The following is a 125,391-nucleotide window of genomic DNA, read 5'->3' as shown; positions in this document are numbered from 1 at the left end:
AATGTGAAATCTAGCACCTAGATAAACACTAAACATAATATCAGGTCAACTAGCCATCAAATAAGGCAAGCTAACAATCATAACTTGATATTTCTTGATACTTAACTTGATATTTTTCAAATTGACCAAGCTCTTCCTGTATTGAGAGTATCAAATACTCATCACGCAAAGCTTCATCCCTATTCTTAAATTTAAGTTTATAAATAAAAGCAATATTACCAACTTGATTAATCATAAAGGATCTTGTTCTTACTCCACTTTATAGGTTAGCAATTATAATATCTTATGAAAGTCAGCTTGATTGTTGAATTGCTTTGAAAAGACTTTGTGAAGATTCCTCTTGCTCATGGTTATTATATTAATTGTTTAATCATCATTGAAGGATCTTCTCTTTAATCATCTTTTATCGCGGTGTCATTTTGATTTTTATTTTGAATCAACCCATCAAAGATAACATCTATACCATTTTCTTTTTCATTTTTAAGATAAAAAGGGCTAGACTCATCAAATACAACATGCATAGATTTTTCAACTACTAGAGTTTTACAATTATATACTCTATAAGATTTATTAATAGAAGAATAACATAAAAATAACTTCATTAGATTTGGAATTAAAATTTCTAAAATTATCTTTGGTATTTAAAATAAGATATTTTGATCCAAATACTTGTAAAATAAAATATTGGGTTTTTGCTTAAACCAAATCTTGTATGGAGTTTTATATAAAATCTGTTCAAGAAAAATCATTTTGAAACATAGAAAGAAATAGCTCCCGCCTAAAAATATTAAGGAACCTATACTTATTTAGCATAGTTTTTTTCATTTCTTAAAGTGAGCTATTTTTCCTCTCAACAACTCTATTTTTTTGTGGAGTTCTAGGAGTTGAAAATTCATGTTTAAAGTCATTTTCTTTACTAAAAATTTTGATTGCAATATTTTAAATTCTCCACGATATCACTTCTAATTCTGGAAATCAGACATCCTTTTTCATTTTAAATTCTTTTGCAAAATTTTTAAAAAGCTTGAAGTTTCTCATCTTTATGTGCAAAAAATAAAACCTATATAAACCTAGTATAATAATCTATTATGACAAATATAAATCTTTTACCATCAAGACTTGAAACATACATAGGATCAAGTAGATTTATATAAAGAAATTATAGTGCTAGATTTGTGGAGACTTGATTCCTAATTTTAAAGGAGCTTTTGACTTGCTTTTTATATTGATAAACATCATAAATCACTTATTTTTTGTACTCTAGATATGGAAGTCCTTTCACAAGCTCTTCTTTTGAAAACTCTTGAATTAATTCCATGTTGGTATGTCCAAGCTATATCTGAACTTATGGTGCACTGTGATTTAAAACAATAGTCTTTTTTTTTATTATTATTATCTTGCCTTCTCAGATTAATAATTCAAGGGATCTTATCTCATAAATACGCAAAAATCTTATTTTTAAAAACCAATGGCCAATGGCCAATATACAATTATATTATTTACAAGAAGAGTCCTAATTAAATAAATTTATTCAACATTAGAAATAAAATAATAAGTTTTAAAAGTATATGAAGAAAAATGTAATGTTATTCAAAACCTACGGGCTACTGTCCTCCCCATTACCTTCAAGGATCCGACACGGCAACTAGTGTATACGGTAGTTTTTTTCCACTCGGTAAGTGTGTTTTTGTTTGTGTAAAGGTTTTCTTTTGGACTACTTTTGAGGTCTAGTGACTTAATTCATAGGATTGGTATTTTTTTTTGTAGTCTATATGTATATTTGTTCAGAAAGGAAAAGACTAACACAGTAAAATTAAAATGAATACTTTATGATTCACACACGAAAAGTTATAATAAAATTCAATTGAATATTGTAAAAAAAAAAAAAGAAGAAGAAGAAGCACACAATTCACAGGTATTCTCTTAGAAAAAAGAGTTGCATATAGTACACAATTGAAATGTAATAATCACATGATTCACGACACTTACAGGAGTTTAATTTCTCACAAGAAGATGGAAACCCTGCCTTATTTAACAACACATTGCTTGAAAAATAATCAAAGAAATATTTCTATATTATGCAACCCAATTAAAGAACAAACATTTCAGTTCACCTTCCTGCAATTCAAACGAGTTTGTCCTTGCTTTCCAGTCAATGGGTTTATATTCCCCATCTTCACCATAGAATTTGCAAAATCTGTCCAGAAAGCCTTGGCATTTGAGCTATAAGCCTTCACCAAGCTATCAGTTGAGCCTCCATTGAAGAGTGCTTGATCAGAGTGAAATAACCCTCTTTTCTTCAACAAATCGTTATAGTATCTAGCATCAAAGTATGAAGGAGTTGGGTTTAGAGGAGCAAGGTTTGAGTCACCTCCAGTGCGTGGACATGTTAATTTGCGTTCTCGTGCAAATTTAGGGTCAATGTTAGTTTCATTGTAGATTCTGTCTTTGAAGGTAAAACACTGTGCAAACCCTGTAGTGTGGGCTCCAGAGAGAACTACCAGGTCTTTCTTATTTAAACCATGTTTTTTAAAATTGATGATTAGGTCTGGGAGGTCCATAAACGGTGCTGGGATGTCATTGTTCGCGGTGGTTTTGCTAGCTGTGGTCGAGTCTCTTCTCCCTAGCTGCACCGCCCATGTTGGCCCTCCTAGCTGCACAATATAACATGGCTGTTAAGATCCCATAGACAGATGGGGAGAAAATCACGTGAAACAAAAAAGAAATAATCACAAACAAATACAATGTTTAATATGGCGAATGAATTCACTGTAATCGGAATAATTTGGAGAATTCTCAACCCTAAACCAAAGTACTTCGATGTGAATGACAATTCTATATTTTTAGAAATGAACGACATCAAATATATAATATAACCCTAATGGATACTGAACCGAATCATGATATACAGTAGGAAAAAAGCCTTATGTCTTTGAATGTAGAATACGGGCCGGTACGAGACATGCTCATCAAAACAATATTTGTTGACTACGTATGACAATTTGTCTAAATTAATTACATGGAAGACTAGAAATGATAAATTAAGTACATACCGCAACCACGGAATCACGAGCTGCTACTGCTAAGATATCTGCGCAAGAGACCACCGGACGTCCACAGGCTTTGTCCACTTCCAACTTGATTCGGTCAATAACTTCAAATCCTCTAATTGAGTTGATGTTAGGGTTCGCATTCTTTTCACTATCAAAGGCGGATGTTGAATCCAAAAGAATTGATGCATCACAACCCTGTATGATCATAAGTACAGAAACCAAATCAATCATAAGAACATGTAATTGAGACTTATCATGGGATAATTAATTAGAATATGGGTTAGTGCAATACATTGACAAAACAATCATGGAAGTGTAGACGTAGTAGAGAAGCACCCATGCGTCTTTCGTTGTAAACTGCAGCCTCAACAACTCGTTTGATAGTTGGTAAAGCTTTGGGACACACATAATCATAGTAATTTGGAGATAGTCCTTTTGAAGAAGAAGCTGTGGTAGCAAGAGCCAACACAAGGAACAAGGTAGAAATTAGGCTGAAGATGCCAAGTGAAGCCATGTTTTAGTCACTAGATTGAACCCCAATGAACTCCAAACCTGCGGTGATATATTTAGTAAACAATTCTCTTTGCCTATGGGTTAACTTCAAATGGGTATTTATAGACAGGGAGAGGGAAATTAAGTCATGCATGTTGTTAATATTATTCTAGGACTTGGCCAATCTTGTGACTTCTGAGAAGCTTCAAATTGTCAAAACCGCCATTGTCATGGCCATGGATATAAATGAGGTAAATAGCGTGTTCTCAAAAATGGTATGATTTGGTCATTACAGGTTATCTAATGACTGCTTCCTTTATTGTTTTAACTACTCCCATTTTTTATTCAGATAATTCTTCTACATGTGATGAAATTGTCAACGCACCTAATTTAATTTCCTAGCTTTTGCTAGACTTAATTAATACAAATGTGATCATATAACCCAAAGTAATTGATCATTATGCAATAAAAAATTAAAAAAAAAAACCTTAGGTGAGAACACAGGCTTCCACTCTTGTGACATATGCAATGCTTGGGCGCAGGGCAAGAAAAAAAATAATTAATTTTTTATAATTTTTAAATGACTAAAGAAACTGAAATGCTAAAACCCCAGGTCCCAGTATATGCTTGTTTTTTCCGAAGGTATATTTTAGCTAATTAAGATATCTTGTAATGAAAATAATGATATTAATTGCTGTGCCTTTGGAAAATTTTCTTTTCGAGAATTACTTCGTCAAAAGAATTCTGTTGATTTAAACGACTCACCTAGTCAATAATCTAATTGTTTTTTTTTTGAACAAGAAGCTTGTCGAAAATAGGAACTATAAGATTCACCTCATATCAAGTTTCTAAGGTTTCGTGTTCTGTATGCCATTTGGCACATGAATCAAGATTATATTCATCATCATCTCGTGTTGAACGTTTACAAAATCAAATATTTCACGATAAATTATTTCAAACCTCTTTGTTTTTATAGTTGAAAAGCATTTTTATAAAAATTTCAAAAAATATTTTTTGTTTTAAAATAAGTTTTTAGTATTTTTAGATAATTTTAATGTGTTGATATAAAAATAAATTTTAAAAAATAAAAAATATTATTTTAATATATTTCTAAGTGAAAACAGTTTGATAAGTAAATATTATCACAATATAAAATAAACTCTTAAACAATTAGTATAAACATGTTTGTGATTTCATTTCTAAGTTTCAACCTCATAATCTACTATATGCCCTAATGAATAGTTTGGGTGGCAAGAAAAAACCCATTTAATTAAAATTTTTTGTTTGAGTCTCATAATTGGTTTTTTAAAGAGTAATATGTTCATATCCTATTAGTTTTATTTATAGATAAAGATGTTTAAGTTTTAATTAATAATCTATCTAGATATAGATTTTGTAAATTCTCTTCAAATATATATGCGTAAAAGATGCTTTGTTTAATATATACACCAATTTTTTTATTAAAAGAAACAACTTAAGAACTTTAAAGTTCCTTTTACTTAAAACTTGGAGATAAAATATTAGAGAGTTGAATTTAATAGTGAATTTTTAAGAAATTTAAGTTGTTAGAGATACCAAGTAGAAGTTTACTATAAAATGGTCATCTAAGAGATTTTGATAAAATAAACAGCCTTACGATAATAGTCATAAATTTTGCTAGTAAATTTTTAAGCCATGTTGTATAAAGGGGTTAAATTTTTGTAGCTATATGATGTTGGTAAACTTCTAAATTAGGTACATAAATTACTGTTTAGAAATGATTATTTTTCATAGTTAATTTATGATTTTTTTTATATTTAGTTAGAACTCTTTTATTAGTTTATTTTTTTGTTCTATTTAGGACTTTTTTTTTGTTTTATTTAACTAGTAAATAAGAGTTGGAATTTTTAGTTTTGATTATCAAAAGTAAAATTAAGAGTATCTTCTCCTATATAAGATCAATTATAGATGACTAGGTTTTTTCAAGCCTTTTTGTATAACCCTTTTTATTAATCTATTGACCTTAATTTATTGTTTTATTTTTTAGTTGATATTAGAGCTTAATAATTCTTGATAATTTATTATTATGTGTTATTGAATAACCTTAGAAAAAAAAGGTTGTATGATAAAGTATGTTTATATAGGTTATGAGGAGGTTCCACCTCAGTAATGAGATGTCCAAGAGTGTTAACAAACTAAGAGCTAAAAATCTATGAAAGTAGATTGCAAAATTAACTCATTAACTATTATAGAGAGACTTGTAGAGACAAGTTACAAAATTAAATAGTTAACTGGTGGAGAGAGTTGTAAACTTGAGGAAGAACCACATGATATCATTGAGTTTAAAAGTTGTAAAAATCCTAAAATTTATGTGAATTCAATAAGAATTCTCTCATGAAAGTGAAGAATTCTTTGATCCTTTAAAAGAGTTTTTTAAAGCTAACTTTGAAGATTTCAAAATTGTAAAAATTTCCAGCCACAACAAAAATCAATGGACCAACCAACAACCAAGTGTCCAAAGTTGATGCTTGAAGAATTCCAAGGTAATTATGGTGTGCTCATGCTGGATTTTAAATTCAATGCTTGGTTATTAGATTTTAATTTAGCATGTGCTTTGAAAAATAAAAAAAAAAACATCATTTGAATAGTTAGATGGAGTGCCTGTTTTCAGACCTAGAGGGACTTCTATGCCAAATTTCTTTGTACCAATGGTTTAGTCAAGGCATCTTCCTAGTTGTTGATGAATAGGTATTGGCCATCAAACCTAATAATTATTTTCACTAATGCAACAATAACTATCGGTGATGAATGACTAAATGGTTGTTAGCAAACCTATATATGTTACACTTGTAACAAGAAAAAAAGAAAAAGGATTCATGTTATAGGTTTGATTTTCAATCCGATTGTTGGATTGTACTAAATTTTTTCTAAGAGATTCTAGAAGCCCCATTTTCTATAGGGTTAAATTCTTGTATGCATCATAGATTGGTAAGATCCCCAAATTAGGCTCAAAATTTATTGTTCTATATTGGTTATATTTTCCTAGCTAATTTGGGGTTTTTTTTTTCTATTTAGTTTAGAATTCTTTTATTATTTTTGTTTGGTTCTATTTAGGATGTTTATTACATTATTTTCCTAGCTAATCCGAGAGTTGTTATATTTGATTTTGATTCTTAAAAATAAAATTAAAAATATTTTTTCTTTTATTGTGAGAATTATACACGATTAAGATTTCTCAAACTTTTTTTTTTCTTATATAGCCCTTTCTATTAACCTATCGACCTTAATTTAATTTGTTGTTGTTGTTTTCACCAGAAAAAAGGAGGGGATGCCACCACCCCTGGACCAAAATGAATTCCACATCAAGTTCCTTAATAAGTGGCATTCTATTAACTCTTGTTATGTGTAAGTTTTGAACAAACACATTTCATATATCGCTTGCTTGACTAGTGATCTTGTTCTTTGTCCTTTCCAAAACTACCTTTCCTCTTCCAATTTCTTTAGCCCTATTGAGGTAGAAATATCAAATCAATTACTCCTATGTTTGCCTAAATGCCTGAATAGTAACTTTTCTCTCTTCCCTTTGCCGAAGGTGTTCTTCAAGCCAACTACTTATAATATAGGGGGTGTTTATTATTATAGCGTTGCCATACTTTTCAAAAAAGAATATTTTTTTGAATTGTTTTCATTGCACATGTGTGGTGTTGCGGCGATCATCCTTCTGTGTCAGGATAGTCGAGAATGATATAGGTGAAAATGACAAGGAATAAGAGGAATAAGAGTTGCCACATAATATTTTGGTCACTAAGAACCCTAACTAGTCTCAAAGTCTTGGAAATGGTATTAATTGTGTAAAAGGAATGTATTAGCACCCCTAATATGTCTTATCTTAGATAAGCTGCACTATTTATCTGTTTGAAATAAATTAAAAAAAAAATTTGTTTTCTAACTATTGATCTATTTATAGCTGAAGAAAAGTCATTCTTAGTAAGGAGATCCTTATTTTATCATGTTAAAACAACTTAACCATTCTAATGCTGATATATATATATATATATATATATATAAAAGAAACTATCTTTTTATTTAATATAAAAAATACATCTTACATATAAGTTTATAATCTCGGATACTAACAGAAAACAAAATAATTTTTTTAGTGTTTTTGAATTTAATATAATAAATATGTCTTACGTATAAGTTTGTAATTCCACATATAACTGGTCTCAAAGATTATTTTTTTGTGATTTTTTAATATGATGAAATATGCAGATATAATCTATTTTTTTTGGGACAAAACTGGATGCAAATTTAAAATAGAAATTTTATTTTTGAAGGAAAGATTTTTTTTTTGTGGGAGGGAATCAATTTGTTTAATACAAAAAAGCACCTCGCGTGTAGGTCACAATTTCAAATATTAAATATGTGAGGGTAGAAAAAAAGTGGGGAAATCAAAATTTATTGCAAAATTATTTTCCGAACATTAACAAATTATTCAAAACTGATGAAAGACATATTAGGAAAAATGCAAATAAAATATTTTTATCAAGGGTATTTTAACCACGATAACAATTCAAAACAACTTATCGTTTAACAACACTAAACATTCACACAAATTTTATTAATGTCATACTAATCCAAACAAATCAAACCTACCCGAACATAACTCATATACCAATATTTAACGTCCATAAAACAATCACAACCCTAAAAAATAAATCCATAATTCAGCGCAAATAATTAAATTATTTGAAAATCCAAACATAAATTAAACCAAATTAAAAGTTCAAACAATCTAAATATTATATAAAAATAAGCATTTGGTTCCAAAAAATTCACAATTTTAGCAATTTTTCCAAAAATAATTTGAATTTATAGATCAACCTTCCAAGGCGTTTAGCATGTTCAAGAACTAAAGGAATTAAGTTTGGAGTCTTGTGGAGGTATAAGAATAGCACTGGAAAGCTCCTGGAAATGGTGGGTGGACCAGTGGCGGCGTGTGTATCCATGCACCGCCACCACGGCAGTGCATGAATTCATGTGCCATCACTAATGGTTGATTTGGAACCGCTTATTCTCCCTTTTCTTTCTGTGCTGGCAATGAGAGTTACCGTCACCTGCAAAAGAGTAAATCAACGCAAACAGTTCGATTTGTTTCTTTTGTTTTGTTTCTCAAACAATTTCTCCTCTCTCTCTCTCTTTCTCTCTCTCTTTACAGATGGTTGCTACTAGGAATGAGAGAGAGGAACTATGAAGATTGTGAGGGAGATTGTTGTCTGGTTGTGAGTTGGAGCTGAGGTGGGTTAGCCGTTGGTTAAGGTTGATAATAGGTTGGTGGAGAAGAAAGAGATCGCGAAGAGGATGGCAGTCCGTAAGTCTTGTGATGGGTCTGTTTGTTTTCAAGAAAAAATAATGAGAGGGGCTATTGATTTTGGGTTATATGGCTTGTGGTTTGGCACGGGAGGTTGCGGCTATAGTGGTGGTCAGGACCTGCTCATAGTGTCATTTTTTTGGTTTTGTTGATGTTGAATCAAGTTTTCATAAGGAAGAGTAGATTGAGGAAGTTATGAGGGTTTCTGGTGTGCTTGATTGAAGAAGGCTATTGGATCATCGGTTGAAGGAGATGGGTGATGTTTGATAGTGGCTGGGAGGAAGGTTGGTGTTGTTGGTGGAAAGGCCAAGGGCTGGTGTTTCGAGTGATGCTAAATAGGCGGCTGGTGTCAGTGGGTGATAGTGGAGAAGGGAGAGTCAACTATTTTTTATTTGTATTTTGGTGTTTTAAAAAGAAACAATATCAACATCGACTCAAAAAACATGTTAATAACTAAATGCATAGAAAAAGACGCTGCAAGTAACGCAAAGACGTCAAAAACATATTTTTTAGGTTTTTTGTTGGTTTTTGCTATTTTTTTAGTTTTTTTCAAAAATATTTTAAAAAATAAAGTAAAAAATTGGATAGCAATAATTTTGATGTTATGATATAAAAATTTAATTTTAAAAAACAAAAAAAATATTATTTTAAAATATTTCAAAATAAAAAAGAAACTTTAAAATACAAATAAGTATCATAGCATAACACCTTAAATCCCGGCTGGATTCAATACTGAAATTATCCAAACCATCGAATCACAAACACTAAAATCAACTTCCAACCTTTCTCTTGATCTTTCCTGCAAGATGCAACAAGAATAGCAGGCAAATTCCCATCAACAACAATATCAATATAATCTAGTGCTCGTCTTCTTCTCTAGTGCCCTTCATTTTTTTTCTTCATAAGACTTCCTCCGTTAACCCATCAGCAACCTAGAGTTTAATTTCAGTACTGTGTGATTATATGTGAATCATTTGGAACAATGCCCCCCTCTCTTAAATTTTTCAACCCAGCCTCAGCATGCACTCCATCTATTCGACTACATACCTGTGAAAGGCTGCTAGCCACCTTAAGCCACCTAACCTTACAAGATATACATCCCAAAGCATCTGTTTTTTGGTTTAGGAGGTTAATTCAAAGTCTCCATAAAAGTCTGCCCAGACATTATCTCAACAAAACCACATAAACCATGTCTCTTCCCAAAACTCTACACAATACTTTTATTTGAAAGGTTGATTGGATACATACTAATGTTCTGAAGAAAAAATTCCTGGATTCTAGTGATGTTATGAGTATATATATTGCACAAAAACAAAACAAAAAGGGATGGCGTTTTGGTTTTGTCAAGATTATTTTAGATTTTAATATGGATGATAGTTTGAAGTTTCTTAATGGGATCTGGTTTGGGAGCTTCAAGCTTAAAGTTAATTGTAGAAGATTTGAGAAACAAACTGTTAGCAAGCCTTCTGTGAGTGCTAGAATCGGATCCAGTAATGAATACCTTATGATTGCACCATCTTCTGCTGCTGCGTCAGTTCCTTTGAAATTGAGGGATAACCGTTCATAAGCTGAGGCTTTGGCAGGGAACATGTCTTGTAGAAAAAGAATTGCAAGTGCAATTGAGTCACATGAATCTAAGGAGTGGTTGAACTATAGTTTGTTTGGAGATGTTGTTGAGGGAGCAAATTTTGCTAGTTTATCCAAGAATTTAGTCAACAATGGTTTACCTATTGTCAGGCTAGGATTTGTAGGGGCTTCTAAGGTTCTTTTAACCTTTGGCAATATTGGTGTCACGAGGAATACCATAGACACCATGCACGCTATTTTATCACAGACCTTTTCTAACGTTAAACCTTGGAGTATAATGGATGTTGCTGTTAATTGCTTTTGCTGGGTTAAGTTCTTTGGTTTACCTCTATTAGAAAAAAAAAAGAAAAAAGAAAAAAGAAGATAACTTTCAAGCAGTTATAGCTCCTTATGGCCGAGCGATCGGAATTGATAATGCTACAAGATCTTTTATAAATTTGATAGAAGCAAGGGTGTTAATCTGAACAACTCGGAAGGAATCTTTTCAAGAGGAGATCATTTTCTTTTCAGGAGGAGATCATTTTCCACGAGAATGATATTGACCATGTTGTTTCAATGTCCAGAAAAATATGTAGGGACTTGCCATCTTTGAAGGATATTCAACACACTATACAACCTGTTCAATATCTCAAGGATGATGGTGTTCATCAGTATCATGGATCAAAGTCAACAAGGTTACATGGTGGTGATTTAGGTATTTTTTATGATGTCTTTTTTCTTCAATTAATGTACTACGAGAATGATGTCTGCAAAGATATTGGACTATGAGTCTGTTTCTCATTCTAAAACTCAATCCATTAATTAATTATATGTTTACGAGATTAAGGTGAGAAATGTTTTCACAACTAATTCAATTCATAATGGCCTTATTGATGGACTATCAAAATATGTTAGTGAGACGAAATATAATGGGGTTGATAATGGGCTTCCTTTCGATAAAGTGATTGTTGGGGAATTCAGTACTTGCTCACTCAGGAATAATTATCAGGTGGTTAGAAATGCTATGGTTAATTATCAGCTTGATGTTTGTGTTTTATTGCTGAAACAAAGAGGCCTAGAATTACAAATTCCTTTGTTTGTTTATAGATCGTGGAATATTTCTAGTGTCGAATGGAATGTTATTAATTTTGAGGGCATATCAGGAGGTTTATTAGTTATGTGGAATGATGAAACTTTCGAGTTGACAAGTGTTGAATTTAGCTCTTAGTGGATTGGATTGTTTAGCATTCATGTTGAGACAGGCTTTAAATGTGTTATTGTTTGCTTTTATGATGGAGGTAGTCTGAGAAATCTTTATGCCAAGAGCTTATTATAATTAAATATGTATTTGGTTGGCCGATGTATGTTACATATGACTTCAATGAAAAAAACCTTGACATACTCTAAAAGAAGAAGTGGTTTTCTGAATCGTGTAGGCTTTTAAAGTTTTTTAACTGGTTGTGATCTTCTGGAAATCCCTTCTCATTGCCATTAGTATACATGGTTTAGAAGGTCTTCAATGAGTTGTATAGATAGGTGTTTTGCTCATCCAAATGCTACGATAAACTTTCCTTAGCATAGGCTTTCAGGTTAGATAGAAGCCTTTCTGATCACTGTCTAATTGTGTTTGCTAAGGAATGTAGAAACTCGGTTTGAAAGCCCTTTTGATTTCTGGATTGTTGGCTATTGCACCCTTTTTTTTACTCTGATATGAAGTTGACGTGGACATCTTTTTGTCTAGATATGCCTCAATCAATAAACTTAGTTCATTGAGAAGAAAGTTGCGTAAATGGAATGTTAGTACTTATAGGAACTTGGAGAATAAAATGAAGTACGGTCAAATTAGAGATTTAATTACATAAATATTAAAATTTAATAGGTAATAGCTCCACCAACCTCCGATAAATAGGTAATTGGAATTCGTAGCGTGAACCCAGGTTAGAAATGCACCTCCCTCCCCTCCCATATCGGCCCCTACCTCTACCTATAGGTTAGGTATGACTTTTTGATCTCTGCTTTGTGTCTTTCTTCACATCATTAACGTTGGTTCCGAACTTGCCCATCGAGTGCCGCTAGTCTTATAAAAGACGCGAGACTTCAAATACTTTAATTAGAAAAATTAGGGGCCAAATTAAAGACAAGTGAAAGTTTGATGGTCAAATTGTATAAACCGGGAACTAAGGACCGAATTGAAAAAAAAATATGAATTTTGAGGCTGACAATTTGATAGGGGTGTAACTGCATGAAATTAAAAGTTGGGAGGCAATTACATGTGCAATTAAAAGAAATTAGAATAAAAAAAACTAAATTGAAGTTTGTCAGATCCTAAATTAAAAAATTCTAATTTTTAGAGTTTAACCTAGACGATCTGTCACTCAGATTTAATGAAGGGATTGAACGATGCATTGTTCAACCACTGTTCATCTTCTTCTTTGGTAGTTTTGGATGATTGAGTTGACACATTCAAAAGAATAAATGTGAAGCTACAGACCTTTTAATCGAGCAAGATTGGATCCAAATAAAAGGTGTGCACCCATCTATCAACTTCAGGTGGTCTTCAACGACGATGATGTTGACGTTGCTCCAACGAGACTTTGAAACAAGTCAACTCAATTAGCTATGATTATGATACCCATTATGCAAAAACCATCTACTTTTTCGTGTGTTCACACTTCAAATCTTTCCAGAGGGTTTTTTATCAAGGGCTTAAAACCATTATCTCAGGATCAAAAGGCCAAAACTAGCTCATTGCCTTTCAAGTCTAGCAAAACCACCAAGAATCCCTAAAAAACCAAAACCATCACTGCAAAACTACCTAGTACAGAGCTTCCAGCTGTTAAGATTTGTTCGAAACCCTCTCATTTCGATCAGAGGGCCAAACATTGATTAATCCTTGATTAAATCTATCAAAAACTCTAGCAAAACCTTATAAATACCCTTGGTAAATCAGAACTAAGAAAAAGGGGGGGTAAGGAAATAAGATATTAAAAAAGATACCAAGGGGGCATTAGTTGTTCCAGGGGTTTAAAAATATATTTCTTAATCTAAAAGTGAAGTCCATATGTCCTACTCGAGGTGTTTTTTATGATCATTTGGTCTGTATTTATGTTCACAAACATGGTGATGAAGTTTGGAATATTTTAAAAGTAGGGAACGTGTTTGTTTCTTTTGTTGATGTTATTTTTTATTCTATGATTTGATGTTGTTCTCTGGAGCGTTTTTAGGATGTGTTTAATGTTTTCTATGTAATAAAAGCTTTCTAGTTAGGTTTTTTGTTTTAATAAAATAGTCTTTCTTAGTTTTTATTAGTTTGATCAATGCATGAAACAATATTGTTAATTATGGATTTACAAGACTTGTTCATAACCAATATATGTTTAGAAAATGGGAACGTGTTTGTTTCTTTTGTTGATGTTATTTTTTATTCTATGATTTGATGTTGTTCTCTGGAGCGTTTTTAGGATGTGTTTAATGTTTTCTATGTAATAAAAGCTTTCTAGTTAGGTTTTTTGTTTTAATAAAATAGTCTTTCTTAGTTTTTATTAGTTTGATCAATGCATGAAACAATATTGTTAATTATGGATTTACAAGACTTGTTCATAACCAATATATGTTTAGAAAATCAATTTTGAATTCAAATTGCATGAATATTTAGGCTACTCAGACTTGATAGTTTTTGAAATTGAAACATTTTTGATGATTTGATGTTGTTTGTTAGGGTTTTTAGTAATTATAATACTAGATAGCGACTTCCTATACAACCAAAAACCTTCGTGAACCTACTTGGAAAGGATCTCTGCAACGTTACACTAGAAATAAATTGAATGGCTAGAAATAAATTGATCTTCCATGATGAGCTGCCGAAATAGAATACAACTTTGGAGTTAATTCTACATCATTTAGCCTTACGATTGAAACAGATGATGGAAACTTTAGATACACGAGTATTGACTTGTTCAGAGAACTAGAAGGTATAATAAAATGGACTAATAATTAAGCAATGACCTTCATGGAGAGCTTCTTCTTCTAGCTTAAACAACTTTAATCCTGTAAGCTGTGGCCCGCCCCTTCTCTTGTATATATCGTGTTCTTTCTTTTGCTTGGTTGCCATCAGATTAATGGCACTAGCTTTATTAATAAATCCTCTCAATTATTATAAAATAATAATAATAAAAGAAAGATATATAGCAGCATGGAATCGGAAGAAAGTGAGACCTATATTTTATAAATGTAATAAATCCATTAACAACTTAAAACTATAGCAGATAGGAGTTTGAATCCTGATAATCAACAGATGCAAGTGGAATTCCACTCATAAGCATTCCTCATACACGCCATGTAAGATGAAACTTGCTGTGTTCAACTGGTTTACAAAGCAAGGTTTTTTTTTTCCTGCTGCAAATGCTAATTGATATGATCCTTGCCTGCCATACGTAAACATAATTTAGCATGAGGTACCGGAATCTTTGAATATTGTCCTTGGATTCTTTGTATATAATGAAGTAACGAACGTCCGAGACTGTAATGTGATACAAAATCGCCACGGTTGATCTATTCCAAGAGGGTGTTAATTAAGCAAATCTACTTATTAATTAAAATCATAATTAGGGGCAGGTATCTCAAGCAATTTCTTTTTTGGCAAATACTACGTCAAATGATTCTCGCGTTGGTTTTTTCAACGACAAACCTAATCACTGATTAATTTAGAAAACGCTAGCTAGGGATATGCTTCTCGATATCAAGAAGATTCACCGAACCAAATTTCTAATCTTTCCTGCTCTTTGGTTTGCCACGTGGCACGTAACTGTTCATCTTTCAAATCTCCACTCTTCATTTGGCTTTAAATGGTGTCGTTCAAGTTAATAATATTTTTTTTAAAAAAATACTAATTTCAAAGTTCATATTAAAGAAGGAAATCACTAGTTTAATATTTATTTAATAATAGACTGCAAATTTAAAAATATTGGCACGTGTTAGGGTAATTATATACAAACAAACACACCACAATCATATTTAAATCCATGGTGTGATCGTTTTAGTATATGTTAAAGTAAACAATTATTCTAGTTTATGTTTACTTTGCCTGTTCTGTTTGAAAGCTAGTACTTTTGCTTCTTTCATTTACTCTGTTTCGTTTTGGAGACTTTTCTCCTCCTTCGGTTTCTTCTATAAATCTACTTTGACTTTATCACATGACGTTTAAAAATTAGTTTCGTGGAATGAATAGATTTCTTATATTTTATTTTCAAAACAAAAGTTTTATTTAAGAAGTAATCATTTAATATTTAATATTTAATATTATGATTACTAGAAACTCTAATGAATTAACAAAGATTCATGATACGAAACTGATTATATAAAATGAAAGATATTATTATTTTTTTAGCGCCTTATTTAAAGTAGATTGCATTGCCGGTTTTGTTTTAAATTACTAAGAGTTTGTTGGATTATACTTCCAATTGTTTGCTTATAATATTCCTAACTCTGGTGTTAATGAATATTCAGATACCAATACTTTCAATTCTGATGTTGATAAATATTACATAACACAAAAAAATATGATATTCCTGATTCTAGCACTAATGAATAAATCAATAAAATTTGAATTGAAAATAAAAAAAGACAAATAGCATACTAGATTCGCATTTCATAATAACCATAAATCATATATATAATGAAATTATTGAAGAAAAAAAGTACAAGTAACCCATAAATAAATTGAAAATGATCCACGAATCTTTTTGAAATTTTTTGATATAAAAAAAAAGGAATATTATAAGAGGAATAAAATATCAAAATAAAAAGGAATAAAATAAAGAGGATTGGTATAAAGGTATCTTGGCCCAACCTGAGGCCTAACCCAACCTAGCCTCAGCTTTTTTAAAAACAAATTGGGTATAGATCAACATGTACGGACGGGACTGGACCCCTCCAGCCCAGCCTGGTCACTGGCCCAAGCCAGTGACCCGGCTGGTCAGTAGTCACGCTTGAACTGATTTGCATGCATAAACCGGTGAATTAAGTTGGCATGCACAGTGACAAGTGAAATATATTTGCATAAGCGGGGAAGAGAACTTACCTGCTGAAGACGAAGACGTGAGGTTGCTTGATGCACTCTCTCCTCTGTTTCTTCTTCTCTTCTTCTGGTCTTTCTTCTTTGTCTTTCTGTCCTCGTTCTCAGTCTGTTTCTCTCTGTATTTTCTGTCTTCTCTCTCTGTCGTCCTGGTCTTCCCTGTTTTTCCTTTGTTCTCGTGTTTCTGTCTTTCCCTGGTTTCTTTCTAGTTTTTGCTCTTCTCTCTGCTTTTCTTTCTTTTCTGTTCTTTCAGCCTTCTGTTCCTAGTCTGTGTGTTTTCTTTTTTTTTTCGCTGTGGTTTTCTCCTTTGTTTTCCTGTCTTCTGTTTCTGCTCTTTTTCTGCGTTTTTTTTCTCTCTGCTTTGTTTGCCTACCGTGTTTGTGTTCTGGAGACGAAGGCGAAGCTGGGGTACGCTGGATTTTTTTTCTCTTCCCCTGTTTCTTTCTCGTTTCTTCTCTCTAATCGTCCCCTTCTCTCTCTACTGGTTTTTTTTCGTGTTCTCCCTCTTTTCGTTCTCTCCCCCTTTTGTGGTCTTTCTCTATAAAGCCAGAGAATACCATGCGTGCTTTGTTGCATGACTAATAGTAACGGAATTTGGAGATAATGGGCAGCTGAGACGTGCCCACGACAGGGCCGATTACCTCTTCTCGCTGAAACGGTTTTTCCTGGACTAATGAAGAAGGTGATGAACAGTAGCTTCGAAACGGGCCATTTTCTCAATTCAAATGGCTGTTTTCAATCTGACATTTAGCAATTGGGCCCCTGGATTTCAGTGCCTTTTACACAGCAGTCCTTGGTTTCTAATTTAATCAATTCAGTCCTTAATTAGCTCTTCAACTTTTAATTCTTTCAAAATTACCCTTGGAAAAATCAATTAAGCTCCATATAGTACCCCCATGTTTTCACTTTGGTCCTTGGATTTTAATTTCTAACAATTATGATCCAAATCAGCCTCAAACTTTGGTATTTCTTCAATTAAGCTCCTGATTTCATTAATTAAACTAATTTCAATTTAATTAAATACCCAAACTTATCAATTCTTCAATTAAGCCCCTGATTTCATTAATTAAACTAATTTTAATTCAATTAAGTCTCCAAACTTATCAATTCTTCAATTAAGCTCTTGATTTGATTAATTAAACTAACCCAAAGTTTAATTAAGTCTTCAAACTTTCAATTTATGTTGTCTTGATCCAAATTTCAATTTATTCTTCATTCATTTTATTTTTTCATTTCATTAATTTTTTTCATCATCATTTTTTAATAATTTTTATAAAAAAAGTAAAATAAGATAAAATTAAAAGTAAAAAGAATAAAAATTTAGGTTATGAAAGTTGGAAAATTTCGTTGAGAGATGAAAATATATTGGAAAATTTTGTTTTCTTTTGGTTTTATAAAGAAAAGTATTGTTTCTTTCAAGAATCTTGAAAACTTTAAAAACAGTAGATTGACATACGATCTTTGTTGAGAAATGTTGAAATCAAGAAATTAATAATTTGAAAAACAACTTATCTTATTAATGAAAAATCAAAACATGGTTTTGAAAATGGTCTAATTGTTCCCTTTAGCTTGCATATCATCTAGAATAACACTTGAACACCTTTTTTTTTTCAAACCAAGTGTGAATATCTAAGCTATCTAGATCTAATTAATTGATGCTTGAAAGGCCTATTATTGTTATTAATTTGCTCGTGTATGTGGTGGTTAGGAAAGACATATAGAGGGGTGATATGGCATCTTCTTCCAATCATATCAAACACTGAAATGATGCACTCCAAGAGCACCAACTCCTCGTTTCACATGTTCTAATCTTCTATTTCACAAAGTCTCATTACAACTGGTTAAATATCATTCATGATGTTATGAATCATTGTGGACAATCCTTGGGGGCGAGTCACAAAATCAACAGTTCCATTTTCCTTCTTGTTCATCAATCGGGAATCAAGACAAACCGGGAAAAAGGAGTTCTTGCCGGCCTTTTTGGTACTGTTTTTTTTATGCAATTAGCAAAGTTCCTAAATGTAGGGAAAATCTTACAACCTTAACCCCCTACCCTTTGTAATCTACGATATTTATTCTTTGCATAAATCATTGAATGTAAAGAATGAGCATGGAATGGAAAAAATTAGCTTATTGATGTGCCCTTCGTAACTAAATATTCGTTATTATAAAGAGGTAGAGAGTGAAAAGAGTTAGTGTTGTATATGGAAAAAAAATTCCATGCATAGCAATCAGAGCATAGCAAGAAGATAATGATAGATTTTTCAAGAAATTATCTTTGTTTCGGTAAAGTCTCTCTCTCTGTCTCTCTATCTATCTAGAAGAGCAAAGAAAAAAGAAAAACAAATAAAGATAAATATTGATAGATTATTGACCAAATTTCCTCCTTCACAATATATGTTAGGCTCTTGCTTTGGTTTAAGATTATTCTAAAGAGGCTTAATGCCACATGCCATATGAGAGTATTTATTATCATAAATTATAATTATAAATGAAAGCTAATACAAAACCACGTCATTTCAGAAAGAGATATACATAGATGAGGTGCCCTGTGACCGAAGGAAAGCGTAGAAGAGCCAGACTGTCTAGAACAAGAAAGATAAAAGATGAAAGGGAAAGGCAATGCAGTACTAGCTAGCTAGCACTATTTAATTTGACCAAGGCATCCAATTTTCATGGGAAACGCAGCTAATTTCGTTTAGTTTATGTCATCATTGGAACATTGAAAAACCTTTCGTAACTCTGCCAACTTTCCAAAATGTTCCAACAGAAATGCCAGAAGGCTCCAAAAGTAACCTTCCCATTGTTGCAAAATAATTAATCAGTGGTGGGTACCCAGCCCATCGTTTCATCTGCAGTTTGATGGCTAATGTACCAGCTTCAAATTCATAGTATTACACTGTGGCATCGTATCTTTAAGAATTCTGTCACCTTCTTCCCTTGTATATCTCGCAGAAAAAGAAAAGAAAAGAAAAGAAGAGTCTTTCCTTCCCTTTCTCTCCTAATTTTTGGGGGATTAGGCAACTACTTAGTTCAAAGTACCAATTTAATCAGCTTAGCTGTCTAGTAGCTATCTGGAGACCCTACATCTGATGCTTGATAATGGAGGGATTTTACGATTTGCTGCTATCTTGCAGTCTGGATGTTTACACATCTGTATTTGTTTTTATGGGCTGCATTCCATACCGCATGTGAGGACATAGTACGAACGGTTTGTGATTTAGAAATATTTTTGAAAACAAATTAATTTTTTTAAATTAGTTTTTTTTTTGTTTTTATATTGCTTTGACATATTAATATTAAAAATAAATTTTAAAAAATAAAAAAATTATTTAGTTGTATGTTAAAACAAAAAATACTTTGAAAAACAACTATTACCAAAATACTAAATAATACATTTGAAAACTTAATTCAACTTTATATATTACTTTTCAATTTTTTTTTATTCTATATGAATTCATTATACTATCACTTTCTTATAACTCATATTTTAAATTATAAAGTGGTTTATACTCTTAAGACTTTTATTTATTTTTATTAAATCGTTCATCTATTGAAATTCTACTCTATTGAATTTGAATTTTACAAAAATATGCTTTATTTTCAATTATATATATACTACCAAATAGTAATTTAAATCCATTTCTTGCCCCGTGAACCTTAAAGTCATAAATCCCATGTCACAACAGAGAGGCGGCATGTTTGTTTGCCAGGACCCGGCCCCTAGAGTTATCCCTTGAACTATCAGTTGTCAATTTGTCGTACACTCAAAAGATACCCACGATACATGTAGGTCTTGACAGTTTACAGAAAAATTTGCTTGCCTTACAGACCATATTATGATTACCAAGAACAGATAATGAAATTTGTGTGTTGTCAGCGAAAATTGATCAGTACAGCTCTTTTGGTTATAAAGCTAAAGATGAAACTAATTAAAGTCTGCGATTTCACTAGTTTTTTTCTTAACTACAGTAGTTTGCAATTTCTTTCGTTAATTGTGCTATTTTTAAAAAAAATTCCAAAATCTTCTATGCTAGCTAGCTAGCTAGGTAGCTCTAGATACGTAAGATGCATGCAAAAGGTAATAATTAAGCAAAAGTTTCAATTACTTGTAATAATTTCTGTCTTTCTGCTCAGCTTTTATTTTACTTGTTTGATTCTCTTTTTTCATCTCGTCTGACTAATTAATTTCATCATTGTGTTTCTAAACACTGATATGAAGACAAGAAATTGAAGGTTATTTATTCGTTCTCTGTAATGATTACAATTCCTGGAAATGTTTTTTTCCCTATAGACCTTTCGAGTGTTAATTATAGATTCTGAACTTCAATGTAGACAAATATATTTTAGCTGTCAAGAGATAGTGAGGCTCGTTTCTGTGGTTTTCCTTGGTTATTGAAAACTAAAAAGTGCTCTCAGTTTAATCAAAAAAAGGCAGTTGATGGGAAACCCTAGGCACTTTAAGAATATGGAAAGTCACTTTTTTAATCATAGATACAGGTCAGAGTTTTGTCCATGCCTGTGTAAAATCTGAAATTGACATCCCCCGATGACTCATTCGATCCTGTGTATAATTAATATTATCAAGTACGTACCGGAATAAAAGTCTTGGACAAAGGTCCTGTAATTAGGCTAGGCCTGTTAATCATGCATCTTCTTAAATTTCAAATTGATGACAATTATTGGACCAAGTAGCTATCGTTCAAAAGTTAGAAAAGTAAGCATGCAGGCATCCATTTTCTGAAAAATAAAAAGATGGTTTTACAATATGTTTAAATTAATTTCTGGAATTTATTGAGCAGTCATTGTCCAAGTCTTTCATGTAATTAAACCACCACTAGCTAGTATGTCCAAATTATGATCATAATTAATAAACCAAACCATACTGTGAGTTAAGATACTTGAGAGATAGGTTTGTATGAATACAGTAATGCTTTGTATTTATATGGGAGGAAAGGGTGCTATTTTCTAAAGGAAAAAAAAAATAAAGGAGGAAGAAGAAGAAATGAGAAAAGGGGAGAGGGGTCTAGCATATTATAACTTATATATTATCGATGAATTCACCGATAGATATTAGCAATGATTATATTTTATCAATAATTCTATCTCTAATATTGACATGTCATGTTTTCCGATTGAAATAACAAGGGAATATCTGCTCAAATTTCTTTTCATTCCTTGATTTTCACTTGTAATTCTCTTAGTATTCACCAACAAAAATAGTGACGTTATATTCCATCGGTAAATGTCACTGTAATTTACCAATGATATTTTTCCGTTAGTATTTTTGTTTTTATTAGACAATTTTCTGGTAGTGCTAGCAATAGTATTTTGCTTCCTAAATTTTCATGAAACAAAAGTATTACCTAGATACCAAAAATAACCACCAGTAGACTTATGGTCATCAACATTACTAGCTCTATCAGCATTAGTGAAGCCATGAAGGGACAAGGATGAACCTTGAGTAATATGTAAGCCGTATAAAGTTATAGCTTGGAAAAAATCCAAAATGAATTTAACAATCGCCCGATAAACCTCAATGAGAGCATGCATAAACTGACACATTTTATTTACAACATATCCTATATCAGGCCTAGTAAATATAAAATATTGCAGAGCCCCAATAATATAACTATATCGGGTGGAATAAAAGTATAGAGCACTAGACATGATGGCCAACTTATATGAGAGAGATGGAGTATCAACCAGTTTATAAGAAGAAAAACTTCCTCGTTAGAGAATATGAAAGGCATAATTTTGTTGATCAAGTAAAATACCCATAGAAGTAGGCTTCACCTCAATGCCCAAGAAGTAATGAACAAATCCTAAGTTCTGAAGGTTAAACTCTATGCTCAGTAAAGTAATCAATTGTTTAAGCAAAACTGAGTTACTACTGGATAACAAAATATCATTAACATACACAAGTAAATAAAAGAAAACTCCATAAAAGAAGAGAATAAAGATAGAAATATCTTCCTTAGATGCCTAAAAACTAATAAAGAGTAGAAAGTCACTTAACCATTTGTATTATGCTTGAGGAGCTTGTTTTAGACCATATAATAATTTATAAAGACGACACACATAAGAAGAAAAATTAGAATGAATGAAACCAGATGATAGTTTCATGTACACTTCTGTCTAAAAAATATCATTTAAGAAGGCATTATGGATATCCAACTGATAGATTTTCCAACCGTGAGAAACAACAATAATGAGGACTAGTTAAATTGTTGTATGCTTAATCACAAGACTAAAAGTTTCCAAAGAGTCAATCCCATCATGCTGAGTGAATCCTCTAATAACCATCCATGTTTTGTATCTCCCAACACTAGCATATACTCGCCTTTTTAATTTTATAAACCCAATGACTGCCACCCACATTCATGGATGAGTGAAAAGGTACTAAAGTACATGTACCATTACAGTGGAGGGTCTGAATTTCCTCTTACATGAAGTGATGTCATGTTAAGTATCGGTTGGCATCCTGAACAGTAAATGGTTCCTGGTTAGGTAAAAAAGGAACCCATAAGATAAAAAAAGACAATCATATTTGTTGTTTTCGTGGGCAAACAATCATAAAATGATTATAGGAAATCTGAGTAGGAAAGGGTGGATCACTAGCCAAGACCTGTTGAATATAGAACTTAGATAAATCAACAACCAAATTTAAACTAGGTGGTAAAATAGTAAGAAGACCTGTCAGTGAAGAACCCCAATTTAAACTAGGCCAATGAGTAGGACTTATTGGTGAGGAACCCAAAACTAAAATAGACTGAGACAATACAAGTGAATATAAGAGATATGTGAAGGTGAGGATATAGAACCTGTACTTGGATAACAAGTAATAGAGGGATATACATGTGGAGACAAATCATTAGGGTTATTTCTCAAGGAAATAGGCAAAATAAGGGTAGTAGGTGCAGCGGTGTTTGGAGACAAAAAGGGGTTGGGGTGTTGGAGTGGGCAGTAGTGTACTAGGTGGTGGTGTTAAAATAGCCAATTTCTGTTCAGAATTGTAAAAAAAACATTTTCATGAAATCGAACATGATGAACAATGTAAATAATTTTATAAAGTACATCAAAACACTAATAATCTAAATGAGAGGCGTTATATCCCAAAAAGAAATAGGGAGAAAAGTGAATATCTATCTTATGAGTATTATATGGATGGATAAACAGAAAGCAGAAATACTTGAAAGTATAAAAAAATAATAATCAGGTGTTGGCTTCAAAAGATATACAAAAAAGTGTTTTGTGATTGAGAACAAGCGTTGGTATACAATTAATAAAATAAACAGAAGTTTCAAACGCATAACTTCAAATTTTTAAAGGAGTTTTACCTTGACATAGAAAGGTGAGATCAATTTCAATAAAATGTCTATATTGACATTCAACCATGCCATTCTTTTCATGAGTATGTGGAAAAATAAAGTGATGGTGAATACTAATAGTTTTAAAATATTTATTTAGTTTTCAATATCCACCATCCTAGTCTATTTGAACATATTGAATTTTTAAAGAGAACTGTCGCTCAACTTGAGCTTGAAATAAGTGAAAACTATTGAAAACATCGGATTTGCCAACCCAAGAAACAATCCAAATATAATTCATATAAGCATCCATAAAAATAACAAAATCCATCATATGATAACATAGGAAAAGATCCCCAAACATCACTAAATATCAATTTAAGAAGAGCAAAAGTTTTATGACTTCTTGGTCCTAATGATAGATATGATGATTTTCCTAAAGGGCATGTTAAATAATTAAAATTAAATTATTTTAATGTATAGAAACCTTTTATTTGTCACTAAAAAACCTAAACTTCACGAACTAGGATGCCTAAGCTGATGATGCCAAATATCAATAAAAGTATAAAGACATGGAGATAAAAAAGCTTAAGGAAAAGATATTGCAGAGGACTCATATATAACATAAAGACCATTTTTACGTCCATAAAAAATAAGCACCTAATTTGTTATTAGTTTCTTAATATAAAACACAAAAGGATGAAACTCAAAAAATAAATTATTTTCAAGACAAAACTTTTGAACAGATAATAGAGGTTTTTTTATGTGAGGAACATATAATTTATTGGATAAGGTAAAAGTGTATTTTGGAGCTTAAGTTTTAGAATGAGCAATATGTGAGATAACAAGACCCTTACCATCTCCAACATACAGTTGATCATTATCAAGATAAGGTTTTGAGCCCGTCATACTCATAAGGTCAGGTGTCATATGATTATTTGTACTTGTATTAGGAAACCAAGTAATATGAGTGGCCACAATAGCAATATTAAATGCCAAATTAGCATTAACTTGCAAATTATGAGTTGTTAATTATAAAAATTGTTGTGTTAAATGCCTAAAATTATATCATAAATAACATTTTATTGACTGGTTATTAGACCAATGATTTGAACCACCAAAATGATTACCTTGCTGCCTAAAATTTTAGTTTAAACCATAGCTATTACTTCCAAAATTCTGACATGAACCATAGCCATTATTATTATGATTATAATTGTTATGATTATTGGTTCTCTAACCTTCATGAAATTAGCCTCTACAGCCATCATTTAGAAAATAGCCTCTACCATGAGAACCTAACTGACACTGCAAAAAAAAGGCTAAATGAGGTTATATTAGCGTCAATAGTCATTTTGAAAATAGCCTCTACCATGAGAACCTAACTGACACTGCAAATAAAAAAAGGCTAAAGGAGGTTGTGTTAGCGTCAATAGCAATGGGGCTATCATAACAGGTTGAAAATAACCTTTATAAAGAAACTTATGCATGAGAAGATTGTTGTAAAGGTCAATGTATGATATAGGTTCTGCTTTAGTAAAGAGGCTGGTCACAAGGTCCTTAAAGTCTTTTTTCAATCGTCAAAACATATACAAACTAAAATCTTTCATGAAGAGTGGTCTGTTAACAGCAATGAGCTCATCAAATAAAGCCTAGGTATTCTACAAGTAAACACTAACATTGTCATCATTCTACCATAGGTCTTTGAATACACCATTGAGTTATATAATCTGTGAGTTAGATAGAGAAGAAAGGGTTGTCTCAAGTGTTTCTAGAGGCTCTAGGAGGTATGACTTTAATAGAATAAGAGGATAAAATATCCCTTATGATTAAGTGGTCTTGTTACTTCTATGACAGAAAAGAATGATTGATAATGGGTAAACATATATCAACAGAGGAAATATGAGAAGGGGGTATGGGAATGAACCATCAACAAAGGAATGCATTCCTTGGCATAGTAAATAAACTTTATTTGCATCCTACAATAAAGAAAAATGGTGTTTGACAGCTTTAAAGAGATTACCTGTTGAGTATTTGAAAGAGGAATGATAGTAGTCCCATGAGAAACTAAAGCAACAACCATGAAAGGCAAAGACACAACACCAAAAACATGGCCAGCGACAACAGCAGGGGAGGCACCAAAAAATAAAAGAGAGATTGTTGTCGATGCAATGGAAAAGGAGGGAGGAATTGGTGCAGTGATATTGAAGTCCATGGTTTAATTATTTGTAAAATTCATTTTGAGAAAGAACAAATGGGAGGCTCTGATACCAAATTAAGATAATTGAGAGATAAGTTTGTATGAATAATAATAGATGATAACAATAATAGCAATCATCCTTTGTATTTATATATTTAGGATTATGTATAATAATAATAGTGAAATGCACTACACATAAACTATATAAAGCATATATATATATACAAGATAATTCTCATAGAAGACATTTTCCATAATACTATGCAATGCCTAGATTAATGGTTATACAGGTGACACCAACCTTAGAATGGGATAAACGTTTCACCCAATCCAATGAAAATCCTTGTTGAATTAGACTGCAGACTTATCTTCTCAAGGCTTGGATATGATTGCCCAACTACCAATTTATTGCTCTGTTTTCATGTTTTCAAGAGGCATTGGAATCTCATTTACAAGAAAAGTTTCTCTAGAATAATAGGTTTTGTCATGAGATATTTTTCCAAAATAAACATTATTTGAAGCAACATAGATGTTGTGTGATTAGACATTTTAATCATTCTTTCTTATATATTCTCTAATATCTGACAGTAATTAAACAAAATCACTAGGGAAATGGTTTACCAAACTAAAGTTCCATATAATTTTATAATTTATAATCAACATCAAATATTTGATTCCCTCTCTCTCCCTTAAAAAAAAGAAAAAGAAAAGGAAATTAATTAATGTTCTTGATGATCGTTATACTGTAATCCATCAAGAAGAAGAACAAAAATGTAATTTCTATATTGGATGTCACAACAAGGGTAGTCAGTCAAATCAAGGTCTTTAGCATGTAATAGTAAGATGCAAAAAAACATGAATTCTTTGGAATATATGGTCAGCTGTAAATTAAAAACAAATATTATATAAATATGTGAAAGATAATATCACATCGCAAAAGGAATCATCTCTTGCACACTTCACTTGGTTAGTTATTAGGTACGTAATTGTTTTCCTTCAATAAATCATAACTTAATCCTTTCATTATACATGATGATTATTCTATTAAAACTCTCGTAGTTTTTTTTATATAAAAAAAAACCAAACTATATCTAATTTTATTTTCAATTAATAAATAGTTAAAAAGGTATTAAAAAAAAAGAATGAATTGAAGACAACTCACCACCTTATGAAAAGACACTTAATTAATAGGAGTATCAATTCAAATAAATTCTAAAAAACACTTAAATAACTTTTAGGGTATATTAAAGATATATAAAATCATTGTAGAGCTTTATCCATCCGCTTAAATATTTGGATTGTGATTATTATTTTTATAACTGTTAGAATATGTAGTGCATGGATATTTACGCCATAGGCTCTATTAATTTTACTGTTAGAATATGTAGTGCATGGATATTTACGCCATAGGCTCTATTAATTTTTTCAAGCAGTTCATATAATTTTCTCACATAATAATTTGTTTATAAGATCAGGCAGGTCTTAAGAGCCAAGTCACCCTCAAATGAATGATATTAATCACTTAGAATTCCACTACCGGTATTGTCCAACTATTAAATTATTGAATCTTCTGGTGCTTGACCTAACTAATGGAGGGATTTATGGAAGTTTTAATGGAAAAGGATGAATTGATGATAAATTAATCAAAGCTTACAATGACAACAATCTTTTAGTACTTGTTCATTACATATTTGGTCAAGGAAGAAGAGCATATTTTGCTGATTAGTCTTGAACCAATAGTTATCTCTTAATTCAGGATGTCACAGACTCATGTAGCAGTGGAACCATCTAGCATGTTTACAAGATGAACACCAATTAATCTCTTGTATGGAAAGTCTTTGTTGTGGAGTTTTACTGTGTTGATGATTTCAATTTGACAAAATAACAGGAAGATAGTCTCTCTATGACCCTAAACATTCACTGTAATGAAACTTAAGTAAGCCTTTCTAATTGGTATATATGGATTGGAAATGAAGCAAGGATCACAATGATATTAATAACATTTACGAAATTACTTACAAACATAACCAACAAGAATATGACAAACCATACTTATCAATCAACCATTTGATAGACTACCAAAACATTATAAAAAGTATAAACAAAACATGGTAGAGATTGAAGAACAAAATTATAGCAAGTTATCAAGATTATATATTGTTTCAAAACAAATGGAAATGAAGAAAATTATAGTTAATAAGACTATCGATCCTAGCTAGCGACCTAAAAGGCTATGAAGTGCAAAATTAGAACCAGGGCAAGAGACAAGGGTGGAACATGTTGTGTATGTGTTTGGTTTATTGTTTTGTTGTAATGATTAATGGTCACTCATGTGAATTGGTGGGTACATAGTGATTTGTTTGTGTGGAATAGGGACAACATTAGTGCTTTGTTAGGACATATACGTGTGTGCGCGCGCGCGCGTGCGCGCGTGCACGCATTATATTTACGTACATGTCATGTATGCATAAGAGAACACTCTTGTCATGTAACTAGAGATCTGTACAAATAGTAGTTGTTGCTCAGGGTTGGTGATCTATTTCATTTTCACCCTTGCCAACATTTTAAGAGTAGCAATGTGTTAGAATCACTCGGGTGAAAAGAATTATCCGCAATTAATCATACATAGACATAATATTTTATGTATTTCGATTATGTGAAAAAAAAAATTTATAAAGGAACATAATGAATTTATAAAACTATTAACCAAAATTTCAGGTATATCTAACTCTCACACACAATGACTACCATAAAATATATAACATGACCATAATACATACTGGGTTATTAAATGGCCATAAAAGCTCCATACAACTTCATCTATGGCCTTAGTGGCCGTTTGGGAGTGTGGCTGCGGGTGAGGTTCACCCGCAGCCACACATGACAGCGTTTGGTTAAGGAAAATCAAATGCGTTTTGCTGGTAGGACCCACTAAAATTAGAGATTAGACCGCAGGTTTTGAGAAGCAACATGCTGCTTCTCATGGTGGGAAAGGAACTTCAACAGTGGAGCATGGCTCCACTGCGCACTGTTCACTAAGTGAACAGTTTTTTTTTAAAAAAAAAAAAAACCAGCACTCAAAGTTTTTTTTTCCAAAAAACTAGTGCAGTTAATTAATTGTACTCGCATTGTTCACGTGAACATGAACGTGAACAATATTTTTTAAAAAAAAAATTAGTTTAAGATGAATTAAATTTACTCGTACTGTAATCTCAATTTTATTCATGATAATATTTTACCTAATTTTATTGCACACAGGATAAATCATGGAAACTATAGTTATTGCCGAATGAATTTTGTACGTAATGAAATTGTTGATTTTTTTAAAAAAAATTATGTTTTACTCGAAAAACTAGTATTTAATATTATGTAATAACACTACATAAATTAGAAGGATATCGCATGATGACGTAGCATTTGTGAAATTTGATTGCAATTCCAATTATGTTCTTGCCGGGTCCGGCCCAGTTAAAAAAAATTCAGTTTTTATTTTTATGTTTATTGTGTTCTATTCAAAAAATTAGAAGGAGATCACTTGATGACGTAACAAAAAATTCAGTTTTTGTTGTTGCGCGCTTAAGAAACCATGAAAAATATAGTCATTGTTGGATAGATTTCGTATGTGATGACATTGCATATAGTTTAATGGAATAATAAAAAATATTTGATATCAATATTATTTATTTCATGATGTAATAACAGTAGTTAAATCTATAATATTTAAATTAAAAATCATTAATATTAATATATATATTTTTAATTATTTTATAACCTCAATTTGAAAAGCATTTTTTTTAACCAAACACATTAAACTACTTTTTCTTCAACCTCAATTTCAACCACAGTTTTAACTAAACACCTATTTTTTCAAACCAACCTCAACTAAAAGTACTTTTTATAAAACAACTTTTTTCAAACCACAACCACAACAGCTACCACAATACCAAACACACTTAGACCTAGGATATAAGATAGGGGTGTTAGAAAGTGTGGTTGCAGTTCTTTTTTAAAGTGTTTTTTACTTGGAAAAACATTAAAATAATATTTTTTTTGTTTTTTTTAAAATTATTTTTGACATTAGCGTATCAAAATAACTTGAAAACACAAAAAAAATATTAATATGAAGCAAAGAAAAAAAATATTAATTTTTTTCAAAAGCACTTTAGAAACGCAAAAATAAACAGGACCATACTCAATACAATGAACAATTTATAGAATAGTTTGTTTTTTTAATTTAGTACATATTCATTTAGGAGGATCATCAAATAATCCAATAATAATCCTTGACCCTCCTTTATTTTATTTTTACTTCTGGTAGTAATAAAAATATTTGATGTCATTTTTTAAATCCATGTCAAGTAAGTATTTTAGCAGCTGAGATCTTTCGTACATAGACTCACGAGGATATGAAAAATATTCTTGAAAAATGGAGCCACACTTATCTTATCCATATTTAAACTTTTTTAAATTTCAAAATGAGATCAAATAATTAAATCTAATCTTATAAACATGCGGTGCATAAAAATGATTTAACTAAAAGATGCATGTCTGTACTCGTTTCAAAAGCTGCCACGGGCACTAGGGTTGTTTTTTTTTTTTTCCTAAGGAAGAAGTATTTGATCATTAATTTGGTTAATCTAGCTAATTAACAGGTTCTCACATGATAGTGATGCAGCCATGCAGGCACTAGGGCACCCATTTTTATGGGAAGAACAGTGCTAGCTAGTAGGTAGGCATGGTCACGTGGATCAGAAGGGAACTAGGCATTTGCTGCAAGAAGAGAAAAGATGATTTTACGCGTAGAGAGCTGGAAAGGAATCTACTCGTGATCGGATCATGGAGTAAGAGGGGAGAGAGACATTGAAAGCAGTGAAGGAAGCGTCAAAGGATGTTTAGCTGTCAATCCCTCCAAACCCTTCTCACGGGGGAAGTTTTATTTACATCTCTCACATTCTCTCTCCCCCTCTCGCCGTCATCCATTTGTCCCTCTCCCAGGTAATTCCAAAATATACCCATACACACCCAAGCTACATTCTGTTTCTTCTTCTTTCATTATTCATTATTTCTCAATCTAATTTGATATGTACAGGAGCTTCTTTTTGCTGATATGGACTATCAATCTGCAAAATGATGATGGTAAATCACCACATTATTTATAAGTGGTGATCCTCAACTCTATATATAATATCACATGATCCAGGTCACGTGTAGTTTCATGCAAATAGATATATTTATATACTGTTCACAATTTAAATTACGAGGTCTCCAAGCGATGTAGCGTAATGGTAAAGGGTTTGAGATCTGCACAGCAAGTCTCGAGTTCGAGTCAGGACATGCACCTCTTATAAGAGTCTGGGACAGCCGGGGTTTTACTCACTCACCTGGACCCACAAAGTACGCTTTTCAGGGTGTGGGGTTTCCTCGAATCCAAAAAAAAAAAATTTAATTACGAGTCTCATAGGAGAAGTTTAGTATAAAATAGTAATGTGTGAAGTTTTATTTAACAATTTAATTCCTAGAGTTTAGATCTTATTTTTAAAAAAAGGGGTTTGAATATTACCATTCTTAAACTACGAGTCTCTGCAATTCTTAATCGAAGAATTTGAGAGGGTGCATAACATATCCCTAATAGCTTGAAACTGATATGAGATTAAATATGATTCACCACCCTGGAATTGAGGGAATTATGTGAAAATTAAGGAGGTTTTTTTTCCGTTGAATAATTCAAAACTAATAAAAACGTACTCTAGTTCCAAGATATATAAATTGGATAATGGTGATACTATAATATTCTCGGTAACTATATGATTTTGAATTTGAAAATAAATACCATTTTCATATGTTTTTTTAAAGAGATCCCAGATTCAATCACACACACACACACACACACAAAGACAAATAAAGGTAGGTGTATAATTGAGATTAATATTTGAAACTATTTTTTTATATATATAAAACAAGAAAAAAGATGGTTAAAATTGTAAATTTACTACAGAATTATGATTTCATTTGAGGAAACGGAAGAATCCATGCAGGAAACGAACAAGCAATGATAGAGTTGGAGAGGTCATCTTCTGGTTATAAAATCCTCAAAAGCTTGCAGTGAAAAAATAAGCAAGGGAGAGGTAGGCGGAAAAGAAGAATGTCTTCCAAGAAGAAAAAGAAGGCAGCTCTTTACGAGAAGCTACGTGCCGCTACCAATTCTAATGCTGTAAACGCCTGTACCCCCTTCAAGCTTTAATTAGTTTCAGTTCTTAATTTCCTCTTCCTCTTCCTCTTCCTCTTCCTCTTCCTCTCCTTTTTTTAAATTATATATATATATATATAGTTCCGATCTTCTTCGTGAACCATAAATTAGTAATCTTACAATCGTGCAATCTTTGGGTTTTTTTTTTACACTTTGTTACAATTAATTGGTGATTTTGATATATAGATGAACAAAACCTCAATCATAGTAGATGCATCAAAATATATAGGAGAGTTGAAGAAAAAGGTGGATAGACTAAACCATGAGATTGGAACATCTTCAACCCCTCAAAATTCATTATCTGCGGTGCGAGTATATTCACTACAATTCCCCCTTTTTTTGTTCTTAAATTTCTTATATTTTCAATTCTTATACACTTTGTGGAAGTCTTCAATTTCTTTTCTACTTAATATTTCTTTTCATATATACTTCAGCAGGTTACGGTGGAAACACTAGAAAAGGGTTTCCTTATTAATGTATTTTCAGGAAAGAATTGCCCTGGTTTACTTGTCTCCATACTTGAAGCCTTTGATGAACTAGGCCTTGATGTGCTTGATGCTAGGGTTTCTTGCGAAGACAACTTCCTACTGGAAGCAATTGGTGGAGACCAAGTAAGAAATTGCATTCTTTATCAGTGCTCTAATTTTATCAACTAAACAATTGCTTGTTTTGTAAGTATAATATTTACATTTACTTGTTAAATGCGCTGATATTATATACTTTATGTCTCAAGCATCATTCTCAAAATTAATAAACAGCAACCAAACAAAATTGATCTCACTTGTGCAACTTAGAAACAACGTTTGAACCACATGTTTTGGACTTTCTACAGTACACAATAATGGGTGGACAGCATTGGAATACAATAGTTATCCATTGAGCAATTTCATGAGAAACAAACGATGCTAATTAGGATTGTGGGCACAATCCATGCTTCTATGTCTATTTTTGGTTTGTAGCAGTGGCTTGGAATGGTTGCAATCTATTATCTTTTAGCCAGAGTAGAGAAGTATTTAGAGGGGTTATCGTGGGCTTCCCTAATTTTTTTATCCTTTTCAAGAGTTTTATCAATGAATCTCTGCTTACCAAAAATAAATAAATAAAAAACAATTCATCCATCTATATTTGATAGAAAAATTACTTTACTAAATTTTTTGCATCAAATATTTTTCATTTTACAGAACCAAGGTCATGATGCTCAAGTCGTGAAACAAGCAGTGCTACAAGCAATCCATAACTGGAATGGAGGGAGGTAGCTGGCTAGTGAGCGAGAATGACACAAATCTTTTGCTCCCCTGTCTTTCATTGCGCTACTGCGAAATCGGGATTTGTAAAATGAATTCCAAATTCCAAATTAGTAGTTAGTAAATATGGGCAGTAATGGGCTTTTGGCTATTAATTCTCGGTATTTAAGCAAGTTTTACCTCCAATGATCTATACATATATTTGAACTTAAAATGCATAGAATTCGTCTGATAGGTTTCAATCAATTAAGGAACATCTTTGGCAAATCATTCTGCTTGGATCAACAGTTTGTCATTCGTATTCAGTATTCTAGATTGAGATTCTATAATAATGTGAAAGTTTTTTTTTTTTTTTTCCTAGAGGAGATAGAAATTAGTTATATTAAGCAGTTAAAAATTCAACACAACTAATCCCAGAGACGATTCGGCTTCATGATTCAGCCTTCAACCACTATGAACTTAACATTATTGTAAAGGAATTTTACTTACACTACCATATTATTGAGAAACACCAAGGAAATATTGTCGGCATTGTTGTTACTCATTTTTAAGATGAAACTAAAAATAGAGGAAAAAGAAAATATAAAACAAATCAAAAAAATATCAGAAAAAAAAGATATATTAGTGAGAAGAGTATACTAGAACGCCTAGGAAATTATCTAGGCTGACCAAGGAATATCAAATATACAAGATTAAAAAATAATTTACAGTGTATTTTTTACTGATGAAAGTCTTATTACAAAAGAAAATTCAATTTGAGGAGGAAAATTTAAAATTCAAAATAAAACGTTTAAGGTCTCAATTAGAATATTTCAAGGTGTATTTGAATTTATTTACAGCTTAATTGCAAGAAAAATTGATTTTTAAAAATCAATTTAGACTTTAACTGAAAGAAATTAAAGTTTTAGGTTGAATTGCATAAATATTGAAGATTGATAGAAAAATAGGGATTTAATTAAAGAAATTTAAAACCAAGAATCAAATTGGAAAAAGAAGCGTAAATATAGAGGTTAAAATTGACCAAATCAGGGGTCAAATTAAAAAAATTAAAAATTTGTTAGTCAATTGAAGATCAAAATGCATAAATCTATAACCAATAATCAAAATAAAAAAGACAACCAACTTAATTAAGGGCTGATATTTAAGTTTGGTGGGGGTTAAATTTTATACAATTAAAAAGTTTTTTGTGTTAATTACTAGTGCATATGCCACAATTAGAAGAATGACTAAATTGAAACTTTATCAAATGTCAAATTAAAAACCCTAATTTCTAGGGTTTTAACTCAAACGATGGGTCATTCAGCCTCTATTCATTTTTTTCCTTAACAATTCATGATGATTGGTGGGTACCTTCCAATAGTTTGTTCTAGAGTTCTAAACCTTCAAATAGCATAAAAATATTGTTTAAAAATGATTTAGTCTATCCAACTTTTTTTTTAGCCAAAAATAAATAGCAAAGTTTCAAATATATTGTTAATTAGGATATTATAGGAAATTCAATAAAGCATTTTTAGTAAAAAATAAAAATAAAAAAAATAACATGTTAGTCTATATCATAGAATTTATTGAAAATTTATCTATTTTTCCCTCGGAAAAAGGTTTTTAAAAAATGTACAAAGTGATTCACGCCGCAAAGTTTGTGAGTTATTTGGTAGTCTTATGCCCAAAGTTTCTCAATTACTGAAGGGATTGTGATCTTGAAATACAATCGGAAAGTCCATAACAGGCAGTCAGACTGGGATCCTTGCAATAGAATCTATACCCAGGCCCAAAACAAAAGGCTACGATTTATAATAGAGTATTAAATTAAATTAAATTAAAATGGCTAGTATAATTATTAAAAACCTCATATATAGACTTATTGTGTTTATACTTTTTCATTATAGTTAAAAATAAATAAATTATACTACGATATTTACATGATAAATAACAATTTACATCATCAACCTTGCTCATTATTATTTACAGATTTATCATTATATTTATTTTAATGGTCAAAGAGTCATTACAATATTATTATTGCTATTTTTACATCAAACTAACATTACAACTATATATTTCATATCAAATACTTTATGTACAATATATATAAAAAAAAATACAGATGAAATGTAAGCATGATGATCCTTCTTGAACTCAGACACTTTCCAGATTACATCTGCAAAAAAAAATTCAATAAAACCTGAGTGTGCCTGAAGATATTATTAACTTGTAACACCAGAAATCTTCGTTAGATAAAACCCAAAATAACTTTCTAAGGGAAACATAAACCTACAGTTAAATAGTTTCAACATATTCCGATGATTGGTTAGACTGCTTCACAATAGCACCATCCATTGACTGAAAAGCTTTTATTGATTTTCGAACCATGCCTAAGATTATAACCAGTCGGTTGAGTTTTGTTTTTGTTATAAAATAACCGAATTGAAATCAGTCGGTTTGAACTGGTTTCAGTTCAGTTTTTTTTTTTAATCAATTTGGTTATTTTTATAGGTAAAAATTAAATTAAATTGAAAATAATCATTCCTATTTTTTATATATTTTCATTTCCCAAATAAAAAATGGCCCATCACTCATGATTAGGCCTTCCAGAGAATCAAGCCCTTCAGTCCGGCTAACAATCCTATGAACACCTTCCTTTTCCTCTGAGAAACGGAAACTGAACCCAATCCGTCAATTCGCTCATAACCCTCGCACACTTATCCATCTGATGAAGTTCTCTCAATAACCTACAAGCATTTCTCCCGACCCTTTCCCATGACAACTCCAAAATCCTCTCGAGCAACAACACCACCAACAGTGCCCATGGAAAATGCCTAGGAATAAAAAAAAAAAAAAAAAAAAGCACTTGCAACCCTCTTTCCTGGCATGGAATCGCAACCACAAGTGCCCACATTACAAGAAGCAAGATCCTATTCATTGTATAAACAGCCACCGCAATTCCATTAGTGCCCACAACTTCATTCCCTCGCGGCACAACCAAATTATTCACAATTGCCTGCAGTTGCCTAGCAAAAGACCGCGACCGTGACACCCTCCACAACAATGATCTAAATGCCCAAGATTCCTATGATGCTTGTAATAACCTCAAAAATTTACATTTGAATTTTCAAAAAACAAATGAAAGTTGATGGAAATATTGACAAACATAAAACAAGACTTGTTAAAAGATTCAATCAACATGAAGGTATGGACTATTTTGATATATGTCCATTTATGTAAAGAATAACTTTTATATGAACATTAATAGTCATTTTAATTATTAATAAGCTTGAAATACATCAAATGAATGTAAAAACAACTTTCTTGAATGGGGACCTAGATGTATAGGTTTATGTGGAACAACCAGAGTAGTTTGTTGTAAATGGATAAGAAAAGAAAGTCTTTAAACTTGTTAGGTCATTATATGGTTTGAAATAAGTACCTAAATAATGTTATGAAAATTTTGACACGATTATATTGTCAAATAAGTTTAAAATTAATGAAGTTGATAAATGTATTTTTATGAAAAACATAGATAAAAGTTATATTATTGTATCTTTTTATTGAAAACATTCTAATTTTAAATAGAAATGATTACATAATTAAATCTACTAAAAAAATGTTAACTATAAGTTTGACATGAAAACTTAGGTATTGTAGATGTTTGTTACATCCAAAGTAAATAGGACCTTCAAAATGAAAAGGAATATGGAGAATGGAGTTACAACCTAATTCTTTAAGGAGACTAAGAATTCTAAAATATGTATTGGTTTTATAGATATAGGCAAGGGGTTGGTTATGCTTAACGAATGATAAAAATAACCTTTATTCAATCCTTTCTAAGGAAAAGTAACCTAAGCTATGTTTTTCGCCTAAGTTCATTTTACGCATTTTATTAACTATCCAAATTATTTTTTGAGTTTATTTGCATGTTATATATTGTTGATAGGTGTTTGTCTAGTTAGTGTCGTGCTTTAAATCAGGAGTCTCGTATCTCGACGTTATTTTTTAGTTAATTTGTTTTTTTATTTTTTTTATTTATTGAATTGTATTATTATTATTATTATTATTATTGTCATAACCCAATTTTTGACCATTTTATTTTAATTATTATTATTATTTTATTTACTGAAAAGGATAAAAAAAAATGATGATGATGATAAAAAAAAATAATTATAAAAAAACAAGTGAAATGAGATAAATGAAGAATGAATTAAAATTTGGGTTAAGGGCAACATGATTAGAAGTTTTGGGGTTTAATTAAACTTTGAAATTAATCTAATTAAGCTTGGAATTAATTTAATTAATCCAATCAAGGGTTTAATTGGAGAATTGATAAGTTTTGAGACTTAATTGAGCTTGGAATTAATTTAATTAATCCAATCAAGGGTTTAATTGGAGAATTGATAAATTTTTAGACTTAATTAAACTTGAAATTAATTTAATTCATCCAATCAAGGGTTTAATTGGAGAATTGATAAGTTTTGAGACTTAATTAAGCTTGGAATTAATTTAATTAATCCAATCAGGGGCTTAATTGGAGAATTGATAAGTTTTAGACTTAATTGGACTTTGGATTTAATTAAATTAATGAAATCAGGGACTTAATTGAAGAAATAGCAAAGTTTGGGGTTAATTGGGGATACGATTGCGGCAGATTAAAGTACAAGGACTAACTTGTAAAAGGCGCCGAAATGCAGGGAAAATTACTGTTTAAACCAGGGGTTTAATTATAAAATTTTCAAAACTTCATGGGTCAAAGTGAAAATGGCCTGTTTATCTCCAAACGGCGTCGTTTTGAGGATGCTGTTCATCTTCTTCTCCTTTAAGCCAGTGACCGTTTCTGCAGTAATGGAGGGAAGAACGTTGCAGCAGTAATCGTCGTCCGTTGGCTTCAGTTATGGGCGCCTTAATGGTGGCCGACCGTTAGCCTACCTCCCGTTACCACCCGTCGAGCCCTATATAAACCGAGCAGCACCGAGAGCAGAGGTTGGTTGGAGAGAGAGGGGACGAACGAAACCAAAAGAGAGAAACCTAAAGATACCAGCCGAATTTTTAAGTGTTGTTTTAGAACCCCATACCAGAAGTGAACCCTTCCCTTACCAATACCGGCCTTAAAACAACGAAAACAGAAACACACCGAGAGAGAGAGACAGAACCGAGGGGGGGAAAAGGAAGAAGAAGAGCAGACTTGCATTCCTCTGTTTCTTCTCAAAGAAACAGAGGAGGCTAAAGAAAAAGCCACGAACAGGGGGAAGAAAAACTAGGGAAAAAGGGCAGAAACGAGGGAAAGAAAAACAAGAGTAGAACCGAGGAGCACGAAAAAGCCAGGGGGAACCGGCAGGAGAGATAGAGAGCGACTGAGAACGAAAAAAACTGAGGGGGAGAACACGAAAGAAGTAAACAGAGAGCACAAACGAAAACAGAGAGGGGACAAAAAAAAAAAAACCAGAGAAACAAGGAATAACACAGCAAAACAAGGAAAAGGGACGTAGAGAGGAGGACAGTGAAACAAGAAACCCACTGACCGCCTCTTCTCCAACACCAGCTTCCAAAACCAGAGGAAAAGGCTAAAAAAAAAAGGAGAGGAACGAGCAGCTGACAGAAGGGAACACCGACAGAAGGGGAACGAACGAACGCAGGGATCTTGAGGCAAGGATAGACGACCAAGAAAGACTGAAAAATCCGGATCGCCACTTCCAGCACCAGGTAAGTTGCGCTTTCCCTTCTTCTGGCATTTTAATTACATGCTCCTATAGCGGGCGTGCGTGAATTGTTCACGCACGCCTGCTGGTGAAAAAAAAAAAACAATGGCCAGCCGGGTCAAGCCTGTGACCCGGCTAGGCCCAAAAAAAACAGAAAAGTAAAAAAGATAGAAAAAATAAAAAAAATGTGTATGCATGAATAAAAATAATATAAATTTATTGGTTTATTCACTGACGCCAGAGTCAGGAATAAAAATACCGGTTTAAATTTATATTATTTTTATTCGGTGTATTTTATTTTATTTAGCTAGAAAAATAAAAAAATATATGCATGCGTAAAAATCAATTTATTTTTATTTATTTATTCACTGGCGCTAGAGTAGGGAATAAAAAATGTTGATCTAATTTTTCGTAGCTACGAATTTTTACCAACGCCAGAGTTGGAATTATTCGAGCTCGAATATTCACTGGCGCCAGAGTCAGGAATATTATAAACAAATCATCATAGCATAAGCGAATAAACGTTTAGCAATTTAAGACAAAAAAATCAGCAATGCAGTCTGCCTTAGGCAGAACGTTTAAGGGGTGATAATATCTTCCCTTTTACGTAACCAATCCCATACCATAGAATCTATGTTGACCAGTTAGGGTTCCTAGTGACCATAATACTAGGTGGCGACTCCTTAAACAAGACAATTTCCCTAAAAGAACAAGATGCCAGATATCTGTTCTTTTTCCATAATCACGAATTATTTTGTGGGCCGCCGCGATGTCGGGTGCGACAATTATTATTATTATTATATCTATAAAAATAAGAGTTGAACAGAATACTATGTTCAACCCACATTTGTCTCTACTTTGAGGAGACTTATTGACTTATTATTGACCTAGTTTTCAGTTTAAAACATCATGTTAGGCCTATATCAGTCCTTAACACTATAAGACACACCAGCCTAATCGTTAAAATCCAAGTTTAATCAAAATGTGATGCTAAATTGAAGAAAATTTGTTGATTCATTTTTTAACCTATTATGAGATTGAAAATGTCATATTAGATCTACATCGATCTCTAAAAACTAGGAGACACATCGACCTAACTGTTAAAACCCAAGCTTATTAAAAAAAAACACAACTATAACTTAAGAGTCTTGTCAACATAGTTTTTGTTCTTTGTTTTTTAAAATAAATATTTACAAGCACCTATATATATATGCTTTCATCTTTATATATATAAAGATGAAAGCATAGTTTTATGAAATAAAAATAACATTAACATGAAGCAATTAAAAATAAAATAAAAATGCATGAATGAATAGTGACTATGCATGAATAGTTATATGTTCGTTACTTTGCATTTTGAATAGTAACTTTCTAAAACCTAACAATTTTTTAGTTAGATTTTTTTATTTATATTTCTTGAATTGTTTTTAATATTATTATTATTTTCTATAAAAATAAGAGTTGAACAGAATACTACGTTCGACTCATATTTGTCTCTACTTTGAGGAGACTCGTTAACTTATTATTGACCTAGTTGTTGGTTTAAAACATTGTGCTAGGCCTACATAAGTCCTTAAAACTAGGAGATACACTGACCTAACCGTTAAAATCCAAGTTTAATCAAAACATGATGTTAAATTGATGAAAATTTGTTGATTCATTTTTGAACTCATTTTGAGGTTGAAAATGTTGTGCTAGATCTACATCAGTCTCTAAAAATTAGAAGACACGCCGACCTAACTGTTAAAAGCCAAGCATAAAAAAAAACAAAACAGGACTATAGCTTAACAATCTTGTCAACATTGTTTTTGTTCTTTTGTTTTTTGAAAACAAATATTTACACGCACCTATATATATATATATATATATATATATATATATATATATATATATATATATATATATATATATATATAAAGATGAAAGCATGGTTTTACGTAATAAAAATATCATTAACATGAAGCAATTGAAAATAAAATAAAATAAAAATGCATGAATGAATAGTGACCTTGCATGAATAGATACATGTTTATTATTTTGCATTTTGAATAGTAACTTTCCAAAACCTAACAAGAAAGAAAAGGAAAGAATGGAAAGGGTTGAGGCTTACCTTGGTGTTGGTTCTAGACAAGGAAGGAGTTGTTGTGGTAGGTATTGGTGGCAAAGATAATGGTGTCCTAGCAGGGGAAGGGTTTTTTTTTTGTGATCCCCTCCTCTCTCTCTGGGTTTTTTATTTTTTCTTTTTCTTTTTTTTTTCTTTCTTCTTTTCTCCCTCCTTGATGCAAAATTGTCCTTTAGATTGCTAATTTGAGATTTAAAGAAAAGTTTACAACTTGACCCAACAAGAATCTTACTTTGAAGAACCAAAGTTATATGCAATTGATCATTCTTACCTTATACATATAACAAGACGCAAATGAGAAGTATAAATCACAACAAAGTTGATTAATCATTCGAAGAGTTTGAAATTTTAATCAAGAATTTAGTATGGAAATCCATGTTTAAAAATAAAAAATTTATTCCCCTCTTTTAGTTTATGTCAAATTTTAAAATGAAAGTTTTCCGATAATACGGCATCACACTCATCCAGGAATATATTGATAATGTTTAACGTATCACAAATCAAATCAAGATAAGCTATGGAAAGCCTACAATATTATTCAATCCACGTAAGCAAGGCATCATTGAGTTAGGAAGATAAGATGTTCTATTATTATCGCATTGGATTTTGTAAGGTGGACAGTTTCCGACCACATCAATTGCCAACCAATCCATTCTGGTCTTGTACTGATTAACGGGAGTTAAAAGTTAAAATTTATATTTGTCAAATTTGGAAAAGATGAATCAGTATTACTTATAAATTGGTGATTTTTTTTTTATGATGAATTAACCAAAGCTAATACCACTTGGAAAAACATTATTCATCTAGAAAGAAATTGTTGTTCATTAAAACCATGTAATAATGATTTTTCTCTACCCATAAAAATTATTGAACTGTCTATTAAAAATAATTTGATCTTTTTACATGGCCTATTAATTATTTTCATATTGATCGAGACAAGTTAACCTTTTTTTTAAAAACACAATAAAATAATTGAATTACCTTTAAAAGCAAGATTTTTAAAATTTGCATCCAAAAGCTTTTTCGTATTTTCAACTTGGTTTTTTAGCTATAATAAAGTTTGACAGGGGTAATTTGGTATTTTAATAAATAAAAAAATTGAAAAGTGTGTGCAACTCACACGCTAGTGTGTGAGAGGCACCCCTAGTATTTCGATGGCGTGTGCGGCATCTCCCAGCAACCAAAAATTCTCTTTTATCATGTCATTAAAATCATCATGATGTCTTTTTCCTCATGAGACGGCACATGAAATTTGTTGTAAGGCGGTTTGCAATGCTTTCTTTTTGCCCCTCATTTCTCTCTCCTCCTCTAGAAAATTTCACTAGTCATTCAAAATTTCAAAGTTTTTCTCTTATTTATTGATATTTCAGCTTCGATCTTTATTCTTTTTTATATCTAATTTTTATTCCTTACCCCTTATAAAATTATAATTTGTTTTCAATTTCATCTTTCAATTCAAATTTTTGATATGTTATTTTTTTTCAATTTGTTCCTCATTCTTTTGATTTTTTTATATTTTTAGTAAATTGATTTTTCTTTTCAATTTCACCATTCCATCAAAATTTATAGTGGAGACCAATTTACTAAAATAAAACCAACTTATTTGACTCGGTTGAATCTATAACACAAGTCGCAAATTTTTCTTCCTTTTTTAAAATATATTTGCGTCACCTAAATATTATTTTTTACATAAAAAAATCAACCCCACAACATAGCGTGGTTCTGCATCTAATTTTACCAAAAACAAATAGAAGGTAAAATTTAATCTTCAAGCCTTTTTTTTTTTCCCTCCCTCCTCCTTTCTTGTCTTCAAATTAATAGACAGCAATAGTTTGTTATTTCTAACTCGTCAATGATTATTAATTATTTAATTATATTTTCTATTTTCCACTAACAATTTATCGTTTATATATGCGATTATCACAAAAGACAGCTTAAAAACCAATTAAAAATCCTCTTATTATACTTATTTACGTAATAATTCATCCCTTTTTTTTTCTAAATTAACTCGTACCAACTTCACCTCAAAGTAAAGTTCTGCACCAACTTCAAACTACTGTCGAAATTGGCTATCTTACGACCAAGAAAGACGTCATTGGAATATTTTTCTTTTCAGCATATTCTTGACATAGGTGGCTTACATTATATCGTCCATAGTGGACTGTATTGTTACCATTTCACATCAGTCTGTGTCTCCATTTATGCATATGTAGCTTTCAAGAAGATGTTGCACGTTCTCGTTCAAATCGTTGCCCTGCTGATGGGAAGAGTGTACTCAAACTGGGTTCCCAATAAGAAACTCTAATTTCTTAGGACTTCAAATGCGACAAATTAACATAAACGAGAGGGATGTGGAAATCCTACAAGGCAAAACATACAAGATAGATGAGACGTCATCGTCTGATTTAACATGGGATGTTGAAAGCCACCTTGTCCTATAGCTCTTAGATCATAATTTCATCACTATATTCTCAAAAAAATATTGTAGTAATAATCAAATTACACTGTTTCTATATTGCATGGTGACCACAAACTTAAATTACATTTCATTGTTTATAGTTCCTGACCACATATGGCTAATATTTAACCAGCGTAGATAAAGTTTAATAGCCCTATATATCATGCCCCCAATATGTATGAATTATGATCGCTAGAAGTGTATTGGTTCAGGATCATGGTTACATACATCAAACCCTACATTTAGCTCTGATTATATCCCTGATTTCTTGCCAGATACATGGGGTTGAACTCTAAATCTGTATAAATTACTCTTTATTGGCAATGGAGAATAACGACATTCTTAAACTTCTGTTTCCCATCATTCAAGTCGAGCCATTAAAATTTTTAGTGGAGACCGCTTTCAAAGTTTAGCCCTTTAAACCATTATATATCTCTTTAATATTTTAAAATGCCTTGTTTATAGTTTTATCTAACGCCCTCTATTTACTTTAAGCCTTCTCTGAATCTGTTAAGCAACCGATATTAAGATAAGTACGTACGTAGTTGTCAAGTTGTTTTTGGTTTGAGACTTGTGCTTAAAAATAGAAAATGTTGATTAGAGTCATGATCACGTCTCTATACATCAAATGGTATTTTGTGGGGATGAATGGACACCAAATTAAACAATTGTGATGCTTGTTTACTGTGCCAGCACTTTCATCGTTCAGAATGAACATTATATAGGCCAGTTTTGCTAGAATTAAAGGTTTAAAAACCATCGAAGAGAAACCAGTTTTATTGCTAATTAAATAAGCAAAGCCCAGCAAGAAAAAAGATGCAGAAGGACGAAAGAAACCTAACTAAAAACAAGAGTTGATACAATGAGTACTTAGGCTCCTTTCATATATATCAGCAAATATGGATGAAAGTATGGATTTATATATGAATGATCAAATTTAATTCAATACAATGAGTAATCAAAAGACTAAATATTGTTGAAATAATAACATATCGGCCGACTAATTTCATACTGCGAGTGATTAAATATCCTCTTCACCTGATGAACTTAATTAGATAGACTCTACACACGGGTAATTAAAAACACATTTAGAACAAATATCGTCAGTAATGTTCTCTAATATCCATAGCGCCATGCATTAGCTTCGAAATTATTGATTTTAGAAGAATTATTTTCTTTTTTGTCAAGTCTTAAATAAATTATTTGTAGATGAACTTGTATATTTATCAGTATTTTCCTTTTCACGTCTTTCATTCGAATTTAAAATCATAATACACACACTAACCGCTGGATGAAAAACAACAAACGGAGAGATTATTTTTACTGTAGAGAATTGGAAAATTGTTTCCTCTCTCTCTGATTTTCTTTTCTTTCCAACTGGAAAATAAATTCGGTTTATATCGAATTTTCTCTATTATCGGACGTTCAGAAGGCTTTCCGACAACCACATGGTCGAAGACAGTGTTTCTCCGGTCAATACTTGGCATGCTCCCATATTGTTGGAAGGTACGGCTTGCACGTGAAACTTGTGTACAGTCTTACAATATCAATTAAGTGTTGATATAAGTCTTACAATATCACGAAACTTCTTGTTTTATGGGTTTTAGGATTAGGGATATTTTAAGTTTAGTTCTCTTCTGCAAGTTAGGTTTTTAAAGTATTTTTTAAATATATATATATATATATATATATATATATATATATATATATTAAAGTAATATTTTTTATTTTTTTAAATTTATTTTTTATACTACATATAAAAACAATACAAAAATATAAAAAAATAATTTAAAACTAAAAAAATATTTTTATAATTTTTAAAATCACAATTAAACTGGAATACAGCAAACGATTGATGTTAAAACATGTTACTCAAAGGAAAAAAAAAAAACACAACACGTCACATGATTTCTCCCCTCCTTCTCCTATATATATCTCCCCCTCTCTCACTTCCTCTATATCCCCCATTACTCTCTCTCTCTTCTCTCCACCACCAGCCCAAAAAAAAAAAGGCCTTCATTTCAGGAATCTATCAGGAAAAGCAGCACGAAAGCAGAGAGAGATAGACAAGGAAAGGTTTTTTCGCTCGTTTCATTACTACAAACCAACATAAGATAATTTGAAGCAGCTTAGAAAGATGAAGAGATTTATCACCAAAAGGGTATTGTCGTCAACAAATTCTCTGCGTTCCCCCCGCTGCTTCTCTCAACATGCCCAAAAACAAACCCCTCTTCCTGAGAATGAAATCCCTGTTCCCAAACTACCCCCATTCGATTACTCTCCTCCTCCTTACACCGGTCCTTCCGCCGAAGAAATCTTGGCTAAGCGCAAAGAGTATCTCAGCCCTTCTTTATTTCACTTCTTCAGTAAACCCGTGAGTCTGCACTGCAACTCACCTTATCATCTCTCTCGTTCTTTTATTTTCTTTTTTCCTTTTTTGTTGACGGGTCTGGGTGGAACAAGCTTGTGCCAGTTGAAACATGAATCATATGCTCGGCTGGTGGCCCGCATGGGTTTCTTTTTTCCTTTTTCTTTTTTGGTATGAAGAAATTTATTGATTGGTTGATTTTGATGGAATGTTCTGTTAAATTGTTGGCAGTTGAACGTGGTTGATGGAAAGATGCAGTATTTATTCGATGAGAACGGCCGTAGATACCTTGATGGTTTTGGAGGTATTGCTACGGTGTGTTGCGGCCATTGTCATCCTGATGTGGTTGATGCAATCGTCAAACAGATCAACCGTATACAACACTCCACTGTTCTTTATCTCAATCATGCCATTGCTGATTTCGCCGAGGCCTTGGCTTCCAAAATGCCCGGAAATCTTAAAGTAAATAATATATGATTAAGGGGTTTTGTTTCTGTTTCAATGGGAATTTATTTTGTTGTCGAAATAAGTTTAGCAGATAAAACTGGTTTCGATGTATAGGTGGTGTTTTTTACGAATTCCGGGACGGAAGCGAATGAATTGGCGATGATGATAGCAAGATTGTATACAGGATGTCAAGATATAATATCGTTGAGGAATGCGTACCATGGGAATGCAGCTGCCACCATGGGTGCTACTGCACAGTCAGTCTGGAAATTTAATGTTATTCAGGTACTATCTTCTTCTTCTTCTTCTTCTTCTTCTTTAATTTATGGTCTCGTCGGGTGATATAATGTCATCTTTTTTTTTTAATGTTATCAATAAAATCCACTTATGTCATCCATGAGTCCACTTTCTTTAGAATTTTGGGACCATTGTCCTATCTGGGACTAGCCTAGGTTGATTTTTCATAGTCTACTCCGCCTAATTCAGCTGAGGATATCAAAAGTATAGCAGGGAAGATTGGAAAGATGGTGTTTAATTGCAATGTTGCAATGTTCGCTTTCACTGTGTGATTACTGGGATGAACTTAAACCACAATTTGTTCAACTGTCCAAATCAATGATTGCCATGCTTCACCATTAGCATGTAAAACTTTAAATAGAGAAAAATTTCATCACATGTATAGAAAGGACTGGACCATCAATTTGCTTTGTGAACGAATCAAGAATGATACATGTCCATGAGCAGATCATGTAGAAACCTATCAGCTCCTTCAATTGAATGTTTTGGATGGCTGTTTTTAGATAATATTGAAAAAAGTCAGTACTATTCATGATGCACTCATGAGATCGAAAGTAAATCTGGTCACCACAAATTGTAATTGTAAAATTCCATTTTGGCAATAGAGTGGAGTCCATCATGCCTTGAATCCAGATCCATATAGAGGAGTATTTGGTTCAGATGGAGAAAAGTACGCAAAAGATGTCCAAGATATTATCGACTTTGGAACTACTGGCCATGTTGCGGGATTTATATCTGAAGCTATCCAGGTGATCATCAACTACTCTGATTTTTATTGATTAACAACTTATTATCGTTTATGAGGCACCATATGTGTGCTTATCATAAATATTTTCTGTGGTAGGGAGTGGGAGGAATTATAGAATTGGCTCCAGGTTACTTGCCTGCTGCTTATGGAAGCGTTAGGAAAGCAGGAGGCCTTTGTATTTCTGATGAGGTTCAGGCTGGGTTTGGACGCACAGGGAATCATTTCTGGGGATTTGAGACCCAGGGTGTTGTTCCTGACATTGTGACAATGGCAAAGGTTAGTCCTCTCCTCTATTTGGTTCAGGCATTTCATTGTGAAGCTTCTGTCTTGCAGTAACAAAAATATAAGCCTCCTACTTGGACAATTGAGTTTGGATTATCGTATCTTCAATTCCTGGTCTTAGATGCTCCTCTTTCACGCCAGATTTGCATGTTATTTGTCACTACAATTATAAAGGCAAAACTTTAGACAAGTCTCACTAGATGCGTACAGATTTGCCTCGTATATTCCTCGGTATGCCTAATTTTCCATGCTTAAGAAGATGGTTTTTTAAGTGTCAACTTATATTTCCTCATTGACAAGTGCAGGGAATTGGGAATGGCATTCCTCTTGGTGCTGTGGTGACCACCCCTGAAATTGCAGAAGTCTTGACTCGTCGGAGTTACTTCAACACATTTGGAGGAAATCCTTTGTGTACCGCTGCAGGTCTGGCAGTTTTAAAAGTGATGGAGAAAGAAAATCTTCAGGAAAATGCACTAGTTGTGGGGTCCTATCTCAAAAAGAGACTAACTGAACTCAAGGATAAATATGAAAGTAAGTTGTATCACTCGGTTCTTTCACCTTATATATTTGTTCATTCTCCCAAACATAAGAAATTTCAATTTACTTTATTTTGTGCTTGTATCAAACGCCATAATGATCATTTAACCACGGCCTGAACTTAAGTGAAAAAATACGTCCCAGGAGTGTGTTTTTTCCTAATTAAGTTAAATTGCACCCCTACTGTACCTCTGAACTCTGAAGTGCAATTGTGAAGTAACATAGCCACATGATTAAATACCTTAATGTTTAACTACATTGAACTTTCTTTAACGTTTATTATCAACACCAGCAGTTAAGCAATATAGTTTTTTTTATAAAAAAAATCTCGCCTGGTGGTATTTACTCGTTTTATTGTTCTCAATGGTTTGCTTATTTCCACGATTGTCTGCAGTTATTGGGGATGTGAGGGGAAAAGGATTGATGCTCGGTGTTGAACTTGTAACTGACCGCCAGCAGAAAACTCCAGCCAAGGCTGAGACTCTGCATGTGATGGAGCAGATGAAAGGTATGTACTCGTCTCATCCTATTGTCCAGCTATCCTCTGAGCTAACTTCTAGTAGTTAATAGGCCTTTTTTGTCTTCTTAGAATTGGGAGTCTTGATTGGGAAAGGCGGATTCTATGGAAATGTTTTCAGAATTACACCTCCACTATGCTTTACTAAAGAAGATGCAGGTACAATATTTTTTTGCTGATGTTAATTGTTAAAGCAATTTTTCTTTTCTTGCGTTTTTACTGTACACGAATTTACTGTTCGCACTCTTATATTTTACTGTGAATTACAGTAATACTATTTTTAAAAAAATTTAATTTGATCATTGAATTTTTTTAACACAATTTAGTCCTTTTGAGTCCAAATTAAAACCTAATTTCATGTTTTTTTAGGGGTGAGAGTTAGATTAAAAACCAGGTAACTGAAGTGCAAAACACAGATAACATAGATGGTGTATGCAAATTTATTTGTCAAGTACATTTATGTCCCTCGATATTATTTTTGTTATTAGGTGACCAGTTCTTTGAAGTTTGCAAAAAATTATTTTGATATTAAACTTTATTTTTATTATTTTTTAGTTTTTAGTGGGTCAAAGAAGAGAGAGGAAATGGTTATATTTTTTTCCAAATGGTTTCATACGATGAGAGGAGTTTGACTTGGGTGTTTTTTTTATACCTTGAAAGTGCCTAAAAAATCCAGATATGAGATCAGGAAGAAATTGGTTTCCAGGTTGATTCTTGATTTTGGACAAGTTGTTTGCGCTTTTGGAGCTTAAAGATTGGTTTCACAAGGTTATTAAGGTGTTTTGAGTGGAAAATTGGTGGAAAATGAGTTTTTAGAGGGAAAAAATCAGACAACTTAATTTTCCAACCACCACAGTGGCCGGAATCTGAGAATGCTAGACGCATCTTAAAATAAGGCAGATAACGCGTTGTTTTTTTTATTGAGTTGGGGTTTTGTTTTAAAAAAAGTAGCACGACTGGGCCTGACTTTGCAGGCCCGCGTGCAGACTCATTTGTCATGGGTCAGGCGCTAAGCTTGGCCTCATTCATTTGTAATTTAAATATTTTATATATATATTAAATTTATTTTTAGAAATAAAAAAATATTTATTTCTTTTGATATTTTTAATATGTGCAACCTTGCATAATATGTTTTTATTTTTTATTTTATCCAATAAATCTCATGTGTGTCAATTTCTATTTGAAATTGAATTTAATAAATAAATTCATTAAATATAATTATATAAGTTACTCATATTATGATATTAAATATCTTGATATACATTTTTCTTATTTTTTCTTGAAAAAATGACAAATCAAAAATCAGTTTGTTGGTAAATAATAATAATTTATTATAATGTAATAATGATGATAATTATTATTCCTATCATATGATTTGTTTAATTCGATTGCTATCATAGACTACCAGCTTGGCTGCCGTTCTTATCGTCTTGTGCACCCTTTTGGTTGCAGACTTCCTCGTGGATGCGATGGATTACTCCATATCAAAGATGTGAAGTCAGCAAATTTACTTTAATGTAAATAAAGAAGTGTATTGATCATTCACAAACTGGCCCGCTCATGCTAAATATTGTGATATGAAAAATTATAAATACATAAATACGTTTCTACTTTGAATAACTTGCTAGGGCATCAGAAAACGATGAGTCAACAACTCGTTGTCTCTCGAAAACTTCTCCTCGGGTTTTTACTTGAATAATTTCTGGTAATCTTATGAATAGATGGGATAGATTAATCTCTCTCCCTCTCAAATTGAACTATATATTATGTATGGCTACGCTATACGTTGTGTTTGGTATCAATGTCAAAATGGATGCAAGAGCAAGACTTTGAATGCCACGCCGAAATCAAAATCTAAATGGATTTTCTATGTGAATTCCTAATCCTCTTTTTACTTCTTATTTGTTCTTCCTTAATTAAATTTAATAGAATATCATCAACCAAATTTATATCTTTCTTTACTTCTTTTAATTAATTTGATCTAGTTAGATGGATTGAATAACTTTTATTTGAGGGTTAACTAGTAAAGTTTGGTTAGTAGTTTCAATTGAGTAATTTATTTATCTATCGAAATTATCTATTAATTAGATAAATATTTTTCTTTGATTCTTTTGGAATATTCTAGTTTCTGAAGATGTTATATTGAAGTGATCTGATATTCTTCTCTATTAAAATCTTGGATAATATCATGATAAAAGGAATTTGGATACATGAAAGAACTATATAATCTGGACATGATAAAAATAAGATTGAATTTGATTTGAATCATTATCAGGAAGGTATACCTAATATCATATATAACCATCAACACGCCAATTTACTACTACGAACATCTAACCAACAAACATAAATTGGCTTACCAATTTTAATTGGCATACGATGAATAATTTCTTACTAATAATGACTAACCATTACTTGTGCTAGAAGACTTAAAAGGGTGTTTAGAAGTATGTTAGCGGTTCTTTTTCAAAGTGTTTTTTATTTCAAAACATATTAAAATAATATTTTTTTTATTTTTTAAAATTATTTTTAATATCAGCACATCAAACTGATCTAAAAATATAAAAAAATATATATTAATTTAAAACAAAAATAAAATAAAAAAATTTAATTTTTTTCTGAAACGATTTCAAAACGCAATATCAAACACTGATTTAGGATCATATGTGAGTTAAGACTTATTATCACTAGTGAGTTAGAGAGAGAGAGAGAGAGAGAGAGATTATTAATTGATATTGGAGAAAACAAGATATTGTTTTATTAAATTGAAAGTTAAAAGGGAAACTAATACAATCAAAGAAATTGGTCCTATCTTCGTAGTTACACTTAATACATTTTTACACGTGAAAAGCTTGAATTGTGCAAACTTGAGATGACCTTGAATTTATTTATTTTTTTTCTTGAATTATTGTTCTGGACTATACCGAATTGAAATGGTCTTGAATTTATTCACCATTTTATTGAATAATTAAAGATTTCACGACATCATTATTGATATTTATCTTTTTTGTTGAATTATTGAAGCCATCTACAAGTTGTTCATGACATCATTATGGACATAAATATTGGCTATAACCTTTAATATTATTTCCTTATGGTTGATTTTTTTTTTTATTTGTATATCAATATAAGTATTTTTTTCATTAACTTTCTTTGGATATTCTAATTTCGTGTGTATATTAATACAAGTATTCCCTTCACTAAAATTTTTTGGATTAGATATTACGTAATTAATAAAATTTTAAACCCCATTACAATAATCCATTATATGTAACCCTTAGGGTGAATCTCGATACATTCATAAATGATCATCAATTACTTATATCAAACCTATATAAAATAATGATGACACCATTTATTAATTAACTACACTAACTAAATAAATTTGCAAAAATATTGATTTAGCTCAAGCTTGTTCAATCTATTTTAATAGTTCTCTTAATTCATTATCAATTATCTACATAAATTCAAATTTATACACATTTACCAGAAATTACAACTCAACAATAAAATTAATAAAATATAAAACGAACGCGTTAAATAAACCATTATTTATTTCATCACAAAACACCTAAGTCAAAAATTTGGCATAAGTTTCATCAATTTATAAACGAATATAATTTTACAAAATCTAAAATAAACTCTAACATGTACAAATCATAAATCCATACAACAAATTTGTTGAAGAAAAAACTATAAAACAAGTAAACATTCAAACAAGATACATATATTATAAAAATGAAAAAAAATAAAAAAATAAATTAACATTTTAAAATTGTGTTCAATTAATTAAAAAAAAAGGTAGACTTGCTTACTTAAGGTAGAGAATCATCAATAAGATTTGAATCAAAATACGGATATTGATAAATCAAGTGTTCTGATAGCTGAATTTGTTGTGGAAAGTTAAATTGTGTTGAGATTTGAGGGAGAGAGGGTGGTTGTTTGTTGCAGGAAAAAAATGCACAAGAAAGAATTAGAAATTGGGGAAAGGGAGAGGAGGGTCGAACATCAAATCATAAATTAAATATTACCGACAGACTGATCGACAAAATTATTTTGATGGTAACGCAGTTAGCAATTTTATCGGTTAAAATATCATGTCATCATACGATTTGCCTTCTTGAATCCCATTGTAATACCCTTCATAATGTCACCGGTATATATTGACAAAAGTTTTTCGTCGGTATATTCACGGATAGATTTTATCGTCGAGTAAATTTCATCGATAACGTCGTCTGTAAAACTTACATGTTATCATACTATTTGGTTTTTTTATTCCTTCTTTTTCCACTGCAATTCCCTTGGTATATACCATAAAAATATTCATGTCGGTGTTTACCGATTGATTTAGTGATGAAAAATTCGATCGGTAAATATCACCACAATATATTTACATAAAAATTATGTCGGTATTTTTATTTATATTTATCAATTTTCTAATAATACCCCGGAGCAGGCAATTAACAAATCTAGTAAATAGTAACGTTAAAAACATACGTGTTATTGAACCGTTGAAAATATGAAAATTAATTTAAAAAACAAAACAAAAAACAAAAGTCGATCAAGAAAGTATATGGTATATTCATTTTAATCTCATATCAGAGAACGAAACCGGAAATAAGTTGCGAGTGCTCTTAAGACAAAAACACAAAGTAAAACTGGATAAAATGTATTTGGATACTTTTATTACAACATAAATCAAGATTTATAGCAAGAATCTTGCATATTTATGCAGATGAGATAAATATTTTATTTACTTTTCCAAAATAAAAGGTAAATATAAGAATGAAAAAACACTTAACCCCGTCCACAACCGATTATTGCAAACTTAGTCAAGTATATATAATATCCATTTCTATAAATCCTCTCAAATCTAAAGCAGAATAAATATCATATTTGCGTTTTCCTGTATTTCTCACCATAGTTTTTAATTACAGTTTGCCATAACATTACTAAAATCGAATTTTATTTCTCAAATTCGACTTGAATATGCACACGATATCTGTTTAGAACTTGACAAAGTGACTTCATGATCATTACATAAAAATTGACATTTTTTATTACACAGAAATATACGTGAACAACAAAAAAGGCTAATCATATTTATCAAATATTTAATTTAATTTAATCCAATATTGATTCGTAAAAGCATTTGTTTTAGTTAATCATTTATAAGATCAATATCTGGAAAGTTAAGAATATATCAAAATTAAAATTGATGAAGATGAAACGAGAACATATATGATCGAGCTTGATAATTTAATCAGTTCACGCTTCACGTTTAATAGCAATCAATGTGGTAATTGATGAAAATGCTTGTTCACAGACTTTCTGAAGAGACAAGTTAAAATTCGTAATTATTATTCATCCATTTTGAAGATGATTACAATAATAAATAAATCAAAAACAGCGATTAATTAATGTAACAACATAAACTTAAGTTAAAAATGGACAATTTCACAAAAAAGATAGATGTATTGTAGAGGACTAACGATCACGTAGAGCAGCCAATGATGACAGAAGGGAGTACCTGCGGAAAATTGCAGCAGTAGAATGCTGAGAGTGTAAGCTAGAATTATATCGGAAGGCTGACACCCAGAGCGAGAACGCGTCCATCAAGCAAAAGGAAACTTTTTGAAAAAAGCTAATGCTTTTCCTTAGCATTACTCCCATCAATGCTGACATTGTATCCTCAAATCTTGGCGTTTCTCCTCATCTATCTGCTTGCTCTGTGCGATCTTGGCAATGTCTAACCTAACGTGTTGAAGCGGCTGCCATGATTGTAGAGCTTGTGGTTACTGAAATACCCTCTTATAGTGTTTTTTTTACCAAAAGGCTGGCGCTGCTGCACAGCTACTAGTCAAAAACATTATACATCCCAGGAACTGTTGGCTTATGCGGTGAATAGGTTTTCTCTCCCGTTTTATCATTTTGAAAATGAATATATGAGAAGTTTATAAGAAAGAAATATTTTAGAGACTCATTAATCGGTAACCTACTTGCTTTGGATCTATAAGATTTAATATTGATATAAGAAAACTGACCAACAATACCAACAACTATATATATATATATATATATATATATATATATATATATAAAGCATTCTACATGTATTCACTATCTAATTGACAAAATATTAAATTAATCCCTAATTTTGATAAGCATAAAACTTCCCACAACCCAAAAAGAAAAAAATATATATGATAGTGATTACGAGTGTGTTTGTTTGTTTTGTAGTTTAAAAAGTATTTTGAAAATTTTTAATTTTTTTATTAATTTTAATTGTTTTGATATGTTGATGTTAAAAATAAATTTTTTTAAAATAAAAAAAATATTATTTTAATATATTTTCGAGCGAAAAATATTTTAAAAAATAATTATTATTATAATTCTAAATATTACCATGCATTTTCAACGATTTGATTGATTAATGGTGAAGTTATGAAAAAATAAGTTGTTTTTAACTTCTTTTTTTATTAGTTCTCATGTTTTTTTTTATATATCTTTTTACATATGTTGAAATGAAAACGTGTGAGTTTCATAACTTTCTTTTTGCTTGTGAATGAAAAAAATTGCCCACTTAATTTACAAATATTATTTACTTCGCCGCTTATCACACAATCACGTTTTTGAACGTTAGGCGCAAGCTAAAGAATGTAGATAGTATGTATAGAGAAAGAAATGGTAGTGGGTGGAGTTTTCTTGAGGAATCAGGGGTGGTTCCGTAATTGTCTTACAGCAATATAGATGAGAACATTATGTGCTCATTCCAAAGAAAATGGTGGTAGCTTGCTTTGTTTCCGCACATCAATTTTTGGTCTTCGTGCTGAGAATGTCGACACTTTTCATTAATAATTAAAAAACCTTAAATCTTAACCCCTCAAGGCCTCAACTACTTATCCATCCTCAATGTAGCTCTAAGGAAAATAATTTCCTCCATTGGATCCCCGCCTGAAATCATCTCCTCATTTTTATTTCTAATTATCAATTATTTTTCTTAATACAATTTCTTCAATTAATTTTCTCCATCTGTAAGAATTTCTTAGTTGGCAACTAAAGAAGAGGCAGCTGGTTTATATATATATATATATAAAGAAGGCCTGGAATGGGCCTTTTTTATTAATGAAACGCTAGATGAGCTCTTCAGCTAGTCCAATTGTAATGCTTATAAGGCCATATACAAGCTAATGGGCCAGCGGCCACCTTCGGCCTTGTGGTTTAAACGAGAAATTATTTAATATACGGATCACTTTTCTATTTACATAAAAAATAAAAAAAAGGATCCATCATAATAATTGCAACTATATTCCATTTTTCTTATTCAAGTCAAGAAGTAGTAATTCAAAATTATTAAATAACTAAATACTTGCAAGCGAGTTATATTGGTTATTATATTTCTAATCCCACCACCGACCAAAAAAGATGAATAAGGCATTCTCTAAATTTTTCGGATATATTAACCATATTTTGTGGTGACCTAGGCCTAGGGCTTATCTTTTTTTCTAAATTTATTGGGGGGGGGGGATTATTATTATTATTATTAGTATTAGTATTGTTATTATTATTAAGACTTGGAGCCATTTATAAGAGATTTTCCTTGATTTGAATGTAATAAGTTTATAATAGAAAAATCATGTATAATATTTGGGTTAATGGGGATGGCTAATTAAGCATGAACATAAGCGAGTTCCATGGTATTCTTTTGGGCCAAAAGCAGCACAAGTGCTCTCTCTCACTCCAAACTCATTCAGCGAGTCTCTTCTTTAATCTCTAAATCAATATATTTTGATGTATGAATATCACGGATTCTTAATTTCTCAAATCTTTCTTTTTGTAGTTTCTTATCATTTTCTCAAGTAAGTTCAAAAGCCTAAGGAGGCCTGAAACGTTTTCTAAGCAACAAGGATTTTGCTCGCAAGGAACCTTCAGAAACCATTATTGAACATGTGATTCGGGTTCCATTGTTTGCAACTACACAATGCAAAAGGATTCTGCTTTAAGAAAAGGGGTTGAAGGACAAGAGAAAAGAAAAGGCAAAGGGTCAATTGCATGATTATCAAAGCCAAGGCCTACCAGATCACCAAGACCCCTTGTTTTGTTTTGTTTGTTTTAGACTCTTCAATGCTCCGGCGGTGAACTAAGTATCACATCAGTAACCAAGAGGACTAGAAAAACTCTCTAATCGTCGGGGAGAAGAAGATGTTGTCCGCTACTCCGCTGAATATTACAGTTTTTGGACTGTGTAACTCTTCCTTCAAGCTGGACTTGAGCCTGCAATGTTTAGATTAGGTAGGTCCAGCACTACCTTTATATGTCCACAGGTTGACCACATTGCTGTCAAGTGATTTGAACATGTGTAATCCTTAAAGAAACTCAACCTCATCATCGGTTGGATACTACAGAGTACAGAAACAGCAACAGACTTACGAGTTGTGATGCGAGAACGGTAGGTAGATATGGTAGATCATCATTGCTGTTAAGCAGAACAGATATGAGCCCATCACCTGCTGTAAAGCAAAGGTGCATGCTGTAGTCTGGGGCAATTTGAAGAAATCAGCCTGGCTGAGAGAACCGACAATCTGCTGTAAAGCAGAGGTGCAATTTGTTTTTTTTTTTAAAAAAAAAGAAAAGAAATCCTTACTTTTATTACAGCAAGGGTTACACTACATTCATGGATTTAGGACCTTAAATGAGATTCATGAATCTGATAATACTCTTGTTTATCTACCAACAAAGAAGCTAGCGGCGATCCAATTATAAAGAATTTCATAGTTGAGAGCTCTTGGAATTAGAATGTTCAAGTTCAAGTTTTAACCACTGGTTCACCAGCACCGTTTGCAGATGCTGCATTCAAGGTAAGAAAATTAAAACATTAAGTAATAGTGCCATGTGTATAAATGGCACTACTTTACAAAGTTTTCTATTTTGCAAATAAAAGAATTTTCATTTGATAAAGAAATTATGATATAAGAAAAGGGTAGACATAAAGTCCAAAGTCGGTAGAAGTAGGTATAAAGTTATTATTTTTCTTATTGAAAATTTATAGTTATTTTCTAATTTATTTTTTATTTTCATTTTCATTTTTTTTAATTATTATTTTTATTTTAGATTTTTTTATATAATTATTTTTTATATATATTTTATCCTTTAACGTATTGTGATTTTTTTTATGTATGGTATTTTCAGTCTAATAACCCGAATCACAAATTTAAAAGATTAATATACTTAATATCTTTTTTTTATTTTTTTATGAATTTATTATTGAGTATTAGTTTTTAAAATAATAATGGAAGCTAGCATATTATTACTCTTTGTTAAATTTATTAATCGGCTAAATGATCCTAAGATAAAAATATAATTTTATGAGATAATTTACGCAATGGATGACCTATGCAATTGCATCACATATTATCACAGACAAATTAAGACCTTTTTCTTCTTTCCCCAGACCTTGCAATGTAGACATCTATCACATCCATCAAATTTTCTCAAATCAAAGCCACAAGGTGCGTGATTTGTGATAGGTTAGAGCTTAGAATGTTCAAACATGCAATATAAAATTACTGGCATTCGTGACTCCAACTGCGCGTTGAAACGAACTGATTTTTTTTTTAATGGTGGAAAAATAAATATATAATTATTTTGAATGTATTTATTAAAATTAAAAGAATAATTATAAATCAAAATATTGATACACATATTTAATTAAATAAATCAATAATTACATGCATCAATAAAAAAATAAAAAAATAGTTGTTAACTCTAATTAAAGATTAAAATGAAAAATTAATAAATAAATATAAATTAAGATATATGATCTCGTAAAACATTACATGTATCCAAACGCGATTTAAATTTTTTCTAATCAATTTCTTATTAAATCAAAGATTATTAAAATAGATTCTTATTGGAAAGTGATTAATTAAAATTTAAAGAAAAAAATATTATGTAAAGGTGTGCAGAAACAACCATGTGAATATTAGAAAAAATATTACAATTTTATTTGAAAAGCATTTAAAAATTAAACAGTATCTTATAAAGAAAAATATAACAAGATTCTTTATAATTTATCTATTTCAAGCAATCTCAATTAAAATTAAATACCCGCAAGGTTCGGCATCAAATATATATGTGATAAATTCATTTACATTAATTTAAAATCAAATGAGAGGGTAAAAAAATTCCTAATCTGAAAAAATTAAAAACCAGTGTGTTAGCAAATGCCCAATGATAGAGAAGTTACTCAACTATGAGAATTTACGTCAATATTAATACATACAAGGATGTTGATGATTTGATTATAATTAAGGATGCTCTCCCTCCTTATAATTAATTATTCATTAATTACAACGATATCCATATTTGCATTGAATATAAATCGGATTCAAAAGCATATTTTTATTGGAGTTTTGTAATTCTCAAAGATTTCGTGTCCCACTCTATATTATCTTTGCAAAGATCTCTGTGGGGTTTTGTTGCTGGCATTTCCCGTTACTTGGAAATTTACTGGAAGCTTCCAAGATGTCAAGATCAAAAAGTAAGTCCCTCTATTTCATACCCCATCCATATTGTGCTAGGTACTGATATTTTCTGTTTTCAGGAGATGGGGAGGTTGTCCTCTCAGATTCTTTATTCATGTTATTAGTAAAAACTACACTCTCTTGCTCTTTATTCTACGATTAACGTAAATTTTATTAACTTGTAAATCCTCCATTTCCTCGAAATTGAACGATCAAAAATTCTTGATTCTAAAAAAGAAAAAGAAAAAAAAAACAGCTGAATGAGTTAAAGAAGAGAAAAGGGCGTTTTTTCAGCAGTAGATCAGAAGGGCAACATGCACAGGACACCCTCGCCAATAAACCTAAACACCTTGAGGAGAAACTGGCCCTGCGACGGATCAATCATGTCGGTACCAATCACTAAAGAAAAAAAAAAACATGACACTGTCAGGGAAAAACAATGCAATCTGTGGTCTGGGAACCGAAACTAAAAGGTTACACTTTTTTTGTCTCCTAGTACAGGAAATAGCATCCACCCAGCTGAGCAAATGATTTGTCCAGGTTTTCTAGGCTGACAAATCAAGCAATCATTTTGATTTTTTTATTAAGAATAGCCACACAGTAAAAAGAAATTAGAGACTGCAGACCTGTGAAAACCCAACAGCAAATCATTACCTAAATGACACTTGAAAAATAGCGAGCAGATTCAGAGTGAATGTTTGTCTTCTGCCGACGTCTTGACTTCATTTGCATTCAACACAAAAGATTTCCATCCAAGAATCTAATATCACATCTGTAAAGAAAACAAATTAATTAATGATACCAATCTCATATGAAAAACAAGCAAGTACTCAAAGTAAGAGAAAGAAAATAGCAAAGACATGACGTATATAGCACTGCATTCCCATCTCACCATGCTCCTTGCATAGGGTGTGAGTGGGCAAAGAATTGGCCTTTGATGACCAAAAGAGAAAAAAAAATTAGAAACAAAACTAAAGCATATAATAACTCCACAGACCATTCACAACACCACTTGATTCCTTTCTAGACCGATCATGTCAAGGCACCATTTGACAAATTAAACAAGCATAAAGGAAAAAATTCTGGAGTTTTACATCAAAATGACAAAAGATTAATAAAAAAAATGGCTTGTTTCTTTACTTGAGGGGAGTGGGATCGAGGTAACTAAAATCTCATTGACAATTTAGTATACACTTCTCTCTTATATATATTTTTTGTTCTTTCAACATTGTTTTCAATTTTTTTGTATTTTTTTTTTTTTGAAACTTTATTTTTATTTATTCATGGGGGCCCTCAAAAAATGATAAGAACACTTGTAAGGACGCATTATGATCCTCTGGTTGGAAATGTGCTTGGTTCTTGGTGACACTTGTTTTCTTTTCATAGTGTAAGATGCACAGAAAGCAATGGAGAGAAAAGAAGGTGATAAAGTTGTGGATACTTTATAGTAATATTTGAGACTTCAGGGTCAACCATTCTGCACATGTTAATCGTTTAAAAAGGAGCGAAACGAGGATGGCTGTCTTTTTGTTTTTGGAGAAAAGGGAGACAGAGCTCTCAAGGGATGCAGGGAGTTCTAGAATGAAAGTGAAGTTGGAGCCACTTGTCTGATTTTGAAATTGCCCACAATCCCTGTTATTCCGAACGCTACGCTTTGCTTGGCTGATTGTGGCCAGTTGTGGCCAAATCGAACCAAGTCATTGTTTATTTTTGTATTTTAAAAGTATTTTAAAAAAAATTAAATTTGTTTTATTTTTTATTTGTTTCAAATTAGTATTTTTTTGGTATTTTTAGATCATTTTGATGCGCCGATGTCAAAAATAATTTTTAAAAAATAAAAAAAATATTATTTTAATATATTTTCGAGTGAAAAGCAATTTGAAAAACAACTGAAATCGTTATCCCAAACACCAATATAAACCCTCACCCACTAGCCACTGCCAAGTAAAAATATTATATTTAAGATAAGATGGTGGTGGATTGATTATTTAAAACTTATTTATTTTATTGTTGTGTTTTAAAAATATTTAAAAAATTAATTAATTTTTTTTATTTTTTTATTTCAAATTAATAATTTAAAATTTAAAATAAAAAATATCATAATGCAAATGTTATTATGCAAAGTTTGAATCATAATGCAAGTTGTCATCACCATATTTTTACCTACTAAAAACAAGTTCTTTAGCACAAAAAACCTACAAAAATCTCTCTATACTCACTCGAACTCCCAACGTTCTTCACTATCTCTCTCACTCTCTCCTGCACCAAACCCAAAACACATCAAACCACCAGCATTGTCCACTCCTTCTTTATCTGCCGCCACTTAATCGCCCCAATCTGACCTCTGACAAGCTCTCGTGCGCCTGAGTGACCTTTCGGACACTTAGTGTACTACCAACTACCAAGTAAGGTTGTTGTACTCTCCCTCCATGTAATTCATGCTATAATTACATATGTGTCTCCAACTTCTAATTACTTCAATTAAACCCCGCTTGTAATTTGATTTGAGATTAATCAGTGCAAAATTAAAAAAATTATTCCTATTCTTTGTTAATTCCAAGTTCATCTGACATCTAATCATAATTTGAAAAGGTGAGTTGGATAAAATTTTATTTACATATAGATTAAATTAAAAAGGCATGGATTTTAATGTTAAAAGTAGTTTTCTTGGTAATATACTTTATATTTAGTCTTTCTAGTTTCTTTTTAGTAGAATTGAAGTGTAAATAATTAATATGACATAAAATTTAACCTAGATTGATTTTGTAACATAGATTTTATTTTTAATCATAATTTTTAAATATAATTGATTTCAGCGTACATATGAAAAGATTGTTTTTTACCTTTTATGATAGGTTATGCACCTGATAAAAAAAAATAACCATAATTGTTTATTTTATATATATATATTTGTAATTCTTTTCTTATTATGTAGATTTTATTTAATCATGGTTTATAATTTAATGTATTGTAAATATGAAATAAATTGAACATGGATTTCTTTATTTAAATTTTTAATTGCTAATTAAACTTTAATATTTATAAAATTAAACCCTTCATTTAGCCAAATTAACTTTTTAAAATTACAATTCGACCCTAGACTTTAATTTCTTCCATTTAAAGCCTAAATTGACTTCAAAAACCATTTTTTCTTACAATTAAGTCCTCAATAAAATTAATTAAGCCTTTCAAAATTCTCATTAAGTCCTTACCTATTCAAATTTGTATTTCTTTACCCCAAATAAAAATATTTTCACCAATAGACCCCTTTGTCAATCAAAATTGAGTTACTAGTTTTGCCAATCTTATATATTTTGGTCCTCCAATTTTTTCACTTGTCATTTTGGTCATTCACCACCAACTTAGACAATTTCTAGGGTTTATTCCTATATATCGTCTTGTATTTTAGATTTTATTTTTCTATTTATTTTTCTATTTTTTTTATTTTTTATGGGGTCAAAAGTGAGTAACAACAAACTCTACTGACTTTAATAACTTTATTTTTATTTATTTTTTATTTAATTATATAATAACAAAAATAGATACTCATAAAATTGAGTATCAATTCAATGTTAAAACATTTGTCTAGAGATTTTTATTATTGAAATGTGGCTAAGTGATTATTTGTTTCAATTTCATTGTTTTCCGGTAAATTTTTCTCTTTTTTTTATAATTTAAAGACAAAAAGTAAATCAAATAAATTTTTAAATCAAAATTAAAATTACAAAAACTAAAACCAAACCACCGTTGAGGAAGAGAGAGAGAAATCAAAATGAGAGGGTTGATTCGGTCTAACGAACCAGATCCATGGAAGACTTTGGTCCGTAGCTTAAAATTCAAAACACACCAATCACCTCATGCTTCTAGAATTGTGCATTTTGGTCACCTTCGTTTACAGCTTTCAATTGTTGACCAACTTTAAGCTGTTGCCAGCTTTCCCTAGACCATTTTGTACACCGTTTCGCCTTCAATTATCTTATCCAAAAAAAGTGTTTATTTTGTTTATATGTGTTTAGAATAATAAGATAACGAGAAATTAGAATAAGATGTAAAGAATAATTAAATAAAATAAGCTATAAATGAGTTAGGCTTATATATTATCCTCTCCTCTTGAAAGAAATCCTTATTGCATACAAGTGCATCAAACAATCCTTGTATCTTATTTGAATTCATAGGGTTTGATTAGGAGTGTGTTAAAAATTGTGTTTTAAAGTGTTTTGTGTTTGGAAATGCTTTGAAATAATATATTTTTATTTTTAAAATTTTATTTTTGATATTCGCATATTAAAATGATCCAAAAACACTAAAAAAATTAATTTTAAATAAAAATTTTTAAATTTTAAACAAATAGCGTCTTAACCGCACTGTCAAATACACCTTTAGTAACTCATAATATAAGACATAACATTAACTATTAATATTCCGTGTTACCTCTAATTTGATTTAGGTTTGAAAGTGATAAGTTTTTCAAAAATAAATTTGGATGGAGTTGATAAATCAGGCATTATGTTAAAAATTATTTTAAGATGAAAGTGAAAATTTTACCACTTAAAAAATATTAATTAAATATATTTTAAATAAAAAATATTTTTAAAACAATTTATACCATACTCGCCAAAAAAAAAAAATCTTAAAACTTAACTACAGATTATTTTTATCCAAGAAAATGAGTGGTTTTCGTTTTCTTTTTGCCAAATTATGTGGTCCTTTCAAAGCCTATATTTTGTGCATGACATGATAAGTAAACTTTTCCCCGCTTGATAATTTCAAACCTCCCCTTCGATTCACTGCTTCTCCATATATATATATATATATATATAAAGAGTTTTATTACATGTTATTGTCGGACTGACCATCACTAGTGATCAATTCAGTAGAACTTGAGATAACTTCGCAGGTCATCTGAAATGTGACCATCAACAGGGATGGACACGTGATGAGGCAGTGGTTAACACGTGGGCGGTTGGTGCAAGCTAAATGCTGTCAATATAATTTGGTTTTGAAATTAAGTGCTTAATCATTGAGTTTCGGCTTCGTATGCACCACTGATTAAGACCCTAATATGATGTCACGACACATATGTCATGGCATATGCTTTCTTTTTCCTTTTTCCTTTTCTTTTGAGCATATCCATTCTAGTTAAAATCCTGAATCTTTGATCATGCTTGGAATAATAAATCTTGCGTGATTGTTAGCCAAATTTTAGTTGATAAAATTTAATTGACGTAATACAGAATTATTTTAATTTGAAATATTAAATCCAGCTTATTATAAAATCTATAATAAGGTCTTGAAGCACTAAAATAAAGATGGGTCTTTCACATAAGACAATCCTTTTTTCATGAAAAGCAATGCAACTAATGATATCTGATTATGATCTTTTAATTTTTCTTTAAGGATTGTATGATTTAAAGGACCATTGTTTGTTTTTTAATGCAAGATTATAATTTAGGAATTTTCCTGATTTTTTTTTTCACTATTGGTAGATGAAACATCCATAATTTGCAATAAAACTCCCTACTTTAAAGATATGAAACCTCATTTAAGTGTTTTTCTCCATGCTATTTAAGAAGGTTGAATAGAAGAAAAATAATAACAATCTAATTTCTTATTTATCTAAAATAAAATCTTTTCACAATCATCTTATATAAAATTAATTGTTTTAAAGAAGAAGGGAGTTTAGGAAATTGAAAGACAACTCGTTATAGGAAATGAGTGGGTTTGTGCCATTCATTTAACACAAAAAAAAAAAAAAAAACAAGAAGAAAAAAAAACTACTTTCACATGATTGTCAATCTTTTGTTAGGTACGTAGCCTAAAGACTATGGTAATAAATTCCAATGAATTGAAAACAATAATAAAAAAAGAAGTTTATTTAAAACCTATAGTTTTTTTTTGTTTTTTATTTTATTGTTTGTTATTTAAATAAACTTAATCTTAAGGTTGGGACATATGTTTATTAATAAGTCAATTTTATTTATTTATTTATTTGTAAATATATAGGCTTGACACGCATACTAGGCCTAATACGCTTGGACTTGGCAGCACGCCAAGTCCAAGGTGGCGTGGGTCTAATATGCATGCCAACCCAAGACGTTTGGACTTGGCAGTTAGCCATGTCCAAGATAATTATCATCCTCTCATGGCATGTCTAGGAGAGTGACCGACCTCTTTTGAGTCCAATCTCAGGGAAGAACTCAGTCTATATAGGCTTAACTACACTTGACGTCTTAAATTCTATTTTTTCTATAACTTTTTAGGTATATAAAAGTCCTTCAATGACCCACCATATTCTTATCAGGTAAGGGGAATTTATCCTTCATTCAATATTATCAAGTAATTACTCTGCAGACCCTCTTTTTATGGGATATAAATACGCTATGAGAGCTTCATAACAAAGGTTCACAGTCTCTAATGCTCTACTGCATTTATATTTTTAGAGTATCTCTCTCAAGAATATTCTTGTATTTTGTCTCTCTAAAAAGATATTTATTTAAGCATCAGAAAGTTTCCCCCCTCCACCAAAGAGAACTTTTTGCACATACTAGTCACGAGCATCTTTGGTCAATCAAGGACCAAATATAAGCTATGGACTACCTTGGCTAGGGAGAATGAAGGAGATTTTCAGAACCAATTGATTAACCGATTGTCCAACCTGAAAGCCCTATTCCTAGGCTAATTGAATTTTTAGAACATTATTAGCGGCGCTGTCTGTGGAAAACTCTACACAAAGTCTTAGAAATATTTTTCCCCGAGTATAATTATTGATGGTAGATAATCAGGACACTTCAGGAATGGAACGAGTTACTGATCTTCTTGCCACAACAGATATTCTAACTCTCAAACATACGATCCTTCAACAACTAGTGGAATAAATACAACTTCTCACTCAGACAATCCTGGCAAACCAAAAGGTGAGAGAAAATCCACCACCACAACTTGCAGCTCCTCATCAACAAATTGCAGACCCAATACGCTTGAATTTGACAGTATGTCAAGCCCAAGATAGCATGGGTATGGCACGCATGTCAGATCCAAGACATTTGAACTTGACAGTCAGTCAAGTTCAAGATAATTACCATCGTTTCATGGCATGTTTAAAGAAGTGACCGACCTCCATTGGATCTAACCTTGGGAAAGAACTCAATCTATATATACTTAGCTATACTTGACGTCTTAAACTCTATTTTTCTTACACCTTTTTAGGTGTATAAAAGTCTTTCAATGACCCACCATATTCTTATCAGGTAATGGATATTTATCCCTCATTCAATGCTATCAGGGTTATAAATACGTTATGAAAGCTTCATAACAAAGGTTCACAATCTCCAATTCTCTACTGTATTTATAATAAAAAACACAATTGGTCTTTATTTAGTATTAAATCATCCAAAATAAAATTTTAATGACCAAAATAAATTATTGAAACAAGCACAATATATTCATAGTGTTATGTGAGTGTGTGAAGGGCTCAATAATACTTCCCTCGTATGTTTTAGTTTTTTAGTTAATTATTGCTAGAAAATCAAGGGCAATGCTCAAAAGTTTTAGAACACCATTTTAATAATAATAAAAAAAGATTTCAAACTCATTCGTACAACATTCATAAATTTGTTTTCAACTCTAAAACCTTTTCCAGTCAACCTTAAATGGCTTAAGAATAAAATAAAAGTCTTGAAACAAAAATGGATCTCATTTTGAATCTCCAGTCAACTATATTTATCATGGACACTAATCAACTGTATATATTTATCAAGATAACCTCTTTGACATCCTTTTTCTTTAGAAATCTGACCGACATTACCACAGTTGCCAACTTTTCTTCTATTCTTTCTCTTTTTAATTTTGGCCCCCTCTACACAATAATGCTAGAAACCAAAATATAAATCAAATAAACTTCATGACTAAAAAAAACCCCAAAAATTGTTGTAAATGACCATGAAAGTCGTAGAAATAAATCCACCAAATTGATAGGATTTTGTATCTACATGAACAATATATAGCAGTGAAAACCACTCGATCTTCTTTTTAATTAATGTATTAGTAATAATATCAAAAATCTATTTTTTCAGTATGTTCATTATAGGAGCCGAACATGCCTGTTTGGAAATATGGTTGCAGTTGGTTTTCAAAGTATTTTTTATGCTGAAATGCATCAAAATAATATTTTTTTAAAAATTATTTTTGAGATCAGCACATCAAAACGATTCAAAATATATAAAAAAATTAATTTTTAATAAAAAAAATTTAATTTTTTAAAAACACGAATTGACCTGCGTTTCCGAACGCTCCCTATCCTAAAGTCTAGGAGGTGCTCACCGTTCGTAAAATAATGATTGAGAGCGGACTGATAGCTTGATCAAACAAAAATGACATCGGAGGGGAAGTTGTGAGCATTATCCACTTTGGCCAAAAGGAGCTTTATATCTTGGGGTTTTGGGTGTTTAGAATTATGGTACTGGTTATAGTTTAAAGTATTTTTTGCTTGAAAATATATTAAAATAATAATTATTTTTATTTTTTAAAAAATATTTTTGACATCAATATATCAAAACAATTTAAAAACATAAAAAATTATTTTTTTAAAAAATACAACCACATTTCCAAAAAAACTGCCGAAAACAAATTGAAAAACCGAAACGTCCCTCCATCTCTCTCTGCATCACTGCATTTCGCTTGTACACTCATATATCAGTAAACTCTGTTTGTTTTTGCGTTTCAAAAGTACTTTTAAAAAAATTGAAATTTTTTTACTTTTTTTCTTGCTTGAAATTAATATTTTTTTGGTGTTTTCAAATAATTTTGAAATTAATATTTTTATTTCAAGCAAAATTATCTGTTTTATAATTTTGCTAGAAATTAAAAAATAAAAAATATTATTTTGATACATTTTCAAGCAAAAAACATTTTAAAAACCAACCGCTATCATTCTTCCAAAAACACCCAAGTCAAACATTTTAACTATAGTAATTGCCACATTATTTATTTATTTTTTTAAGGAAAGAATATGCTACATTCACATTTTATATAGAAAAGGAGTTGGGAAAAATCAAGGGGAATCTATCAACATACATTTATATTTGATATTATTTATCAAATACTTCAATTTTAATTTCTTCCTATTTTTTTAATATATCTTCATGTTAATTGTTTTCGTTAAAATTATCGGTCACTTACGCAAAACATGATAATTTCAATATGAATTGATGTAAATAACATTTTAAATTAATAAAATACAAACAAAAGATGTTAGGTGTATGAATTCGAAACTCGTTAGCTTTGTTACTTATTGAAACTATCACATGCCATACACATAAACGATAGTTTTTATATATATATATATATAAATATGATATTTTCATCCATTCATATTGGAATTGCTCACATGTTTTACACGTACCTGTAAATTTTAACGAAATGCAATCAACTAGAGAATTTAATTGATGTGGTTTTTTTTTTCCCTGTTGTTGTTTGTTTTATTTTAAATTATTCATAGAATTAGAATATTTTTTTAATTTAATTCTTCTTCGGTTTTTTTTACTTTTCAGATTTGATCTCTATTTTTTATTGTTATTTTTTAATTATTTTTTTAATTAAATTATCTTTCCAATATATCATTTTCTTAATTGAATTATCTTTTCAACTGTATCCCTTAATATTTTAGTTTATTTTCTTTTATGTTAGATTTGGTCTTTATATTTTTAATTTCTATTTGTTTTCTTTTTAATCCTTTTTTTATTGGAATTTTCTTCTTCAATTATATCTTTCATCATTTTATTGATCGGGATTTTGTTAACCTTTTGGATCATGGGCTTAAAAGATTTGACCATGTTGGCTTAAATCTTTTTTTTTTCAAATCTTTTTTTATAATTGGTTTTTGTTGATTTCACTCTTTTATGAGGTTATCTTGATCTCATGTGTTATACCATGAGTTTCAAGTGTTAATCAAACTTTGGACGAACCAATATTTTTTTTAATTTATTTATTGTTATTATTATCTATTTTTTATTATATTATAAAATTAATCAAAATCTTATATTTCTCGTGTTCATTGAAAACACATCTGTCTTTTAAATATTAATTTTCATATTGAAAAAGAGTTTCGTCCGGTCCATGACATTGCGCTGATTCTTATTCAAATGCTCAAGAGATTTTTAAACGATGTGAATTCAGAAAGAATATTACTCATCGTATTTCCTTGTATTGCTTTAATTTTTCTAAAGAGGATTTATTCAAATTTCACGGGATCTTTAAGCAATGAAGGAATTTTTTATACCACTGTAGACTTAACATGGAAGATTTTTTTATTCCGAAGATTTTTTTTAACATTAACAAAACAATAAATAAATAACATGGAGAAAATATTATTCCTTATACCACTGTAGACTTAGACTCCACACACTGTGGACTTTCACAGTACAATTTTTTTCGTTCCAAAATTGCTGTTTTTTTTACTATTATAGGGCCAAAATAAAGGAAAATTTAAGTTGATTTGTCAGGGAAGTGTAAGATTAAAAGACAGGGAATCAAAATAAAAAAAATAAAGAAAATGGTTGGCTTTTTTAAACTTTTGATTAAATGTTCATTGTCCATACTCTTGGCTTTTTTTTTTAATTTGATATGTTTTTAATCCCTTAATTTTTTAAAAAAATATATATATCTTGTTTGCTTTTAAAAGATCTTTTTTTCAATTAGATTTTTGTTATCAAACTTTTTTAAAAATTAGGTCTATGTTTTTAGTCCCACTTGCAACCACGGTTTTTTTTTTTTTTAAAATATTGGTCAATATATAAAAAATTCCTCATACACTTGAATTGATGTATAATCAAATAAAAAATAATTTTGGAAATAAAACATTTTTAAATTCAATAGCATGTAGCATAGGTGTAACAGATTAATCCGGATTAAATTAATTTTTTTAAATTGAATATTTTTATTTCTAATTTCTGCCCATTTTTTCTGGAAAATATTATTCTTTCCATAACGAATTGGGGGTTAAATTGCCAGAATATTTACCAGGAGAGGTGACATATTACTGATAAGACATGATATTTTATATTCATGGAGCATCGGTTTTTAACATTCATCTCCGCTCTCTTCTAGCCACCACAAAGACAAAGGTTTTGCTTTCTCGGGATGTGAAGTGTGAATACCACACACTCCGAAATGGAAGATTCAAAGGCATTCATCAAAGCCGATCAAAGATCCATATTAATTCTTCGATAGGAATAAAAAAAAATTGAATCAAAGACATGTTTATTGAGGATAACAATGCTTATACTTTTTAAATTCATTTGTTTAAATTTCTTAAGAACAAAATACTGGAAATTGGTATTTCTCATTTACTCTACTAGCACCGGTGGCACAGTTCCCCTGTGTTCATCATTTCTAGCTACTTGAAATGCTAAGTATCTTCAACGACACCTTACTGCATGCATGCATGTATAATCGCTTAGCTGGCTATTGTCATACCAACATTGACTGGTCAATGGCTTCTCTTTTACAATGTTGTTATCATGTAATATATATATATATATATATATATTCTAATACATGGTTTTATATTAATGGGCATGAGCATCAACTGAAATTTTTTGATCGAGATGAGTATTGTGAAGATTATAGTGATCCCGTTTATGGTAAGATAGATATGAATTGGTATTATTCACCAATTTATGATATTATTTTGGTGATGATAATGTTAATGATAATATCATAAATAATAACAATAACAGTCATGATGATATCATTGATGATGTTCTTATTGATAAGTTAGTGCAAATAAAACATGAAATATGCTCAAAAAAATAAAATTATTGATTTAAATTATATTGATCCTTTTAATTATAAGTTTATTATTATCAAAAAGCTATATGTGTTCAAAAGTTATATGGATATAACAAATATTGTTGAAGAAGCCAATGAAAGAGAAATAATTCGTCAATTATTGTTTCCTATACATGTTTTAACATGAAGGGGTTGAAGTTGAAGTCTAGAATTGTTATACACTTGAAGAGAAAAAATAAAAGGACTAAAGAGTCTTGATTGGATATCCAAGAGATCAAGGTAAGGGCAATTTAAACTTATGGACGAGTTCTTTTCAATCTGGGAAGACTGATGCATTTGATTTTTTTTTTCTAATATGCAACTTTATGTTAATAGACATAATTTTTTATCTGGTTGTTAGATTGAGCTGGAATTTCACTATAAAATTCTAGAAGTTTTAGAGGTCCTATTTCCTATAGGGTTAAAATTCCATCATAGTTGAAGATTAAGAAAACTTGCCAGAAGTTATTGTTTAGGATTTGCAACATTTTTCCTAATTAGTTTAGAATTATTATTTTTCTTATTTGGTTTAGAACTCTTTTATTGTTTTTTTAGATTTATGTAGGATGTTCTTTTCTAGTTTGTTTAGGACTTTTATTACTTTCATTTATTTTTGAGTTTCCTTGTTGGTTTAGGTAAGTTTTGAAGTTTATTTAAAGAGTTGTAAACCTCCAAGAGTGAGACTACTTAAAGAGAAAATTTATATTAATAAAATTTTAAATTACAATTTTTGTGTGATCCTTATTCAGTGTAATTTTGTGTTCATGTGCTTGTTGTTTTTCTAGTGTTGTTTTCATCCATGCCATGTTTCCTTTTCAATCGCTACAATAATTATTTTCTTTAAATAAATATTGTCGTTATAGTAATTACTACATCATTGTCTTTTGTTATGTTGCACGTTGAATTAATGTTTTTTAAACTAAAAAAAAAAAAACAATCCAGGTATTGCTAATATGTTTTCTAATAAGAATTTGTCTTTTAAACTATGTAGATGATGACTCGATGTGACCTAGTTGACTTAGTGGATCTAAACACAAACTGGAAAAATGGCAAAAATTTAGTTTGATTTAAGAAAAAATTAAAGGCAATATCTTTTTTTTTTTAAATTGAGATGATAACATATTGGATTGATCTAAATCAACACGAGTTATCCTACCATATTCATGACCTGAGTCATGAAATAAGGATAACTCTATTTAAAGCAAATTGAAATAAATTATAAAGCTCAATTTCAAATCAAATCCATTTTGAATGATGAAATTGAAAAAAAATAACAAAAAAAACCTAAGTCAGTCTAGGTTAACCTGCCAAACTCGAGACATATGTTATGAAACTAAGATACCCCGTAAAAAGCAAATCAAAATAAATTATGAAGCCCAATTCTCAAGTAACTCAATGTCCAAGGATGAAATTAAAAATAAACTCAATTACAAAAGGAAAAAAAATGACTCAAGCCATCCCGGGTTAACTTACCAAACCCTCAACCCAAGTCATAAGACTAAGATAATCTCATAGAAAGCAAATCATAACTAATTATGAAGCCTAATTTTCAATCAACTCAATGTTGAAAGATGAGATTGAAAAAAAAAATCATTAAAAAAAAAGACTCAAGTTCACTCGTCAAACTTGCGACATAGATCATGAGACTTGGATAACCTTATAGAAAAGAAAATTAAAATAAAATTATAAATTTCAATTCTTAATAAATTAAAGATTTTAAAAAAATTGATTTAAATAAAAAAAGAAATAAAGAAATAAAAAACACCAAAGCCTAGTAAAATCCAAGGGTGTGACTTGCTAGGCTAGAATTTGATAAATTAATATATTTATAATATTTCAAATAAATTATTTTTTAAAATTAAATTTAAATTAAAAAAAAAACACCTTGGTGCGCCCTGCTAGGCTAGACCCATGTACTTGACCTTAATTAAAAGCTTAGGCTCGTGCTTGATTTTTTTACATCATCATCCACTCTTTTTTTATTTATTTTTTTAGAATAAGGCGAGAGGTTGCATATAGTGAGAGGCAATCTCTTGTCTACTGTAATGTTTTCTAGTCACCTTAGTGATTGAAATATTAAGGTCCAAGTTTTTAACACAGAAAACCTAATTTTCAAGTTATTTTAACTCAAAAACACTATAAAAATCTTCATAAACTACTTACCAACCAAAAAACACCTCGAAATCACTTAAAAACAAAAATTAATTGAAAAATAACTAAACGAATCCTAATCTGCTTTTTTCATCATGTTTATAGGAAAAACCCATCACCATCAAAATCCTTTCGTCAAATAAAATTCCTTAACACCAAGATCAACCATTATAGTTGCTAGAACATGATCAACCAATAACTTTCTCTGTCTTTTGTTGTTTTCAATGACTTTCTCTATATTATAAAAAATTCAGGTAATGAAAAATAAAATAAATAAACTTTTGGACCAAAACTAAAATTCCAAAAACTACAAGGACTGAACAAGTAGATGAAGGAAAATAAGGGAATTAAAAAGAGCTTTTTTCACACAAATTTAAAAATTGGCCATGAAGTTTCTCTTTGTTTTACACTTTGGTTATTTTTTGTTGAATTTATTCTTTCTCTAACAAATTATAACAATTTGATCAATAATTTAATTCGGATGCAATTGAGAAAAAAGGTTAATTGAGACATGATTTCAAGTTAATTTCAAATAAAGAGAAGAAAACATAAGTGATAAGGATGCATTTTCTGATATCATAAAATTTATTAATTGAGAGATGAAAGGATGATGTTTGCACTTAATACAATGAATTAAAAAAAAAATGCATGAACCAATAAATCATAAAAAGTGTTGTGAATGGTAATTAAAGACTAGAGTAAAAGGTTGATCTTTTTAGTAAATAGTAACAAATATATACACATGCAAATATTCTATAAATGTGGGTAACATAAATGTGATAAACTGTGAAATAGAGAAAATAATGAAGGCAACATGATCATTTTTGAAGCCCATTTTTATTTAATTCTATGACAATTAAAATAAATATTCAAAAGGAATCAAAAGATTTAAATTATGTATAACAAAATATGTTTTTCTAGTCAAAATCCTCATTTCTAATCTATGCAATTTTTTCTTGTTTTGATGAAATATGTCTTTTTATTAACATCATGATTTTTTTAATAAAAAGTTAAGGTAATTAAAATAAATATTCATAAAAATTCTAATAATTTAAATTCATGATAAAATAATATTTTTTAGTCAAAATCCTTACTTGCTTATTCATTTATTTTGTTGTATTTAACCAAGAAATGTTTTTTTGTGTATCCGGCCGAAATGTTTCTCCCTTATTTTTCTTTTTCGATAACTTTCTTTCTCGCATCTTAACATCCAGGAACGTGGAAAAAATAATTTTTTAGGACCAAAACATAGATACTTAAAACTATAGGAACCAAAAATATAAAAATCAAGACTTGATGACCAAATTGAACTTATACAGAAACTTCAAAGACCACGCTGAACTTTTCACGTCATACAAGGATTGAAATGTTAGGAAAATAAAATTTTAAGATTAAAACATGAAAACGTAAAACTATAGGGACTTTCAAGATTGAAAATTGTAGGGACCAAATCAAACTTCTTTAAAGAACTCTAAGGACCATATTGAACATTTAACAATATCTAGAGACTTAAACTCAATAAAAATAAAGTTTTATAAATGAATTGTAAACAACTAAAACTACAATAGGTAACGTGGAATAAGAAACTACTAGTATATTAGCCCGCGTTCCGTAGCGAGTCAATAACAATTTTTTTTTAAATGTAAAAAAGATAATAAGAGTATAAAAAATATTTTAAGTGTCTTGAGTCAGGCAGTCATACCTGACCCAACACACGCCAACAACTTTTGAAAAAATAAAATAAAAAAGATAATACCCCTCATGATTCTTTGAACATCTATAATGTGATTCATAGTGTAAATATTTTATGTATATAATACCAGCACAATGATTTTTTCACACGTTTTAAAGTATAGTATAATATAATAATAATAAAGATAGAAAAGTACTTTTCCAGCCATAAACGGTGAAACTGTATACCCACAGCGTTTATTTCGTTAGTGATAATGAGTAATAATCAATAACAGTTATGAACCCAAAGGAGGAGAATATGGGAAAAAAGAAAAGAATTTGGAATCGATTCTTTCCATTTTTTATTTGCTAAATTCCTCTTTTATTCTGAAATCACACTCCTCTCCAGAACTAATTCTTGAATCAGCTTCGATATATTGAAATCATTTAAAAAAAATAAAAAAAATGTATAAAAATATAACTTGGATATTTCTAATAAATCCCAAATCATCAACCAATAGTATAATACTACGAGATGCTTAATATCATTTACGGTTTTCGTTGTCTGTTAGTAATTAAATAATCTCAAGTGAACAATTATAGTCATTAGAAAAGAGAAGATGCTGTAATTATAACAATTTTAAAACCGTTATTTTATTATTAAATATCCTCAACAAAAGGATGTTGTAATTAATTACCCTGTAGTGTACACTGCTGTATTAAAACAAAATCAAAATAACCTAACAAAAACAAAATTATATTATAATTTAAATTAAAAAAGACACAGGGAAAGACAAGAACAGCAATCCTATTCTCCCTCATCATCTCTCTCCCCCTCTCTCCACTTTATTTCTCTTTCTCCCTCTCTCGCTGCGCCTCCACACTGTCCCCCCACCACCACAACCACCACCACATCACCGAGCTGGATTCTCTCTCTTCTCTCTTACGCATCTCCATGCGCCGCTGGTTCAGCGGTTTCGTTGATTAACCCCCTCCCCTCCCTCTGTAGATACCCTTACACACGACCACAATAAACCCCCCCCCTCTCTCGTGATTCGAAAAACGACACCGTTTTATCACTTCCAGGAGCTAGGGTTTCGAAACCAGATATCCATTTCTAGAAAAAAACTTGTAAATATTATTGTCGTGTTTAGGGATTTGGATGGCATTGGGAGATTTAATGGCGTCAAGATTCTCCTCACAATCTCCAGTTGCTTTTGTATCGAACCATTATGATCATTATCCGTCAAGTCACGAAGATGATGCTATTGATGTAGCCAGAAGAGATGACAATAATAATAGTAATAATAATAGAGATAGAGATTCTGATACTGCTAGCACTAGTAATTACGGCGGAGGCAATGCCACGGCAAGCACCACCGCCACAACCACTACTAGTACGGCGTATTTGCCGCAGACTGTTGTTTTGTGTGAGCTTAGACACGAGGCATTTGAAGCTTCTGTGCCTACCGGTCCGTCTGATAGTGGACTCGTTTCGAAATGGCGGCCCAAGGACCGAGTAAGATACTGAGTTTTGATGTTTTGTGTTATTTTTTATGTTTTAGTGTTTGATTGAATGTGAATGAGTTATAGTTTTTTCTAGGGTTTTTTTTGTCAGCTATTCATTCTGGTGGATTTATGATTATGAAGAAAATTTGATCTTTTATGGTTGTTGTGTAGTTATTAAATGAAAAACACTTTTAAGAAAATAGTTAGATGAATAGACAATGGAACTGTTGAGATGAGATGAAATTATTGTTTGGGTGGGGAAGTTTTACAGTAGTGTTGCTACGCGGAGGAATTGTTGTATCACACTGGCAACTGGCTGTTATGTGATCACTGGAAACTGTGGTTTCTTGGTGGGTGGGGGTGGTTTGAAGAGGTTTTGATTCAATATAAATATAAATTGTGGCACTTGACATTTTCCGTAAATGTTTCATAGAGGTTGTCTTTTAAACCAGTGATATTTAACATGGCATCCCTGGAAATGAATTACAGTTTATAGAGAAGTACTAATTAGGGTTTTGCTTTATTGGTAGAAAGTGTATGCCATCAATTACTTGACATCATATTAGCTTAACAATTATACAAGGAAAATTTGGGTTTAGAAATCCTAATGTCAGTAAAAGTAACAGCTCGTCTGACCTTTGATGAGTGTTCTATGCTTTGTGAAATTTCCGAAACAAAGTGAGCTGAGGAAATTGAAATGCCAGTATCTTTTTTGCTTCTTCTTGACATTTTACTTTAGATGAAAAAGTCATTTAACTTTCAAAATAGTAAAGAGATTTCAATACTACTACAATGAGGGTTATCATATAGACCATGTCACTGTTGGTTGGTCGTGCCCTGCATAGCTGACTGTCTGCTGGGAAACGAACATGTCTACAGAGCTCCTGAAGATCCTTGATTCAGTCTTAGCAGTCTTTTGATGAACAGTTTTGATTTCTCTTTTTATTTTTATTTTGCCTTGAGCTTGCTTCTCTAGTTCTTAACTCTATCTGCTGCTATGGCCTAGCAAACATCTAATAATATTAAACGTGTGTTTGGAATTGGCGCTTTTGAGCTCAAAAAGTACCAACTTTTTGGGGTGCTATTCCTTGCTTTGGGAAAACATTGAAAATTCCCCAAAGGCATCAATTTAAGCTTAGCATTGCTGTAAGATGGGATGATAGTGTACAATGAATTTCCTAATTGGTTTTGTTGCTTTAGGGCTCCCACAGGGCTGACCACCTCTTTTCCTAGGATTGCCATAGATTTTGGCAAATGCCACTAGATCTTGTGGATGAAACACGTGTATTAGGAATTGGGTACTGATTTTATTGCTTGGATGGATTAGAAGAAAATGATGTAGCAAAAAGAGTAAATCATATCCGAAAATAGCTTCTTGAAAGAAAAATATTGAACGAGTTATTAACTAAAGAAAAACTGCATGCATTTAGCAGTTGCATGTTGTGGGATGCCATTGCCTCCACTTGCATTTTTGACAAAAGAAGTTTTTTTCTTTGTATGTAATATTTTTCTTTCATTGATAATGGCTAGGATGGTAATATCTAGGACATCATGTTTTTTGTACCTGGCTATATTTCTTATCATCTCCATGTTGTGCCACCACGGTAAATTTTTGTTCTAGATGCTTACAAGTTATATCTTCACATGTACTTGTGTTTGATTTAGCTCCCAACTTTTTGTGCAGATGAAGACTGGATATGTAGCTCTAGTTTTGTGTTTAAACATCAGTGTTGATCCTCCGGATGTAATAAAGATATCCCCTTGTGCCAGAATGGAGTGCTGGACAGGTGCACTTTGAGCTGCTGATCTCTCCTATTAGTTTTAAATATTTGCCTTCTCTCTACTCATGCTCTGTATGCTGCTTTCACTTAAGCTTTTGTTTTAATATTAGAATTGTGTGGTTTATAAACTTTTTTTTAGAAGGCCAATTGGTCAAAAGACCCTCGAACTTTTTGTCAAATCCAACTTGACCCCTGGCTTTTCCTTTTTTCGATTTTGGTCCCTCAAACTATCAAGTCAAAGCAGTTGATCATGGAGGCGGTAATTACAGCCATCTGTTTTTAACGAAGGTGGCCAAATGCTTTGACCTGATAGTTCGAGGGACCAAAATCAGAAAAACAAAAGTTAGGGGTTAAGTTGGGTTTAACCAAAGTCCAGGGGCTCTTTTGACCAGTTAGCTTTTTAAGAAACTGTTGTGTGGTGCTTAACTTGTCTCTACTATTTGATTATTTATCTTACTGTTGGATTCCTATAGTTGTAATGCTTTGTTGGATGTATGGAAGGAAGCAATGTACTAGAATCTGGGAGCTTACTGCAATTTTTCAACTACACAATTTAAATCCAATTTACTTTCCCATCATTTTATCTCCATGGCAAATAAGTGAAACATAATCAAGAAATGCTAAGAACAATCTCCTTTTATTCATGAATTTAAATCCTCCCTTTTGAGGTTCTAATTTTCTTTTTTCTTGGCAGATCCACTTTCAATGGCACCTCAAAAAGCTCTTGAAACAATTGGAAAAAACTTAAGCATTCAGTATGAAAGGTGGCAACCTAAGGTGAGGGAATTCTTGACACTTCTTTCTTTGAATTATAGTTCCATTTTTATTTACGTTGTTCATCTATTAACAGGCTCGCTACAAGGTTCAACTTGATCCTACTGTTGATGAAGTGAAGAAACTTTGTAATACATGCCGAAAATATGCCAAGTCTGAGAGAGTTTTGTTTCATTACAATGGACATGGTGTTCCAAAGCCAACTGCTAACGGTGAAATCTGGCTATTCAATAAGGTTTTACTTTTACTCCTTTAGTTGATGAGTTTTTTTATTTCACTGCTACAGTAATCTTTCTAGACATTTTTATATTTAACATGCTAAAAATTTTCTTCATCACTGGTGTAGAGTTATACACAATACATTCCCTTGCCAGTCAGTGATCTTGATTCCTGGCTGAGAACACCGTCAATCTATGTTTTTGATTGCTCTGCTGCTGGGATGATAGTCAATGCATTTCTGGAGGTATTCAGCAATTGTGTCACTATAAGTTTCTTTCTATGTACCATTGACTGCTGTTTCATAAAATTTGATCTCACAATTTGAGTAATCTGATTCTAACATGGCTGTTACTATTCTTTAAATAGCTTCATGACTGGAATGCTTCTGGCTCTGCTGGATCCACGCGGGATTGCATTTTGCTTGCAGCCTGTGAAGCACACGAGACTTTGCCACAAAGTGATGAATTTCCTGCTGATGTGTTCACTTCATGCCTCACCACTCCTATCAAGATGGCATTGAAATGGTGAAGCTTTTATCTTTTTAGTTTTGATTGTTACAATCCATCCTTTCTTTTTCTTTCAGATAGCAACTTTCTGACTTCTGGATAAGGATTTCCATGTTGTTTTTTCTCCTCATTACATTAGTTAGTGTTTTCTATTTATATACCTTGCCTGTGATTATCCTCTATTCTTTTGTCGTCTGTTGACTTTACAAGGAATATTTAAATGTACTATGTTGAGTTGTCTTGATATTTGGAGTTTTCATGCGGTTCACTTCTGAAATGTTGTGGTAATTGATTATTTTTGTGGCAAGTACTTGTTAATCATTTGGTTTTCATCCATGTGCCCCAGGTTCTACAGACGTTCACTACTTTGTGACTCCCTTGACTACTCATTAATTGATAAAATTCCTGGCCGGCAAAATGATCGTAAAACGCTTCTGGGAGAATTGAACTGGATCTTTACTGCAGTGACAGACACAATTGCTTGGAATGTTCTTCCTCGTGGTAGTTTCTTCTTAGTAAAAAATGATTTTTTGATTTTTCATATGTGCACTTCCTCTGATTTAGTTCTTCATTTGTCTCTTTCTTTGTTACATGTAGATAACACTTAGTTTTACTCTGCAGATCTTTTCCAGAAGTTGTTCAGGCAAGATTTGCTAGTTGCCAGTCTGTTCAGAAATTTTTTGCTTGCTGAAAGAATTATGCGTTCGGCAAATTGTTCTCCAATTTCTCATCCAATGTTGCCACCAACCCATCAGCATCATATGTGGTATTGTACGAAATACTTGTTTAGTCAGCCCTGCAGTGTGTTCACATATCCATTTATCACTGTTTCACTAAGGTTCAATGCAGGGATGCATGGGATATGGCTGCTGAAATTTGCCTCTCTCAGCTTCCATCTCTGGTCGAGGATCCAAATGCAGAATTCCAGGTGTGTTCCATTGTGATACTATGCTCCAATAAAATGGCATGAAATTTCTTCCGCCACAATTGTAATGAGCTTTTGGAAGACTGAATTTCTTTATTTATTTTTCATATTATTACCTTTTGTCCATCCAAAGCATAAAAATTTAATGTGTCTAAGCAACATGCCTTTCTTTTGATTCAGCCGAGTCCTTTTTTTACTGAACAACTGACGGCTTTTGAGGTGTGGTTGGACCATGGATTTGAACATAAGAAGCCACCCGAGCAGTTGCCTATTGTTCTTCAGGTGTGTGCCACTTAGTTCATGTTAATTTCAAGAAAATCATAAGTGGCTTTTTTTCCTTCTGTTTGTAATTACAAAAAACAAACTGGTAAAATGCTTTATATTAGGTTAGATTTTATCCACATCTGTGCCTGTCTTAGCTAAATTCTTTTCTTTTGTTCTGTTTTCTGTAACTATTATCTTATGAGATCTTTTATTTATTCATATACAGGTTCTGCTAAGTCAATGTCATCGGTTCCGAGCACTGGTGCTTCTAGGGAGATTCCTTGATATGGGACGCTGGGCAGTGGATCTGGTACTTGCTGATGAATTCTTTGGTGCAAAAGCTTTTTTATGAACAAGTGCTCATGGATTGGGGTTTTATTATCATGGCATGATTGACTTGGTTTTTTTTTTCTAGGCTTTATCTGTTGGAATATTTCCATATGTTTTGAAGCTGTTGCAAACAACAACACCAGAACTAAGGCAAATTCTTGTATTCATATGGACAAAAATTCTAGCGCTGGATAAGGTACATTTTCAAGGTCTTTTTAACTTTTTTGACAAGTTGGTGCATGTATGGTGTGCTATATTAAACAATATTTTGAATTTTTTTGGTCTCTAGTGGTGGTTACTGGAGTAAAATACTCTCCACCTGTATTTTAAATTAGCATAAGATGAAAGGGTGCAAATGATCATTTTTAGTGATGAAAAGAATTATCAAAAGGCAAGCTGCCAAGAAATGTTGAAATAATATTGTGCAGTTTTTGCCTCTGGGGCATGTAGCTAAAATACTATTTTCCTAGTTCATAAGACTACAACAGTGGCATTATTGTTCAAAGAATTACTTAGGCTGGAAATTTAACAACTATAAACTATATTTTACTGCCTTTAATTCCCAATTTTCTCGTGGCTATTATTCTTTTGTCAAAAGAATTTACCAAGGCTGGAAATTTTACCACTATTAGAATTACTTTCCATTTGATTGTTTTCTATAACAGTACTTAAGAAGTTCTTTCTTGTGGATCTCAGTCATGCCAGGTTGATCTTGTTAAGGATGGGGGGCATACATATTTTATTAGGTTTCTCGACAGCTTGGAAGCATATCCAGAACAGCGTGCAATGGCTGCATTTGTTTTGGCTGTTATTGTTGATGGACACAGACGGGGCCAGGAAGCCTGTATTAAAGCTGGTTTGATTCATGTGTGCTTGAAGCACCTTCAAGGTTCAGTGCCAAATGACACACAAACTGAACCCTTGTTTCTTCAGTGGCTATGCCTCTGCCTGGGAAAGCTGTGGGAGGATTTCACAGAGGCTCAGATACTAGGTTTGCAGGCTGACTCCCCAGCAATATATGCTCCTCTACTGTTGGAGCCCCAACCAGAGGTTTACCTTTTTATTAGTTTGTTATCCTCAGCAGTTCTTCTTGAGTTTGCTTATTTGTTGAACTACTTAATTACATAATCTATTCATTCCAGGTTAGGGCTTCTGCTGCATTTGCACTGGCCACCTTGCTTGATGTTGGGGGTGATGTCTGCAGGGATGGTGCTACTGGAGATGATGAGTTTGATGATGATGAAAAAATTAGAGCTGAAATTAGTATTGTTAGAAGTCTATTAAGTGCTGTTTCAGATGGAAGTCCTCTGGTCAGGGCGGAGGTTGCTGTAGGTATGTGTAGCTAACTATTAACATTTCTATACTTGATCGATTATGTTTTCTTTCTTTTAGTTTAGTGCTGTGAATATGCCTTCAATTGCAATTATCTTGTATAATTCAGTTGGGGGCAGGTTAATAGCATCAACTATCGCTGGCGCCATGGTTAACATTTTGGAATTTAAAAGAATACCTGAAGCGCTACCTTCTCTTATCATTTTTTCTCAGCCCAATTTTGGTTATCATCTGTTCTGTGGGAAATTTTTTTCTTCTGTCAACAAATTAAAATAAAAATTTTGGGGCTTAAATCTATAATAATACATCCTCCAAAGCCAGTGAGTCTACTAACATGCTTGACAAAGCACACCAATTATTAAAGCTAATTATATCTCTGGTGGATCATTTATTTGATCCCTACTTTTCAAAATGACCTTTATAGGTTTTTGTACTCATAAAAGGCTGTACAAAGATTAGGAGGCAACGTAAGACTTTTTTTCCCGTGAAAAGCAATGTTGTTTGGTGTCTTTTTGCTTCTTCATGTCCACTTTGTTTCTTCACCAGTTCTGGGGCAAGTGTAGGGGTATAGATGTGTGGGGCAGTCCATATTTTTTCTCCTATTTCATGTTTGTTTTAGTAAGTCCCTGGGATTACAATTGTGAATCATGAATGAATTCAGTTCTCTTTGTGCAGCTCTGGCACGCTTTGCATTTGGCCACAAACAGCACCTCAAGTCAATTGCTGCCTCCTATTGGAAACCTCAGTCTAATTCTCTACTCAGCTCATTACCTTCTTTGGCCCATATAAAAGCTACAGGTAGTGGACATGCCAACCCTAATCAGTATGTGCCACATGCAAGTATTGTTTCATCTCAATTTGGCCCTCTGACAAGAGTTGGTAGTGACAGCCCATCCGTGGTTCGAGATGGAAGGGCTTCCACTAGCAGTCCTACTACAGCTGGAATTATGCATGGATCACCATTATCTGATGATTCATCTCTGCATTCTGATTCTGGTATATTGAATGACATTGTCAGCAATGGGGAAGTACTCCATTCAAGGCCAAAGCCTCTGGATAATGCATTATATTCCCAGTGTGTGCTGGCTATGTGCACTTTGGCCAAGGATCCTTCTCCACGCATAGCAAGCCTTGGTCGAAGGGTACTGTCGATTATTGGGATTGAACAAGTGGTGACAAAATCTGTAAATTCCACTGGTAGCAGTGGTCCCAAAACTTCATCTCCAAGTCTTGCTGGACTGGCTCGTTCATCATCATGGTTAGACATGCATGCAGGTAATTCTCTTTATATCTTTTTACCATGACTGTACTGTCACTCCAAGCAAGTGATTGTGTCAGCTTATTTATCTGCACCTTTATCTTTTGATCTTCTCTAATCTTTAATTTTGGAATATTTTTGACAGGTCACATTCCTTTGACATTCAGAACTCCTCCTGTCAGTCCTCCACGATCAAGCTACTTAACAGGAATGCGTAGGGTGTGTTCTTTGGAGTTCAGGCCGCACCTTATGAATTCTCCAGATTCAGGATTAGCTGATCCTCTTTTAGCTTCTGTTGGATCTTCTGGAGGCACAGAGCGGAGTTTGCTTCCTCAGTCAACTATCTACAATTGGAGTTGTGGTCACTTCTCAAAGCCGCTTCTCACCACACCGGATGATACTGAAGAAATATTAGTTAGAAGGGAAGAAAGGGAAAAATTTGCACTGGAACATATTGCAATGTGTCAGCACTCTTGTGTGTCTTTCTATTTCTTTTCTCTTCTTTTATTTATTTATTTTTGTACAAGTTTTTGGTTGAGCTGATGAAATGTTCATTTTCTTGGCCAGCTGTTAGCAACCTTAATAACAGAATTGCTAGCTGGGATACAAAGTTTGAAACTGGTACAAAGACAGCCTTGCTGCAGCCTTTCTCTCCTATTGTGGTTGCTGCTGACGAGAATGAACGAATTAGGTAAGCCAGTCTTTATTCAATACATCTTTTATGGAGTATTATTTTAGTTTCTCAGGGCTCTGTTTTGACATGCCAAGTGTGGTCACAGATTAATGACATTGTATGATGTCATGATTTCAAAAGTTGGGAAACTTGCATACATTGTACAATATGCCAACAGGAACTACTTCTCAGTGGCTCTGGCTTCTTGCTTAAGTTCATCTTTAGTCCTGTTTATCCTGTTACCTTTTGCATCTATTAAGAACAATTCAGCATGTATTCTACCTAAATTCTACTGATACTACAGAAAGGCCTGGGCAAACAAAAACTGGAGTACGGATTCTTTTGTTTTTTTCCCTGGTGATAGGCAAATAATTTTTAATCTTTTCTCTGATATTGATCTCTTGAGTGATGTGTGATGCTTGTTTCTTTGAAGGGTGTGGAATTATGAGGAAGCTACCCTTCTGAATGGGTTTGATAATCATGATTTTCCTGACAGAGGAGTTTCGAAGCTGTGTCTTGTAAACGAGCTAGATGACAGTTTGCTCCTTGTTGCTTCATGTAATGTTTTTTTACTGATTTTCATTTCATTTCATGGTGGCTAGACTGGTCCTTTATTAGAATGCTTGGAATCATTTTTGCCATACTTGTTTTTGCTGCAGGTGATGGAAATATACGGATTTGGAAAGACTACACTGTGAAGGGTAAGCAAAAGCTTGTCACTGCATTTTCTTCAATCCAAGGTCATAAACCTGGTGTGCGGAGTTTGAATGCTGTTGTGGACTGGCAACAACAATCTGGATATCTGGTACATACTCACTTAAGTTTGTCTTTGGTACTGTTTTTATATTCGTAATGTGATGTTCATAATAGTTTCTTCTATTTTTAATGTTGCTTTCCTAGTATGCTTCGGGTGAGATATCATCCATCATGCTTTGGGACCTGGATAAAGAGCAGCTTATTCATTCTATTCCTTCATCATCAGATTGTAGCGTCTCAGCAATGGTGAGTTTTGTTGTTTCCTGGGGTTGTTTTTGAAAGTAGTATCATTCTTTGCTACAATAGATAATAGCAGAACTAAGTTAGAATTTACGAAAAGTGGCAAATTTAAAACATTGTAGTTTTGAAGAGATTCTTTTGTTCTTTTGTTTATGGTGTGCTTGTGGATGTGAGAATGATTCAGGCACTTGTGTAATGAGAATAATAGAGCTTCTGATGGCATGAATATATCTTTAATAAATGTAAAATGGTTCTTTTCGTATTATTATTGTCATGACCTTTTGTACCTCATTTTTTCCTTTCTGATTATTTTACTGTTCAAGTTTTATGGGGTAGGCTCTCATATAACACCACTGCTATCATTACTATGTAATAACACTAAGAAAACATTATCACGCATGTACCTATTGGTGGTAAAATGCAGATGTGTGATTGGCTATAGGAGCTTTAACAAATACCTTTCTTTTCATTTGTGACAATGATGCTTGCTGGATACATTAAATGTTGTCTTACAGATTTTACCATTGTCTTTTGCTGATGTTCAATTTTTAACTGATTGTGCTTGAGAGCTTTTCCCTATCATCATAAACCGCGGAGTTAAAAGAAATCTTGTCAAGGTTTGTAGAAAGCTGTTTCCAAGTGAATGAAACCCAGCCTTGGATCCAAAGTCTTGCTTCTCTGTTCTGTTCTAATTAGTGCTAGGTGTGGGTTTTTTTTTTCTTCAATTTTCTTCCCTCTTACTCCAGTATTCAAAATGTGTAGATAAACCTTTTTCTCTTTCTGGAATTGCTGTTGCAAGGAATATATTGGTTTATTTTTACTTAAACCTCAGAGCGGTGTTTTTAGAATACTCCATAAACTTTTAGTTTACCCTGCCACAGTTTTCATCCATTATAATCATATAATCTGCAAATAATAAAAATCATGGTGTATCATCTTGAATATGGACAATTTCTCCATCATGAAAGCAAAAGGTAGAGGCCGCAAACCAAAAGGACTGTCCGGATGGTAGACTCTTGGTGCTACCCAACCATGATGGATAAATAGTTCATGTCCCTCCCAATAGCTCTCACCCTTGTAATTGTCCTTTATACATTCACTTGTTCCCCAGCTCCACAATAGGACCTCTGGTACATTATCTAGAGTGATAGAAAGTTTATGGAGGTCTCTTTTTTTTCTTTGTATTTGCATCAGCCTCATTGGGAATAATATAGCCTTCATAGTTGCCTGGCATAAAAGTGAACTGGTTTTCTCATGGAGTAGCATTTTAATGTGCTGCTCTGGTGCTTATCAAGGATTATTCTCCTTCACCACTTATTTGCATAGCAATTTGCTTTCTATAGCCAGTGACTAAACGTTGCAGTTCTTGGTACTACATGTTTCAATAGAATCTTCAAATTGAATTCATATGGATAAGGTTGTTCCATGCCCAAAATTGGTTATGGGCAAAGATTATGTATGTAAATCGCAAATCTTGTCCAAATTTAAGAATGTTTATAATTTTTGTGCACTATTGTTTCTGCCACCATATCAAGCATCCACATCTTTAATTATCTTTTATTTATTGCTATTTGGTAGTTTATTTCATATCTGCTGTCATCATTAGTAACTTGTCAAATCTGTTGAATGATCTTCATTTATGTTTATCTGTGCAGTCTGCTTCTCAAGTTCATGGAGGTCAATTTACTGCTGGTTTTGTGGATGGATCTGTCAAACTCTATGATGTCAGAACACCTGAAATGTAAGCACTGCTCGTAAAGTGTTCCTCTGGCTCTGGCATGGCATAAATGTTTGCTTGTTTTTGACGTTTTGATAAGCTTGTTACCGTTGCTACCTTTTTTATGATAACAATCCCAAATTCAAATATACTGGTTCCTAATGCTTTACAGTGAAACAAGTAATGGGATTGTATGTGATGGAACGTGTTTGGGATTTTATCATATGATGAAATATGTTAATCTTATTATAGACCAGACTATTCAGTAACTTATATTACAAGCTCAAAAGATATATTCCTTTGCGTTCCCTTCTGTTTAACTGTCGTATTTTTTCTAATCTTAGGCTTGTTTGTGCTACTCGGCCGCACACTGAGAATGTAGAAAAAGTTGTGGGGATTGGCTTTCATCCTGGGCTTGATCCTGGAAAGGTAACAATTGCACTTTGTGATATACTTGTTTGTTTAGACTGCTGGTGGATTTGTATCTTACCTTGCCACAATTCTCTTTTTCTCTTGTTTTCTTTCAGATTGTCAGTGCATCCCAGGCTGGTGACATGAAGTTCCTGGATATGAGAAATTATAGAGATCCCTATCTCACGATCAAGGCCCACAGGGGCTCACTCACAGCTTTAGCTGTTCATAGGCATGCCCCTATTATTGCCAGTGGATCGGCAAAACAAATTATTAAATTATTCAGTCTAAATGGTGAACCATTAGGCTCCATTAGATACCACCTAACCATAATGGCCCAGAAGATCGGTCCTGTAAGCTGCCTCACCTTCCATCCTTACCAGGTACTCCTTGCTGCTGGTGCTACTGATGCTTTATTCTCAATCTACGCCGATGACAACACTCAAGCAAGATGAAAGCACACTTCTTTACTGGTTGACTATGTCGTAGTTTTTGGTGGCTGCACAAGTACTGAATGATTTGTTAATGTCACCGATGCTAGTTTATGGCTTCAATTTATCATCAGATGTGACAGTCGACCATGCCAACACCTGTTTGCTGAAACACTGATTTGACGTCCTGAATCGCGTGCCAGATATTTCATTAGCCTCCAGTGCTGAGGGTCAGATGGTGAGAAGAAGTCCTGCATGGTGTGGGTGGGGGGGCAAAAATGTGTGTAAATAGTTTCTTTTCCTTCGGTGTGTTCATTGATCCTTCCGTCTCCTTGTTCATTTTTATAAGCAACACGTGTCACTACATAATTGGAAGTGTTGCGAACAGATGTTTATAATCAGTTTATCATTCAATCCCAGAATATTTTAATAGGTTTATGGTTCCATAGGCTTTTGTATAGCTTGTAATTGATTGTCGAGTTTGCCACGTGTAACCCCTTGACCCTTTGAAAAATCCTCTTGTTTCAAGCATCCAGCAAGGCCAAGAATGGTGTGATTGAGATGTTAAAGACAGGATGCCCCCCCTTGTATCATCTCGACCATCAAATTAGAGTGATAAAAATGTCCGGCGGCGTTTAATATTCTGAGAAGAAGACGCTTAGGTAAAACTGGAACGGGGCCAAAAACATTCAGGGGGGAGCCAGTTATACGTATACATGCCAAGAATATGTTTGATCACACCACGGAAGTTCTACCTCCACAAATGACACCGTGGAAGGAGTGATGAAGCCAGGACAAGCTTCCAATGAAGAGCCTGGCTGCTTTTCGCAATTCAGGTTAATTGAAGATCAAAACCACTAAATCCCACATCAATTTCATATATCGGGAAAAATCATAGTCAAGTGCTGAGATAACCAGCAGAAGCTACCCAAGAGGTGGATGTACGACCCATCAATGGGGGAATGCAGAGCTATTATCGCCTCAACCTTCTTCGATACATCTAAAAATGAACCTTCTTACACACCCCAAACTGAAAGACCACACAACAGGCATTAGCCATATTCACAAAGATATATCCAGTTTGTTCACCCTATTCCCCACTAACATTTCACTTCCTCCCACCCACCATACTTTCGCCAGATCATCCCAGGCTTGGTGGTCTGCTGCTAGTCATTTTATACCTTCCATCAGCATTTCCAAGAACATTTAGATCTTCAAACAACCTGTATGGGGGAACAAAGGACTGCTTTTGTCCTGGAGCTGCAGGTATCCTAGAGGTGGAACTCATCCAAGGATCACCATTCATGGTTGATCCATTGCCTGCTTTTGTGGGAAATGAGTTAAATTGTTGCACAGGTCTAGCAGCTTGCACCGGTGTATAAGATGCAGTTTTGTTGGCCCGGGGAGATGAAAACATATTATTTGTAGCAGACATGTGATTTTGGTTGTTGAGATTACCAGTTGTAGCTGCCCAGGGTGGAGGTGGGTAGCAAGACGAGTACCGAGGATGTTGCAACTGGAACTGAGGTTGTAATTGTGGTTGAGATTGGGGCTGCAAGTACAGCTGAGGCTGAGGCACTGCTTGCTGCTGGGGTTGAGGTTGCAACTGTTGCAGCGGTTGAGATGGAGGTGGTAACTGGTGCTGCTGAGTTTGATGCTGTAACTGGGGTTGAGATGGAGGTCGTACTTGGTGCTGCTGAGTTTGAGGCTGGGCCCATGGAACGACATAGCTGTTGTATGGAATGGGCCCATGGTTTACAGGATAAGTTTGAGAAACGTACGGATAACCTTGTGTGTTGGAGGAAACATGTATTTGAGGCATGGTTTTGGAGACTGGTGGGGTGTGAGGGGAGGTTGATGTTGACAAGGTGAGGCTCAAAAAGTCAATCATGTCCTGCTCTTTCATGGTTCTTACTGGTGCAGGTGGATCAGTAAGAGCCAGAGCATTGCATGGGGAAGAGGTTGATGCAATGGGCACGCCAGCATCCAATGGCACAAGAGCCCCGTTTGTTCCACATGAGCTTTGAGATGACATGGAACGTGTTTTGGAATGCCTGTGTTCACAGAACAAAACAAGTGCAATTACTGCTTCGAGATAAACCAAAGTCTTGGTAAACACCCATGATGCAGAGCATGAACAAAGGAAACGGATAAATAATTTGTAAGATCTCCATAAAGGTTGGCCAGCTACCATAGTAAAATAAATTGAGTGGTCTTTTATTCACCAATTACTGCTCCTGTCGCTCCACATACTGGCCATAGTTATGGTCAAGGTTTATTTCCTACCTCATGATTGCTTTACGATGGGTTCCGTAGTGGTAGATCTGCTATCTCCCTTGTGTAATGTAATGTGAAAATAATTTAATAGTTCAGGTCACCAATGAAAAATTATATAAGATTATTTTCATAAGCATGAGCTACCTCCGAGCTAGCTGTGTGAAGCCATCCTCCTCTTCATCCTCTTCATCTATAGCGCTCCTTGTCGCATTAGGAACTGGTGTGGTGGAATTAGTTGTAGATCTTGGGCTGGCATCCCTTGCTTCAGTTGGCTTGATGTCTGAGGACCATCCTTCACTTGGTTTGGCGCATAAGCTTGTAACTTGAGTTGGCATTGGAGAGCCAGAAGCAATAGCATCATGTTTTGCAAGCAAGATTTGCATACTGTCATTTAGTTCAAGACCCTTACCAAGAAGTTCCTCGTCCCTGCATCATGACCAAGGTACTTTCAGATATTCATACACCAGACTGCATGGGATCAGCACACACATGCATGGAGAAACAAAGGCAAGCATACAGTTACCAGTCTTATATCAAAAACATGTTTTCAGCAAAATAGACATCTAACGAGTAACTGACCCAGTTGTAGCTAGCATCTGCATCAACTTTTTCTGGTTCGACCGACACCGGTCGACAAGATCAACTATCACTTCATCTTTTATAGCCTGAGAAGACAAGCAGGGCCACATCTCAAATATTTTCCTCAATTGTTTCGCTAAGGTAAAAAGCTCACTGCACATACCTCATGGTTTCCAGGGTTAACAGCTTGCAGCATATCATTCAAGAGCTCCATAACATCCCACATGGAATCCAAGCCTGACAAACTATGATAATTGAGAAAAATATCAGTCAATACAAAACATGAGATTTGGCAATTTTGAGAATACATCATAGACAACTACAACGTAAACCAGCGGTTGATCCTAACCTTAAGCATTCAATCTCTGCAGCCATTGTTTCATCAAGTCTTCTAGAAGAATTGCTAGGCATTCCATAACCAGGTTGGGTAAGCCTCAATGTTGGATTGGTTGCCGGTGGTGTAAATATTGGAGCTGCATCTAATGATCGCTGGGGAAATTCAACTCCAGCACGCTGCCATTCGCACACCCCGTAACTAAAAATTAATCTTTCTGTATAGATTCCATGTAATATGGCATAATTTGTTAATTAACTACTATGAATGAAAAAACTTTTGATCTGGCTGTCATAAAGGCATGTAAGAGCATATGAGCAATATTCCATCCAAAGAACTTGGCTTGCATCTCATTTGAATGCAATCATCTATAGCATCATTTGATGGCACTCTTATTATGAATCATGCATTGTTTTTAACACAGATCAAATTAAATCAAGACCATATCTTTCTAGCATTAAAAATTAAATTAAAAACCAAATTAAAAACTTGACAGCGCACTGTAATCCACAACAATATTTGGTTGGATACAAAACCTATAAATTATGTTTAGATCAGGGGCTTATCAGTCTAGCATTCAATGATTATTGCCCCACTTCCAAAGTCAACCAAGTAAAAATTTCATGCAAGAGTTGGCACACATACTGAACCCAGCAAGAGCACATCAAATAAAATAATAGAATATTTTAGCGAGATACTTACCCTTAATTCCTCATATGCCCAATAATACTGAGGATGTTTTCCTCCAGGCCCACCAAATGCCTCTTGCCACGAATCAAGCAAAGCCAGAATCTTATCTCTCACATGCATATCTGTCTGCACAACCATTTAAAATATGTGTTAAGTTAAGATTGAGGCTTCCCCCAGCGTAGCCCCTTTTTTGTTTTTGATGAAGAGTGATTAGATGAGAAAGATACAAACATCAAGGTTTCGACTTTCTCATGAAAAATCAACCACGTTCAATCTTATTTGAGATCAATGGAGGCCTCGGACAACATAACATGGAATTTTTGACATCAAAACCAAATAGCTCATTGAGCACTGTGGTTTTTATGGCAAAGGCACCAATAAGTGGCAATCATATCAAAACAATTTATCTGTTATCCTAGTTAAGATGGGCCGAAACTTTTGCTTATACTACTCTTAAATAAACCCGATTATGATTTCTCCTGAAATATTTTGGCTGGCCTAGTTAAAAGGTTTGAGATAAACAACCATTGCTGGAATTTCCATAAAACACACAGCATAACAATGTATCAATTGCAAAACACAAATGGTTCCACCTCTTTAATGTATATGCAAAACTCCATTTGACTATTAGACATTCTGCTGACATTTATCCTTTTGGTTGCTGGAGTTCAGAATTTAACATCTTGAAAACAGAATGGCTACAGAATTACAATTACAAAGGATTCTAAAGAAGGGAATCATATATACTGATTTCTAACACATATTAAAAAAGAAAACAAATCTCTACAGAGATGGTAAAATTGTGGATAATTACTTCTAGCAAGAATTCAAGGAGTTACCTTCTTCTTTATGATTTTCACCATTTCCCCCAATACATTCTTTTCAGCAATTTGAAAATGGACATAATCACCACAGTTCTTCACCATTGTCTCCAAAAGCTACAGAGAAAATTTTGCACTCAATTAAGCAAACCTAAAAAACCAAAAAAAAAAGAAGAAAGAAAACTTTATAAACAGCAGAGCTTCCTCGAATGCCAAATAGATAATTCAAATCCATATTTTGGTGCAAAAATCAAAAGAATTTCACATTCCAAAACACACATTTGAATTCGACAAAACCATAATCGAAATAAAAGCTTAAAAAAAAACATAGAAAAATTAGTGAATTCAAGAAAACAAAAGGCTACCGTCAAAGCGAGTAGTTGGACTTTAGGGCTCTTGTGCTGCAACCTTTTCTTCAAAGCTTTCACTACATCTTTGGCTTGCCTGATATATATATAAATAAATAACTCACCAAACAACACAACATAGTGTCTAAAAAAAACCCACTTGAAAAAAAAAAACACCATTTCTTCTTATAAATTATTTCTTATAAAATTAAAATTCTTTCCGGAAAAACAAAGCATACTGATTAATCGTTAACAAAGAAGTAAGCTTCAATTTCAGTTACAACACCTAAGAGAATTAAGAAGCAGGATCTTTAACACGTACGTATACGTATAAACATACGTATACAAATGCACAGGATAAAAAAACCCACCTGTTATCAAAACGTAAAATTCTGAATAAAAACATAAAAGAGTTAAAAAAGAAAAAAAAAAGGAATTACCAGTGATGAGAATTAACGGAGTCACAAATATCAATATTCATGGTCCAATCAGGACCGATTAAAAGATCGCTTGTTGCTTTATCAACGGCTACTGTTGCCGAAGAAGACGAACCCAAACCCATCCCCATAGCAAGAGCCATCAATCTCTCTCTTTCTTTACTTGTGTTTAGCTCGTTTTCTGGGAGTGTTGTTTGACGACAAAATTGAAGGTGACAGTGATGGTGATGATGATGATAAAAAGAAAGTCTCTCTCTTTCTTTCTCTTATTAATTATTTTCTTGTTTGGCAGGAAAGAAAATCAATCTAGGCCTTCTTGGTTGTTTTCCTTCTCTCTTTCTTTCTTTATCTGGGTCACTTCTCATTGATTTTCTCCCCTTTCTTTTCATTATTTTTTGACTCGCCATTTTCTTTCAGCCTTCTCTTCGCGGAAATGTCGTTTCCTTTTTCTTATTTCTCCCTATACATTATTTTATTAGTTGATAAACAAATTTCTTTAAATTAGAAAAATTGTCTTACATCGTACAGAAATATCATGTATTTACATTTATTTTCTTTAAAAAAGGAGTGTTTTTGTGAAAGGAAAAATATAATATTTGTGTCTTTGTATGTTAGAATAGAGAATAAAGCATGATTAATGGTTTTTTGTATGTTAGGAGAATCTGATCCTGCCTTTTGCTTATTTTATTTTAGTTTTATGGACCAATTTTTTTTCTTTTTCTTTATTTTTCTGCCCTTTCTGGGTGTTCTTTTTATGATTTTAAGTTTATTTGTTTTTATGTTTTAAAAATATTTTTTAACTTTTTAAATATATTAATATTAAAAAAATAAAAACTAAAATATATTTTTTAAAAAAAACACTTAACAGGTTTTTTGTCAGAATAATTTGAGAGAGAGAAAGAGAGAGATTAGAGGGTGTGGTCGTAGAATGGACAAAAATGATTATCAGAGGTCAGAATCAATCAGGGTGGGGCTTTGTCTGTTAAAGAAAAGTGGAGGTCAGTTTTGTCATGCAACCCACAAAACATGGATGGTGCAAAAAACAAAAAAAAAATTAAGAATATATTTGTTTTTATATTTTAAAAATATTTTTAAAAAAATTTAAAATTTATTTATTTATTTTAAATTAATATTTTTTTAATGTTTTAATGCGCTGATATCAAAAATTAATTTTAAAAATAAAATAATATTATTTTAATATATTTCTAAATAAATAATGTTTTAAAAAATAATCATAACCATAATTTAAAATTTAAAATTTATAGAGATATTGCCAATATTAGACATTGTACTGTAAACATAGGATTGTTTTGGCTGTTTCTAAGCAGTTCGATTTTACTTGTAAGAAAGTTCATTTATGACGAGCATCCTTTGTGAGGCTGTTTATGCCAAATACTGCACACTGTCCCACGTCATCAAATATTTTCCTGCAAGTTTTTTTTTTTTTTTTTTTCTGGAGAATCCAGGTTTGATATAGTAATATTTGTTTTAATGAAATATAGGAAAAGTGGTGAAAAATAATTGTTTTCATGAATTCACCCGTTTGAATATGATTTAGTTTTTTTTTTAAATCTAAAAAGATAAATAAAAGAGAGATATGAACTGCTTGCCCAGGTTTGAAGCTTGCCAATGATTAAAAAAAAATAATCTCCAATTAATGGCTATTCACAATGAACAGCTTGCCCAGTATCAGGAATAGGATAGACACTAGCTATTTCTTCCGCTCTTGGTTGTATATTTTTTTTAACAAAACAATTTGATATACATGCTTTTCTAACATGTTTTTTTACCTAAAAAAATTATAAGTGTAAATAATAAAATTTATACAAACATCTAATTAAATAAATTGATAAGTATTTAAATGAAAAAATCATTAACGATAAATAAAAATAAAATTAAAAAAAACAAGAAATGAATACAAATCAATATATTTGATCTCGTAACATAGAACATTTACTCGATTGTTTTTACTGAATTTATTTATTAAAATCAAAATTTTATTCAATCAAACGATAATAAAAATAGACATGCACATGAAATTAATTAAATAAAAAGAAACAAATCATGTAGCACATATTAGAAACATTATCTAAAAATAAATATTTTTATTTTTAAAAATATTTATTCTTAGATAAAATAAAGTTCATCGTATTAATAATTAGAAAAGATCATGCCCTTTTTTTCTATTGGTATCCCTCCACTGAATAATTTACACAGATGACTGTTTGGAAGAATGGAAACTTCTAAATTTTATTATCAAACTCTTGCTTATAATAAATATTTGTTTTTGTAATCTGTGATTTATCCATACAAACCTCACTCGCAAGGTGATGGTGTGTGGGTTCGAGCCTTCTTCTGGGAAACTCGGCTTATCTATATACTTCTACATCATTTTATATGTCATTATAGAATTGCAGCAGTGAATATTTTTTTGAAAATTTTAATTTGATCATTGAATTTTTATTTTACATTAAAAATATTTTTGAATCTAAATTAGCATTTAATTATATTTTTTTTAGGAGGAAGGGTTGAATTAAAAGATAAAAAACTAAAGTGAAAAAAATGAGTAAACTAGATGGTGACTTTGAAATTTATCTTACAAGTTCATTTTCATCCCCTATCTTTTTCCAGTTCTTGAGTAACTAGTCCTTTAAATTTTTAAAAATTTAATTTTAGTACCAAACTTTATTTTCCTTATTTTTCAGTCCTTTATGGTTGGAAGAGAGAGGGACTCATTGGATTTCAGTGTGGAGAGAAAAAGGTATCGTTGGTGACGATTACAACCACTAAATTTATTTATTTTTGTGTCAAATGATTTCATACAATGATAGAAGTTCGAACTATGTGTTTTTTTTACCTTGAAAGTACCTAAAAATATATATATATGAGCTTGGAATGATTTTTTATTTCAGGATCATTTTAGGTTTTGAGGCATTTGTTTTTGTGTTTTTTTAGACTATGGATTCGTTTAACAAGGTTTCTAGTATGCTTTTTTATGTGTTTTTGGTAAAAAAAAAATAGATTGAAAATGATTTTTTAGGTTAAAAAAACATGAACCTTATTTTTACGATCACCATGGTGGGTGAAATCTGAAAATCCAGATGACACGTCGTCTATTTTTTCTAGAGAAATTAGGGTGACCCCCTATTAACTTATAAAAAAAAAGGTCCGTTCTCATGCCATTTCTTGAAGGGACAAGCACTTGGCCTGACTTTCTAGGCCTAGCTGCGCATGTTCTCATTCTTTTCTTTTTTTTTTTAATTAATACTTTGTTTACATGTTTTTTAATCCCTTTTTTTTTGTTTAAGTTTTAATTAATACTCATTCTCTATAATTATTTTAGCTTATTTAACATTTTTTAAATGGAAATAATTTTTTTTAATTATATTGGGCGTATTTAATTTTTTAGGAGATTAGTATGATTCATCTATAATTTTTATTTTATTTTATATAGATTAAATTTATTTTTAAAATATTAAAAATTATTTTTTTATAATATTTTCAATATGTGGAGCCTTGCATCATATTTGTTTCCTTTTATTTTATTCAATAATTTTATATATGTGCTGATTTCTGATATAAATTGATTTTAATAAATAAATTCATTAAACACAAACATGTAAATGATCCATGTTGCGATATTAAATATCTTGATCTATATTTGTCTCTTAATTTTTTTTTTTTTATTTTTTATTTATTATCAATTTTTTTCCTATTGAATTTTCTCGACCTCAAGACTTAGGATACATGATAGACACGTAGTATGGACATTTCTCATGTCCAGGTTATGAGTTTCACGTGTTAGCTTAGGTGTAATATTTTTTATTTATTTCTTGTTGTTACCTTATTTTTTTATCATATTATTAAATTAATCAAGATTTAACTCAGTTATCAAATTTCTCTTACTTCTATCAAAACATAATCGTCTCCTAAATGTTTTTTTTTTATAAAGTTTTTTTGTCCGGCCTGCAGCATCATGCGGACAACCAATCTAGTATCTCCAGTATTTTGAGATGACCACTTAGGCTCCATTTAACATTGCGATCCAACTGTGCTTTTAAATTTTTTTGAATTTTTTAGCTTTAAATTATTTTATTTTTTGTGTTTTTGAATCATTTTGATATGTTGATATCAAAAATAAATTTTCAAAAATTAAAAAAATATATTATCTTAATATATTTTCAAGTGAAAGGTACTTTGAAAAGTAACTTTTACCATACTTTCAAATATTTATTTAGCCTAACATGGTGTACAACGGTGATAAAATTAAAGAGTTCTCAAAATTAAGGTTTCTTAAATTTTGAAATTATAATCTTAAACTATACAGAGAAAACACATATATTTCTTGACATATTTGTAATTAAATAATTTAATGAAAAAAATAACACATTAACTGTTTATCAAAGTGGTGTTTAATTTATTTCAACTCTTCATAGGTGTTAATTTAGTTCTTCTTTTAGCTAATCGAACAACGGACTAAGAATCCATTTATATCAGATTTTATCAAAAAAATAAAATAAAAGGGGAAAACAAACCACCCTCATTCTCAAAAATATTCTAGTAGTAGTTTAAATAGAAGAGAGGAATTCGAACTCATAATCTCCTATTTCAAAAATAAATAAATAAATGACTTCTGAATATACAAGATCTTAATAGAATAATGTTAAATTACCTACAACTCTAAAGGAATCGGGATTTCTTATAGTGCTTCACTGTCTTTTTTTTTTTTCATTTTCAAATGTTTTTCTCCTTTTAATTACATAATTCAATGATATAATTAGATGGAATTAGTATTGAAATTATGATAAAAATACTACATGAAAAGAAAAGAGATTAAATAGTAAAACACATAGAACAAAATTTTGATTTTAAATTCTTGCCAATGTTTATTTTGATTCACAAGTTCATTTTATTCATTTTAGATTTCATTTTGGATAAATGAGAAAGACTCGTTGAAAAACAACGGGCAAAGAAAGAAAATGATTAGTTGTCACGATTACAACTATAAAAATAATCAGGTTTGGTGTCTAAATTTTTCATTTGACTCGGGGAGTTGGATGATGTTGGTTATTGACATTCAAATCGGCTGAAAAAGTAGATTGAAGCTTGAGAATATCTGAGGTCTCAGGTTGATTTTTTATTTTTTTGACTTTTTTATGAAAACTTTAAGGGCACAAGTGAGTTAATTGAGTTGTGTATGTTGTTTTTCATGTGTTTTCAGGTAAAATATCAATTGAAAAATAAGTTGTTTGATTCAAAAAAACTAAAAGAGAGTTTTTGCTTATTTTCCAGCCACTTGATTGTGGGAAGTTAGGCAAGCAAACAATGAGCCATTTTTTTTTTATCATCGGACGAGACATTGTTTGCTCCCTTAATAAAAAAAGAAAAAAAAGAAGCAAGGCCAGACGCTGAGCCTGACCTTTTATGTCTTTTTTTTTGTACTATAAAACAAATAATTAATATGCTGATTCACTAACTCTTAAGTTTTTACATGGTTATTAAATAATATTACATGATTTTATTTGAATTTTAATAATATTATTTCCATTATTATGTATCTAATATGAAAATAATAATACTAATAATAAATTGTTCATGAAAATTTAATACAAATTATTTTTTGTTTTTAAATATATTTTGAACATGATGATAACATATTTAAGATTGTTTTAGCTTTCAATCATAGATAAATTTATGGAAATAATATTTTGATATTTGTTTTAACTTTATTTAACAATCATAAAATATATATTTTTAACAGAAACAATGATTCTAGTTTAAAACCTTGCATTCACTAAGATAAACAAAAAAATAAGTTAATAAGAAAATTAATTTTAGACTTAAGAAATATATGTTTTGTGATTATTTAAAATGATTTATATTAAAAAAAACTATTGTTCTATAATTAAATAAAAAAAATTGAAAAGCTATATGTGATATGAAATTATATATCTTAATATACTTCTTTATCTTAACTTCCCAACTCACCTTTTGCTTTAGATAAACAAATTTGTTATCGTTTATTAACATATATAATTCTCTATTTATTTTATTAAATGCACATATTAATCTTATTTTGTAATGAAAATCTATCTTGATGAAAAAGAATTTCAAAACGATTATATTTTTAGTTTAATAACAATTCAAACGAATTCTCCAAGACATGGATATTTTTTTACATTAATTTTTAGATATTATTTAAAATATATTTTTATTAGTTCGTTAAAATTATTAAAAAAATATTAATTTAATATTTTTTTATATTAAACACATTTTTAAAACACAATCATTCTGGATAAAAATGCAAGGCCAAACCGGCTGAGCACCAGTTGCAACTTCTTTTGTTTTTTATGCCGCTTCTTCGAGTATGTTTGGCAATGTGGTTGCGGTTGTTTTTCAAATAACTTTTCGTGTCGAAATGCATGCCAATGATATTTTTTTATTTTTTTAAAAATTATTTTTGATATCAGCACATCAAAACGATTCAAAACATATTAAATTTTAACAAAAAAAAAATTTAATTTTTTTAAAAATACGGTTTAAAACCTATTCTTTATAATTTTGAATTTTAACAAATAACTTTCTTCTTCTTCTTCTTCTTCTCCTATTTTTTAAAACCTGTAGGCACCAACCTCTACCAGCAATTCTTTATAATTACTTCCATTAACACGTGCAAGTATTGTGGTAGAAGAAGGAAGTGCTTTTCCTGTCAAAGGCAAGGCAAAATCTAGTCACACTCATCTCCATCATTTGTTACAGCCTACAGGGCCAGCACCATGATGGCAGACGTCATGGAAATACAGTCATCCTCCATCCTGCACGTTGTGAAGTGAAGGGCAATTGCTTTTGGAATTTGACCTTTCCCTTTCCTTTCTCAGAATTATTACATATATCTTTAAAAATCCATCCATGGTGGTGATAATTGCATCTGGCCATACCTATCGACCGTTGCATCTACCATCAATTTTAAGTGCATGCTTAGTGTAATCAAGATTTTTTTTACGTCAAATCACTGTATGAAGTGCAAGGTCCACTTGAAATTATGATCAGAAAGGTATTTATAAAAATACTTTAGACTATGAAGAAATTATTTAATGCTTTTTTATATATCTCCACATTCTTTTTATAATACCACTTTTTTTTCTATTTTTTTTTAAATTCTGCACTCCCTTCTCTCACTAGTTTTATTTATACTCATGTCACCCTCTATTTCTAAAACATCTTTATTTAGTTTTTATTAGATAAGTGGCTTTGACTATACCAATATAATTTTTTCTAATATATAAAAAAATTTAAAATCTAAAATCCAGATTATTAACTTGTTTGGGTTTAATAAACTCTATTAGTTTAAAAATATAATTAAAAAAAATCAAAAATAAATAAACAAGGTAGGAAACTTCAAGCTTATTCAAACACATATGGTTCAAACATAATCACATCAATGGTTCAACCAAGTCCTTATGTACGATCATTCAAGAAATCACTACTCAAAATATCCATGTTTGATCGTCTCCTACTCACAGAGAATAAGTCTTTCTTGTTCAACAACTTAGATAACTTCAAGTTCTTTCTACTCAATTTCTTGATCCCCCAAACTAATAATTTTAGGCATACTAGAGAGATAAACTTGTTCTTCTGTATATGATCATGCTAGGAGACACTTTTATATTTCTATTTTAATTGTGTTGTGGGTCAATTTAATGCTTTCACATCCAATCACACCAAGAAGCAATCGTATGATGGGAAATCATATGATTTAATGATATCTAATGAGTAGTTATGATGCTCGTCCTTGCACATAGACATAGTTATAGCCTGAATAAAATAAATATATATAAGAATGATGGAAAATCACTATAATACCTTATTAATTAATTTGATTGTATTAATCTTTTTTTATATAAAAAATATAATTGATCAAACGCTGTTGGTTTATTTAATGATATTTAATGAGTAGTTGAAATGTGTTTTCTAGTAAACAAAGAATTTTTTTAAAATAGAAAATTAGTTTAACGAGTTAAAATTTATAACTTTGAAATAAATAGGAAATAAATTTTAGGATTATAATTGAAGGTTCTAATTGAAAACAAAGACTTGGTTTGTTTTTGTTATCAAAATTGTGTTTCAAAAATATATCTAGTATGAAAAAAATAATAAATTAATATTTTCTAATATTTTCTAATAATTCAAATGTATTAATATAAAAATAAATTTTTTTTAAAACTCATTTTAATACAATTTATTTTTTAAATACTTTACATCACACAACCAAGTACATTCTCCAAAGCATTTGAAGATTTTACTTGAAAAATATAAAACAAATAAACGAACTGGTCTATGTGTTGTGGCCCATTCAATGCAGATATACTGGGTAAAAAAAAAAAAAACTTAAGTTGGATAAAAAAGCAAAATTTCCATTCTTCTTGGAAATGAACTGGGCTATGTGTTGTGGCCCATTCCCTTCCTAAGCAAAGTTTCCCCAACTCCCAGCTGAAGCATTTCAACTTCAACAAACATGAAGTGACATGGTAAGAAAATCTGACAACATGCTGTTGTAACTATACTCCCAGATTGATCTTCTTCCAGAATCCCAACAACAATGGCTAGTTGCACTTCTAAGAAGAGTGCTAGTTTCTTCCTAAGAAAACACAGGAAATGGCCATACTCACCTTACAAGGCCAGATGGCACAGAATTTTCAATCAACAACAAGCCATGCAATCTCTTAAACAATCAGCCCTAAAACCGCCGCAACAAGAATCTCCCAACAAACCCCATCTTCTATCTTCTCTTATTCACTCCTTTAGCATCTACGATGTTGAACCAGCCCCTAAAGCCTTTGACTTTATATTCAAAACCCTTGTTAAAACCTCTCAATTCCATCACATTCCTTCAGTTCTTGACCATCTCGAAAAAGTTGAAAGCTTTGAACCACCTGAATCTACTTTTGCTTATCTGATTGAAGTTTATGGCAGAACTAATAAAACCCATGAAGCAATTGAGTTGTTCTACAGAATCCCAAAGTTTAGATGTGTCCCTTCTGTTTACTCACTCAATACTCTGATTTCAGTTCTTTGTAGAAACAGTAAAGGTTTAAAGTTGGTGCCTGAAATCTTGTTGAAGAGTCAGGTTATGAATATTCGAGTGGAAGAATCGACTTTTCAGGTATTGATTACTGCTCTTTGTAGGATTAGAAAGGTGGGTTTTGCTATTGAGATGCTGAATTGTATGGTGAATGATGGGTTTATTGTAAATGCAGAAATATATTCTTTGTTGTTGTCATGTCTCTGTGAACAGAAAGATGCAACTAAATTCGAGGTCATAGGGTTTTTAGAGCAATTGAGGAAGTTAGGATTTTTCCCTGGAATGGTGGATTATAGTAATGTTATTAGATTTTTAGTGAAAGGAAAAAGGGGTTTGGATGCTTTGCATGTTTTGAATCACATGAAATCAGATAGAATTAAGCCTGATATCTTTTGCTACACTATGGTTTTGCATGGGGTGATTGAAGATAAGGACTATTTGAAGGCGGATGAGTTGTTCGATGAGTTGCTTGTTTTTGGTTTGGTTCCTGATGCTTATACTTACAATGTGTATATAAATGGTTTGTGTAAGCAAAATAATGTCCAAGCGGGGATCAAGATGGTTGCTAGTATGGAGGAATTGGGATGCAAGCCTAATTTGATTACTTATAATATGTTAGTGAAGCAGTTGTGTAAGGTTGGAGAACTTAGTAAGGCAGGTGAGCTTGTGAGGGAGATGGGATTGAAAGGAATTGGGCTAAATATGCAGACATATAGGATAATGATTGATGGCTTGGCAAGCAATGGTAAAATTGTTGAAGCATGTGGTTTATTTGAGGAAGCATTGGATAAGGGTTTATGCACTCAGAGTTTGATGTTTGATGAGATAATTTGTGGTTTATGCCATAGAGACCTAAGTTGTAAAGCACTCAAATTACTTGAGAAAATGGTTGGTAAGAATGTTTCTCCTGGCGCTAGAGCCTGGAAAGCGCTTCTCCTCAGCTCTGGATTCAAACTTGATTCTGTGGAGACTAAATTGTTTAGTTTGGTGGACTCAAATCAAACTCAATTAAGCAGTGAGAATGTTGCTGTTGAGTAATAAACCTTTTGAACTATAGAAACGGTTGAAGTTAGTGGTGAAAAGTTTTGAGCCTAGGGAGAGTGTCATCTTCTGGGGTGGTGGATCTACAAATAAATTGTGTTTGTTGGATTTTCGGTAATGATGCATCGGTGGAGTGTTGGCAACATTAATAACTTTCAACTAACTAGCAGATTATGAATTTTCAAACAAATTAAAAAATACAAATGATCTGGTATGGCTGAAGCATCAAGTTGCAAATTCAATGTTTCTATTCAGAAGCTAAGTTCTACAGTGCATGGATGCCTATGTGGTTTGAGCACTAATGGTGCCTTTGTTTGATTCTCTCCTTCAATGGGCACATCCAGCTAGACTGTTCTGAATGCAAAATCATGCCTAATATTTATGCCTTTTGGCCCTTCCCCAATTTTACAAATTACAAGACATGCACTTAATATTGAAGGACCAACATCCAACTCCAGGTATTCTCTCTGTCTATGTGTCCATTGCATAAGATGGGCATGTAAATGCTATTGTGGTGTGTTCTGGGCCAGTCTCGTTTTGCTTGTTTTGATAACTTTGCCTTCTTGAATGGAACCTAAACACTTTAGACTTGAGTTACTGAATTTGATTGGCATACTAATTTAAACCTAATAAGAACTTGCCTCAACACTTTTCTTTTCAGTTGCTTTTTTTTCACTAATTTTGAATCATCGATTTTCAAGTTCAATCCTATGATCTTTCTCACAATGCCTGTCCATTTATTTCTTTTGATTTGTCTCTTGCAGAGTCTCAAATTTACTACTGAGTACATTCATCTGTAAGGTGAATTCTGGGAGACAAGAACTTTAATAGATAGGATATAGATCTCCAACAAATGCTTGAGTTAAGAGTTCGGAAGCTTAGCAGAGAGCTGTTGGTGGTTACTCATATTTGGTTTTTGTTATTTGTATCATGTCATCATATTACATACTGGAATAGGTCCCAAATGGTTTAGATCAATAGTTTTATGTTGGAGCAGCTTCTTTTACTTATTCAGCTTTTTTAGCTCCCAGCACTAGCTACAAAGCTCTGAGAAGGTATCGAGAGGGCAGTCAGGTGCGAAGCAATTAGCCCCTATTTGTAAAGTACCTCTCTTCCTATTTTGGAGGTCACGACGAGAAATGGCTTGATGAACTATTCCGTTCACCACGCACTGGCTCCAATCACTTGCTTATCGTAGAGGCTGTAAGTACACACCACAACTATTAATAGTATAGTGGAGTTGAAACACGAGAGTGCCCGCCCTTTCTTTCAAGTAGGCCACTTTTTCCCGGAACACAATCCAGGATAACCGTGACCATGTATATTTCTCTTCGATGCTGTCATTTCGAAATGACCGCTTCAACCGCTGTTTATTGTCCAACACTTGTTTTATTTTAGAACTTGTAGCCTTAAAAGCTGGGTCCTTTCTGAGGTATAAGGTTGATCAGATCAAGGTATGAGTTCATCCTAGAAACCTAAAATGTTCTTCAAGATTGGTTCAAGATTGAAGTACGGTATTTGTGGAAGTTTCATTACTGGTGGAAGTTTCATTATTTTGCAGAAATTTATAATTCAGATCTTGTTTGTTTTCAAATAGTCCAGCTGATGTAGCCCTGTGTCTCACTAATCCTCCTCTCCACGGAATTGATGCTTGGATTTGATTAATGGTGATGAAGTGACATGATTATAGATGCGTATTTTTGCTATCATCTCATCTCTTTACATGTCATTGTTTTCAATGACAGGCCTGTGAATCATTTGCTAGTAATTGGTAAACCAGCACACAGCGTCTAGAATAGTCTTCATTCGGGTATTTTGCATGAATTTAAATCTTTTTTGGTGAAGGTTCATACGGCATTTGCGATTATTAAATTTACTTGCTGAATCTGGATGGTGAATGCATGCCAAACTCTTGGTTTTCATTGGTTGAGTTTTCATATGGATTATAGACTTGATAGATGGGATAGGTTGGTTGATTTCTTATTCGACTAAACCTTTCCAGTGTCCACTCGTCATGTACTTTCTTTATCATATATCATCAAGTTCAACGTCTTCAATCGTATAAAGTCTGCCTTTCCTATCCCTGAAAACAGCCAAAACTCTTGCAGTGTCATCTCAATAGAATTTGATTTGAAGACCACCAAGATAGAAGAACAAACTAAACAACTGGTGTTAGACTCTGTCGTCACTTGCTACCACCTGTCTAGAGTAGTGTGCACAAGCCTCTTGCAAGTCTGATATAGTTGCAGGGAGTGAGGAGTTGAAATTAAATTAAATTTGCTCTATTTCTGTCCAAGCTTGTAGAATATGAACAGTGATTTTGGACAATTTATTAATGCAATCATTAATCTGGCACCTGAAATACAGTCAACTACAAATTTAACCTATTTTTGGGTTAGCTAAAACAAGCAAGACAGTTAAAAACTCGAATATAGCAGTGAAGTCTTCAGGTCAGCTAGCAAGCTTAGGTTTGTGATAAATTGGTTGGAGCTGGCTCTAGCCAGGAATTGTTATGGAGTGAATTTAGTCGGAGAATCCACATCACAAGTGTTTGTTTTGAATTGCTGATATATTTAGATTTTAGTTTTTACTCTGTAAATTAAGCCAGTTTTCTTTTGCCTTTTGCCCCCTCTTTTCCACTCATGGCATCAAAATCTTTTGTGGCTCAAGCTGTAAAATTCAAGTCTTAGACTAGGAGACAGTGAAAACCTTCAGCATGAGTTAGTGGTAGAATAATTTTGTTCCACAACTCCTAGGAGAATTCTATATATTTGGCAAAGGATTGTTAAAAATTCACTGGCTTTCCAACTCCAGTGGGAGAACAACTCCATATAAGTCACCATAAAGAGCAGGAAAAAAAATAAATTCATTCACTTTCTGCCTTTTCGTTTGAAAGGACCTTCGTGAAGTGGACTTTCAGGTGCTACAAGGACTTCTCTCTCAATTGTTGAAAGTTTAACGTCCATTTCTGAAACGACACAGCATAAACAGTATATCAGTAAAGTTTTTTTTTAATGTATATAATTATCACAAATATTATTAAAAAGAATCTAAATATGTTTATATTTTCTTTACAATTAAATTTTATTTTGCAAATAAAATATATGATGTGAGATCGAATATATATAAAATAAATGATGTAAGAAAACATAATGATTAACTAAGAATTAATACGTAAACTTAGTAAATCATTATGCCTCAGTATTGTGCTTATGTATATTGTATAAAGAAGAGGCCACATCCATATGGGATAAAAATCTAAAATACAACCATCTAGATGGTGGTCTAATAGTAAGAGTTTGGGATCAAGAGGATTGCTTCTTTTGTAATCTCAGGTTCGAACCCTATGGTTGCTCATATGATGACCACTGAAGACTTACATGGTCGTTAACTTCAGGGCCCGTGGGATTAGTCGAGGTGCGCGCAAGCTGGCTCGGACACCCACGTTAAACTAAAAAAAAAATAATCTAAAATGCAGATGTGAGCTGATCTAATCCACACAATCAATACTCATTAATCTCTCGATTCCGACCACCATATATATATATATATACATACTGGTGCCACCGCTTAAAAGCTTACATTAATTTCTTGAATTTGATCCATTTGTTGCAGGTTTTTTTTTAGTGGTGCAATTACTCTATTCTTATTATCACAAAGTTGTCTTTAAAAAAAAAAGAATCACCAAATTGGAGCCAGGACTACGAAGCCTGAAGCTCGGCGTCGTATATGGGTCAAACTCGGCTACAAATCAGCCGGAATATATAGCCGGCCCGATGGACACGCACGAGCAAAAACAAAGCGAAGTCCAGATTAACCTGACTTGAATCCTGATGCAATGGGTCCATTAATTTCAATGCATGATCATGCTCCATGTGAAATAATTGCTTTTATTATTATATAAGAAATGTTTGAATTCCAGATCTTTTAGAGAAAGGAAAGACATAAATATTAGTTGAGGTACAACTCATTGATGCTTCACTTTTTTTTTAAAAAAAAAGAGAGAAAATGATAATGTAAACGACAGAACAAAATGAAAGATTTACGTTACATATAAAAGGCAACATATATAATCGTTGAAAAAGTGAAAATGATAACTTAACGAAGGAGCAAAGAGCAAAACGAAAGATATGCATTACATGTAAAAGGCCATATATCATTTTCTAATAAGAAGGCAAGATGCTGTGAATGGCATTTCATTGTCATTCCGACGAGGATGAGAGGGAAAAGAGCTACATATTTTGACGGAACAGAGACATTTTATACGGTGGCTTTTGCTGCTATCTTGTACTGTCCCCTACATGGTAGCCCCCAAAGTGCTATATCCCACACGTTTCTTGGAAAATCAGGCCTCAGTTGGTTTGCTCCATGTTTCCCTAATTCTTCTTATTGGTGAAGAATGAGAGCAGCATTGACAGACACCCTCTTTAACAACCTCTACCACTTAATTAATGGTGGAAGGAGTAGAGAAAAGGAAGCTAACCCTAATTAATGATCAACAAGAAACATCTCGGAAGAGTTCAGTTGCATTCATATAAATAAATAATGTATTAAGACAACCATAACTCTTCCAAACATTAATTAAAACAAAATATCATAACAATATTATTAATTAATTCTCAAATAAAAACTCTTGTCTAAAACATAAAGTTGACTGCTATATATCTCTACAATCTTTACAATTATATGAAAATTAAAATTACAGCACAGCAATAAGCAATATATAATAATGGTTGGCATGGCCTGTCAATGTAAAGACTCTTTTGCTTCTAAAATGTCGCTGTCTCTCTGTACCTTTTTTTTTTTAGACTCTAAATGCTGGTTTCACAAAAAGAAAGCATTGCATAAAAGATCAATACCATCGTGAAATCCTGGAGAAAACTTTGTTTATATTGCACACGTATATATAATTATATATACTGTGATTTATCTGGATAAGTGAAATTATATATATATTACTTCGGTTATTGGCTTTATAGTATTTTCAATGATTATCCAAAAAGAAAAGAGAGAAGAAATGTTACTTCAAAAAAAAAAAAAAAACCATAGAGTACGAAAAAATTATAAATATTAACCCATTAATTGGAGTTGCTAGTACTGCCGGACACTTTTGCAATTTTTTTTTTGTGAAATAACAACTCTCGAGATTATATAGAGATAGCAGAAAGAAAATCCTCTGGTGATAGTTGGATCAAACTTCACTGCTAATTAATATTACTATCTTTATCCACCATGACATTTTTGTTTAAAAATATATCACTCACCAGCTCGCAATTTGCAATATGACAATATTATATATCCACTCAGAAAGGACATATATGAAGTGCAAATCTTTTCTTGATCTTTATCCCCACAGTCAATGCATTTTTTTTTTCTTTGCTTCACAAATATTATATTTATTACACGGACATATATTTGTGTGTGTATCTATGTCAACATATGATATGACTAGAGCTTTTAACACAGTAGAAATGTATGTCTTTCGACCATAAGAGAAGAGAGAAGTAGTTGGGTATGCAATGCTTATGTCGCCATAGCTTCACAAAAACCACAGTCGATAAATTATTCTAATTAGTATCTGATATTGGTTTGGATACGACTCACCTGCATGCATGGATTCAGCACCTGAACTGGAGATTCTCCTACTCGAAGTGCCCGAGATGGAGCAATATAGCTAGGTGTGGTAGTGATCATGATGAGGAAGACAGGCACATGAATAACTAACTCACTGGAGCTAACAAAATCAATAGTAGGTAAGAGTCGTAACTCGTAACTCCAGCAAGAAATGCGTCTCCCTCTCTGTGTGCATGAGTTAGTAGTGCACGTGCCCTGCTTCTCCATCTTGCTCACACACACCCCTTCTCTTCCTTCGATGCCACTACTATAACTCTAGCTAGAAATTAAGCCTAACTACCTCAAGAAAATGAGAGAGAAAGAGAGGGGGAGAGGTCCTAAAATGGTGAATTTGGGACACCTATCTGCAGTTTTCAATACCCAGTGTCCACTAATTTATAACAAAAGAGGTAAATGGAGATGTGTGTTCAAAGGTGGTTGCGAGGCAAGAAATGAAAAGGCTTAGTTGGATGTGGGACCTTATGAGTTTGCAAACCAATTTACCTCAAACACAGCTTGTCACAACCATCATGAATAGCTTTGGACCACAGCATCACTAACGCAAAATACATTTATTTACATCTATACCCTGTAGCTTCCAATTCTTAATTCAAGACAACCAAACCGAATCCAATTGTTTTGTTGGGGGCACCTGATGAACTGTAGTTACAATTAGTGCATTTCACAATGGCGCGTTTAAGTATATTCATGCATTATTTCTTATCCATGGGAGGGAAATTAAGCCACAATAGTTAAATAAATCTATCAAGATCTTAACAATTCATAAGCTTTAGATCCTTTACTCATCACGAGCGGCTTAGTTAGTGTTCATATACTAAGCAATCATATCTCTTGTGATAAGGGGTTAAGAAAAAAAAAAGTTATGTGTCAAGAGCATTGTAATCGAAATTCAAGCCCATAATATTTTCTCTCTTTTAAGAATAATACGATATGAAAAAGAATTTTCTTTCACCATGCTTTTTTTCTCTTCTAATTATTTCTAACACCAAACAATATTAAGGAAATCAAAATTAACCATACGGGGTAGAATGACCCTTACATAATTGACGATTGACAAGGAATCCAAAGCCATAGGTGGTTTGTCAAGAGAATATATAAACTACATTAATTGCTAACCAGTTCCCAGAGAGAGTTTCTAACATGTATCTCTTAGGTAGCTACCATCCATGTATGCATTTAACATGCGCAGGCGCATAGTTAAGCACGAAGTGATGTTTATTTAGTTGTTTTAATTGTTCGTAAGACATGACATGTTCAAATTTGAGATTTTTTTGAGAAAGGAAGGACACTAATATAAATTTAAACTACAATTTGAAATAATTTTCACCCAAGAGAAGAAGAAAAACAGTAGAACTTCTAGTTCGTTCTCTTCATTTGTCTATGAGTTTTAATATGTTTTTTTTTTTTTTAGTTTAACCAACTTTTGATCCAAAAAGTAGGCTAAGATTCAAAGCAAACAGGTAGTTAGGAAAAAGAATAAATATATATTCACTTTACTGGTGAAGGGCATAAATATTCTAGGTCACTATAATAATCTACTTATATTAAAGTATTAGGTGGTAGTATGATTAAGTTAGGTTCCCTAGAATCCATATAATTAAAACTGCATATTTATTACTGGATGTCCCAACGCCATTGTCCATGGACAATGATGATAATAACTAGCTAGGTTGGCAAAATATCCGAGCTCATCGATCACAGGCATCTTGTTCCATAATGAATTACCAATGCCCTCCATTGTGGTCTCATGTCTCAACCCCACCCCTCTAGCCGAAGGTGGATATAAAACCAAACCCTTTGTCACTTTCAGTTCGGAGATCCGCATTGTCCTAACATGATCTTCCATATAGATTGGAATATTGACTCCTTGGAAGAATTTGGAAGTGTTTTCAATGCAAATGACATTTCATTTTCCTTATTAATTTATCTGGATACAAGTAGTGATGTGTTTTATATATAAAACTGGAAAAATAATCTCCAGCATGATTCAAGATTCGATTTCCAGAAGACATTAATGCTAGTTTCTCCTTCTTGCTTTTTTTTTTTTTTCAATGAAGATAGATAGATTGATTTAAAAGGGAAATTAAATAGCTAGCAAGATAGTGGCCAGATAGTTTACTCAGAATTGTTAAAAAAATCAATAATTCCTCAATTTCTTTTTATAAAGTCTATAGATATTAGATTTACATATAGATAGCTATATTTAAATATTATGTAATTTATTGATGATTATTATAGATTTGCATGGTTCTATCCCCTATCTCACACACACATATACATCCTTTCAATTGTTATTTTATCTTTTTGCAATAGTTGGATAAATTAAAAGTTTGTTTGGAATTATCAACTTGTGTTGTATTTGGATTATTGTGTTGTAGCATGATATATAGTTGAAATTAAGTAGTATTAATGGAAACATTTTTTGGCAAATTATAATTATGCTTCTAAGATTATATTGCATTTTACTTACAAAAAAGTGGACATCATAATAAAATATCTTAGTTTTGATTCAAAGCATGGAATATTCTATTTGAATTCAAAAGGAAAATAATTTTAATTGAAATAATTATATACTTTTAAAAAAAAACAGAATAAATCTTAACCACTTGCAACTTTTAAACAAAAAGTAGAAAAAACAATTATATATACTTCAAAAATATTAAAATATGGAAACACAAAAAAACTAGAGATGTGAAAGTTTTAAACACCATGATTGTACGTAATTGTAATTTTTACTAAACCCACAGTCCCACATACAGTGTAAATATTTAATAAAAATAAAAAAAAAATTTAATCCCTCTAATTTATAATTTGACCCCTCCTAATTTTTTTTTCTTGCTCCGTCCCTGCCCACACACATTTTCTTTTTACAACAAAATAGAATTTCACCAAACACAGCTTAAGAAAGCAGTGGGAAGCAACTCGACTTCAAAAACACAGATATACCAATACACTAGAGATATGCGAGGCTTAAAATCTTCATAGTTGTATTTATTGTCCTTCCATGGTGTTCAAGTCTCTTTCCAAGTCCACTTCCCGTCATCAAATTAAGTCATAGATGCTTCTCATGCCTTGAAAACATGACGTATAAGAGACTTTTTTTCTTCGTAAACTTCTCTATCACAAATTGTCAAAAATAAAATGCTACCTAATACGAGTCCGTACGCATTCAAACTATAGCCCCACCCTCTGAAATGTAAATATATTTTAAAAGGGCTCCAATATCTTAATACGGATATAGGATATAAATATACACGTTGTCTACGATATGATATATAAGAAAGTGACTTAAAAAAACAAAAAAGAAGTCAAATTTGGACATGTAGGAGATGCGGCAGGAAACACAAGCGACACACACAACAACATATAATGACTGTGTGTAAACAGAGCCTCTCATCCTTTTTTTTCTTCTTACCCGCCATGTTCTTCCTCTAAACAATAGCTTTCAAAACACAAACAGCTACTATTAAAACCTTTAAATCCTACCTTCTCAACCTTCACCCAAAATTCTTCTCTTTTTCAGCTTCCAGTTTCTCCCCTGTCTTCATTTTCAAAAAGCTTTCTCTTCACCTTTAAGCTTTTCTTGCTAAATCACCTGAAGTACTCAGGCTTATCCCCCATGAAAACTTTATCCTATACCATCAAGCAACATATACATAATCCACTCTTGTCGTTCAAATTCTACTTTGAACGTTTTCCAGCTGACCTGACTTGTACAGAACTGAAAAAGGAGTTCAACTGTTCAAGAAACATGGAAAAGTTTTTTCTCTTTTTGTCTCCAGAAGGAAAATGAAATTGGGAAGACGGTTTGGTGTTGTCACATTACAATCACACCAACTACAGGATATCCTCAAAGAAAGGCTGAATCTTATCTGGTTTAACTCCTATAAACTCAGGGCTAATATGGTGCGATTTAGTAAACCATCTATTAACTTGTCAATGGGAAAACAGGAAGCTTTATCGAAGACAAATCAAACCTGGACACGCGTTAGAGATGGACGGAACTATGTAGACTTGGTCAAAACACCAGAACGTGGAAAAACTCTAGAGGCACGAACAATGATACATGAAACTAAGGACGAAGATGTAGAGTGGCTGCATATAATTCTTGTGTGTGTTATTGCATTTGATGTTGACTATACTGCTCTCAAAACAAAGCTGATGCAAAGTGGATTGGGGATGATTGGCTTAAAATTTTTGGGAGCAAAACAAGTTATTCTAACTTTTAACACTTATGACTCCATGATTGAAGCTACAAAGTTAGAAGCTGTTGAATGCGAAATAATTTTTACTGAAATCAGACCATGGCTAAGAGCAGACAGAGCTATTGATACATTTACATGGGTTAATATCTCCGGGTTGCCTTTGGCAGCATGGAATAAGGACTGCATTACAAATATTCTAGCAGCACAAGGCAAGGTCATTGGATATGACTTAAGCAGTGTTGGTCACAGCTACATCTCTGGAGTCCATGTCTTAAATGCTACACCATCTACAGACTCTTGCATGACTGAACTCAACTGACTTTAGATGGGGAACAGTTTCAGATTTCAGTGGCAGAGATTGGACAACCTTCATGCCCAAAACTCTCATCAATTCAAGACTACTCTCTTGAATCTGGATCCGAGGATGAAGATTTTCGTGACGTGCACAGCGTCACGAAAAGGGGATTTTGGGTTTAATAGCTGCTTCCTGTAAATTGAAGGACTCAACTGCTTTCTTTTGTCTTTTAATTTGATAATTTTCTTTTAATTTCAAAACTAATTTAAACTAATCAGATCATGCAAGAACTCGATTAAAAAAAAAGTTTTGAAAATGAAAAAACTAAAATAGAATCATCAGGGGAGCTGAGTTGACACCTCAAGAGCCAAAGTTTTCAAAACAGAAATGTTATGCTTTAGTCCTCTCAAGAGCCAAATAGTAATTAACCTCTTGGTGCTTACCGCTGATTCATAATATATATCCCACAACTATATCTATAATATTATGCGAGAGAGAATGGAAGATTATTTATGAAGTAAAACCTCGAACAGTCATGTCAAATCCTAAGAAAAAGATTGACATCATGTTCTTATCATTCTGGACCAACCACATCCTTTCCTTTATGGCTGGATGGTCTTGTTCTTTAGTGCTTAATAATTTGGAGGATGCGGCCCATTGACCTGGAATTCCACTCTACTCGAACACTGACAGAGATATAACTAAAAAGCCAATACATAAAGAAATAACTTCACAATATTAAATTGTCAAGCTATTAAAAGAAGCATACATTTTAGAAGAAGAGAATTATTTTTAATTTAGAGATGTCAATTTGTAATCTATGCACTTGTTGACATCACATTCTAAAAGACTCGGAGTGAATTGGAGTCATAAAAAAAAAAATATTAGTGTTAATTGAATTTTTACATTTCAAAAGTATTTTTTAAAAAATTAAATTTTGTTTCAAATTAATTATTTTTTAGTATTTTTATATTATTTTAATATGTTGATGTCAAAATAATTTTTAAAAATTAAAAAAATATTATTTTAAAATATTAAAAAATAACAATTTTAAAAATAACTTCAATCACTTTCAATTTTCAAACACCCCGGAGTGGTGGGTCTTCTCCCTTAATTAAGAATTCTTTTTGAGAAAAGAGGGAGACAGGGATGGAAGTAGGTAAAGTTTCTCTTGGTGTAATTAATGCCCATATCACACACAAACCACAGCATCCAGCAGTGGAGGGAGCCAAATAACAATGGGCACGGGTTAGCTTAATTAATTGGGATTAGCGGCTTGTTAGGTCTACATAATCAAATTATGGTGTGCACTTTTCTCTCTCTCTTACATGTCGAAAATTAGACCTTTAACTATTGAGTGTTAACTATCATGGTCCAAAATTTAATGATTAAAAGGCAAATGATGCACTTTATCCTGTAATCCACCATTGAAGATTCCAAATATCCTTTGTTTCACATACAGTGGACTTAAATACTGACCTACATGGTTACATACTATATACAGCATACATTAGCTTCTTATATGCTTAAATTTTATTATTGTCCTAAAAGCCACGAGGAATGATATAGTTTGAGATTTTTTTAATTGTTATAGACTAGCTGGATTTATTTTTTCCATAAGAAATAAAATGTTGTTTTTAGTCTATTTGAAAACTAATACTGTTACATACTGTTTGGGAATACGGTGCAAATCGCGTTCCTTAAAAATTCATTTTTTAAAAAAAATTAATTTTTTATGTGTTTTGGATAGTTTTGATGTGCTGATCTTAAAATTATTTTTTAAAAAAATAAAAAAAATATTATTTTAATGCATTTCGGCACGAAAAACACTTTGAAAAGCAACTGCAACCACATTTCCAAACAGGTTTAGGGTGAATAATTTCAAACCCCCCCCCCCTCTCTCTCTCTCTCTCTCTCTCTCTCACACACACACACACTATATATATATATATATATATATATATATATATATATATATATATATATATATATAAGAAGAGAAAAATAATAATTGAATGAGTGTTACTATTTATCAGACTTGAATTAATGTGCTACCTTACTTACCTCAATTTCAAATTTTATGCGAACATATGACCTCACTATTTTGTCACAACTTTCTTTCCTTTTCTTTTCATTCGGTGTTTCAATGGATTTGGATTATATACTGGCGGATAAGTTTTTTCCCACTAAATCTCATTCATCTCTTTTAGAATTTGATTTTGAGATGAAACTTAATTATGAAATTATCCTAGTAATGTCTGTAACTTTATTCAAACAACAAGTAATTATGTTTATCTAGCATTGGAGATTAGTCAATATTGATGAATATTGAGCACATTTGTCACCTCATCACAAGATAATATATATCTACACCTTTGCGTACTCTATCAATTGCACTAGAAAATTCTCGTATTCCTATCGTATCTCTTGAGATAGCCATAACTTTTGTAAGAAAATAATTTACTAAGGAAAGGCACTTGCTTGTGTTGCACTTCACTCAATCCACTAACAAGTGAAACAAAAAGCACTTCCAAGTTGATTTGGGAAAAGGTTGTCCTTATTTTGCTTGCATAGATACATTTCTCTTCTTATCCAACAAATTAGTAATGTAGCCTCAGAATATTGCCTTTTGCGATTTGACAGGCACATGTTTAGCATCTTCATTTTAGAGCCCAAACCAATCACATTAGTGATGGCCTCAAAATTGGGCTGCGATTTGTACCATCCATCACTGGGTCTTGGCACTAAATATGAGATAAGACCTATTAAGATCACCAACCCAAGGCTTGATGGGTCACCAATCTTGTCCAAGCACTTTATGCCCACACAAGATTCTTCTCCCCCTTTTTGGGTCCAAGTGCCATGTAGACCTTTAACTTACCGATTCAAGAGGATTGTGCCGTCTTTAATAAGCTCATTTGATCAAACTGGCACAATCCCTAAAGTAGTCCATGAATTCCTTATATGGTAAAGAATTCCTCAACTATAACTCCCTTGAAGTTAGTCTCTTTTAGGATTCTTTCTTTTGCTCGGCTTTATAGGTATCAAAGAGTACAAAACAGATAAAAAGAGGTGGGACGGTTTGTTGATAACTGAGTTAAAGTGTTTATTAGAAGTGGACTTTTAAACCTTTTTATATATTACTCGAACTAATGTTTTTCATCCATATCTTTGACTTTATTTTTTTTTTGTGGTGGAGGGATAATATAACATCGTCATACCTGCAAAACATGAAGAGAACCTTTCAACTAATCCAAAATACGATCCAGATTTGTGGTTGAAGACCAGAGTAATCGGTGGACCCGATAGAAATTGAGTTTACAATATCTTTATAAATACAAACTAGGATATGAGATCAGGTTGTAGTGTCTTGGCTGTAGACATCCTATAATCCCGCTTTAGTCAACCAGTTGTTGAGGAGTTGATTGAATAACAAGTTGGTGCTCTAAGGGCTGAAATGGAGGTAAAGTATGAAAAACAACAAAAAAATTTGAAGAAGATCATGACATACTTTTCTAGTCATTATCATTCTCCTACGAATCTCCACAAGATTTTCCTCCTCCTTCACCTGCAACTGGAGCTTGTAATTGCTTTGTATAGACATTTGTACTTGATTTTTACATTATATATTTTTTTTATTTAATTTAAATGATTTATATAGACATTTGTAATTGATTTTTACATTATATAAAATTTGTTCTTCAATTTAGATTAGTTGTTTGATATTGTTTAATCCCGTTGTTAAATTGTTTTATAGTTTTTTTTTAAATAATTTGTTTAAACACCAATGAAATTTCTAACAATAAATGATCAAAATTTACATTAGAAAATTACATAAAGTTGTTAATTGTTTTGATCCACCCTGACGGATCACTGGCTGAATATGTCGTTGGCGATCTGTAACCGAAACTATTAGTGAGAGAGACATATTGCCGACAAAAATATCCATTGGAATTTCCTTGATAATACTCACCATTGAATTTGGTGACAAATATTGGTCGGCCTCTTTTTTAAGCAGTGATGATAATAATTCGTCGTTATATTTGTCGGTATAAAAATCACTGATGAAATTACTTACATATATAACATTAACGATGAGATATTTCCTGACAACATGTTTTCATTGGTAAAATCATTGTTGATATTTATATTTACAGAATTAATGTGTTTACACCAACAAAATATTTCATCGGTATTTTAAATTTCTCTGGCCATGTAAGGTACAAATATTTAATTTTTTTTATTTATTAGATAATAAATAAAATATAAATATTGTAAAATCTGAATCTTAGATATCCATTACCATTCTTAATTTGTACAAAGTCACGCTTTGCATGTCATTACTTATATTACAAGTAAGAATTCAAAAACTAGAGTAGTAATAATATTTGCTTTAAGTAGATAAATAATAATTTTTCAGTAGCTAATTTAACTACATATTTCTCACTAGTCACAATCAAGGGTAGCATATGCTAATATAATGTCATGAGAGCACTGATTTTTTTTTAAAGATAACAAGTTTGAAAACTAGTTAGCAAGCTAGCCCAATCAAGTGGTCATCTTTTCTCTAGGCCTTTTATATCAGCTTTTCTAAAGCCATCATTGGATCTCAATTCTGGGCCTCAAAATGTTTCTGGACATAGCCTTTATTGGGCCACGACTTTACTGCTCAGACTCTGCTTCGACTTGAAATATTAGAGTTTCTGATAAGTTGCACGGAAAAAAAAAACCCAAGAAATTATGGACGAGTATAAGAAAAATCAAGGTTGCTCAATGAATATATGGTTGGCATCTTTTGATTGGAAACATGGTGCTTATGAGAAGAAAGACTCGTCGCAAGTAAAAAATTGTCATAATCACTAAACTATATGATAAATTATTCAATGCGTTGATTTAATACAAGATTCATCGACTTGACTTTACATAAAACATCAAGAGCTCAGACTTTGTGTTTTGACTGCGTGTTATAATATCTGGATTAATAAATGAGACCTTATGTTTATAACTTGAACAGGTAGCTATTAAACGTGTTTGAACACAAATTATTATGAATTCATTTCGTTGATCAAATCCTACATTGATGCCGTGTTTCAGAGTCTATAAGGACTTCTGAAGCTTTTTCCTAAAGAAAAATATTTTTGACTTGGAATAACAAAATAAGAAAATGTGTACACAAGAATTTTGGGTTTAACCGGCACTTTAAATTTGACAAGTTGATCCAATGTTCTATAAAGTAAGCTGAGATCCACATATGTTTCATGCTTAAACGTGTTTGCATTACTACAGCACAGAATGTGGTGGCTCCATAGGAAAGTTGCAGTCTGTGCTTTGCTTATAGCCTATGCGGTCTTGTTCATGAGTTCAGTTTCTGTGTTGACAGAAGCAAGAATTTCCAAGTTCGAAGCTATTCAAGGTGCAAAACTTCTTAATTTTGAATTTCCATGGACATCTTTCACTCCTATAGATAGAAAGTATGGCATGCCTAGGAAATTTCTAAACATGCATGGAATTGAGTAATCTTAATTTCTTTTTCTGGCATGTATATTGTATTCATGATATGCTCATGTTTGAGTTGTTTTTGACAGAAAGCCTAGTCCTTCAGCGTCGACAACTGAGGCCGATCGAATATTCTCAAAATACCCCATTGCCAAATCCCCCATTACATCACGATCGGTAGGAGTTTGAAGAGCTAGCTGGGTTACAATATTTCTGCAAAATATATACTTGGATGAAATTGGTCTAACATGACGATTCAGAAGTGAAGTGGTTGCAGCCAAAATGTGTCCGTGATGTATCTTTTTGTTTTAAATTTTCTATATTTTGCTCCTTTCAACCATTAATATGCATAACAAGCAAGCAGTGGATTGGAGAGTCGCCTTGTTGCTTGTAAGTTGTAACTCTCCACAACTGGAACTTAGTTGTAGTTAACTGCTAGCTATTAATAATCTTACGTTCTCCCTATTTTGATAATTCATATATATAAAAACTAGTGCTCTCTGTTTTTCAGTATACACCTGGAGATACTTTAAAAGTTTGATTAGATGGGATTTTTTAGAATCCTTTTGGATTACAATTTATGGCAATGAAACTAGACACTACATGCAAAAAAAATAATATAAAAAAATAAATACAAAGTTACAAAATTCATAAGATTTCTTAGCACATTGTGGGATCTGTTCAAGTTAATAACTAGCAAAATCAATAGATGTTACGAAGTGATCTGATATTGTTAGGTAAAAAGAAATCAGAGGAGAAAGGGAGGAAAGGAAGCATGTTGGAAGATAACTCTCTATGGAAAAAGTCATCAATTTAACCAAATTCACTGGTCTAAATTCTTTTGTCTCTTTTGTGCAATTAAAATATTATCAACCAATCAATAAAATTAAGCAACCAATCAAAACAATTCAATATTAAGTTTTTTTATGTGAAAAACTCATTGTAAAAATAATAATCACGAGAATGTAATCCATCTAAAAACTTTCATTATAAATAGGATTAAAAAGTACTTTTTTCTTAGTTAAAACTAAAGGCTACAAATATAAATCATAAAAGTATTTAACTTTGAAATTTGAGATCATTTCTTCATATTGATGATGGGGAAATGTAAATTCAGGCACCTCCTCGATATCCTCCATTGGCTGAAGAAATATCAAAAAAGAAAAAGAAAATAATTAAAGGTCGAATATTATGTGGATAGCAGAATTTGTCTCAAAGGTCAAGACTCGATATATGTAGGAACTGGCGGTACCTGCCATAATTGCAGTTGACGCCATAGCAAAAAAGAAAAAAAACAATTATCATAACGAAGCAGAAATTCTTGCCTGCCCAACTACCACAAAAGAAGCACCTAATAAACAGTTGTCACCAATGTTAAGAAAGCCTGTAAAAATTCAAGCAACGGAAAGAAAAAGACAAGAGATATCCTTTGGATTGGCTAACTTACTTAGCGGTGTGGTTCAATTAAACTGTCAGAGTATAATGAGGGAAATAAGGAAACAATCAAGTGACTAGCAGGATTATTTTGAATTAGTAACATAATGGATGGTGTGAATAATTGGTGCACATGCTACTGGATTTTCTGCTGAAGATGCTGATGAACATTCTGATAGTCTAACGAAGCCTCCATCAACTGTCTTTGTTTAGGCACTCACCAGACTACAACTTCACACTAAATCGCATCAGTTTATGTGCAATTATACTGCAAAAAGTAAAAAAAAAAAACTGAGTTTGGATCTTATGTATCCGATCTGATCGGTTGCATACCGTGAGAGTCGTTCTAAGGAATTCTGATCAGGGCATTTCAAAGCACGGTCAGACACAATATCTGCTCATTTTGCAGCATCATGCCAATCGTAGAGTTTCTAATGCAGCGCAAAGATTGAGCTTCTATGAATAGTTACTATGAAATTCTCAGGAAGACTAAACCTACATGAATGGCTCGCTCACACGATTATGCGTCAGTTGCGGGTCAATATTCGGAAGTAGAGATATTGCCTTTCCATTTGATCTTGCCATATCACTAGGATCTGGTTCTGCAAGTAAGATCTTGTTGTCTGGTAGAACCTAATAATATCACGAGAAGTAACAAATTAGCTGTCTGTAGGATTTAGGATTACCAGAGCTCAATCCCGTGAACATGTCTCTAGCAACATGTACAAAAAGCAACGAGTATATGATATCGTGTTAGCTAGATAAAGAAGGAACCTCTCCTACGCGTGTCCTGACTGTCAATAATCCACAACTAGCAGCCTCTAATATGGCTATGCAGAATGCATCTGTCAAAGAACTGCTCGACGAGTTAAAGAGTACTGAGACAATATTCAACAAAAACATAAATGTATCCTGAAGCTATAGTAAATAATATGAAAAAATGATTTAAAATTAGAAATCAGGAGAACCTCTGACCTGCTTAAGAACATACGGCCAGAAGGCATGTGGTACGGCACTCAGCATTTCCACTCGATCTTGGAAGTGTGTTTTCCCTCATCTCTTCCAGCCTGACGCGTTTAGGTCCATCCCCTCCAATGAACCGTACCTTAACACATGCATATTTCTAAAAAGAATTTGACTATAAGCTTTTTAGACAAGTACGATGTTGGTTGCCTAAGTACAGATCCTTAAATCTGCCAGTGCTCTGTGAAAATGGAGAACATGTGGGTCCATGATTAACACCAATACAGGCTTTACAGAGGTAGTCCTAGTAATGCAGTCCCATGATGAACATCAATCAGCCAATAGAACAATAGCATCTCAATTCATATTGTGAAGCTTAATACTACGTGCAAGTTTGACATGTTAATGGAAAGAAAAAGCAAGATATCAAAATCAGAACGCGGCAATGCACTATCAAATTTACATTAACGAAAATGAAAATTTTCATAACCATAATATTCATGTTGGCATTTACGGAAATGGAAGGAGAGAATCTTCATGTAAATAGGTTCATTCAAGCAGGTCATGTAGCTATACACTTGAGGGGAACTTGAAAAGGCCGAAAGAGAGTTTTTTTTACCTTCTCGAATTAAAGGTGCATATAGACTACTCCAGTAAAAAAACTAAACTTTCCATAGAGTCACCGATGAATATTTTTTTGTTCATGGATGATTTCACTGAAAATATAGACATTATTTCACCGGAAAGTTATAAAATGGTTTAGAAGTTTTTGATCTTTTTGATGAAAATAGTGATGAATATTTTGTTGTTAATTTTGTCTCCTATTCTATCGGCAAAATTAGTTTTTGCCGATGAAATAAGTGATGAAATATTTCATTGGTAATTCATTTATTGATGGAATAATCAATTAAATTTGGTTGATTAATTTTTTTTTGACGCCAATATTCTATCAATATTGCCAATTACCGATGAAAATATCAACAGCTAACAACCCCTAATAAAACTTTTCTTGACGATGTATTTCTATCGATAAATCCATTCACAATGTAAATGGCGAACAAAATGGTGTTTACTCGCCAACCAAATATTCCATCTGGATATTTTAATTTTAGGATGGTGGTGCTTTTATCCTACTCATTGGTTTTAATTATAACTTTTCGGGATTTAGCTAATACAATTGATGAGGAGAATGTTGCAAAGTTCACTTCCATTGTCAAGGAATTTGATAGTTTTTCCAAGTTGGTACATCTTACCATCATTCATTTTAAGTTGTTCAAATCCAGTACATGATTTCACGAGAGTAAGTCTAACGATGTCTGGTCCTGATATCTTGATACCATGACTGACCATGATTTGAAGAGGAGTGACTAGCTGAAGTAGGGCTTGTCATGTTGAAGAGTTTCATTCAAGGAGAGAACGAACTCTTGAAAACTAAAAGGAACATGACATTGATTCCATCTTGATTTATTCCCTCGATTAAAGACACTGTTTGATGTTGTGTTAGCTAATATATTTTATAACAGTTTTAATTAAAAGCTTATTTTTTTTAAACCATGATTAAAAGTATTTTTCTTAAATTGTTTTTATTTAAATCACAATTGTAAGCTACGAGAATGCCAAACACGAACTAAAATTACTTTTGTTTTGGCGATGTCTTTGATAGAAAGACCATTGATCTTATATACAGAAACCAATTATTTTATCCTCGGCAAAAATCTTTCTAACCCCATATAAGCTACCAGCTCTGCCTATACAGTTGTGTTGCTGCCGGCAGCTCACGATTATCTTATTATATGTGCGTCGTTGGTATAGTTTGTAGCTACTATGGATGCCTTCGATCATCTTCGGAGTTCATTTTGCATGGCCGGCTTAATAATGAGGGATTAAGAAGGCTGAATCCGAATCAAACTGATGACAAAGATAAGGTGGTGTGAATTCTGTCAAGAACACTTTAGTCACATAGAAGAATAAACTTCATTGTACCAAGTTCCTTGAGCTTATTACACAAGTGGGTGTCTTTAAAAATTGCTGGACATGGATAATTTAACCTCTGTTGACAGCAAAAAGACGAAAGAGGTGGGATTTTGAATGGTGGATGCTGTTACAGTATGACCAAGAACAAGAATTTGTAGCATAGGACACCCAATAACATTATCATCCTATTCTTAAAAAATAAAAAGCCAAAGCCGAATCTCTATAGACCAAACCAAAATAGTTGTAATCAATTATCCATTATTAGCACTGTTGAGTGTTGACTAATACTCTTTAATATAGAAAAGGTGTTTTGGTCCTTCGGTTCCTATTTCGCTCGTCCATTATTGAAGAAGCTATTGTAATTGGCGTTGGCGTTGGCGTTGGCGTTACAATGCCGACCCGCAAGAACCTTATTTTTTATTTTTGGTGGTAGAAGACAAAGAAAACATTCAAAATGAAAGAACACAAAAGTAATCACACTCTCTTAAGTCTTAACTTCTGTATTAAATAATAAACCTGATCCTAATTCTACTCAACAGCAAATCCTAATTCTCCTTCTATGGCATCGTCATATCTTTCTTTCGCTTCAAAGCTCTCTTTTCTCCATAACGGAAACTACAAAAACGATGCCGTTGGAAGGAACTTGCTGTTTGATAACCCAAATTCGTACAAGTGGAACCGGAAATTCAGTGATTCTTGTTTTTCGAAGACGCGATGCTCCGGCGTTGGAGTAACACGCGCCGCCTCCACGACGGAGGCAGTGGTGGATAACAATCGAGTTTCGAAAGAGGATAGTAGAGTTCTAAGAGTTGGTTTGGTTTGTGGAGGTCCTTCTGCTGAGCGTGGGATTTCCCTCAACTCTGCTCGATCAGTACTTGATCACATAGAGGTACTCTTGCCTGTGCCAAGATTTGTAATTACTGGATGTGCATTGTAACTTTTTTGGTATTTTTTTGTTGTTGTTGTTGTTACAGGGGGATGATTTGCAAGTGAGCTGCTATTATATTGACTATGATATGAATGCATTCGCTATATCATCTGCTCAGGTTGGTTAGTTACTCAGTCAACGAAATGTTTTCACTTGAATTGAATTATAAGTAGTAACTGTGATTTCTCTCTTAGGTATATTCAAATACTCCGGCGGATTTTGATTTTAAGCTTGAAAGGTAAGGTTTTATTTATTTATTTATTATTTTCCCCCTCTAATGCAGAGAAGGATGGCTAATTGTGTGTTTTGTGCAGCCTTGCCAAAGGTTTTTCGTCGTTGGATGAATTTGCAGAACATCTTGCTGCTTCTGTGGATATAGTGTTCCCTGTTATTCATGGCCGGTTTGGTGAAGATGGTGGAATTCAGGTGCATTATACATAGCATCATCCTTCATTTGCGTTATAGGATATTGTCTCGAAAGATATATTTTTGTAACGGGTGGTGGTCTTTTTATTCAGGAGTTGCTGGAAAGGCATAATGTTCCATTTGTTGGCACAGG

General features: G+C 32.1%; 7 protein-coding genes and 2 long non-coding RNA genes across 16 annotated transcripts in view; 6 read left to right on the top strand and 3 right to left on the bottom strand.

The window, feature by feature from the left end:
• Nucleotides 1-1,899: 1,899 nt before the first annotated feature.
• Nucleotides 1,900-3,657, bottom strand: LOC7487356 (peroxidase 22.3). The gene is made up of 3 exons (XM_002308208.3): nt 3,346-3,657; nt 3,054-3,248; nt 1,900-2,654 (listed from the first exon to the last, which is right to left on the bottom strand). Exons 1-3 carry the CDS (start codon nt 3,565-3,567, stop codon nt 2,106-2,108), a joined length of 966 nt encoding a protein of 321 aa, XP_002308244.1. The 5' UTR covers nt 3,568-3,657; the 3' UTR covers nt 1,900-2,105.
• Nucleotides 3,658-32,064: 28,407 nt separating this feature from the next.
• On the top strand, nt 32,065-33,690 carry LOC7487355 (transcription factor SCREAM2). 4 transcript variants are annotated; one of them, XM_024603478.2, is made up of 4 exons: nt 32,065-32,255; nt 32,478-32,603; nt 32,729-32,902; nt 33,473-33,690. In XM_024603478.2, exons 1-4 carry the CDS (start codon nt 32,187-32,189, stop codon nt 33,545-33,547), a joined length of 444 nt encoding a protein of 147 aa, XP_024459246.1. In that variant the 5' UTR covers nt 32,065-32,186; the 3' UTR covers nt 33,548-33,690. The 4 variants fall into 4 exon arrangements, with proteins under 4 accessions (XP_024459246.1, XP_024459245.1, XP_024459247.1 ...); XM_024603477.2 differs by having other exon boundaries at nt 32,726-32,902; XM_024603479.2 differs by having other exon boundaries at nt 32,068-32,255; nt 32,478-32,597.
• Nucleotides 33,691-45,752: 12,062 nt separating this feature from the next.
• On the top strand, nt 45,753-50,618 carry LOC7468078 (alanine--glyoxylate aminotransferase 2 homolog 2, mitochondrial). Of its 2 annotated transcripts, none has more exons than XM_002309139.4 (9): nt 45,753-46,176; nt 46,402-46,632; nt 46,732-46,902; nt 47,520-47,663; nt 47,759-47,938; nt 48,250-48,475; nt 48,876-48,989; nt 49,071-49,157; nt 50,451-50,618. In XM_002309139.4, exons 1-9 carry the CDS (start codon nt 45,940-45,942, stop codon nt 50,492-50,494), a joined length of 1,434 nt encoding a protein of 477 aa, XP_002309175.1. In that variant the 5' UTR covers nt 45,753-45,939; the 3' UTR covers nt 50,495-50,618. The 2 variants fall into 2 exon arrangements, with proteins under 2 accessions (XP_002309175.1, XP_024459050.1); XM_024603282.2 differs by having other exon boundaries at nt 49,368-50,539.
• Nucleotides 50,619-75,961: 25,343 nt separating this feature from the next.
• Nucleotides 75,962-88,727, top strand: LOC7468077 (regulatory-associated protein of TOR 1). 2 transcript variants are annotated; one of them, XM_024604044.2, is made up of 23 exons: nt 75,962-76,688; nt 78,363-78,465; nt 79,154-79,236; nt 79,310-79,468; nt 79,580-79,696; nt 79,819-79,976; nt 80,305-80,459; nt 80,580-80,724; nt 80,808-80,886; nt 81,064-81,165; nt 81,374-81,457; nt 81,563-81,673; nt 82,174-82,527; nt 82,620-82,809; nt 83,485-84,084; nt 84,213-84,530; nt 84,635-84,758; nt 85,174-85,298; nt 85,400-85,545; nt 85,641-85,742; nt 87,392-87,477; nt 87,798-87,882; nt 87,981-88,727. In XM_024604044.2, exons 1-23 carry the CDS (start codon nt 76,332-76,334, stop codon nt 88,317-88,319), a joined length of 4,122 nt encoding a protein of 1,373 aa, XP_024459812.2. In that variant the 5' UTR covers nt 75,962-76,331; the 3' UTR covers nt 88,320-88,727. The 2 variants fall into 2 exon arrangements, with proteins under 2 accessions (XP_024459812.2, XP_002309174.2); XM_002309138.4 differs by having other exon boundaries at nt 84,213-84,542.
• A 409-nt stretch (nt 88,728-89,136) lies between these two features.
• Nucleotides 89,137-94,243, bottom strand: LOC7487353 (TOM1-like protein 6). Of its 2 annotated transcripts, XM_024604046.2 has the most exons (9): nt 93,784-94,243; nt 93,362-93,440; nt 93,015-93,113; nt 92,188-92,301; nt 91,501-91,664; nt 91,315-91,396; nt 91,152-91,237; nt 90,717-90,998; nt 89,137-90,349 (listed from the first exon to the last, which is right to left on the bottom strand). In XM_024604046.2, exons 1-9 carry the CDS (start codon nt 93,921-93,923, stop codon nt 89,437-89,439), a joined length of 1,959 nt encoding a protein of 652 aa, XP_024459814.2. In that variant the 5' UTR covers nt 93,924-94,243; the 3' UTR covers nt 89,137-89,436. The 2 variants fall into 2 exon arrangements, with proteins under 2 accessions (XP_024459814.2, XP_024459815.2); XM_024604047.2 differs by lacking the exon at nt 93,362-93,440 and having other exon boundaries at nt 93,784-93,932.
• Nucleotides 94,244-102,244: 8,001 nt separating this feature from the next.
• Nucleotides 102,245-105,612, top strand: LOC7487352 (pentatricopeptide repeat-containing protein At2g38420, mitochondrial). 2 transcript variants are annotated; one of them, XM_024602672.2, is made up of 3 exons: nt 102,245-104,361; nt 104,668-105,357; nt 105,465-105,612. In XM_024602672.2, the coding sequence occupies exon 1, from the start codon at nt 102,380-102,382 to the stop codon at nt 103,898-103,900; it is 1,521 nt and encodes a 506-aa protein (XP_024458440.2). In that variant the 5' UTR covers nt 102,245-102,379; the 3' UTR covers nt 103,901-104,361; nt 104,668-105,357; nt 105,465-105,612. The 2 variants fall into 2 exon arrangements, with proteins under 2 accessions (XP_024458440.2, XP_024458439.2); XM_024602671.2 differs by having other exon boundaries at nt 104,668-105,612.
• A 2,321-nt stretch (nt 105,613-107,933) lies between these two features.
• On the bottom strand, nt 107,934-109,920 carry LOC112327841 (uncharacterized). Its single transcript, XR_002982248.2, has 2 exons — nt 109,508-109,920; nt 107,934-108,387 (listed from the first exon to the last, which is right to left on the bottom strand). It is a non-coding gene; the product is annotated as an uncharacterized LOC112327841 (long non-coding RNA).
• A 9,353-nt stretch (nt 109,921-119,273) lies between these two features.
• LOC112327810 (uncharacterized) lies at nt 119,274-120,046 on the top strand. The gene is made up of 2 exons (XR_002982182.2): nt 119,274-119,450; nt 119,623-120,046. It is a non-coding gene; the product is annotated as an uncharacterized LOC112327810 (long non-coding RNA).
• Nucleotides 120,047-124,268: 4,222 nt separating this feature from the next.
• The window catches only part of LOC7468075 (uncharacterized), a 9,157-nt gene continuing 8,034 nt past the window's right edge, over nt 124,269-125,391 (top strand). Inside the window, exons 1-5 of the mRNA XM_002309135.4 lie at nt 124,269-124,793; nt 124,879-124,950; nt 125,027-125,070; nt 125,147-125,258; nt 125,351-125,391. The exon at nt 125,351-125,391 is cut by the window's right edge and continues 31 nt beyond it. Of these exons, the coding sequence (XP_002309171.4) occupies nt 124,464-124,793; nt 124,879-124,950; nt 125,027-125,070; nt 125,147-125,258; nt 125,351-125,391 (599 nt within the window). The 5' untranslated portion in view covers nt 124,269-124,463. The remainder of the gene's footprint in view (nt 124,794-124,878; nt 124,951-125,026; nt 125,071-125,146; nt 125,259-125,350) is intronic.

This window comes from Populus trichocarpa, chromosome 6 (genome assembly GCF_000002775.5).
Source record: "Populus trichocarpa isolate Nisqually-1 chromosome 6, P.trichocarpa_v4.1, whole genome shotgun sequence".
NCBI classification, from domain to species: Eukaryota; Viridiplantae; Streptophyta; class Magnoliopsida; order Malpighiales; family Salicaceae; genus Populus; species Populus trichocarpa.
Note: the sequence above shows the minus strand (reverse complement) of the source record. Positions and strands in the feature narration are given on the sequence as shown.

What these genes read in the sequence shown, in the direction of transcription:
- LOC7487356 (XM_002308208.3), bottom strand. Translation starts at nt 3,567, where the DNA reads ATGGCTTCACTTGGCATCTTCAGCCTAATTTCTACCTTGTTCCTTGTG. An exon ending in TCCATGATTGTTTTGTCAAT is followed by an intron (nt 3,249 to 3,345) that starts GTATTGCACTAA and finishes ATGATCATACAG; the next exon opens with GGTTGTGATGCATCAATTCT. An exon ending in CTCGTGATTCCGTGGTTGCG is followed by an intron (nt 2,655 to 3,053) that starts GTATGTACTTAA and finishes TATATTGTGCAG; the next exon opens with CTAGGAGGGCCAACATGGGC.
- LOC7487355 (XM_024603477.2), top strand. Translation starts at nt 32,187, where the DNA reads ATGTCTTCCAAGAAGAAAAAGAAGGCAGCTCTTTACGAGAAGCTACGT. An exon ending in ATTCATTATCTGCGGTGCGA is followed by an intron (nt 32,604 to 32,725) that starts GTATATTCACTA and finishes TATATACTTCAG; the next exon opens with CAGGTTACGGTGGAAACACT. An exon ending in AAGCAATTGGTGGAGACCAA is followed by an intron (nt 32,903 to 33,472) that starts GTAAGAAATTGC and finishes TTCATTTTACAG; the next exon opens with AACCAAGGTCATGATGCTCA.
- LOC7468078 (XM_002309139.4), top strand. Translation starts at nt 45,940, where the DNA reads ATGAAGAGATTTATCACCAAAAGGGTATTGTCGTCAACAAATTCTCTG. An exon ending in ACATTGTGACAATGGCAAAG is followed by an intron (nt 47,939 to 48,249) that starts GTTAGTCCTCTC and finishes TGACAAGTGCAG; the next exon opens with GGAATTGGGAATGGCATTCC. An exon ending in ACTCAAGGATAAATATGAAA is followed by an intron (nt 48,476 to 48,875) that starts GTAAGTTGTATC and finishes GATTGTCTGCAG; the next exon opens with TTATTGGGGATGTGAGGGGA.
- LOC7468077 (XM_002309138.4), top strand. Translation starts at nt 76,332, where the DNA reads ATGGCATTGGGAGATTTAATGGCGTCAAGATTCTCCTCACAATCTCCA. An exon ending in TTGGAATGTTCTTCCTCGTG is followed by an intron (nt 80,460 to 80,579) that starts GTAGTTTCTTCT and finishes TTTACTCTGCAG; the next exon opens with ATCTTTTCCAGAAGTTGTTC. An exon ending in CTGGGCTTGATCCTGGAAAG is followed by an intron (nt 87,883 to 87,980) that starts GTAACAATTGCA and finishes GTTTTCTTTCAG; the next exon opens with ATTGTCAGTGCATCCCAGGC.
- LOC7487353 (XM_024604046.2), bottom strand. Translation starts at nt 93,923, where the DNA reads ATGGCTCTTGCTATGGGGATGGGTTTGGGTTCGTCTTCTTCGGCAACA. An exon ending in TTAACCCTGGAAACCATGAG is followed by an intron (nt 91,238 to 91,314) that starts GTATGTGCAGTG and finishes TTGTCTTCTCAG; the next exon opens with GCTATAAAAGATGAAGTGAT. An exon ending in CAGATGCTAGCTACAACTGG is followed by an intron (nt 90,999 to 91,151) that starts GTCAGTTACTCG and finishes GTCATGATGCAG; the next exon opens with GGACGAGGAACTTCTTGGTA.
- LOC7487352 (XM_024602672.2), top strand. Translation starts at nt 102,380, where the DNA reads ATGGCTAGTTGCACTTCTAAGAAGAGTGCTAGTTTCTTCCTAAGAAAA.